Here is a 144,179-nt window from a genome sequence, read left to right as displayed (position 1 = left end):
TTACATCAATCATAATTTTTGCATAGGCATCATGGATTAATGCATCTACCTCATAACCCATTTTGTCTATCCAAATCTTTCGGGGCTTAATTGCCTCCATGAGAGTCACATCCTTCTTAACCATGAAATATATGTCGATAGAGTATTCCTCTACTATATGCTCAGGTATTCTTATCCTAGACCTCATAGATATTTGAAAAGCCTTAAAATAACCTCATATCTTATCATCTCTTTGAATTCCTAATGCAACAATTGATTGTTTTAACTATCTTCTTACCAAAATGTCGAAAGCTCATTGCTTCCTACCAGAACTAGGTGTATCATTCAAAAAGTATAACATCAAGTAGACTAACAAATTTTCATACCAGAAGGTGCCCTTTTTCTCACCTTTAATCTTCCCTAAGTTGATCAATAACTCTTCAAGCATCCAACCGCAAAGATCTAACTTTACATTTTCTCTCATAATATTATATGCAGCCAAAATACATGAATTGGAAATAGAATTCAGTCAGTTTGACTGAGTTACCTTGTATCCTATAACCATGCTTCTAAATTTGATGTTAGTGTTAGTGATAGTGCTCACTTTCATCGATCTCTTGTTAGATGTAGTGCTAGTGATCTGCCTCACGAAGTCGTTTGACACTTTCTTATCCAAATGTTGCCCTACCGATGGCAAACTAGTAATTGCCTACATGGCTTCCTTAGTGATTTTATAAGGTCTATCCAGCCATATGAATTCCCCATGTACTCTACTCAGTACATATCTGATTATGTCATCCTCAAACTCTAGAATATCTAGAATATCTATAAACACTAGATCTTCAATGTGTTGATATGTCGGTTTGATCTTTCCAGCTTCTCCCATTAGTTCATTCATATACATCCCCTTGATCTCTGAAGTTCCTAAGATCTCTATATGATAGTGAATGTATGCTCTAACATCTTCTACATACACAACTCCGTCCAGAACACGAGAAAATACTCCAACCCAATCAAGCTGGGTCGCTACATGTGGATACCGTTTAAAAATTGGCCTGGAGTGGTCCTTAACCTCCACTACAGTTGGATTTACAAAGAAAATAGGAAAAAATGATGATCCTGCTTCCATGTTTCCAGAAAAATACCTTTTGATCACTCTTGATGAAAACCTTCAACAATTTCTTCCAGACGCCGGTGTGATTGCTCAAGAAGAAATCTGATTGCCTCTGAAATCTCTCTGAATGTAGGGTGATTAACAATGAAGTGTATTTGACCTTATATCCTTCGAGAAAAACCCTAATCTTCCATTGACATAAATGAATTTTGATGAAAGATATCGGATCTTGCTCAGAATATATCCTTGTCGAATAATCTTCTCCAATATTTGGACCATCTTCCAGAACCTCTTCCGGGGGCATACACAACATATTCATGATTTTTTCCTACCCCTAAGGCATCTTCCTTAGTTACTAGATGAGCTCATTTTCGGTTCAGAAGCAGCCTCTTTTACCGGATAGGTAACGGGGACATTCCCATCTGATGATTGTTCTTCAGTCCTCCTCACCCATCTCTGAGTATGATCTTGCCGGATTTCAATAACCTTCTCTTTCCCCTTTTTATTTGATCCTCCATTACTAACCGGTGGATTTTTGCTTCTACAAAACTTAGCAATATGTCCAACTTCATTACATACATAACATGTAACATTGTTCTTCTAAATTTCTTTGCTAAAACTAGTGAAATTGCTTCACCTGCACTGATTAGCCATATGTCCAAATTTTCCACACGAATAGAATTTTACATTCATTCTGCAATTTTCTATCTTATGAACAAACTTATTGCATTTAGAACATTTACAAGGAGCAGAATCAAGGTTTTGATTTTCTCTGTTTCTACATTGCCTAGCCATGTGACCAAATTTATTGCAAACAAACCATCTACCATTGAATTTATAAGCATTGAATTGTCTTACCGATGCCTTATGGTTTTGATCTTCATTAGCACTATCAGAACTCTGTCATTGCTCAAATCCAATTCCATTGGAATCTCCAATCTACCTCTGTCTCTTCAATAACTCATCAAGCTATGCTAAGATGATCTTGAATTTTTCTTTGTACTCACTTGCAATAGTTAAATCATCTCTTAGTATTGTCATTTGTCTCTCAAGTTCTTCCTCATTATGCTGGGATTGTACCAAATCAGTTCTCTATTGATGTCAACACCTACTAAAACTCTAGCACTTTGGAGATCTAGCAACATTCACTGGCAAGCAAGTGACTTTTGCACAGCCACTGGTATATGGTACATCGACAGGAAATAATGATCACTAGCACTTGGAATGACTTGGAAAACACTTGGTAATGTCAAAGACATTGTTTGGACATCTTATCTTGGAGAATTATTTATTGGCATATTCATATTTTCATATTTGTTGTTACTGGCAAATAGGTCCAGGGTTACACTGGCAGGTTTATTTTTTCCAGATCAGCATGGCATGCTATGGAGATGACTAATTAATATTGTAAATGCATTAAGCCGACATGTTTAATTGGTTATTGCATCAGATATTTGTTTTGTTTATAAAATATTTTTATTGTAATATCTTGTAGAGCTGACCTACTAAAATTGGTCTTAGGTTATGGTATAAATGTAAGGTCTTAATTGTAAGATTGATGAGGGAATGTGAAAAAGGTTTTGTGCGAAGGTATATGCGAGATTAAGCAGAGCTACACACACAGACATCATTTGAAGATGAAGCTAGGTTTTTTTGAAAGCATATCAGAACTACACCGGTACTGAATCTAGCATATGAAGATGCTATTTTGTGTAGTACATTCTTATTGAATTTAACCATCCAACTGTAAGTCAGTGTGACTTCCCATTTGTGATTGAGCAGTGAGCTCTAGGTGCCTAGCCTTTCTGCATGTGCAGACCCCATTTATGTACACTTACTATCTGCAGTAGTATCATCTGATTGTGGGTAAGGTTTCCCACCGTGGATTTTCCCCTTATATGATTTCCACGTACAAATATTGGTGTTGTGTTGTAGATGACTTTGTCTTTTAGTTTCATGCATTAATCTTTACTAGTATTGCATTTATCTCTTAAATCTATCCACTGGTATAACAGACTATCTCACCGGTACCAAGCAGTAATTTGATTAAGTTGTTTTTGGTTTAATATTATTAAGACAACTGATTCACCCCCCCTCCTCTCAATTGTCCCCAGGACCTAACAATTGGTATCAGAGCCTAGTCCTCTTTTTGCAGAAGTTTAAAAGCTTGAGGAGATCCAATGTCTACTAACTATTTCAGGAAGGACAATCCTAAACTTGATGGAACCAACTATGGCATATGGAAGATAAAGATGGAGACACATCTAAATTGCATTGGAAAGGACATTTGGGATGTAAAAAAGAATGGATATACTGCTCCTACTGTAAGTCAGCCTAATCCACCAAATCTGACTAAAGATGAGGAGAATGATTGCAAGGCAAGAGAAGCACTCTTAAGCACTCTATCAGATCAGCAAATCATGGGATTATTAGATAGGTCTACTGCTAAAGCTATTTGGGACCACTTGGAAACACTGAATGAAGGAGATTCCACAGTCAAAATTGCAAAACTTGAAATCTTCTGGGTTAGGTATGAAAGTCTGAAAATGGAAGAGGATGAAAGAATCTCTACTTTAATGGAAAGTGTAAATGAAATTGTTTTGGGTATTCAATGTTGTGGAGGAACCCTAAGTGAAGATGAAATTGTTTCAAAAGTTTTAAGAGGATTGCCACTGGCATATAAAATGAAAGTTACTGCAATAAATGAACTTAGAACAATGCCTAACACATTAGTAACTAGGGATACATTGACTGGAAAACTATCAGCCTTTGAAATTGAGGAATTTGGTCCTGCTACTACTATAAAAATAGACTTAGCTTTTAAGGCATCAACATCATCTGCACCATCATTTGACAAGTCTGATTGGAAAGCCTTTTATGAAAGAGAACTTGAATAAAGCAGGAGAGAAAATGAAGAACTTGAACAACTTGAACAACTTGAAGCACTATTTGCAAGAAAAATGCCTAAAGGTCTAGTTGGAAGTAAGTATGAAGATAAAGCACCATTTAAATGTTTTAATTGCAATAAGATTGGTCATATGGATTCAAGATGCCTTGATAGACATGCTAGGTTAAGAGAAGAAGCTAGAAGAACATACAAACCTAACCCTAAATATCAGAGATACAAATTCAAGAAGAATAAGGACAAATCTTGTTATGTTGCTGATGAAGGAGTGACTGATGATTCTAATGAAGATCTGACAGACAATGGATGGGTTTTTGTTGCTATAACAGAAGATCAACTGACACCTACTGTTCAACTGGTAGAACAGGCCATGGCTGCTAGAATTGAAACTAAGGATGAATGGATCATTGAGTCAGGATGCTCACATCACATGACTGGTTACAAAAGTAAATTCTTAACTTTTCAAGAGTACAATGGAGGTCTAGTAAGATTTGGAGATGACAAAGCTTGTTCAATCAAAGGTAAGGGTTCAATATCTCTTGATGGTAAGCATAACATTGACAATGTTTACTATGGTGAAAGATTAAAGCATAATCTTTTGAGTGTTGGTCAATTAGTTGAGAAAGGATTTCAGTTACAATTTAAGAATGGTAAATGCAAAATCATGAACAGAACTGGTTTAGAAATTACAACCGGTAATCAGACTAGAGGTAATATCTTTCATTTGAATAATAGTGAAAAGACATGCTTGATTGCACATATTGATGAAAGTTGGTTATGGTATAAGAAGCTCTATCATGTGAATTTTGATTGTATGGTAAAGATCAGTACTACTAAGGTAGTTAGAGATTTACCTAAAATTGTCAAACCTCACAACACAGTATGTAAGGAATGTCAATTTGGAAAACAGGCTAGAGATATTTTCAAAAGTATTCCAGAAAAATCAAATAATGCTCTTGATTTAATTCATACTGACTTATATGGTCCAGCTAGAACTAAAAGTTTACAAGGTGATAGATATTTCATGCTAACCATTGATGACTACTCTAGAATATGCTGGGTTACTTTTCTCAAAGAAAAATCAGAAGCACTTGGAAAATTTAAACTATTCAAAGCAATGGTTGAAAATGAAACCAGTAAGAAAATCAAATGTTTAAGATCAAATCAAGGAGGTGAGTTTACATCTAAGGAATTTAATACCTACTGTGAAGTGAATGGAATTAGAAGACAACTATCAACACCCCAGACACCACAGCAGAATGGAGTTGTAGAAAGAAAGAATAGAATTATCTTGGATGCAGCAAGAAGTATGTTGTCTGAATCAAATCTACCACATGTACATTGGAGAGAATTCGTAAGTACAACAGTATATACATTCAACAAAGTTCACATCAAAGGTGAAACCGGTAAGACCCCTCATGAACTATGGTTTGGTATTACTCCTACTCTTAAATATCTCAGAATTTTTGGAAGTAAATGCTATATTAGAAGAGATGAGTATATTGGAAAGTTTGATCCTAGAAGTGATGAAGGAATATTTCTTGGTTATTCATCTAAGAGTAAAGCATATAGATGTTTTAACGAGAGATTGCAGAAAATTGTTGAAAGCACAAATGTAAAGATTGATGAACAATTCAGAGGAACTTCAAGGTATATGGATTTTGAACCGGCAACAAAAATTATGTCAAATTAATCTACACTAAATCCACTGGCACAGAGTGAAGATCTAGTTACACCAGTATCATTTCAAAATTCCATAGTAACTAAGGAACAACAACAAAAAAAGACACACTGGTAAGTAAGATTGAATCATTTTGAAGATCAGATAATAGGAAACAAATATAGAGGAGTTATGACAAGAGGAAGATTGGAAAATGAAGAGGTATGTCTTATTTCTCAAATTTAACCATCATTAATTAATGAGGCATGTGAAGATAAATTTTGGATTAAAGCTATGGAAGAAGAATTAGAACAAATTGAAAAGAATAACACATGGACATTAGTTCCCCGACCTAAAGATAAAAATGTTAGTGGAATCAAATGGTTATTTAGAAACAAACTTAATGAAGATGGTGAAGTAATCAAAAACAAAGCAAGACTAGTATGTAAGGGATATTCTCAGAAAGAAGGAATTGATTACAATGAAACCTTTGCATCGGTAGCTAGAATTGAGGCAGTTAGATTATTCTTGGCTTTTGCAGCTCATAAGAACTATAAAGTATATCAGATGGATATTAAATGTGCATTTTTGTATGGAATTCTTGAAGAAGAAGTTTACATTGAACAACCTGATGGATTTTCTTTAACAGAAGGCAAAGATATGGTTTGTAGGTTAAGGAAAACTATGTATGGGTTGAAGAAGGCTCCAAGAGCTTGGTATGCAAGATTAGACAAGTAGCTTTTGAAGATTGGTTTCTCTAAAGGAAATGCAGATAGTAATTTATACTATAAAGTGACTAATGATGACATCTTTGTTATAGAAGTTTTTGTTGATGATATAATATTTGGAGGAGAAGATGGATTATGTAAAGATTTCTCTATCAAAATGCAACAAGAATTTTAAATGTCTATGATTGGAGAAGTAAAATTCTTTTTAGGATTGCATATCTCACAAACTGACAAAGGTATATTCTTGAGTCAATCAAAATACTTAAAAGAGCTACTAAAGAAATTTGGAATGGAGAACTCTAAACCGGTAAGTACACCTATGACTACAAATGACAAATTATCACTAAGAGATGAATCAACGCCTGTTAATCCAACCAGGTACAAATCTATGATAGGAGGTTTACTGTATTAAACACAAACAAGACTAGATATTATGAATGCAGTATGTATTGTTCCAAGATTTCAAAGTAATCCTAGAGAAAATCATGAATTTGCAGTAAAAAATATTTTTCAGTACTTATAAGGCACTACAAATCTTGGCTTATGGTATCCTAGAGATGAAAACTTTGAATTATGTGCATACACAGATGCAAATTGGGTAGGAGATGTAGATGACAGAAAAAGGACCACCAGTGGAGCATTTTTCCTTGGAAATAGATTAATTTTTTGGTTAAGTAAGAAACAGAGTTGCACATCTTTATAAATAGCAGAATCAAAATATGTTGCAACAGAAACAAACTATACACATGTATTATGGCTTAAACAAATGTTAAAAGACATAAAGGTAAATTGCAAGGAACCTATAACTATCTTTTGTGACAACACTGCAACAATTGATATATCCAAGAATCCAGTACAACATTCTAAAACTAAACATGTTTCTATCAAACTAAACTTTCTAAAAGAAAATGTTGAAGCAAAAATAGTCAAAATGGTTAATGTGAATACTAAAGAGAAGATTGCAGATATTTTCACTAAACCTCTACCTAAGGAGACTTTTGAATATCTAAGAGATCAACTTGGGGTCATACCCCCACTGGTAGAGACTTAGATAGTTGATGATTGTCATCAACTGACAAAACTAATAGAAGAAATATTTTACTCTGGCTTTGATGAGGAAGCTACTTCTCAGGGGGAGTAGTTGGTATATTGTAATTGGTTGGTATTTTGCATATGGACCTGATGTTTTGTAACTTTGGCATTTGATGTCAAAGGAAGAGAGATATCTATTGGAAAAACACATTATACACTATCTTTTGGGAAGAGATTGGTATAGTAAAACATAAAGAAACTCATATTACTCTCAAGGGGAGAGATTGTTACTTTGGGGAGATTATTGGTTTTTATACTTGGCATTTTTGTTTTGGCACTTTGATGGTTTTTCCATCTTGTGTTGCCATCAATGCCAAAGGGGGAGATTGTTGGTATTTTGGTATGGTTTTGTCATTGATGTCAACACCTACTAAAACTCTAGCACTTTGGAGATCCAACAACATTCACCGGCAAGCAAGTGACTTTTGCAGAGTCACCGGTATATGGTACACCAGCAGGAAATAATGATCACCGGCACTTGGTAATGTCGAAGACATTGTTTGGACATCTTATCTTGGAGAATTGTTTATTGGCATATTCGTATTTGCATATTTGTTGTTACTGGCAAATAGGTCTAGGGTTACACCGACAGGTTTATTTTTTCCAGATCAACATGGCACGCTATGGAGATGATTAATTAATGTTGTAAATGCATTAAGCCGACATGTTCAATCAGTTATTGCATCAGATATTTGTTTTGTTTATAAAATATTTTATTGTAATATCTTGTAGAGCCAACCTACTAAAATTGGTCTTAGGTTATGGTATAAATGTTAGGTCTTAATTGTAAGATTGATGAGGGAATGTGAAAAAGGTTTTGTGTGAAGGTATATATGAGATTAAGAAGAGCTACACATGCAGACATCATTTGAAGATGAAGCTAGGTTTTTGTGAAAGCATATTAGAACTACACTGGTACTGAATCTAGCATATCAAGATGCTATTTTGTGCAGTACATTCTTATTGGATTTAACCATTCAGCTGTAGGTCGGTGTGACTTCCCATTTGTGATTGAGCAGTGAGCTCTAGGCGCTTGACCTTTCTGCATGTGCAAACCCCATTTATGTACACTTACTATCTGCAGTAGTATCATCTGATTGTGGGTAAGGTTTCCCACCGTGGTTTTTCCCCTTACAGGGTTTCCACGTACAAATATTGGTGTTATGTGTTGTGGATGACTTTGTCTTTTAGTTTCATGCATTAATCTTTACCGATATTGCATTTATCTCTTAAATCTGTCCACCGGTATAACAGACTATCTCACCAGTACCAAGCAGTAATTTGATTAAGTTGTTTTTGGTTTAATATTATTAAGACAACTGACTCACTCCCCCCCCCTCTCAGTTGTCCCCAGGACCTAACATTCTCAACATATCATTTTCATGAACCAACCTACCACATTCTTCAAACTTGTTCTTTAGGGATACAACAAGATTTTCTTCCTTTTTCTTTCTGCCCTCAATCTCCTTAGACATCCTCATAGTTATAGCTTGCATTTCATTCTTCATAACCATGTTCTCCTGACTCAATTTATGACATTGTTCCTTAAGTGCATTTTCTCTTCATCATCCTAATTTTGCAAAAGTTTTTTCCTTCTAGCTTGAATAGATGATAGTCTCTCTTGTACAACAAGAATGAATTCCTTAGTAGAATTCAACTCATCTTGTAGCTTTAAGTTCTTCAATCTTTCAGCATCATAATCTTCAAGTGCCATCTCAAGCTGCTTCTCTAAAGCCATATTCAATGATTTTGGTTTCATGATCTTCCTCAAGCTCTTAAACTTCCTCCAAGGCACAAGGCTCTGATACAAATTGTTGGAAACCAATAATAGTGAGAGGAGGGGGTTGAATCAGTGTTATACTGGAATAATAGATTTGATCCTTAACAAAAGATTCATACACCAACTGGTATATTGATATAAATAGAATTGAAAGAAGTAAAGAAACTAATAAGCCAAACAAATAAATGAGAACCATAAAATAGATTTATATGTTGAAAACCTCAATGAGGAAAAACCACAATGGGATTTGTGACCCACAATATCAGTCCACTAGCTATATGAAGAGATATTACAATATAAGATGGGCTTGCACTTGTAGGAAGGCTTACAACCTAAAGCACACTGCTCAATCACAATAGGAGCCTTAGTGACTACATAAAATTCTAGACAATAATGCAGAGAAGTGTGAACTGCTAAGATAGCATCCTCTATGCCAGAATATAGTTTGGATTTAAGCTTTGTCTATTCCGGTTGAAACCCTAAACCCATTTACTTGAATAACCCTTACAATAAATTCCTCACATACATAATCTCTCTAATATATTTTGCATCATATTACATTCGTATATCCATACCATAGTCCTATCTCCTTATTACAAAATGATCTAATCAATCTGCCTTGTATATCCTATACAAATTTATACCTTATGTTGTCTTACAAAAATATATACAACTTTAGATTACATATAGGTCATATAACATAAATGAATAAACACTAAAACAAATTGCCAATGCTAGATCCAAGATATTTCGGCCTCCAATACCGATAACCTTTACTACACCACGTCGGCCTACATTGTCGCCGACCAAAGAAGTCTTTTGTCTTGCCGCTGCCGATTTAGAATCTGTGAAGTGCCTGTCAGTACACCATATGAAGCTGGTACACAAAATCATGTTGCCATCAATCAAAACATAGTGAAACTAACCAATTTCCAACACAACCCTCTAAAATGCCAATGGTGTGTCATCCTCGGATTCTAATTCTTTAGTAATAGGCTTAATATGAACTTTAGGATCCTTCCTCTTTCTGCCTTTCTTCAGGACAACATCAATTAGCATTTTGATGCCCTTTGAGACCTTCTGCACAAATTTTCTTTCTTTTCCTTCCCGCTTCTCTCTTTTCTTCTGGTTGAACTTTGTTTCAACCTCTTGAGTTTTCTCCTATGCAATACCATAGGGCTTCTTTGCCTCATCAATTGGTGCATCAATAAACATTTTTGCATAGGCGTCAAGAATCTGTGCATCCACATCATAGCCCATTTATACAGTGGATTCGGATAGTAACTTTGTTAATTCAATTCCTCCTCTTCTTAAGGAGGAATATAATAAGATGCTTATGGCTTCTTTTACTAGTCTTGAGTTAAGAGAGATGGTATTTTCCATGTCCCTAGAGAAGGCTCTGGGGCGGCCTGATGGGTTCACTGCTTTGTTTTTTTTTAAATGTTGGGATTTTGTGGGGAATGATGTCCTATTAGCTCTTGAGGAGTCTAGGCATAATAGAACCATACTAAAAGAGATTAATAGAACTCTTATTTCTATTATCCCTAAGGTGGAGAATCCTAATTCTTTTTCTGATTTTGTCCAATTGCTTAATGTAACACCTTGTACAAAATCATCACTAAGGCAAATTTTAGTTACGCTGGCTAAACTCATTCCTAAGATTATTTTTGTTGATCAGGGTGGTTTTGTACCTAGGAGAGAAACTTCAGAGGGTGCTATTGTTGCACATGAGGTTTTGCATTCCATCTCTTTACAAAAGACTCTAGATATGATTCTTAAAGTTGATATGCTCAAAGCTTATGATCGGGTGGACTGGCACTCATTAGTTTCTATTTTGAATCATTTTGGTTTTGCTCATAGTTGGATTAAATGGGTTTTTTTCCTGCATCTCTTCTACTCAATTTTCATTGTTACTTAATGGTTCCCCTTCTGGTATTTTTACTTCCTCTTGAGGTGTTAGGCAAGGTGATCCTTTGTCCCCTTTTCTATTTATTCTTTTAGCTTAGGCTTTTAGTAGGTCTATCTATGCTGCTAGATCATCAAGCATCTGGAAAGGAATTAAGATTGATAGTTATCTGGTATCTCAATCTCATTGTCTTTTTGCAGATGATACTCTTCTGTTTGGTTCTGCCTCATTGGCAAAGGCTAAAGTCATCAAGAAAATTATTCCAGATTACTCTTCTTTTTCTGGACTAAAGTGAATAGCTCCAAATCTAAGATTTTTTTTCTGAATGTTTCCCCTTTAGTACATAATAGGTTGACTCAATTTTGGGGTGGGATCTTTTCCTTGTAAGTATCTAGGCATTCCCCTTTTTGTTGGTTCAGATAAGACAATGTTTTGGGACAAGGTGGTTCATGCAGTATCTTCTAGAATTTCTTCTTGTAACCATAAATGGCTTACTTTAGCTGGTAAGATTATCCTGATCAAGTTAGTTCTTAATGCTATTCCTATTTATTTGATGTCTATTTTGAAAACTCCTCCCAAGGTTGTTCATGAGCTTAAGTCCTCTTTAATATCCTTCATTTGGAATGACAATATTGGAGACAAGAAGAAGATCCCTCTCTTGGCCTGGGACAAGGTTTGTCTTCCTAAGGATTTAGGGGGATTGAGTATCAGAGATTTAGTTATTCAGAATAGAGCTTTGGGGTGAAGTTAGTCTAGAAGCTCTATAAGGATCCCTCAAGTAAATGGGCTTCTCTTATGTTTGTTAAGTAATTGAGGGGGGCTCCTAGAGAACAGTTATTCATAGCTTCATCTCTTCCAAAAGGGTCATTTTTTTGGAATTTTATTACTAGTTGTAGATCGGTTATTCTTCTCCGCCTTTCTTGGGTAATTCATAATGGGAGAAAGGCTCTATTTTTGGGATGATATTTGGAATGGGCATGCTTCTATGACTAGTATTTAGGATTGATATCCTTTATTAGATATCGTAAAAGATCATTGGGTTGTGTTTGTTGTTGATTAGTGTTATGTTGACGTTTCAGGTCCCTAACCCATTTTTCATTGGAAATCCATAGATTCTGTACTGGTAGACCAAGAACTTAAAGATGCTTATGTGCAGGAACTTAAGAAGAGGTTGCTAGTATTTCAGGACATGGAGGATGATTTGATCTGGACTAAGAATGTGTCAGGTTCTTATATAGTAAAGGATGGCTATAATTCTTTGTCTCATCCCTCTTCTTTCTCCTCTTGCCCTTCTCAACTCTTTTGGCATTCAGCTTGTCTTCCTAAAGATGGTTATTTTTCCTGGCTAGCAGTACAAGATAGAGTTCTTATGGGGATGAGATTAGATAGACTTGGGATTACAGCTATGTTTCCTTGTGTGCTTTGTGGCTTCTTCATGGAATCTTTGGATCATGTGTTTTTACATTGTCCTTTTAATTTGGATTGCTGGTATTGGTTACCTGGTAAGCTTGGATGGACATCTTCTATTTGTCCTAATTTATTGTCTCAATTCATGGCTTGGCCTATGTTGTATTCAACTTCATTCTATTCCTGTCTCTAGATTGTTGCTCTGTCTATTATTATTTGGAATATCTGGCTTGAGACAAATCATAGGATTTTCAAAAACAAATCTGCTTCCTTGGTGGATGTGATAGGAAGGACTGAATCTTCCATTTCTAAAGTGGTGCTCTCCTTTATTTATAAAAAATTGGATCATTTGCATTAATTTTTTCACTAGGATAATTAGGTGACATGGAATTGGGAGGCTCTTTGAGTCATTCCCTCCCATGGGGTTGTATCATTAGGTTTATCTTCTATTGTCAAATGTAGGCTTGCTAAATGGTCCCCCCTCTGCAATTCTCTTTTAAATTAAATTTTGATGGGGATGCTAAGGGTAATCTTGGAAAATCTGGGATTGGAGCTATCATTTTTTATCATAATTCAAAAATTGTCAAGGCTTCTTGTAAATATATTGGTATTGGTTCTAACAATTCTGCAAAATTCCATGCTTTATCAATTGGTCTAGATTTAGCTATTTCTTTGAACATTAAGGATATTGTAATTGAAGGTGATTCTATGGTGGCTTTTCATTCGGTCTCCAATAAGAAATGTGCCTCCTAGTAGCTACAGTACCTTTTAGATCGAATTCTTGCTCAATTAAATTTATTAAGTTCCTTTACTATCTCTCATTGTTATAGGGAAATTAATTGTATTCTTGATTTTCTTTCTAACAAGGCAACAATCGAGTGCTTGGAGTACTTGGAGGTCTCCCCCATGGATATTCCCTCATCTTGTATAAGCATTTTATATTAGCTTTGTTGGCTAATGGTATCGCATGTGTTTTGAATTGGTATCGCATATGTTTTGTAGTTCTTGAAGGTATGACATTCTGAGCTTAGACAGTATCATTTAATCATTAGGATTGGTGGTGTCCTTCTAGAAAGGTTTAATTTCTTTATCCCTTCTTTCAGGTTTTTGCTCACGGAGTAATTATTATTTACTGTTTAGGATTATTGTGTTGGTTTTCTCTGATTATTCGTATGCTCTGTAATCATGACACTTGATGGTTTGATACTTTTATCATGCACCCTTTTCGCTATGGATATACTTGTGTGTGTTACATTAGGGAGGGTGTTGTCCACTTGTTTATTTTGTGGTAACATTTTTGTTGATGCCATACATTCTAATTGTTTTCTCTACAAAAGGTGGTGCCTTCTATGATCTTCCTATGATGGAGTTTATCTATGTGATCTGTCTCTTTCATGATTCCTCAATCCTCGTTCCTATTTCATTTGGATCAGGTTTTTGTGGTTGCATATTGGTAATTGATTTCTTATCATGCACAATCTATTTCCTTCTCCATTCGGTACTATTGCAATCACTATTTTTAATTGGTCTTACTCATTATTGTGGATCGTATCTTGGGAGCTTGGTTTTGTTAATTATGAATGTGTGTGCTCTTTATCTCGGCTGCTGGTCATTTCTTGGGATCATTGTCTTGGTAATTATGATTGTGTGAGTTGTTTATCTTAGCTTTTGTGAGATTTAGAGCATCACTTCAAGCTATATTTGTTATGATACCACATTTCATTTGGTTTGCGATATATATGAGTTTGTCATATCTCTTATCTTAGCATTTCATCCTCTTGTTGATTCTTTCCTTTCGGGGGTTGTCATTCTCATACGTGCTAAGATAAGGAATTTGGGTGGGATTGCAATCTGCTTTGTTTAGATGATTTTCATCAGGCTTGGAAGGTGGTGGTTGAGTTTTGGATCATGGAAATTGCAGGTGTTGTAGTATATGTAGTGGTTTCTTGTTTTTCTTTTGTTTGCATGGCTCTTCTTATGGTTAATCTTTTGCCTTGGCCTCTTGTTGATTCCATCAGGGTTTGAGCATCTGGATCTCCTTCTTATTTGGGTTATTCTCTATCTGATCATGGTTTTCATTATGGCATGCCCACTTATAGTGGTTTCATTTCTTTTCTTGAGTTTTATGATAATAAATGGATTGGAGAATTGTTCTGTGTAGCCAGGGGTCGTACGAGAATGTTTAAATTTTTGTTGTTCTAAAGTTGTAATTGACAATTGGTCTTCTATTCCATTGTTGTGGTGTTCTTCATAGTTAGTTGAAAGGATGATTATGCATCTGATATCTTTTTGTATGCCATTTATGACAGATTCTTTTGTATCTAATGGAATTGCTATGTAATATGGGGGGGTTTGGATTATGCCCAGGAGGCCTTTTTGTAATGGGTAGGTAGGCCTTAAGTTTTTTGGAGAAATACTGGAGGGTTTTCTTATTGGCTCTTTCCCTCCAGCGCTTGTTGAACCAGACACCATGTAAAAATTAAAATATTAATACAATTTAGTGGTAAATCCACTTTTATCAAAAAAAAAATATATTATAAAATCAAATATATTTGTTATTTATTTATTTATAACATATATAATGATATATTTAATGTATAACTATTTAATCAGATATTTAAAAAAGTTCACTATTTTTTTTTTAAAATATTTTTTTTGATAAAGATAAACGTGTTTTACATGGACCCGAAACTAAAAGCAAAACAAAAGAAAAGAAAAACACTCAATTAAGAGAGTGCACCAGCTCCTTGTTCTTCTGGATGGAAATCTTGTTGATTTCCTCCAGCTCCTCCATAATGAATCTAGAGGTGCCCTTATTGCTTCTCTTGCTTCTGGTCCTGGAACTAGGGCCTATGATTTTGTTGTCTCCAACAGCCATGTCTTCACCTACAAGATCTTTGTCAAGTTCACTGTGAATGGATCTGTATTCCCCAACCATGGTATTGATCTTTTCAAGCCCCTCTATACTATTATTCATGGCTTCCTTTCTTATGTCGATCATGTTCTTGAGGTTTTTCTTTATCTTCACTAGAAGCTGTTCCACCTTTTCAATTCTTTATGTCTATTTGATATGGAGGATTTACTTTAGATGATCAATGATTGAGACTAATTTTTAAGTGTTGAAGATGATTTCCATCTTGCCTCTTCAATTTACCCAATGAGTGGCTTCGAGGCAATCTTTTCAAAAAAATTGGTTATTTTTTTTCTTATTTGAAGATCTTAATATCTAATTTAAAATGGTAAAGTACTTCAACCCCAATAGAAGAACAATTTTACAAATTATTCTAGCCAAATGATATTTTATATTCTTTGTCATATAAACTTCAAATCTAGATATGAGTAGTTTTATACAAATTAAACTAAATGGAGATAATCTTTCCACTTGATGATTGACCTATAGCATATATTTGTAATATATCATAGAACACCTAGTTGACCTTTTATTTGGTACATCAATATGTAGATTGTAAGCATAACTGAAATTTAATTTGGTTACAAAGACGACCATCAATATCGTCCAAAATCATGATGTAAATAATTTACCCCAAACATAGGTAATCATATCTACAATATCACATAACCTTACCACTTCTTTGACCAATTTAGATGCTACAATAATATCATCCTCGTTAACATTCCTAGAAATGGAATGGGCAACTTTAGTTAGCTTGTCTACTACTACTAGAATAGTATTATGTTTATGACAATTTCTAGACAAACCTAAACTAAAATCCATGCTAACCACCAACTATTTGTGTTCTATAATGTCATGTGGATACAACAGACCACTGTACTACCCATATTTTTCATTTACCTTTTAGCACTCCAAATATAAAACCCAAATTGAGTCACATTAGCCTTAATTTCAAGCCAAAAATAGTGTTATTTCAAACTATGCAACATTTTAGCCATTCCTAGATGAGTATAATATGACATTTGGTGCACCTCAAATATAATTATATGCCTTAAATTTTAATTTTCTTGAATATAAATGCAACCTTTGTAGCTCAATCGAATATTAATATAAAATACATCCTATTTTTTCAAATTTTTATAAGGCATAAAATATATGATAAAATGAATCCAATTTGATTGAACTTAGCTATCTTTTTATTTATTTTTTACTTTCCTAGCTAAATATGTAAGCTAAACAATGACAATCTATTTTTTATTAAAAAAATTTTCCCAAAAGGCAATGACTACATAAATTGAGATCATGCATGATAGCAACCAACTCTAAATCATGGTCACATAATTTTTCCTATGGTCCTTTTTTTTTTTTTGGTGGCTCATAAGTCACAACTTACGCATTTTGTGTCGAAGTTGTCCAAATATTTCTAATGAGGCATTTATCCACACAATTAACTACGTATTGTTCAAATATAGAATCAAGAGACCTACCATTCTTATTCACTCAGTCTTTACTAGTCTATTTGGATCCCTATAAGTGGAAGCATAGTTGATTTGAAGATAATATTCTCCATCGAGATCTTTGTTGCTCAGACAACAACATTTACTTAATGACAAACCAATTGAATAAATTTAATACATAATTGTATACAAAAGTTAGACCAATATTTTCTCCCTAGCTAACCTTCTGCACCTCTTCGGTGTACCCATTGCACACCAAGGTGCAAGTGCTCATTATCTATTCTAAACTTTGGTATCACATGAGCTCAAATACAACAAAATTAAGAATACAAGTCTAATGATTATTATTTAAAAGAAAAAAAATCAACCCTATATGATTAATAATAAAACTAAGCTCATTGCCAATGTTCATCCTATAAATTATTTTCTTCTAAAACTAGCTCTCACAGTTTGGCATATGTTGAAAACCCTCACCCGACTATCATGGCAATTACAATAGTGATACAATGTTAAATTACATATTAAATTATTAAAAAATCAATTATACAAACAAATAATTATAATTAGAACAAAGAATTAAAAAAATGAACAAAATATTATATAAGATATATACATATAAATAGTAAATAAATTATTAAAATTTTACCCAAAATATCTGGTTCTAGAAAACTTTGATTTTGGTTTGTTTATAAAAAATTGATAAGATTTTTCATAGGCACGACTTTATTTGAGTGTTTTTGGCTAGAAAATGTTAATTTATGTTTTTTGAAAATTAATTATTAGGCCCTAAAATACATTTTTGTCTAGGGGAGAACTTTATTTTGTGTCCAATCTATCTAAAAATGTGAAAGAATGTCATTTAGGGTTTAAAGGTGAATCTAAGTTTCATTCGATTTTTATTTCATTTTATCTATTCAGTAAGAATTTTCTTACAAATTTATCAAATGTGATAAATATATTTAAAAGACTTATAATTTATATACAATTTTAAATAACTCTGTGCTGCAAACATTTTTGAATGGAAAAAAAATGGAAAATAAAGCTTTGTCGGTACCTTTTAAATGCAAAGATGAGATGTTGTGCTTCCTTCCCAATAGCCTTGCTTAAACACTCTTCCTTTTTTTCAGATATTTATGCTCTTCAACATCCCAAAAAATATCTAAATTCTTTTCCAAGATTCTACAGTTCACACCATTCAATATCAAATGAGAGTCACAAAAATGTTTTTTTGGTTAAAAATCTTATTATTCCCACCAAAAAAATAGAGGGAACAAATGCTTAGGAATTAGGTTGGCAGATGAATTTATTTCTTCCTTATTTATGTATTTCATGGGCACTGGCAGCCTTAAATTAATTTTTTAAAATATATTTGAATTCCCACGAGTAAATACTTTTTTTCCGCTATCCCACGAGGATATTGGTGAGCCCTTGCCTTTCCCTATGGGATTGCGATGTCATCGCAGTCCCACAGGGAAATGTGAGGGCTTGCCAATATCCTTGTGGGATAGCGGAAAAAAAGAGTGGAGAGAAACGACATGCCGAGAGAAATTGCATTCATGTTGGCATCCGAATTTTTCATAGCTGTGTCGCCACCGTGTAAGGCCTGGCAGGAAGGGTAGGGGCGTACATGATATACAAACATGAGAAAGGATGCAGTTGTAAGTTATAAGGCCTAGGATATGGGGTGCTATTTAAAGGGCTCCATAGCTAGTGTCATTTAAAGGGCCCCATAGGAAATTCCTGCTTAAGGTGTGTCAAGGAGAATAGATAATTACAATGCTAGAATCAACATCTTGGAGTAGTGACATAAATACGTACAGATTTGGTGACATAATTATGAATGTATTAAGCAACTATGAAATAATGAAGAAGGGGTTTCTCATAGAGATCAAGATGGACGAAGAGTGCAGAAGTATGCAAGTGCTATGTACAATTGTTGATAGGTTACATTGTTTATGAATTGATTTCATGTGCAAACCTAATGTTATCTATTGATTGTTGTCTATTTTTTAAAGTTGTTTATAGAATGGAATTTTATTTATTAAAGATGTGTTCATTGTAAATTTAGTTTTGTAAAGTTTTGTTTTGAAGTTTATAAGTTTAATATTTTTAATAAAATTTATTCTTAAGAATATCAATTTTAATTAAGAAAAGATTCAATAAATAAGTGTAAAGTGATATAATTATAATTATTAAATATTTTTTATATATGTGTTAGATTTAAGTTATTATAATATTTATTGAATGTAGATAGTTTTTAATATTGCTTATATTATTAATAATATGTTTATTTTTGATTCGGTGGACTTTTTTTCGGTGGTCTGCGATGATAGGCGCTGACAAACCCCCGTTTGCAACCATCCCCAACTCGGTCTTCGACACTGGAGGCACTTTTGGCAGTAACTGCCAAACTAGCCGTGAGATCTCCAAATCCAACATGGCGGATATTAATAGCAGACATGACGGCTCCTCTTACATTTGCATTACTCCGGCGCCAGGTGTGTTCGTTCCATCCTCCTCTCCCTCTAATGGCATTAATCTCATTAACTCCACTGCAGATCCCGTACCCACTTCTCCTCTCTCAGCTCTGCTGAGGGAAGATATTAACAGTAAACTACCTAAAAACTCTCTGCACTCCTCTCCTCCTCCCGACCGCCCTAAAACATTTTCAGAGGCCGTAGCTACCGCAGGGATTACTCTTAACTCGGAGGCTAGGTTTACCGTTAACGATGGAACCCATCAAGCCGGTAAGAACCCTGGAAGCTCCGAGGTTTTCTCTGTTTCACCTAATTCTGAGATGCTTACTGAAATACTTGAGGAAAAATCTAGGTTAAAAAGCACGGCTATTTTCTTTTCAGCTGTTGAAATAGATAAGGTCCCTCCTCGAAAATTTCTTGATGATTGGTTTCATAATTACTGGAATCTTAAACTAGGTTTGCATATATCGTTCTGTCGGCAGATTCAAAAATGTTTGTTTGTCATTTTTTTTGTTAACCATGAGGCTCAAGCAGAGGTTTTAAAAAAACAGTATTGGGCTGTTGGCTCGACATCCTTTAGGGCTATATCTTGGTCCCTAGAGGCAAATTACGAAGAAGTCCTAGCCCTATCGGCCCCTCGCTGGATTTTGGTAAAACACATGCCCCCGTTTCTGTGGTGGTTCATCCCTCAACTTTTGCAACCCCTGGGAAAGGTCATTCGCATGGATGACACTGTTCGTTTCGTTCCACATATGGACGCCCGTGTCCTCTTAGCTCTAAAACCTGGTCTAGAAATCCTGCCTAATCTCAACATTAACATCGAGAACTCTGAATTTTGCTATCCTATTGTGGTCCTTGGTGGACTCAATGCTTGCTTTCTGTGTCGACAAGAAGGACACCAACGGAAGGATTGCCCTATCATTCAAAAGAAAACACTGCCTAAAAAACCAGAACCCTCAATGGTGGTTGAAATAGTTAATCAGATGGTTAACTTCAACTCAACTAACACATCTCTTGCTACCCCAATCCCTAACAATCCCACCCCTGATATATTGCATTCCACTCCTACTGAATGTCTTGAAGCCTTACCCACGGATGGTTTTCAAAATGTGACTAAAATCTCCAACAAGCGAAGGAGGAAATCTAATAAAAATCCCGCATCCAGCCAAAGCCATCCCACCCCTACTACGGCTAACAGATTTGCCCCTATTGAAATTGCTTCTCCGCTCTCTCAACCTTCCCCATCTCCAGATCTCACTATCTCAGAACAGCCCGCTTCCAACACCCAGTGTAGTACCCTTAATGAAAGCAGCAATGATTATAGTATTGCGGTAATTCCTGCCCTGCCAATCACATCTAGGGAAAGATACCCTACCTTGACTAAAACTATGGAATTCGACAGTACCTCTGATTGTGAAGATGAATTTAAAACAGGGCTCCCATTGTCTAAACGAAGAGGGAGACCCCCAGGTTCCAAAAACAAAAGTGCTAATAAAACTGATGAAGGAATCTCTGCTATTGTGATGAACCCGAATATGGTCTCATCTGAACTGTGCATCCCTCACCAAAATGTTTCCTCATGAACTGTGTCTCCTGGAATGTGCGGGGATTAGAGTCCCCCGATAGGAAATATGTCATTAAGAACTTCCTTCAATCTTGTCATAAACTAGATTTCCTTATGTTACAAGAAGTTAAGGCTACTGGTTTCATTCTTGAATCCAATTTAAACTTTCTTTGGAAAGATGCGATAAAAATTTACACCTACCACCAGAAAGGCAAAGGGGGTGTTGCTTTACTTATTAATCCTAAATTGGAAAGATTTATAACTAACCGTGGGATCTCCCCATGTAACAGAGTGGTCTGGGTCACTCTCAACTACAATAACTATGAATTTGGCATTTTCTCTATTTATGCTTCGAATGATCCTAAAGAAAGAAGTTCCCTTTGGGAATGGATGACTTCCCTCCCCTGCATTCCTTGGGTCATTGCTCGAGATTTCAACATGGTTGAACACCAGGACGACAAAGGTGGGGGCCTCCCTTTTGCTTGGAAAGATATGGAAAAATCACATTGGTTTAAGATGAAAAACTCTCTGCAACTTTATGACCCTCTTGCTGGCAATAAAAACAATAATCCCGGGCCTTGGTATACTTGGTGCAATCATCAACAGGGGAATGATAGAATTTACTCCCGTCTCGACCGCTTTTATGCCAACATAAATATTTTCTCCTTCCTCCATAATGATCTTGGTAACTCCGTTCTTGTTACTCCCTCCACTCTGTCAGATCATCACCCCATCACTGCATCTTTTACCTTCAACAGGGCCCCGATTAGACCCAACACTGCTAATTCCAAATTTCTCCTTAATGTTAGCCTTCTTAAAGATACTGATCTTCTTGCTGCCATCCACATTATTAACATCATTAATAAGACCAATTTTCCGAAGGATTTAAAGAGGGACATTTGGAATAGGAACATCCCTGCCTGGCAAAATCTGCTCAAGACCATTGGTCAAAAGAAAGCAAAGGACTTCCGATTCACTGAGAAAGCTCTCTCGGCTGAACTAACTAAGGCAGAAGTGAATAACCAAACTAATATCACTGACCTTAACTGTACTTCTCAGGTTATGAAAGCTAAAGACGCCCTTAGAAGACACCTTGTGACTAAAACCAGAGGTGCTAAGGTTAGATCTCAGACACACTGGCTCCAATATGGTGACCGTGGTTCCAAGTTCTTTTTCAACCTTATCAAACACAAACATTATAATGAAACTATTGAAAAGATCATCCATGAGAACCATGAAATTTCGGACATTGGTATGATCAAGTACACTTTTGCTCAATTCTACCATAAGCTCTTCTCTTCTGAAGATATGAGGGAAGCTGCCTACCTCAGAGATCAATGCAGAATTCTTATCCCTAAGGTGGTCTCCTCTGAAGATGCACTTTGTCTTGCAGAGGATATCACTTTAGGGGATATCAACAATGCCATTAATTCCCTCAAAAATGATAAAACTCCTGGCCCTGATGGCCTCCCCATTGAATTCTACAAAGCTAATCAACACTAGATTGCCAAAGACCTCCTCGAAATCTACAATGAAGCTTTGGCCCAAGGATCTCTTGGTCCATCTATCAACAAAGGCATTATTAAGCTTATCCCTAAGGATGGAGATAAAGCTCTCATCAAAAATTGGAGACCGATTACGCTCCTTAATGTTTCCTATAAGATCTTTGCCAAGATTCTGGCCACTAGACTTGTTGAAATTCTTCCTAAATTCATATGCTCTACCCAAACTAGTTTTATTAAAGGTAGGTATATCTTAGAAAATGTCCTTACTAGCTGGGAAGCCATGAACTGGGCTTCTCAGTCCAGTTAGAACTCGGACATGTTACTCCTTGACTTCGAAAAAGCATACGACAGGATTGAATGGAGCTTCATTCACATGATGCTTGAAGCTTTTGGTTTTCCTCCCTTCTTTTGCAAGGCTGTCAGTATGCTTCTCCAGGATGCTTGCGCCCAGATTGACATTAATGGCTCCTTGTCTGATACCTTTCCCTTGGGAAGGTCCATACAGCAAGGCTGCCCTTTGGCCCCTGCTCTCTTCGCCATTGCTTCTGATGCTCTATTTTATCTTCTTAGAGATAATACACTTTCCCCTACTGTCCAAGGCATATCTCTCCCCAACAATGAGGAGCTCATCAACAGCCAATTTGCTGATGACACGGCTATTTTCTTTAAAAATACTGCTGATAACTTTGAAAATCTGCAATCCAAGTTAAAGATATTCTGTAAAATTTCTGGAGCTAAGATTTCGCATTCTAAGTCCATCTGTTTGGGATGGACTGAACACCCCCCTGAATGGTTTAAAAATTATGAATTCCAATGGGGAGGTCCCCAAAAGATTGTGAAATATCTTGGCATCCCCTTTGCCATAAATCCCTCACTGAAAGACATGTGGCTTTGGGTCAAAGGTAAAATCACTAAAAAATTGAATATGTGGCATAGCCGTGCTATTTCCTTTGCTGGTAGACTTCAGGTCTGCCAAAAAATCTTATCCTCTTACAACATTTATTACTCCTCTGCGTGGATGTTTAGTAATTACCAAATTTTTGAGATTCAGAAGGCTGTTAGAGATTTTTTATGGTCTGATGGTCAAGGAAAAAAAAAAATGCACTCTGTCCAGTGGAAATGGTGTTGTACTGATAAACTTATTGGAGGGCTGGGACTGAAAGACCTTAGGATCCAGGGTATATCCCTGGCCGCCAAATGGATCTTTCACTCCATGAATGGAGATGCCCCATGGAAGATTCTTGTTAGGAATAATATTGAGAGAGGCTTTCCTACTAAGGCTAAATTCTGGAATAACATGCCCTTTAATGATTTAGTCATTGGTAACTTCCCCATTTCAGTTCAAGGGTCGTAAGTTTTTAAATCTATCTGGAAAGCCTGGAATATTGTTAGACCATTTATTGTTAACAAGGGCTTTCATGATGATACTCAAATTTATGGTGAAAGGTCCATCTGGTGGAATCTTAAACTTTTAGGGAAACCCCTTGCTCTTCTACAGGGCTGTTCTGCCAAACATTGGGCCAGCAAAGGTATCATTAGCTTTATTGACATTTTTGAACATGATAATTTAATTAGCTGGGAGGAACTGAAAAATACTTTTAGTCTCCCAAACTCTCAGAAAAAAACTTATAACATGATTCTTAAAGCAACACAAAATCTCCCTCCTACCTGCCATGTTGATTCTCAAAGGTACTTACAATGCAAATGGCCGGATGGGACCATCCTATCCAAGATTAAAGCTAATAACATTTACAAAATTCTTGCATATGATGATTCCATCCATGGCCATATTAACAAAATCTGGTACTCCTCGCTGGATGTTTCTTCTTGGAAGAAGTTTTTCGTTATTCTTTGGAAAGGTTGGGTGGAACCCAAAATTAAATGCTTTAAATGGCTCTTTATTCTTGACAAACTTCCTATTCAGAGAAATAACCATGATAATAATCTTTGCAAAATTTGTAATCTTCCGGAAACCAGCAGACATATCTTCTTTGATTGTTCTTTTGCTAGAAATATTTGGAATCTTTTTGGCATATACTACCCTACTCATGTTTCCATTATTGAAATTGTTACTGGTTATATTAAAGGTCTCAAAGCTGATTCTAATATTTTTTAGAATATTTTATCTTCTAACATATTATGGCAGATCTGGAAATGTAGAAATGAAGAGAAATTCCAGGACACTCCTCGGGTTCTTACTGAGTTTTTTCTTAAACTCACATCTTTAAAAATTTCCTTGCAGGTGCACACCACTATGATGATGGATCATAAGAAACTTCGTAGATTTCTTCAGGACGGACATGCCACCTTTTTTGCTTTCGAACTCAAGAATGGACATGAATGGAGGAGAAACCTGGATAACCTTCAAGTGTTTGAGAAGACTTTGGATAAAGTGAGCAAAGAAATCAAGAGAAACAGAAACTCCAAGAAAGACATCTTAGCCATGCTTCCGGAAATTCCAAATAAGAAAAAAGTTGCATGGATGGAAGGAGAACAGGGCTGGACCACCTGGGTCGATATCACTGATGGACACCTCCATTAGTGGTTTATTGGGCACCTTTTTTTGCTTACTGTTATTAACTCTAGATACTCCTTTCATTTTGCTCTTATGAGCTGTATTTCCGTTGGGGCCTTGTCCCCTTTTTGATACTATGGATTTCTTCATTGTAATCTTTTTTTGATCACTTTATAATCAATACAAAAAAATATGTTTATTTTTACTAATTTATAAATCAAAAGGTTTACAGTGCAATATAGTAATTTTTTAACATTTCTTTATTTAAAGGCACTAAGTTTTCTTTGGAAAAATGTCTTAATTTGTTTTCCATTTTTTCAAGAGAATTTGTAGGATATGCAAAGTTTTCCTTGTTGATTTGGTAAGTTATTAAATATACCTAGTTTTACGAACTTAAATTGGACTAGAGATTACGATTTAGTAAAAGATCTACAAGAAACGATATTTTTAGTTTATTTAGTAGAGTATTAAGTTGGATGAGTAAAGGCAACCTACAATTATTTTTGTTTTCTATTGAAAAAAATTATATGGCTACAACACATGATCAACCTATAATTGCTTTTTCTTTCTAGCTTACTAGTTAGATAGTTGACTTCTCTCTATAAGTAAGTGATGCTTTGTAACTTTTATTTCTTGTCATTCAACTTTGATCAATGAAAAAATTATATGGCTATAAAACATGATCTCACATAAGTATTATTAATTTTAAAATAAAATTAATGCAAGAGCATCCTCGATTCTTGGCAATCTTGCATCAACCAAAAACATTTCTTTTCAGTTCATTTCATGTTTGCAGTTTTAGCATTTCTTTTTGTATTTTTCTTTCTTTTGCTCACCGAATCTTGTGCAGCTAGATTTTTATTGAGGACATGATCATCTTCCTTTTTCCAAATCCACAAGATGTTTGGATCATTTTTTGACAAGTTATTGCTTCCAGATTCTGAGAGTTTTCTAGCTTAGAACACTGGAACTGCTTGGACCTATTTGCTATTGGCGAATCTTGCGGATCCTTTCTATAGCTTGTGGATATTTAGTTCATTGATTCCAATGTTCCTTGGCATGTGGCCGATCTTCCCTTTGATCTGCACTTCATCCTTTGGATTTTTGGGAGGATTCTCTTTGATGGAGGCGGACCTAGTGGTTTTACTTGTTTGATCTTTTCTTCGGTATTTGATCCCTCTTGGGTTGACATGGATCTCCCTTGAGAATATAAATTAATGTAATTAAGCATCATAATTTATTCCAGGGGAATATGGGAGATATATCTTAATATTTAGAGGTCCAGAATTGACCGATTTGGTAATTAGGCATGCATGTAGCCAACCAGTGAGCCAAATCTTAAAGTTCGGATGTTACCGACCATTTGTAATCAATTTTCATGATCTAATTCATTTAGTTATGCATTGCCTCCATTACCTTTTCTTATTTCCGTTGTGTTTACTCTTGATGTATGGTCTAGATTGATCTCCCTGAGGTCCCTCCTAATCGTGATCGCACCAAATGGTATTAGAGCAAAATTTCATTCTAGAGATTGTGTTGTCCTGAAGATTTTGTTATGGGGTGGTGGATTATGGATTTGACCTTTAGTTGTATAGGACTATTGTGAAGATGGAACGAAGAGGAAATATGAATGGTAGAGAGCATTGTAATGTAGATCTTGTAGTGATGGAAATGTTGAGAGGAATTGCAACCTAGTTGGAAGTTGTTGAAACAACCCAGAGAAGAAGTTGACATATTCAAGATGTGAGTGAAGATGAAGAAAAAGAAGAACTAGTAGAACAAGTAGCAAATCCACTAGTGATTAATCCAAATGAAAAGAGGTTCTTGAGGGTTTTGAGTAGGGCGAACACCGAAATGCATTTTACCCCACCGGATTATTATGAAGGAGTATCCAAAAGCATTCTACAAGTTCAATATCAGATCTAGACATGTCAATGATGAATTTGAACAAGTTCCTATATATTTGAATGGATTGCATATGTCTATACAAGATGAACTCATTTTGATCAAGTTAAAGAGTGTTGAAGAAGCTTACCAATATGCCTTGAAAGCAGAAGAGAAATTGAACAAAATACATGAGTAGAGAGAGAGAGGTAGAGGTGGAAGGTTTTCAAGGAGGAATGTTCATATTAAGGTTCGGTTGCATTGTCAATCAAGGTAGGTCTTGTGGTAAAGGACGGGGTTTTCCAAGTCCTTGATCTCCCCTTCACATATAACAATTTTCTATTAACACTCACTTGACCTTAACTTTATGGATAAATATTTCAATATGCAAGGGTGCATTATGGGGTTGTTGCATAGAGTGATTAGCATTTTCTATGAAAGTGAGGGTATGAGGAGAGGCTATATGATCCACCATGGCTTGGAATTGAGCTACATGCAAGTTGGTAGGCACTCAAGTATTAGAAAGTGCTTTGCCAATAATGTATTTATGCTCAAGGGATAAGCAGAGAAGGTCAAGTATGGAAACTTGTGTAGGGTTTTTTCCTAAATGCTCTTGGAAGCTATATTGTGAAGTTGGTATTGCACATTTAGAACTAGAAATAAGACCTCAAAGGGTGATTGTGCCTTTGCGGGTAACAACATCATATTTAGGTTCTTTGCCTTTGATTATAAAGGTATTCACATGATTATCAGATTCATAGATTTGGTTTATGCAATAATCCTATTGAGCATGAGTATAGTTAACACCATCACCAAATTTCGAAGCTTTTTCTTAACCTTTATCATGTTTTGGAAAGGGATTATTAAACACCTCATATTTAGAGTTACTCGAAAGAGTATGTTTGTAACTATAATTTTACCCTCATCAAGAACAACTTGTATCACATGTCGATGTTTCTTGTAACTATTTTTCTTATGTCCTTTATGTCTACGATAATAAAAAAAATGATCTTCATTCCACCAGGGAGGTTTAACTTGTGGATTGTATTCCCTTATGTCTGGTAAAGTTATAACATCATTTTCAAGAAGCTCCTTTAATGCAGATTCAAGTGACTATACCAATTGAGTGAAAGTTCACATAGTAATTTTTTTTTTCTTCTCTCTCTCCCCTTATTTGAAGAAGAGTCTTTAAGATTATAGAATGGTTTAGCATATTTAGAATCAATGACCCCGTCATTAATAACATTTTTGTTCTTATCCCAAAAAAGGTACCTTGTTATTATTGTTTGAACTAGAACTTCCTTTAAAAAAAATTGTGTTGCATATCTTAATAGTACCATCATCTATAAGAGCTTGTTCAATCCTATCTCCCATTTCTATCACTTCCTTAAAGGAGTCAAAACATTGGAGACAAAGTTCCTTTCCAAGTTCTTTGGACAATTTACAAGAAAAAAGATCAATAAGTTTCTTATCAGGGATGTTGCATGACGCTATTTTAGTAGATGTCTCCATCTTTGTAAAAAAAAAAAGACTCTCCTTGTCTTTTATTTATATTGAAAAGATCTGACATAGTCATTTGATGTTCACAATTAGTGTGAGAGAAATTTATGTGCCAATTCCTAAAATAACTTGACAGTAGGAGTTAATTTTGAAAACCATTCCATGGCACTTCCCCCAAGACTCCAAGAGAATAATCTCATAAGGTAAGTCTCATCAATAGAAAATTCCAAAGTTGCAGCACAAAATTCTCTCAAGTGATTCTTAGGATCCCCTTTTCCCTCTATACTTATCAAGCTTAGGTGTCTCCCAATTGCTAGAAAAAGGTGGCATCAGAATGCTAGGATCAAAAAGATAAGGACAGATATCTTGAATAGCATTTTTAATAGTGTCCAGTTCATGTTGTAAGCCTCTAAGCTCATCCAAAGTAGGATCATCTGTGGTTGTTGGTTTCAAAGTCTTTTTAGAACTCTTGTAATATGATCTTAAGTAACAAGTTATATGATCCTTTACTTTATCCTCATTGTGAAGTTTTTAGCTTATAGACTTATAAGATCCAAATTTTTCATCTATGAGTAAGGATGCATCAAAATTAGGTGGAATTTTAATTTCCTCATCAGTCATGGATTTGAAATAAGGTTTTGGATTAATCTTGCCACTTTCTTGAACAATTTGAGAATATTTTATCATGAAGTTCTCTTTCCACATCTTTGGGATCTACCTCTTCACCACCACCACTACTATCACTAGTACTACTAGTGATACTATTGTTTTCATTTTCTTGATCCTCTGGAATGTTAACATGCAGTTCTTCTTCATCAGGTGGCTCATGATGTTTTCCTTTTTCATATTCCTTTCTTATTTGTTCCAATTCTCTTTCATGATCAATTTGTAGTTGTCATTCTCAAATGATATCTATTCTTAGGTGGACTTATTGATAAAAATTTTAATCTTTGACCTATATGAAAATGTATATGAGACTCAAGGTTGGATGGAATGCAAGTTCCAAAATGCAAGGAGAACCTAAATAATGAAATATGATGAGACCCCAAAATGGATTATGAAGACTAATATGAGATTTGGATTGAATTAAATGATGACAACTCTAAAGTATGATACAGGTAACTCTAGGTCTAAAAAATTATTATTTAGGCAAGATTAACTTGTGTTATGATAAATAGATACAAGGACAATGATCAAAGGAGGATATGCTAAGGTAGGAGATGATGAACTCTGAGTAAGTTACCTTATCCTAAGATGTATTGATATGTTTCCCAAATCAAGTTTGATAGACCTCAAGTGGTAAAGGTGATATGATAGTCAATGTTTTATTTAAGACCAAAGAGAGTAACCTACATGCAATCTAAGAGTTTTATTTAGGCAATGATGGATATGTATATGGATATGGCTAACAGAGTGAATTTGGATATGCAAGGGTTATTGAATCAAATCATAAAAGATCAGGATTTCAAAGGTGATGCCAAGAAACAAAGATGTGTTTGTGTTCTTGATTTTCTATTGCTAAAGTGTAAGATCACTGATCAAATGTGCAAAGTTATGATATTGGGATAAGTTTGTGGATCTCTGAAAAAATCTGGTTGAATTTGCTTGTTTGTTGTGACCAATTGTGATAAGAAAACACTCGAGCACAAGAACACAATGTTTGAATGTGTAATAAAAAATAGTGTAAACATGATGTGTATGTTCAATAGCCCCTCGAGGCCAAGTTTTCACTAGTTTCAACACTATGGAAAACACTTTAAGAGAAAATCCTATGGTCAATTGGATTACAATGCGGTTGATTAAGCCCACAACTTGGTATTTCTTCACCTTGAATGCTCAACACCTTAAGGAGTGTCTAACACTCTTTTCTTTGTGAGAGAGGATAGGTAGGGGAGCCCAAGCTTGGAGGCATAACCCAATCACTCTTTTTTTAGAAAGCTATAAATAGCCTATTCAAAGCTGGAAAGTTCTATCTCATCTCAAGGAAATACACATGGTGAGTATCTTGGGGGGAAAACTAGATATCCCCTTACATGGAAACTGCTACATCAAGTAAAATATAGGTAGGCTTCTAGCTTAGGTGTCTAGTAAGAATTCAGGGACTCAATCTCCATTCAAGCATTAGGTCTCCCCACCCTTGGACAAGGCTCCCCCCATCATTGTAAGGTCTAGTATATCTCACACAAGTGTGGATATGTGAGGAGATGGCAGAATGGCTAGACACCAAGAAGAGAAAGGATTTCACCCTCTAGCCAATTTATATAGTGGGTCAAATTGAAAACTCTGCTTGGGTCGTTCCCTCTCACCCAGCCTTAAGGGCTTCTTGGGAGGTAGGACCTCTAAGAAAATAAAAACTTGAGCTTCGCTAACACTTTTCTCTTGCACTCAAGACCATGAAATCCAGGGGAGAGGATATTGTATTTTAGTAGAAGGTACACTTGCATATGCACAAGCGTGCCAAACATAGAAAATAATTGTTCCTTTTAAGCACCAAAATGAAATATGATTTAAGCTTAAGAAAAAATCAGACAATCAATTTCAAATAATAATTTCTTCATCAAATGTCCTACACCACACAAGTTAGTTTTTTTTTGTTTTCAATTCTTCGACACACAAGGGGGAAACCTGCACAAATCGTTAGCCTTGCAAGATTAGTACTAAAATTAAAATACATAATTGACAAGACTAATCACACACTAGAACACACTAAAAAAATAACTCTAGACCCACAACAATGACACGCTAAGACTAAACAAGGACATGAACACTAACTAAATACAACAAACTATAAAATAAAATAAACAAAAAAAAAGAATTTAAGTAGACACTCTAACTAAGAAACAAAACACAACAAAAAAACTATCATTTAAGGTGATTTGGTGGAGATCATACTTGACACAATGATGCTACTTTCAGGTGTTGGTAGAAGGACAACTTATGGTTTACATGTTGTCTCTCTTCATTCTATGTTTTCTCTCATGTTTTGGGAGGATGGTGACATAATTTGGAGATTGTGAAGCTATTGGGTTGCATGGGTCGATCATTGTGATTGTTCCTGGTACTACATGTTTTGATTTACTTATCACTCCTTGATATGAGTAGTTATTGGTAAACTTGATATGCATTGAGCTTCGTTTTAGATTTGGTGTTACCCATGCAGTGGGAATTATTGGATATAATTATACTTCATTGACAACTTTGACATAGAGAGTTTGATCACATTTTAGGCATTGATATGATCTTGGCATGATTTTACATATGTTAGTTATACCTAGGAGGTATGGATGGATTGGCATGTGTTGTGGATATCATGTCTAATCTGGTAGGTTTTTCTTTATGACAACATCTTGGAGCCTTTGTTATCACATTAGATTTTATGCTTGTCTTCTTGGATTGGCGCATCTTCACCTTGGTTTGTTACTTTTCAGCTTCCATATGTGGCAAGTTGGAGGATGAGAGGATTTGTTGTTTGAGATGGTGGTCACTTGGTTTTATTGTAGGTATCTTAATGGAGCATGAGAGCATGGTGGAGATTCATGTGGTTACATGTATGTCTACGATGATGTATTTCATTGATTGACCCTTATGCAATGCATACAACAAGTGGGATAATGTTAGGAAATAAGGTGTTTTACACCTTGCATAATAATATTTATAATTTTAATAATTTATTTATTATTTGATTTTGCTTATGGACATGTAACATGTAAGGATTGCTTTGGAATATTCTTGGGGCACTTTGATGCTATATTGTAACATTGTAATATTATATTATAATTTTTTAATATTGGGGAAAAATATTTAAAAAGAGAAAACTTAGTACCCAATATTAAATGTGGGGTAAGGGGTTAGTTAGCTCATTTTTTAACTTTAACACTAGTTGCATTTTGTGTGAACTTTTGTCTATAAAAGAAAGCACATGTTTAGTGGTTAAGGTTGGATGGTGGTTTGGACCGTCATTATATTGAGTCCTTTCGAGGATTCCATTTGTGTAACATGCCATGGGATGTGTGGATTCATGCTCAAGGACATGTGGGAATGCATTGGAGGGCTTGATGCTTCGAGGGCATTCATTATAACTCCATAAGTTCTATGTATTATTTTATGGTTGATTAATATGATGGAGTATGAATGCTTTTGGAGGTTGGGTTTTTCCCTTATGAGGGTTTTCCTAAGGTATATCTTGTGTTATCTTGTGGCTTATTTATTTGATCTTTGCATAATGATAATTCTATAAGCTTGTATGCATGGTTTTCTCCCATGGGTTATGTAAGAAATGGATTATATGAATGTGAGTTATTTAGGAAATGGATTATATAGAATTAGTGTTACATTAATGATCCACAACAATTCAGAATGGTTTAGGGTAATATCTTAAAACAGACACTTTTCACAAGTATCTGCAAAGATGTGACGACAAATCCGTCTTACATATTCTTGAAAGCCAACTTGTTAGGTAACGTGCTTACACACAGAATATTATAAGATACCTGATAAATAAGTGTTTAAAGAAATTTATGTCAAACAATGGGAAAGAAATGTAGAAGCATAGTAAATGGAAGTTCGTGGAAGACTGGTGTAAAGAAGCGGAGTTATTTGTCGTGATGTGTAAGAAATCGTGCAACACTGCAAGCGAGACAATTTTGAATAGTTTACAGTTTGATATGGTTTTCCTCAATTCTGTAATGTGATTTTATCTAAGAAATCGTGCAACACCACAAGCTGGACAATTTTGAATAGTTTCTAAGTTTGATATGTAATTTGACAGAGTTATAATATAAATCAGTCAGCTATCATGGACTGATATAACATAATATATATCGAAGGATCTTTCTGAGGTAAGTCTGAAGTCGATGGGATTGGTGGTATTAGGTGACAGAGAAATGGTTTTGTTCACTTCTTTTTATCTAGTTATGGCTATGTTATTCTTGTGGTTTTCATTTGTGTTCTCCTACAAATATAGTGGATGTTTATGTTCTTTTTGTTTTTCAAAAATATTTAACAAGTGAGTATCTTCCATAATATATATTGTTTTAATTTATCTATCTCAAATTAAAAATAAATACATCTTTATCTAATCATAAATTATTGGGGATGAAAGAATTAAATGGCACAAATAATATATTTAATTTTAACAATATCGAATGTGAACTTTTTTGATGTAGTTTTGAAGTCAATTTTCTTGAAATTAGAAATGAATATTCTTCTTAGTCATTTATATTGTAATCAAAATAATATGTCAATTGTATTATCAATTAATATTTTAGGTCTACACAATTATTGTATGCATGAGTCTATCTTGCAGTCTATAAATATAATCTAAAATAATATCCGAACAAGAATTAACCAAAACATACTTCTGCATTTCCTCAATATTTCTGGTAGGTAGTATTTTTTCGGATATCCAAAATATCATACAATTATTTTGGTAACTTAGATGATAATTCAATTAAGGCTCTACTAAAGTTACTCATATAATGAACAACTGCTTCCTTTAATTATCTCCTCTCATTATCATCCCCATTTTCATAATATAAAGCAAGCTTATTCTAGTTACCAACCTTAATGATTTCATCCTTTATTTCTTCTAGAGAATTAGGAGGAATAATGTTAACATTCCCAGATTCCAGGGCTTCATCAATCTCATTTTTTTGTTTTTCGCTCCCTCTAGACCTTCCAGATGGCTCACCTTGGTTCTTTGACTTCTTTGAAGATGGAGCATCACCAGATGGATTCCAGATCACACAAGCATAGGTTGCAGTCTTTTTAACCTCTCGAACTTCTTCATCTGACTCAGTCTCTTACTTTGCAACATGCTTCTTAGAAGGCTTCTCCTTTTGCCTTTTATCCATTCCACTAGTAGATACTGTTGGTTTGGGCTTTGGAGGAGGTATTGGTTTCTTCAAACCGGAGAAAGGTGCAAACTTACTAGGCTGAGGCTGCCTAGCAAATGAGGATGCCTATTTAGATTGCGGTTTGATCACATCCTTTTCTCTCATAATGTTTTGAGATCTATCCCTCTCCATGACTTCCTTAGTCAATCCCATCTTTTTTGCCACTGCCTCTACTTCCTTCTGGATCTTCCTCTTTCGGCCCAGTTCGAAGAAATTCTGATGTAAGCTTAAGTCCTTCTCCTTGAAAGTACCATATCTCACTTCTTTTCCATCAATTGGCTTGGTCAAAAAATGTTGAGAGTAGACATCAAGGGTGACTGCATCAACTTCATAGCCCATTGGAAGAATCCATACTGTCCTTGGCTCATAAAACTTCCACATTGATCATTATCAACCATGAAGCAAATGGTTTGCTCATATTTATCTACAATCTCCTTGGGGATTATTTCTCTATTTTTGTGGAGGCTTGAAAGGTTTTGAAATAGCCCCATAATGCAGATATTCTCATTGTGGCATCTCCTATTCCCCACAATCCCTCCTTGATTTGCATTGCCATCAGTCTATCATAGGCCCATTGGACCTTTCCTTTTACATAGCATATCTCATTCAAGAAGTATAAGGCCAGGTATATAAGAAGAGATCCATACTTAAAGGTGTGCTTCTGGTCTTGCTTAATTTTCTTCAAATTACTCGTTAGTTCATTTAGGAGGACTGTACATAGATCATACCTCATATCATCATTTGAGCATTTGATATGTTGTATATATGGTAGTTCTGGAGACAGAGTTTTGTTTACTTGATTGATAGACTTTGTAACCAACCACCATAGATGCAAACCTTACATCATGCTCCAAAACATCATGGATAGTCATTGCTTTATTTTTGAACTTGGAACCGGTAGTGGCTATCACTGTGTTTTTCGATACCTTTCTTAGGCGAGGTATTTCACCAGTTTCATTGAGGCATATCGCAACTTTAATTGCCTATTTAGTGATCTTAATGAGGCCTATCAAGCCATATAAACTCATGATGGACTTGACTGATGATATATTGGATCCACTCTACATCAACGAATAATGGAAATGGATGAACTAATAAAAACCCTTGTCATAAAGAACCTTATATTTAGGTGTGAGGTTTCCCAAACTGTCTAGCAAATGTTTGTCATATAAGGTTAGCATATCAGCATTGCCAAGCTACTCGAGATCACAATGGATGTATGTCCTAACATCCTCATTGTGATACCGATGCCATTTGAATCCAGGGTTTAAAACTGATACCTTCGCGAAATAGATAAATACCTTAATTCACAACCGAGTGGAAGAATTCATCTTCAGATCGCTATTAGCTTGGTTTAGATCACCAAATCACTTCACTTAGTTGTACTTCTCTATTCTCTTCATTTCATTGAGAAAAATGAACATTTTGAGTGCCCTTTTAACCTCTGAAAACCTAATTCAGTGTTGTAATAAATGCTTCAATCGGTTACCATGATATTCATGAAATCACTGGCCAAATCCTCAAATCTTTATCAAATATGTTGGATAACATGTGCATACATGATTTAAAATTTTTCCAACCTTTTATAATCAGTTTCAGATCTCTGAAGAGGGGGTTCTATGAATATGCCTAAAAAAAATCCCCCTAATGCCAAAAAGACCTAATTATTGGATGAGGTTCCATCACTAGATGGAGGTGTGGAGCCATTTTGTTCATTGGAATCTTCTTTCTTAACCCATATCTTCTTATGCCAATCTCTGATTTCTTCTACTTTTACTTTGACTTTCTCATCTAATTTACCTTTGTTTATGAGGTTATTATTCTTGCTTCTACAATATTTGGCAATGTGACCAGTCTTGTTGCATGTATGGAAAATAACATTTCTCTGCAAAGGTCTAAAATTCATCTGACTTGGCCTCATCCTGCATTGGTTAGAGATATGTCCAAACATCCCACATGCATAACATCTCTTGTTCTAAAAAAATTTATTACTGTTGTGCACATATGGACTTGGCTGATGATATACCGGATCCACTCTACTTCATCGAACAATGGAAAATGGATGAACTACTAAAAACCATTGTCATAAAGAACCTTATATGTAGGTGTGAGGTTTCCCAAACTGTCTAGAAAATGTTTGTTATATAAGGCTAGCATATCAACATTGCCAAGCTGCTCGAGATCACAATGGATGTATGCCCTAACATCCTCATTGTGATACCGATGCCATTTGAATCTAGGGTTTAAAACTGATACCTTTGCGAAACAGATAAATACCTTAATTCACAACCGAGTGGAAGAATTCATCTTCAGATCGCTCTAAGCTTGGTTTAGATCACCAAATCACTTCACTTAGTTGTACTGCTCTATTCTCTTGGTTGCATTATGAAAAATGAACATTTGGAGTGCCCTTTTAACCTCTAAAAACCTAATTTAGTGTTGTAATAAATGCTTCAACCGGTTACCATGATATTCATGAAATCACTTGCCAAAGACTCAAATCTTTATCAAATATTTTGGATAACATCTGCATACATGATTTAAAATTTTTGCAACCTTTTGTAATCAGTTTTAGATCTCCGAAGAGGGGGTTCTATGAATATTCCTAAAAAAACTTTGCCTAAGGCCAAAAAGACCTAATTATCGGATGAGGTTCCATCACCATATGGAGGTGTGGAGCCATTCTGTTAATTGGAATCTTCTTTCTTAACCCATATCTTCTTATGTCGATCTCTGATTTCTTCTACTTTTACTTTGAATTTCTCATATGATTTGCCTTTGTTTATGAGACCATTATTCTTAATTCTACAGTATTTTGCAATATGACTAGTCTTGTTGCATGTATGGAAAATAACATTTCTCTGCAAAGGTGTGAAATTCATCTGACTTGGCCTCATCTGTATTGGTTAGAGATATGTCCAAACATGTCACATGCATAACATCTCTTGTTCTAAAATTTGTTTATTACTGTTGTGCACATATTTTTGCATATGAAACACTGGCTAGTAAACATAGGACCATTGTTTATATTGTTCATTCCATTATTCATCCTACTTCTACATTGATTTTCCATATGACCAAATTTATTGCAAGTAAAACATCTACTAATGAATTTATGAGCATTAGGCTATCTTACCGGAGGATTTTTGTTCTTAGCCTTTGCATTGCTCTGTCCAGCACTACAGGATTCACCTTTTTCATATCCATGTCCTCTCATGTCTTTTCAATGTCTCTGACTATCCAGCATCTCATATAGCCTTGCTGAGGTAGAATTGAATTTGCCTTTGTATTCATTTGTAGTAACAAGTTCATCCCTTAGGGCAACAATTTGTCTTTCAAGTTCTTGACCATCATTCCTTGATTGTGTCAACTCAAGCTTCAGCTGATCATTCTCATAGGTAAGTCTGAAGTATTCATATGATCTGTCTTCCAGTGATTGAGTCAGACTTTCTTCATTCTTCTTCTAGTCTTCAATCTCCTTAGTTATCCTCATCACAATGGATTGCATCTCATTCTTCAATGCAACATTGTCTCTAGCAAGCTTATCACATTCATCAACTTTGTCTTGATTCTATATGCATTGTTCTTTGTTTTCCTTCAGTTTGTCCATCAAGTCTTTTCTCTTGTCTTTTGAAGTGTTCACTTGATCTTTTAAATCGTTAATGAAGTCTTCAACTGCATTCAAGTTTCTCTTTAAGGAACTTATTTCATTTCTTGTTGCATCAAGATCCTCAAGTGCCACACAAAGCTGTCTCTGCAAACTGGAATCCATTGATTCAATCTCTTGAACCTTCCTCAACAAGTTAGGCTTCCTCAGAGGAACTAGGCTTTAATACCAGTTGTTGGAATCAAGGATCACTGAGAGGGGGGGGGGTGAATTAGTGATCTATCAGTAATCAAATTTTTTGACTTCTAATCAAACCACCAAAAGCATATGCAAGAAAGTAAAATGCAGAAACATAAGATAATCAACCACAAAATCATAACTCCAAAATTTCTATATGGAAACCCAAATTGGAAAAACCATGATGGGATTTGAACCCACAATATTATTCAACTATGTCTAGTAGAAAAATAATATTACTTAGGGGGAATGCACTTGCATTAAGGCATACTACCTAGCACTCATTGCTCAAGTACAAAGAGTTACAACCCATTGAAAGGCTCACTGCCTTACAATTGATTATGAACTGGGTACAACAAGTAGTGAACTAGTAAATAGAATCTAACTATGCAAAAAATTAGTTAGGGTTAAGTGCAAAATGATCCACTGCAAGTGATCTGCTTTTATGCTTTGTTTTTCTCTACAACTGCTCACTGGATCAACTAGGATACAAATTCGCACATGAAACTATGCTCAATCACTCCAGAATGGTCGATCACACACTTAATGCATCATTCAAATCATTCTTATATATATATATATATATATATATATATATCTTGGTCACCAAGATTAATCTCCTACAGGTCAGTTTCTAAATACATAATACACAAAATGAAATGTGTAGCTACAAGTCGGCTTCAATATTTTCAAAAGATTTGTATTAGACCTAAAACACATCATCACATGCTTCCTATAGGACTCACATAACTCCCAAACACAATTCCAACCACCAAAATTATCTTAAACAATCCAGACACACACTACTTTGCTGCTCTACTGGATACAGGATCTTTGAACAAGTGATAGAATCAATATCGGAGGGTAGATTTGCATGATAACAAGATTCTGATACTTAACCAATCAACCCTGATCACAAAACCCAAAATTTGCTTCACCAATAAAGAAAAAGTAATCTCAAACCTGTACATTAGGTTCAGTGGGCAAACTAATCACAAACGACATACTCCAGATTACCAATTAACCAAAACTTCATAGTGGATGAAATCAATAGGCTGAGTTGTCATAAATGACAACTCCTAAGCATCTGCAATCATCAAGGATTGTCAATCTTGACTGAAGCATCACTGGAACACCAAATGCCAACAGTCTAGAAGACAACAATAAGGATGTGAAGCCATATGAGAAGGGTAAACCAAAGGTAGAGGAGATAAAAAATTAGATGAAGAAGACATGGGTTAAGAAGAGTGATCCAGAAGAAGCAAGTGGGTCTACATATGATTCTGGTGCTAGAACTACAACTGGTAACTAAACCTAGGCATCTAGCCTTGGGGGAGTAATAATGAAAATCTTTCAAGCCCCTTCCTTGGTGATTTGTGCCTATTTCCAGCAAGTTTCAGAGGTATGCATGATGTTTGCATAAGTCCTTGATGGATCTTCACAAGAATTACGTCGATCTGAAGATCCGGAAAAGGAATTCTGTCAGATACAGAGTATCTAAAAGTGTTAGAGTTAAAAGCATTTATTATACCTCTAGTGTCATAAAATTGTGACCCTAGCAATTTACAACTACATAAGGGTCCTCACGCATGCAAACTCGAATCCTCTAGCCTGATCAAAGACCGGAGAGTGCTTGGCTTGCAAAAATTGCTTCTATTGGTGTTATTACATTACTTTAGATTTAATTAATAAAACTACCGACGGTTGTGTTTTCAATTATGCAGTTACACAACCATTTGTTGTTTTGTATTGCCTATTTAAAGGCACACATTTAGAATGAATATGAGTATCTGATAATATATTTTATCCTACAAAATAAAATCAATAATATTTTTTATTTGTTCCATTCTCTGCAATCATGGTTTAGTTTTTTTTGTTCTATGTTGGCTCTACCATTTCAACATGTTATCAAAGCAAAAACTTGTTTCTATAATCTGTGGCTAATGGAGGAATAAGATTGGGGCTGGCTTCTGCATTTGTTGTGTTGCAGAGGAGACAAAGCGGCTACTAGGTGTGACTTAGAAGAACTGTAGATGGTAGTGATATGATTTCAGTGTTTGTAATGGTGAGAGAGGAACAATAAAAGGAGGGTGGAAGTGAAAATAGAGATATGATTCAAGTCCAAATGCCAAACTAGAATCTTGCAATCATGTTTCAAGAAAAGAGGTATGAAATGGACTATCTCTCTATAGGGAGACATCACAAATCTTTTGTTATCATTTTATTTGTCTTTGAGTGATAAAGATTATGGATAAAGTAGTTACAATTCCTAAATTCAAAGGGCATGAGTTCCACACATGGCAAATTAAAGTGCAACTATCATTAATTGAGAAAGATTTGTGGGAGATTGTGGATGGGACTGTAACAAAGCCACAAAATGCAGATGCAACAACGAAGTGGACGATAAAAGATCATAGGGCCATGAAATTAATTGGTCTTGGTTTATCAGATGCATACTTGCATCATATTGATTTATCAAAGACATCAAAAACAATATGGGACGGGCTCAATGTCTTGTTTGGTTCTCAGGCTTCCAGTGCTAAGATGTCTATTAAGTAGAAATTGTTCGGGTTAAAGATGAATGGAGGTGATAATATTATTCAACATATAAGCATTTTTCATTCTCTCCTTAATCAACTTGTAGGTATAAATGCTAATGTCGCTGATGATGATTCCAAGGCAATATTACTTAACATTTTGCCTTCTAGTTTTGACCATATTGTCTTTACTCTAAACAAAATAAATCCTAGCTTGGAAACAATAATATCTTCTCTAATTGATGAAGGAAATAGAACTAATAAGAACTATCAACTTCCTGAAGAATGTGCTTTGGTTGCTAGGAATAAATCTAATGTTTCCAGTAGAAGAGAATTCAAATGCTTTTATTGTCAGAAAAATGGGCATGTGCAGATGAATTGTTTTCAACGGGCCAAAGATCTAATCGATGGAAAGTTAAAGAAAGATACATCTTTTGTTGCAACAGAAGGTGAGGCCAACTTTTGTGGATTTGTAGTACATAAAAATGACTCATCTGATGGTGATAGTCCATTAGATGATATAGGGGTTGATACAAGATTTCTACTTTAGAGACTAGTGAATATTGATAGGAGGTCGGAGGCAATAGAGGCAGGAGGATATTTTATCATCTCAAGTTAGTTTCTCACTCAAAGATGATCATTGCATGAGAAGCAACCTATCTATGTCCCTGTAAAGCTGGGGCTTGGTAGATTTGTCCCTAAAAAGGGGGCATGATTTATTTGTGTTTCTGAAGAGAAGAGGGAGCTTGGTAGTGTGAATTTTCCCTTCTAGGAGCAAGGGGAGGGATAGGATTGTGCAGGCATAGCGGCAGTGATCAAGTTTCCATATCACTTGAGGAGGCGAACTAGACACACTCGGAGGATATGTGGACTGGAATTTCAAAGGAAAGGCATCTCATGTGCAGCACTGGAGGAGGCACTAAACACACTCAGAGGAGATGTGGAATTTCAGAGGAAATGTGTCTCATTGTTTAGGGGAGGTGGTAACTTTTGTTCTTATGTAGACAGTTCCAGGTTTTGCGGTCAGGAGATCCACTGATGCAATCAGTTCGGTGTTTCTTGGGCGAGTGAGGAGGATTGGTGAACGCGCTTCATCAAAGTCACTCAAGGGTTGGATTAAAACCCTTGTGACTTCCACTCTTGTTTAGATTAATGTAATAAGGGGGGAATGTTGGTGTTATTACAATAGTTTAGATTTAATTACTAAAACTACCGATGGTTGTGTTTTCAGTTGTGCAGTTACACAACCATTTGTTGTTTTGTATTGCCTATTTAAAGGCACACATTTAGAATGAATATGAGTATCTGATAATATATTTTATCCTACAAAATCAAATCAATAATATTTTTCATTTGTGCCATTCTCTGCAATCATGGTTTAGTTTTTTCTGTTCTATGTTGGCTCTACCATTTCAATAGCTTCTTCCTTGGCCTCTGCATCACTTTGTCCATACTCTGCCCTAGAGATAGGAGTAGGATAGGGGTGTGGCACTCTTGTCCCCCCTTAAACAAGGGTGTGGAACCCTTGTCCTCCTAGGATAGGGGCATGGCACCGCTGTCCCTGCCCTATTTTGGGGCAAGACCTTTGCAGAGAATGTCTTGTAGGTTGTGCAGTGAGTGGGAAATCTCCCCAATGTCAGCCCGTGATGCAATTCAAATCCTTCAAACATGTATTTAAGGGGGCATTCACTCTCTCATTTGCATAATTTGGAGAGGTTGAAATTGGATATGTTCAAGTGATAAAGATTTCAAGCATTCTTTTCTAGCATTGAGCATCCTCAAGTCTCCTTTCAAAGCTAGGTGTTGAATTCAAGTCAAGGATTCAACCATTGAAGAGGAGATTGATTTCAACACACAATTCCATACAAAAATTTCTATCAACATTGCTACTACAACCTACCTTGAGGTGATTTACAATTCAGTATTTCATTTACATCTACTTGCAAGTACTTCTTTTATTACTTGGTTAATTCCAAAACTGGGGTTTGACCTAAAGGCAAACCCCCAATCCCAACACATTTCCCTCTCTTTTCTATGTGTAGGTTGCAGGTGCGCAGCTGTACTTTTGGATTCAGGATTCATTTATAGAGGTGGATAAAACCTTTTCATTTTACAGATTTTATGGAGGACCATGTACATTCCTGCTACAGTCCGGACAACGTTTCATCAAATTTGCAGGGGAGCTTCATCTCGACATTTTATTGCCCAATCTAGATGCACAACTTCATCTCATACTTAGATCTCATATCTCTTTGAGGGAAAGGGTTAGTTTCCCTCTTGATCTATCACTCATAATTTTCGCACCATTACAATACCCAAAAGTTAGGTATGTAGAGGATAAAAGACAAATTAACCTTTCATTTATCACATTGTATTCAAAGTGAAAGAGCAGAAGAGCATAGTGAAGCAAAAAATTTCAGTGATTCAGAGCAAAAGAAAGTTCTATTGTGTGATCTTGCATTTGGTTGAAAGGTATTTATTGGTTAACTCTTTTTTCAGTTTGGAACTTAAAACTTTCAAATGTCGTCTTTTGGTATTGTGACCCCATTGGTAGTAGATGTCACTAAAAGAGCTAGACCTAATTTTAAAAAGAATCCATACAAATCAATGGACGATGATCCGAATGGTTCTTTTTCATCCATCCCATTTGGAGTATTACATGTGGAAGATATTAGGTTTTACATCCATTGTAGCATTAAGGAGCTTGGAAGTGTGCAAATGATGAATCTATATACAAAACACATGATTAATGTAATGGTTAATTTGAAACCCAAATTTAGGTTGATTGGGGAGAAGGGTTTCATGAAGTTTGTTAATTTTTTAGTGTTTGATGAGCCAGAGTGGGTTTCATACATTCTAAGCAGGATACATGAATTTATTGGCTTGACAAACCTTAGAAGATAACCCAAGGTGCAATTAAGGTTGTAACCTGTTTAAGCTCAGTCGGTGAGGTGCCTACTTTGTGACATGTTAGGAACCAGACGGTAACAGATGCAACCAGTTCCCAATTTGATAGCAGATCAATGAAAATCAATGACATTATTGAATATGACATCAAAATGACATCAATGGTGATGGGTTACAAACTATATCAATCTAGATGAGACAATTCAATATCTGGTACAACTATCTATGCAGCTTATCACATATTGAAAGAAGATAAAAAGTATGACTTTTGTGAATTACTTCGGAGAGAGCTATTGAGTAATTTGAATAAAATCAAGCAAGATAAGAAAAATGTATTCAAATATGAAATCTTGATTATGTGTTTATACTTCTACTTCATGAATGAGATTCCTGGTGTTGTAAAGGTGTAGTGAGCCTATAACAAACTAGTGGCTATGAAAATAAAAGAATCACTTCAAAGCCTTGGAGATGCTACACTCTGGAATGGCATCCTATGGGGATACTTCAAAACATTCCAAAGCATGATGTAGAGTAGAGAAACAATCCTTAAGGAGATAGTGAAAAAGTATGAAGACACAATATGCTTTATGGTTGACACAGACTAATGCCTTATGGAAGTGGTAGATCCTAGAACTTCATGGATCTTGCCTATGGGATATGAGGTTGAAGGACATATTCTTGATACATATGACCAACATTTATTAATTAAATCGGTGGACACATCAGAGGAAAGGTTTGGAACCTATAAAGAGAAGAGCTTCAACTTACACTCTAAGTTCAAGAAGCCTAAGGTGCAGAGAAAAATTAGGAAGGAGGTTGAGAAGATGCCAGAAAGTATGGGAATCACCAAGGAGGTAGTTCGGAAAGCTAGAGAAAAGAAACTTTGAAAGGAAGAAGATATGGTTAAGCCAATGAAGGCTAAACCGGAACCTCCTGTTCCTAAGCCTAAACAACCAAAGGGTTCTGCACCCTCATATGGTGGTCAGAAACCTATTAGATCATCCAATCCCAAATCCAAACCATCCAGTGAAGGTAAAAGGAGTTGAGGATAAGAAAGAGTACTCATTCCTAATGATGAAGAAACTAAACCAAATGATGTAGTCAAGGAAATAATGAAGACTGCTAAAATTGCTAAAGTTGTCAAAGGCCAATCATCTAGTTAGGAGAAGTCCAATAAGAAGACCTAGTCAAATGACTCTATTATAACTGTGTGAAAGGTTAAGGAAACCATCATTAAGGAAGGTAACCTCAAACCTACTTCTAAGTATTATGAGTTGTTAGATTCAATATGGACATGAGAACCATAAAAGAAGAAACTATTGAATATTTGAATAGATATAATAGGGCTCTTATTGAGATAATGTTAGAGATTCCTCGAAGATTATATGATATTATAGACATGAGAAAAGAATCAACTAGAATAGAAGAAGAAATAATAAGAGGATATGTGTTGGTTCAACTCTGTCTAGTGATAGCTAAGACAAAAGTTGACCAAATTATTGAGGAAAACAAGGAAAAGTTCAGAAGCAAGAAAAGAGAATAAAATAATGATTGGTAAGAGTGATGAAGCTAGAAAGGAAACTAAAAAAATTATAAGAGAAATCTTGTTAGGAAACCAGTATGAGGTGATACCTGTGAAATTTCAAAAAAAAATTGATAAGTCTATTTCGAAAAACCTAGGCATGCCATCCCTAGGAGATGAGTCTAAAATTGATGAACCCTCTATTTTGGAAGGACAGTCAGCTAAATTGGTTCTAGAAGAAGTTTAAGTTAATGGAGGTAAGCATAAATCTAATGCTGGAAATGCAAAAAAGTCTGACAACCCTCTAGTTCATGAGAAGGAAGCAGATACAGAGGAGAATGTGGATCAGGAGAAGTCAGAAGTTAAGATTGATATTGAGGAAAGTGACACTGCAAAATTAGTGAAGCGGAAGTTGTTTTCTAAAGAGGATCCTGAATTTACTCAAGGTCCTATCATCCTAGCTTCTTTGTCTCCTATTCAGGCACTTAGACTAGCTACATTTGCCCAAGCCAAAGCTAGTGAGGACTTACTAAAATCTTACACTGAAAATAGTGAACTAGTCACTTTGGCATTCGGTGTCTTGGAAAGACTCATGCCTTCATTGTAGAAGGAATCATCAAACACCCCATCCAGTCATTTGAGGAGCCTAATCCACTTCGTGGATAGCCACTTTCAATCATTTGAGAAATCTGCTAAAGAAAAGGTCCACAATGAATTTCATGCTAGAAGGCCTTAGGCACTGAAAATATGGTTGTAGATGATAGAATCACTTTGGATGCTGGTATAAAAGATGTTCAAGAAGAACCATCTAAGGGAGGAAACATCTATAATTCATGTTTGAAGATATCGAAGCTCACTCAGAATAATGAGATAATGATAAAAGAGCATGAGGATCAACTTGATCAAATATCTCAGTCATTTGATCCCTTATCAATCTCCCTGAGCAGTCATGCAACTTAAGTAGTATCTTTTCTTGAGAAGATTAGGAGTTTGAATTACGAAAAGGTGAAAATAATCAATAAATTCTATGAACTTAGGAGTCTGATTACTCCCAAGATGGACATAATGGTGAGTGGATTGGAAGATGCTCATACTTCTACGCAATCCTCAGAGCAAGTAGATCTAAAAGTAGCAGAAGCACTTACTATTGGCATTATAAACTTTGATGAGAATGGTAGATGTTGTCATTGATGGCAACTAGGTTCAACTAAGTGGCAACTAGGTTCAACATGGTTCACAGGTTCAACCGGCAATAGACTTCACCTACCGTTATCGACAAATACTACAAGGTTTATTCACACTAGCATCCAGTTTACATTGGCAATAGATCGTACCAACACTCTAAGCCGACTTGGAAATAATATTGTTTATATGAAATGTATTGTAATATAAAATGTATTTTTATAGCCAACATGATGTATTGTAAAGACTCATATATGTATGAGATCTTGTAGGTCATTTTGTGAGTAGAGATATGCGAAGTAATGTATTTAGGTGTGTATGTATGATACCAGATAATTGTATATGCACTTTGATGTATTTATTTTGAGAGAGAATAAAAAGAAGAGTAGAGAAAAGACTACTCTATGAAAGTAGAATCATTTACCAGCAAGGTTTTGGCAGAGGTATCAGACAGAGCTTAAATCGGTACTGAATCTAGCATTGTAGATGCTATTTTGAAGTAGTACATTGTTATTGGATTTAACCATCCAATTGTGTAGTCAGTGAGACTCCATTTTGTGTTGAGCAGTGAGCTCTAGGTGGTTGGCCTTCCTGCAAGTGCAGGCTTCCATTGTACTAAGTAATATTTATTCATATTGGCTAGTAAGTAAATATTGTGGGTCACAAATCCCACTGAGGTTTTTCCCTTACCAGGTTTCATTGCCAAAAATATATTTGTATTGTACCGGTATAAGTGTATTGCAACACTTAGGATAACTGGTGAGGTGTGATAGAGCACTTGACAACATCCCACTGTGACATAGTATGTGATGAGATAGTAAGAGAGAGAAAAGGATAACAAAGGCCAAGAATTAGAGAGTGTGATCTCACAACTGACAGTGTGGGATCCAGTGGAGGAGAAAAGACTATCAACTAACAGTAAGGTATTTATTTAGGAGTTGCAGAATTCATCTATATTTAGAAGCTTTAATTTGATATAAATTGTATTTCAATATACATCACCAAGTTGGAACTTGGTGCAGAAGTTAGTGCTCCTTGGGTTGGTGCTCCTTGGGTTGGTTCCCTAAATCTTTGTAATCCAGTGTTTTACCTGTGAGGTTGCATTGGAGCAGTAGACTCTAGCAACATTTCTCATCGAGCTTTTTCCCATATTGGGCTTTCCTCGTATATCTGGTGTTGTGGGTTGCATTTGTGTGATTGATCTCTTTTGGTTTCTCTTCTCGCTCTACCAGTTTTGATTGTTTAGTGCTTAAGTGTAAAATCAGTTTTTGAACTTGCCTTAAGAGTAAAAGTTTAGCAACCACTGATTCACCCCCCTCTCAGTTGTACTCTGTGTTCGACAATTGGTATCAGAGCGAGGTTCCCGATTATATTTAAACCTTGGGTTGATTCTGGACTTTGAACATAATGGAAAAAAATGAGTCTTCTTCCTCAAAAGCCCCCATGTTTGATGGATCCAACTATCCCTTCTGGAGCAGAATAATGGAGACCTATATTTCATCTCTTGGTTTTGATGTGTGGATGTCAGTCAAGAATGGGTATGTCATTCCTAATACTTCTCCCTCTGATCCAGATGCAAAAAAGGAGTATGAGAATAATGCAAAGGGAAAACATGCTATCTTGAGTGGATTGTCCAATAATGAATTTGTCAAAGTCATGCACTGTGCTTCAGCAAAGGAGACATGGGACAAATTGCAGAGGTTGATTGAGGGAGATACAAAAGTCAAAGAAGCCAAGCTACAAACACTAAGGGGTGAACTTAAAAGCATCAAAATGAAAGATGATGAAAATATTGCAGACTATCTTCACAGATTTGATGAAACAATGAATACTATTGGAGGACTTGGAGAAGAGATTGCAAATGAGATTCATGTCAAGAAGATACTTAGATCTCTCACTCCCAAATATGATACTAAGGTGGCAGCCATAGAAGAAGCCAAGGATCTGAAGAATTTTACAATGGATGAGCTATTTGGCTCTCTGATAGCCTATGAGATGAGAACAACCGGTGATACTCCCTCAAGGAAATAAGCAACATTCAACATCACTAAAAAGGGAAAAGAAGCTTTTACTCATAAAGAATCCAGTGAAGACTCTGATGCAAAAGTAGCAAACTTTGTTAGGAAGCTCAAAAGAGGATCTAACCAATACAAAGGAAAGCTACCAATTAGATGCTTCAACTATGGGAAGTTAGGACACTTCGCTGCAAATTGTCCTCACAAAAAAACTGGTGGAGATGAGTCAAGAGAGTTCAAAAGATCTGTCAACAAAGACAGAGAAAGGAATGACTACCGGTAGGGAAGGAAAGGGTACCAGAACTAGAACAACCTATATACCATTAAAGATGACACAACAGATGATGAAAATGCATCAGAAGATGATGACCATGAGAAAGATAGAAAAGTCAATCTTTTCATGGCACTTGACAGACCAGCTGATGAAGAGGATATTGAATCTGAAGTGGATTTGGAGAGAAAACTTATTAGTGCACTTGAAGAATTAGGTAAAACAAGAAGAGAACTCAAGAAGGTTAAGCTTGTTGCAATAGATAAACAAGATCTCCTGAAGCAGTCTTTGGATGAGTCTGGTCAAGTCATATCTGACTTAAAATTGTAGCTGGAAGAAATTGAGAGGATCTGTGAAGCTACAGTCTTTGATCTGACAACAAAAGAAGAAAAGAGCATCAAGAGCTAGAAGCAAAAATAATAAAGCTCAGAAAGGAGCTTGAAGAAAGTAAGGAAGAAATAAAAATAAGGAGCAAGTATGAAGGTAGCACTAAGGCCTTAGATATGATGTTCAGTAAACAAAAGCAATCCAAAGACACTGGTGGCTTAGGCTTTGAAGAAGGTCAAAGTTCAATCCACAAAGATAAATCTGGCAAAGAAATAATGTTCACCTCTTCAATTAAAGGTGAAGGAAAGAAGACATTCACTGTACACAAGGATACTGGCAAAAAGATATATGCAGATGCTGTTGCAAATCGCCATTCAAATCAGTATGCAACAATGAACCAAAGGCCACACTTGCACCAACATGCAGACCCAGGGAGAAATGAAAGAATTGACCATGAAGGATTCACCAGACTCAACAACATGAAGGGAAGACCCCCGATGAGGAAGTTTCATTCAGGACTAAGACAACCTAACTGATATGTTTCAAATTTTCATGGTTACTGTTACTAGTGTAACAAATTTGGGCACAAAAAAGTTGATTGTAGGTTTAGAAAAAAGCCTTCTATGAATTATGAAAGTAGAAATCCATTTAATGCACTCTGGGATATGAATGTTATTTGCTATCAGTGCAATGGATATGGTCATAAGATTTTTGATTGTAGGAAGAATAAACCAGTACCCTACAATAAATTTAAGGACGTCTCCTTAAATAAAAATGTAAAATGCTATAACTCTCAAGAATTTGGACACATAGAAAAGTTATGCAAAAACAAGAAGATCAAGCAGATGAAGAAAAATCCAGATCAAGAGCCCATAACCGAACCTAAGCTCAATATAGCAGCTGACAAGAAAAAGGAAATCAAACTAGTTTGGGTTGAGAAAGAAAAGGAAAAGGTAGAATTAAGTCTCATAGTATAGACTACCTTGCATGTTGAAAGGAAAAATCTATGGGTGGTAGATAGTGGTTGTTCAAACCATATGACTAGTGACAAAAAGAAATTCATCAAACTTGAAGACTGGAATGGAGGATCAGTAAGGTTTGGAGATAATTCCTCCATCAAAATAAACAGAAAAGGAACTCTAAGCATTGATGGAAAACTGAAGGCACATGATGTATATTATGTGGAAGGACTAAAGCATAATCTGATGAGTGTGAGTTAGATGTGTGACAAAGGTTACAAATTCACCTTTGACTCAACTGGTTGCCAAATAAAGAAAGATAGTACCGGTAAAGTTGTGGCAGAAGGAAAGAGAACGAATGAAAATGTTTATAATCTGAAGGAATGCTATGAGTCCCAATGTATGTTAGGACAAGTACATGAAAGTTGGTTGTGGCATAGAAGATTAGGCCACATAAACTTTGATAACTTAGTTGTAGTAAGCAAAAAGGGGTGTGAAAGGAATATTCCACCTATCATCAAGCCGGTAAACACATTTTCTGATCAATGTGTAAAAGGTAAGCAAACTAAAGTGAGTTGAAGGATAAAGGAGCACAACACCTCAAGACCACTTGAAATTGTGCATACAGATCTATGCTGTCCAACTAAAACAAGAGCACTTATTGATGACTACTCAAGAATGACATGGGTCACCTTTCTACAAGATAAATCACAAGCATTTGAAAGATTCAAGATCTTTTGGAAGATGGTGGAAAAAGAAAGTGGGTACAGATTAAAATGCCTAAGATCAGATAGGGGTGGAGAGTTAACATCAAATGAATTTGAAGATTATTGTGAAAAACATTGAATTAGAAGGCAATACTCTGCTCCTAGGACACCACAGTAAAATGGTGTGGTATAAAGGACAAAAAGGATAGTCAAGGATATGGCCAAAACCATGTTAAATGAGGCCAGTCTGCCGAACACATATTGGAAAGAAGCTATTCATACTATTGCATACAGTTTGAACTGGGTTCAATTAAGAACAAATAGAAAAATGACACCTTACAAGTTATGGTATGACCGGAAGCCATCAGTCAAATACTTCAAAGTATTTGGAAGCAAGTGCTTTATCAAGAAAGATATGGATGGTCTAGGAAGTTTTGAATCCAAGAGTGATGAAGGAATCTTCATTGGTTACTCATCTGACAACAAAGCCTACAAATTCTACAATAAAAGACTAAGAAGAGTCATTGTGAGTGTGCATGTAAAAGTTGATGAAGATATGCACAAAGGATGTCAACCGTAGGTTAATTGGTATGATGACTCTGGTGATGAACATGATGAAGTTCAGTCAAATACTAAACCAGAGGTAGCATCTAACAAGGTCCCCAACTGGTATGTATAGTTGAATCGCCCAGAAGAGAAAATTTTGGGAAATATGAGTGATGGTGTGTAGACTAGAAGAAGACTTGTTCGAAATGATGAACAAGTCAACCTATGCCTCATGACTAAAGTTGAACCCAAAACATTCAATGAGGCTAGTAAAAGCCAAGAATGAATGGATCCCATGGAAGAAAAACCACACCAAATTGAGAAGAACAAGAGTTGGGAATTAGTCCCTAGACCGGAAGGCAAGAACATCATTGGCACAAAATGGGTCTACCAGAACAAGATGAATGAATAAGGTAAGATTGTAAGGCATAAAGCTATACTAGTGTGCAAAGGATACTCTGAAGTAGAGGGGATTGACTTTGAAGAAACATTTGCACTAGTGGCTAGATTAGAAGCAATTAGAATGTTTCTAGCTTACTTTGCCTATAAGGGCTATAAAGTATACCAAATGGATGTAAAATCTTCTTTTCTAAATGGAAATTTGGAAGAAGTATACATGGAACAACCGGAAGGGTTTTTGCTACATGATGAAGAGACATTTGTGTGCCGGTTAAAGAAGGCTTTGTATGGTCTAAAGCAAGCTCCTAGAGCATGGTACTCAAGATTGGATCAGTGTCTTACAGAGCAGGGATTCAAAAAGGGGAGTGCTAATAGCAATTTGTACATAAAGAAAGATGGGAATCACATGATTATTGTGGTTGTATATGTAGATTACATCATCTTTGGAGGCATAAAGGATACCCTCTGCAAAGAGTTTGCTGATCAGATGCAATCAGAATTTGAGATGTCAATGCTTGGTGAATTGACTTACTTCCTTGGTTTGCAGGTATTAGAACAAGATAAAGGAATATTTATCTCTCAAATCAAGTATGTGTAGTCACATATATCTGTCCATTTTAATTAAATGAATATTTACTATTTATTTGATTAATAAACCCACTAGCCAACAGTTAATTAAATTAACATTTAATTAATTCCTCCTCAACCATTCTCCTATTAATTAAATAAATTAGTCAATTTATTTTAATTAATTAATTAAACCAAATTCACAATCAATTAAATGAATAAAGCCTATTTATTTAATTTAATCCCCTTTCCTCTTTTAAATAAATAAATAAAATATTTATTTAAATCATTAAATATCCCCCCACTTGCATTCTCCTACAAATGCAAGTTGCAACCACAAGTTGAAATAAATTAATTTTATTTTAATTTAAAATCCTATTTTCCCTCACCCACCAAACCCACTTGCAATCATAAATCCCCTTCTAGACCCTTCTAACCACTTTCTAATAATTCCTAATTAACCTAATCCATCCCCTAATTATTGTCACATTCCTAAGCAACTTGAAGTCACTTCTCAAAGACTCCAAAGTCTTTGAAAAGTATTTAATGCTTTATGTGTTCAACAAGCCAACCCCTAAAGTCTTCCAAACCACTAATGGCTCTTACATGACCATTAATGGCTCTTACATAACCATTTGTGGTTAAATCCACTTGCTCCCATGGTTAGAGACTTTACCTCTAACTCAACCCTCATTCAGCCCATGGGTCTTTTCAAGCATTTATTGCTTTGACCATGGTTATCGTCACTAAATCTTGCACAAGAATTTATCCATTGGATAAAGACATTATTGATTGGATAATGACTTTATTCGTTCAACTCAACATTAACTTTACCTCCCAAGTTAACCCTCAAGTCATGTCAAGCATTTAATGCTTATTCCCTCTCCTCTCAACCCATCTCTTGTTGACATTTGTCATCCTGGGATTGGATTGAAAGCCTTCACATGGATCATAAAACCATCAATCTTAACACTTGTTGAGGTTACTCAATCTCAACCACCCATTACTCCATTTTACCTATAAATAGAACTCACATTCCTCATTTTTAAATCCTCAAACCTCAAGCATTCTCAAGCACATCTATAATCCTCAAAAATATGTATGCATCTAACTTATAGTCAATTTGAGAGATCATTTAGGAACATAATTTACTATTGTTATTTTAATTAAAAATTAACATTAGATAATTAGATAATCTCTTATTTTAGCTTTGTTTACATTTGCATTTAGCATAAACAATCATTTTTCAATCTTGAACCTCCATAAGACATCCAAAAAATAGTGCAAAAAGCTACTGAGCGCTACACTCATTTGGGAACTTAGAGAGGAAAGGAACAAGGGAGGAGCCACTATGAATGCTTTGGTCAGCATTTGGAGGAGTTTAGTTTACCTCTTTTGTCTTTCATTGTGTTGTTCACCAAAACTGGTTAACCCAAGTACAACTACAATTTACCTATGAAATAGCCAATTCAATCTATGAATAACCTCAGAACTTGGACAACATAACAAGGATCTATATCCTTCTACTCTTCAAGATCTGCACAACCTAGGTGGGTATACCTTTGATGCATTTACTCAGACCCATTACACACATATGGCAGCACCAATAAACGCAGATAGATCTCATAAGAGGTTCAAAACAAGGAGGCTATTGTAGATGGGCTAGATCTACACTTACAACTCAACAATATTTAAATCATGAGATGGATCGACACAACCATAGATTAGAAAACAAAATATATTCTAATTTTGGATTTTTTGTTGCTCTGACAATCCTTCAACATTGTAAAAGACGAGTGCCTAATCCTGGCCACAAAGTCATGCATAAAAACTAGAAGAGAGATCCCAATTACAAGTTACTTTCCAAATTAAATTCTCATGTATTAATGCCTTACATTAATACAATCCTCTGCTCTATCACAAAATCATACTCATGTATATATCTAGTATACACACTCAAAATCATTAATGCTAGGTTTCAGGATTTAAATCCTTCCTAGAAGAATACCCAAAAGACAAACATTACACTCTGAGAGAAGACTGAAAGAAACACCTCAAATTATCCTTGATAGGATGTCACTATATAAACTCGAATGGTATCTATAGACGTATAAAAATGACCATATTCCTAAAATGAATATTTAATGTTCATTTCTCTATTTAATTAAATGCAATTTAATTAAATTACCCATATTATTCTGTTTAAATTAAGTAAATTTCTCAATTTATTTAAATTAAATTCACTATACCATTTAATGAATAAATCATTTTATTCAATTAAATCCCTTCTATCCACTTTTAATTAAATTCAAATTTAATTAAATAGTTATCCTAAATTGAATAAATCTAATTTATTTAATTTCCCCAAATTGCAACCAAATTGAATTAAATTAACTTTATTTCAATTAAATCCTATTATCCCTCCACCCACTTGCATTCTCCTACATCTCCCACTTGCCTTCCTAAACCCCTTCCTAATTTTTTCTAGACCCTTCTAATCACTTCTAAATTAACCTAACCCATTTTCTAAACTTTGTCACATCCCTAAACAAAGGGAAGTCACTTCTCAAACCCTTAAAGTCTTTGATAACCATTAAAGGCTTCAAGTCTTCAACCACTTAATTTTCCAAAGTCTCCCAAACCATTAATGGTTAACTCAACCCCCTTTCATGATTAAAGAATTTATTTTAACTCAACCTCCATGTAACCCAAGGGTCTCATCAAGCATTCATTGCTTTGACTATGGTTATCCCTTAATCATTTGTACAAGAGTTTATCCTTGGGTTAAATCTTAATCCAATGGATAATCTTAACTTAAGCTTGACCCTTACCCTCTAGATAACCATAAGGTCTTCTCAGGCATTTAATGCCTCCAACCCCTTCTCTCAACCCAACCCTAGGTTGACATTTGTCACCATTTCATTGGTGCAAATTGCAAACATGGATTCCCAACTTTCAAACTCAACCCTTCATTAACTCTTTCAATCCTGACCATCCATTGCCCTATTTTTGCTATAAATAGAGCTTTCAGCCCTCCATTTTGATCATCCAAGTTTGTAGTATCATACTTATGCTCAAATACATTCAAGCTTTCATTTCATATATGCTCATCATCTAGCCTCTCTTTAAAATAGAAATTAATCCAATATGCATTTTAGAGTATTTCTATTATCATTAGCTTAAATTATTAACTAATATAGTATGCTAGGATAGTTTGTTTACTAACCTTGTCATCTTATAGTTAGTTTATTGCATTTGTAGCATCATGCATAGCTTAGGATGCATCTCATATTAAATCAACAAAAAACATCCTCATTCTTGCATTTGCCATCCCTAAACCATTTTACTCAGTGATATAAGAATAAAAACATTGGTTTGAGGGACCGTGTAAGATAGAGAACCATGGGACCAACCTTGGGAAGCTGAGTGATACTTCATTACTCCATAGCTTGCACCAAGAAGTCCTGTGAGTGTGTGAGCAAGGCTCCATAGAGCTCCATTTTTCACACATTGAGTTCTATCGACCTGCTTTTCCTGCATAAATTTTTGGCGCCCACTGTGGGGCTCGAACCCATGTATCTAATCGGTTTTGAAATATATACAATTTTGCAGGCCCGTAGGAAAAATGAATTAGCGCGTTGAGTTAACTATTTAGCGCATCCAAATAATAGCCTAGCACATTCAGTTCACTGTTCAGTGCATGAAGTCCATCATCTAGCATGTCAAGTCCATTTATCAGTGCATAAGATTACTAATTTTTCCTGTAGGTTTCGACGTGGGAGAAAAATAGAGTGGCGTCTTGGGTGCACAAAGTAGCGCATCCTGAGGACAGTATAGCGCATCACTGGCTTATTTTAGCGCATTACTGTGATATTGTAGCACGTACAGTTTGTTCTGTAGCGCATCACAGACCGAAATAAGAAAAAAAATATTGTAACCGAAAGTTCAAAATTAGACTTGTAAAAGTCCACCGAGGTATCTAACTGGTTATTTTGCAGGTCTCTAACAATTTCATTGTAGATAGGAGCTTCATCTTCGGATTAAGATAATTAGATTTTTACTAACTTATCTAGGTTAGTTTAAAATTTGATTTTCTTTTCTTAAAATTGAACTCACCTTGTTTTTGGGCTATAAAAAGAACCACTATCAAAATTTTTCTTGCTTTCATAGGAGAAAACCTTCATTTTGGGCTCTAAAAAGAACAAAACAAAAAATTTATTTTTGCAAAAATAGAGCTATAAAAATAACCTCACCATCCTTTGGTGTATAAAAGGATTCATATTCAATTTGGTGCAAAGGAAAGAACCTCACCTCAAAAGCTTTGTTGCAATTAAAGAGGGAAGTTATTCCCCTTTTGTTTACTGATTTTTATTTGTTGACCAAATCGAACCTTTTGTTTTGTTGACTCAGTTATTTCCTTAGATTAAATAATCATTGCTTTGAGGAACTAAAAGGAACAACATGCTTTTCTTGGAGCAACATCTCCCAGTAGAGGTTAGAAAATCACTGAATTGAAGGTTTAAAAAGAATTTTTGATTGCCTTGAATCAAAAGAGGAAGGTATATGCTCTCCCCTTAAATGGGTGATCCAAAAAACCAGACCTCTCTTAAAAAAAACTTTCTTTCCTTCGAAAGTATTTACATCCTTTAGCAGGCATGCCTTCCTGAGGAGTTGAAATCAACTCTTAAAGCTATTTATGGCCGGTGTGAAGGGAATGACTTAAGTTGGGAACGACTTTGATGCCAAGTATTCCATCCCACTATAATCAAAAGTGAAAAGTGACGAAAGTCCTTTTCAACGGTTGCGCGCAGCGATTAACCTTCCCCCAGTATCCTCAAGATATGTAAAGCCTTTGTTCTAAAGGTTGGGAAACCTCCTAAGGGAGTTTATCACTGACGACCGAACATGAAGCCTGATTACGAACCATAGAAATAGAAGCTTTGAACTGAGTCAATAATCAGACATTTATAACATCATAGTGCAAGGGTGGGGAAGAATCCACCCCCAAGATTACTCACCATATATCTCCCAAGATAACTACTCAACTGTGAAGCAATTCACTTTGAGTTAATTTCTGGCAAAAAGAAAAAAAACGGGTGCCCTCTAGGGGGTGACACGACTATTTGAGCTGACGAAGTATCAAAACTAGTGGGCTATGATGTTATTTATGACCTTTGAATAAAGAGTCTTTCTAAAGTTTATTATTCATATCTAAACCTGTTAAAACATTGGGGATTTGAACACATAATCACAGAACATACACTTTTTGTTAGATTAGGCAAAATGGTTGTACTTTTTGTGCTGTGCTTACATTTATTACTTCAAAAAATCATCCATCTAAACTGAAAAACTCACAATCAAAACCAAAAATTGCAGAAAAACCAACTGAAGAAAAAAAATAGGACAGATTAGCGCATGAGGACAACTCCTTAGCGTGTAGGGTACTTCAGTTAGCGCATCAAACCATCCAGTTAGCACATCTGTTTTAAACAGTAGCATTTTATCCCAAAATCAAAACAGTGTTAAAACATTTAGCGCATCACAGAAACAGTCTAGCACGTGGAAGCATCAGCTTAGCACGTAGCAATCAAACATTAGTGCATCAGGTTAAAAAGTTAGCACGTCACAGACCCAGGTTAGCGCATAACTTTTTAAACAGGCAGAAAACAAATTTTTGACCAATCAAATATTTAGCGTATGTGGTCATTCTTTTAGCATGTGGAGTAATTTGGGTAGCGCATTTCATTCCTATTTTAGCACGTGACCAAAAACATTAGACAAAGGGCAAAACAATGAGGAATTTTAAAAAAATTTGAAAACATTTTCAGAAGCCTCTTGTCATCAGTAACATTTTTCATCAAAGCAGAGTAGCGAAAACGAACCGTTAAAAACTATTTCTTGAGCTAAATTTGTGTCAAAACAAATGTTGTAAAAATCCAAAGCTGATCGCACGATAAAACATATCTATCTTATGACAATCCGGAAACCTCATCATAAGTATCAACAAAATCCTTTACCATCTTACGGATTTCATCTCAAAAACACTTGTTTAAAAATTTCAAGTTGTCAAATCAAGTCTCCATATCGGGAGGCTTTTATCCATATCATTTGATACGCTTTGTCATGAAGGGGTATCTAAACCTTCATTTTGATAGAGTAAGACTTGAAATTTTTCAAACAAGATCAACTGAATCCAAACAAATCAAAGGAAACCATTGATCACTCATGCATGACTAATCCACATATTCTGAGAAGAAAGAACTTTTATCGTAACATCACGTTGAAGAAACAACAACCTAGTTTTCCCAAATTCATCAAGAGAAATAAGTTTTTATACATCAATTGTCAACTTTTCAAATCTCATCAGGTATTCCTTTATCATGTCAAACGTTATATCCAAAAAAAATCCAACGAATTTGACAAAGAGCCTTTAAAAACAAGGGCATATTGTCAACATTCCACTTTTAATCAAATCATAAACCGTGGAGGAAAGATCAATCCGGCATTCTTGCATGATGAGTTTATCACTTATAACACATCTCGACCAGAACCACCCACCCTCGAGCAACATATCAACGAGGATTTTGTCCCTTTCGTCACTGAAAGTTTCTACTAAAATGTCTGTTACTCGCTGTCAAAGAAACCAACAAAGCGAGACACACGCAGAGTCTAGTATGAATCGAAGGTTGTCAAATCCTTTTGAAGGTCCACACCTAGAAGAGACTGAAATTTCTGAAGCACTTCTTCAAGAATGTCAGGAAAACCCTTCATTCCAAAAACTTGTAGAAAGGCTCATGGAAAATGACAAAGAAAAATATTTGCTCATGCTCACAAGTAAAGGAGTAAAACTCCCTGAAAACCTTGACGCAGATATGTTTAGGACACACCCTCAGCATTATGAATATCAAGAACAATAGCGAGAAAGGGAAATCCATGACCCTGAACAAAATATCCCAGATCAGAACATACTAGAACAACATACACCAATGCAAAACATCCCGGATCAAAACATACCAGAGCAACATACACCAAGACAATACCTTCCCGAGTAAAATATACCATTCCAAACACCATTTCAACCGAAGATCAATACAAGGGAAAAATTTTTCCCTCGACAAGACAATGTACCTTTGGCTGCCCTTACTCAACAAATGCAAATGTTACAAAGGCAAATACAAGACATACAACAAGGGACAATAGTATGGTACTCTTTAAACGAGATCTGTCCTTATCCTTTTGACAGGAGATTGCACATGGTCTCTTTTCCTCCAAACTCAGACGTGCCTAAATTTAACAAGTACGATGGAAAAAGTGATCCCCGTGATCATGTCAGAGAATTTTGTACCATGAGTCTTGAGTTTGCTCATGATGACACCTATCTGAGGAGGTTATTCCCAAGAAGCTTGGGAGGGAAAACAATGGAATGGTTATCCAAAATTACACCACCTGTCAGATCGTTTGATGAATTGGTTGACAAGTTCATAACCCAATACTCCTATAACATCCAACATGCCATAACCATGCTAGATGTCTGCAACACCAAACAAAAGAACAATGAAACATTCATGATTTTCCTTCAACACTGGCGACATATGGTATCACAATATCCTTGAGATATTCCTGAAAAGGAGAAAATGGAGATCTTCATCGACAACTTGAATGGTGAAATGAGTTACAGGAAAAAACTTCAATGCATACCATCTTTCGCTAAACTGATTGAAATGGCATTCAAGTAGAGGAAGCGTGTGTCAAAAAGGGAACACTCAAATTCTTGAAGGAAGGAACAAACTCATCAAACTATAATAACCAGAACAATAGCAGCTTAGACAAATCTCGATTTTGGACTCGAAACAAAAATGAAGGCAACAATGACTCACATGATCCCAAATCTAAGCAACCAGTGCTTGCATTATCTGGGAGTCCTCAAAATACGAAAAATCTTAAAAATGCTAATCCAAATGCTAACACATATGCACCAAACATCGATCAAGGACAACTCAACACAAACAACACCAATGATACTCAAAGAAGAAACATGAATCCAGGACCTCACAACAATTCACGCAATAGCACGAACAATTTCCAAAAGCGTGTCTTCACACCACTGGGGCAATCACTAGAATCGGCATTCAGAGAACTTCTAGCAAACAAAATTCTCTCCTTACCTACGATCAGCAACTATGAACCCCAAATCAAACCACCTCAGTGGAATGATTCACACTATTGTGATTTCCATCGTGACAAGGGTCATCGGATGAAGGATTGCATGAGATTGAAAAACATTGTGCAAGACATGATTGATCAAGGTGACTTAACGGTGGATGGTCTCAAAACAAATGGTGATCATGGAGCCTTTAAAAAACCTCTTCCAAATTACAACAAGGATGGAGCTTCAACCTTGGATGATACATGCGGAGCTCATATCAACCATATGTACAACAACACCATAAATCACATATCAGCTAAAGATCATCAAGTAAATGTCATCACCATCCGAGATCAGCGTGATCATGAATCTGTTAATGTGACAACCCGAACTCATAAATGTCTTAAAAGGACATACTGCACCTACAACTACTACACCAAAAATCCAATATGACTTGGTTAGCCAGCTATGCAAAACTCTAGCTCAGATATCTATACTAGAATTGCTGAAACTATCACCGAAGCACAAAGACATATTAGAACAAGCGCTATTGGAAACCAATGTACCTCAAAATCTAGATACGGACAAATTTCAAGCCATGGTCACCCATATGACAAGACCTCATAACCTCACCTTCTCAGAACATGACAATGCTTCCTTGAGTCATCCGCATAACACTCCTCTCCATATTGAAGTCATTGTTTGCAAACACCAAGTAAAAAGAGTCTTAATAGATGGAGGAGCCGGACTTAATATATGTACTTTAAATCTTATCTGTGCATTAGGCTTCTCAGAAGAGTCTATTGATCCCTGCAAGAAGATTACCATAAAGGCATATGATGATGAGGAAAGGTCCTCTAAAGGAACCGTGATGTTACCTATTCAAGTGGGACCAGTGCAAAAGGATACTATGTGTCAGGTCTTAGACATAGATCTCACCTACAATATTTTGTTAGGGCGACCCTGGATACATGAAATGCAAGCAGTACCTTCTACGTATCACCAGTGTGTCAAATTTCCTTATGACGGACAAGAAATCTCCATATCTGCTGATCACAATCCATTTCAACATTGCAACGCAATGGGGGTAGCCCAAGACAGTTTGGTTCCTCATAATAGAGAAAAGTAGCGATCCTCAACATCAGATCTACAAACAACAAAGCCCAACTTATTATCTAGAGATTTCAAGCAGCAAATGCAAATCAAAGACCAAGGCATGGGAGAAACTCTTTGGAGCCTTTATGTTTGGCCAAATTACCTTCATCACCCAGATCTCATGGATTGCCTACTACATCAACACATCTAGTCACTCAACCTATCACCAAATTTGATGGTACCTTAATCCAATTGGGCACTCTAGCACATGAATCAGAAGATAAGGATATTCTTAGTTGGTTATACAAAGATGAGGAAGAAGATAACAGAGAAGTTGCTCTAGACATTGTCCTACCTACACACCTATATGGAAAAGGATACTTAATCATGCAGACAATGGGATATGATGGTAAAGGACCTATTGGGAAACGCAAAGAAGGAGTCACTGAACCCATAGATCTTCCTTCACAGCCCAGTAGAGACAAAACAGGATTGGGTTGTAAGCTCACTTTCCTATTAAGGAAGTCGCCCCGCATAACTGCAAAACCTCAATGGAAAGTAAAGAAGAAGTACAAAGAAGAATCCTGGCAGGAAGCACTCTTTAAGTTAGCAGAAACAATCCGCAAGGCATGGGAACGTTAAGAACAGAAGTTACATCAGGAAAAGCTTCAAAGCCACAAGAAGGCCATATCTATAGCAGCAGCTCATATTAAAAATCCACTATGTCAAGAACAAATAAGATCATCTTAGGATACCATTATTTCTCCTAGAGGAGGCACAGTCTATGAACAAATACAGAAAGTAGAAGTAGGATTTGACACCAAATCAACAAAAACTATCAAAATGGTATCCATCATCAAAGATTTATTTTCACCATACAACATACTTGTTTACAACACTAATAGAATCTGGGATGATGTCTCAGAGACTAATTCCAATGAATATGAATGGGGTACCTACTCAAATGCTACTATAGATATCCCTAATGATACTGACACCATACCCCTTTCTCAGGAAGAGAATAATGCATAAGATAGACCTCTTAAATTTGGACCACAAAACATCTATGACACCAAGGAAAGTGAACATAAACATTATGAACAAGTCTATACAGAAGATAATACCATCGAAGACCTCAACAAAATCTTGAACTTCTTTACAACCAAGAACAATCACGATGAAACCTCTATCTTGACACTTACAGTAGCAGAACTTAATCCACCAAATGATACCTTATCGCTTGTCTTTCCTGACCTCATTGACTGGGATGAACCCGAAATCCATGATATACGAATTTTCCCAGATAATGAATCTATTATCCACTACCTATGTACCATAAATCCGGAAATAGGCTTTACCAGTGAACAAAGTAATGATGTTTGCCAATCAGGGAGTGCCAAGTCTCTCAGTCGCAAAAATAAACCAAATAAAAGATCTGATGCTGAAAACCAGTCAATGGTAGCTTTAGATCACAAAAAAGTAAAAATAAAGGATGCATTTGAGGGTGAAAACCTTTTTAAGGTGCCTAACGATGGGAGACATGACACTCTTCCTGAGCACTTTCATGAGCGATCACCCATATTGATTGAGCCCACTCAATCAATCAACATTGGTACCATAGAAGCAGTCAAAAACATACACCTTGCAGAATCTCTGACAGAAGAGGAAAGATCAGCATTCATCATTTTCTTTAAAGAAAAGCAAATTAACTTTGCTTGGTCATATACCGATATTCCCAGAGTAGATCCACACTTAATCATGCATCACTTGTCCATCTCTTCAGGAGTGAAACCAGTCGAGCAAAAGCTATGAAAGATGAATCCACAAGTGGCACTCATGGTCAAAACTAAACTAAAGAAATTATTAGATGTCAGATTCATCTGACCCATTGACTATGCAGAATGGATTTCCAACATTGTTCCAGTATCAAAAACAAATGGTAGTATTAGAATATGCACTGACTTCAGAGATGTCAATAAAGCTTGTCCAAAAGATGACTTTCCTCTACCTAGTATCGACATAATTGTAGACCTCACAGCAGGACATGCAATGATCTCACTAATGGACGGTTTCTCAAGGTATAATCAAATCAAAATAGCCCCGGAAGATCAAGATAAAATAGCGTTCACCTGTCCTTGGGGAACGTACTGTTGGAATGTTATGCCTTTTGGATTAAAGAATGCAGGGGCTACCTATCAAAGAGCAATGACAACAATCTTTCATGACATGATGCACACATTCATGGAAGACTACATGGACGATCTACTAGCTAAGTCATTCACCAAAGTAGAACATCTAAGCATCTTAACAAAGATCTTTGATCGATTGGAGAAATTCCAAGTTAGGCTCAACCCTAAGAAGTGTGTCTTCGGGGTTACATCAGGCAAGTTACTAGGCTACATAGTCTCAGCTAAAGGTATTGAAGTAGATCCAACAAAGGTACAAGCCATTATGGAAATGCCACCACCAAAGAATATTAGTCAACTCAGATCTCTACAAGGATGACTTCAATCAATCAGGCAATTCATTGCTCAGCTAGCAGATAAAAGTCTACCATTTAACCATTTACTACACAAAAATGTACCATTCAGATGGGAGACCAAGTGTGTAGCATCATTTTACCAAATCAAATAGTACCTGATGAATCCACCAGTTCTAGTACCATCAGTCATAGGAAAGCCACTTAACCTATATATCTCAACAACAGATATATCACTGGGGGCATTATTGGCACAAGAAGATCAACAAGGAAAAGAATGAGCCATATACTATATCAGTAGGACATTGAATGGCTATGAACTCAACTATACATTCATTGAAAAGGCTTGCCTAATAAAGGTCTTTGCATCTCAGAAGTTCCGACATTATATGCTAGCCCACACAATTAAGCTAGTGGCAAAAATTGATCCTCTCAAATATCTACTCAGCAAATCAGCTCTTACAGGATGATTGGCTAAATGGGTCATGATTCTCAGTGAATTTGACATCCAATACATAGAAAGATGAGTCGTCAAAGGACAAGCAATTGCAGATTTGCTGGCTGAAGCACCGCTACCAGCAAAAAAAACTATGGAGATTGAATTTCCAGACAGGGATGTTCTTTCTATTTCTACCAAACAATGGATCCTATACTTTGATGGATCATGCACACAACATGGTTTAGGTGCTAGCATTCTATTCATCACTCCTGAAGGACACACTATACCAAGATCATATAGGCTTATGTTTCCATGCACAAATAATGTGGCTGAATATGAAGCATTGCTTATAGGCATCAAAATGGCCATAGAATGGAAAATCACAGAGTTAAAGGTCTACAGTGACTCACAACAAGTCATCAATCAAATCAACAATGACTATCCGATAAAAGATGACAAGCTGCTACCCTACAAGCAAATGGTGGATGACTTCAAACAATATTTTATGCATATCACCTTTGAGCAAATACCAAGGTTGAACAACAAAGCAGCTGATGCCGTGGCTACTATCGCTTCGTTACTACAAATTCCAGAGCAACAACATCGTTACGAGTTCCTGGTAGAGCAACTGTTCTCCCCAGCTTATGACCACTCTGAATCCCATGTTATCTATGCCTTGACTGGTTCAGATTCTCTGTTATATGGACCGATATACGACTACCTTAAGAACAATATCTTACCCATTGACCTATCCAGAAACCAAAAACATAACTTTATTCGACAAGCTGCTCGTTATACCCTCACTACTGATACTTTATACCATCGAGGTCTAGATGGTACTCTTCTTTGTTGCCTTGATCATAATGAATCTGACTCCGCTTTATATGAGCTTCATGAAGGTATTTGTGGCACACATTCAAGTGGTACTACTCTTGCTGAAAAGCTTCTAAGAATGGGATATTACTAGCCGACAATGGAAAAAGACTCTTATCATTTTGCAAAAAAGTGTCCTAAATGCCAGATCCATGGCAATCTGATACATGCACTAGCACAGGAACTACAACCACTTACAACATCCTAACCCTTTTTTCAGTGGGGACTAGACTTAGCTGGCAAAATTCATCCTTCATCTTCAAATGGACACAAGTTCATTATAATGGCAACAGAATACTTTACCAATTGGATAGAAGCAGTTCCTATGACCACAGTGACTGGGAAACAAATTGCCTCTTTTATCCTAAATTATCTGATTTGAAGATATGGTATTCCAAGTTCAATCATCACAGATAATGGACAGCCTTTCAAAAACCAAGATGTACAAGAACTATGTGAAAATTTCAAAATCCAACATCGGTTCTCTACACCATACTACCCATAGGGAAATGGTCAAGCAGAAGCATCTAACAAGACAATACTAAAAATCCTAAAGAAAATAGTGAATGATGCAGGCAAAGATTGGCACATACAACTTAATCTAGCCCTTTGGGCATACAGAACTAGCATCTACACACCTACAAGAGCAACACCATACTCATTGGTATATGGATCAGAAGCCATTTTACCTCTGGAAGTAGAAATCCCATCTCTCAGAGTCTCTTTGAAAGGTTTAATCCTAGATGAAGAGTATTGAGTTAACCGACTGCAAGAACTCAAACTATTAGATGAAAGATGTCAGCATGCTTACACTCATCTCAAAGCATATCAACAATGCATGTGCAGAAGCTACAATCACAAGGTCATCCCTCACAACTTCAAAGTTGGTGACCTAGTCCTCAAAGAAAATCCAAGAAATCAGCAAGATTGAGAAAAGAAAGGGAAGTTTGAACCTAACTAGTTGGGTCCCTATGTCATCATATCAGTCTATGGATCAGGTGCCTATCAACTAACAACTTCAGAAGGAGATGTGCTCGACGAACCAACTAACAGTGTCCATCTAAAGAAGTACTACACTTAAGTAGCCTAATGCACGGAAAAAGCCAAAACAAGCAAAATAATCAAAAAATCTAGAAAAAGCAAATAACAAAGTACAATAAAAGCAACTAGTGAAAACTTGGTAATAGGCGCTATTGTGAAAGAACGACTCCTTTATCTATCTCCATACCATTTTATCCGTATCCTTAAAACACTATCGGCCATCTCCCGACACTTAGCACATATCCATTGAGGACATACTTAGCATAGTCACTATCCTGGTCTATCCATATATATCCTCTTACCACATTCCACCATGGCTTGGAAATCACTGTACATATTCACATCAAGAGGCACACTCAGCTAGGGGCAATAAATCATCAAAACTTGCAAACGTTCAAGATGTCAAAACTAGAAGCAAAACTCAGAAGCATTGCATCCAACAACCAAAACTACACTTCATTGCAAAGCAAAACAAAGAAACACAAAAATACCAAGGATGGATGATTTTCTAAAGTACTACATGTTGCATTATCACATAAAATCTTGACTATATTTGCATTATTGAACTCTTTAAATTATTGGATTCTCTCCCTTTTCTCACTAAAATGCTTCACAGCTAGAGATCATGGGGAAACTCCAATATTTTCTTAGTCTTCTATCTGGGAAGCGATCACTTGTACTGTGTGGATACTTGCCTCGAGACGTGATACATTGAATATCACTGACAGCATGATTCCACTTCACACATACAAATGATTTAATCTTATCTGTTTACGCAATTCGCACTCAGGTCGTCCTGGTTCAATTATACCTTGATGCTTCTACTATCTTGCAAAATCAAATATCATGTAAATTTTTCTTAGGTCATTATGGTTCAATTATACCATTGTGCTTGTATAAATTTTCAACATATCCTAAACAAATTGATGCTCAATGATGACACTTATCTCGAAATCAAATAACATATGGTTGTATCAGGATGGCAAATATAGAATGAGGATGCTCCAAAAACATAGTTGCATATCATTTTACAATTAGTTGCATATCATTTTAACATAGTTGCATATCATTTTACAATTAGTTGCATATCATTTCACAATTAGTTGCCTATCATTATCATACATCTCATTTTCAAGATACATCTCACAACATAAAATCATACATCTCATTTTCAAGATACATCTCACAAACATATCAAAGCATACATCCTGCATCATACATTATATCATATATTTAAACATTGCATCATCATAAAGTAACAAAAAAAGAAGAACACATAAGCACATACATCCATATAACACACCACATGATCAAAGATAATGATGTCGTATATATATATATATATCTCCAAAAATGATCAAAATGTATAAAATCTATCATCTCTGTGTCCAGTACAAAGAATACAATGATCAAAATACAATAGAGACCACGTCTCTCAAGTATGGCTATCCCCTGATGGAGATGGTCTGGCTCTAGATGTCCCCACCCCTGGATCTCTAGGGGGATCATGTCTCGATGGCCTTGTCACACCTCGACTCTCGGACCATGACCCAGTATCTTGAGATCGACTAGATCTCGATTGTGTAAAGCTCTGTACTCGGCGATCCCTGGGTACCGTAGCCTCATAGTGCCGGTGGTAGTACTCTACCTCCTAAGCTCTCAAAGATAGCTCTCTCAAGGTGTCTCTCATCGGACCACCCACCGCTGCTCTTTGCACGCTTGCTGCAAGCTCCTCCGCTCAACCCTGCCGCTCTATCTTCGTGTCTCACTCAGTGGTCAACTACGCAATCTGCCACTGATATGTCAATACCTGTGCCTGGAGCTACTATATAGTCACCTGTAGGGTCCTAATCTGTGCATCCTCAACATGATTAGGGATCTGAATCCATAGTGGTACCTATGAAGGGGCATCCCCTCTAACTCTGCCTGTCCTCAGTGCTGGAGGTGGGAGCACATCCATCCTCCTCCTCTGAGCTGGCCGTATCACCTTGTTTGTTCCCCCCACTGCAGATAGAACCTCTCCCACCCTCCCCTCTCCACCAGCTCCAATGGCCAATTCACCTCTCCCTCTGTCCATCACCACCCATCTAACTTCTCTCTCCAAGCCTCTATCTCCTCTCCTCCCTCTATCTCCCCTCCTCCCCCGATCTCCTCTCCCTCGTCGACCTCCTCCACCATCTCCATCATCCTCATCATCTTCACCTCCCTCATCATCATCATCATCAAATTTTGGCCACATCTCCTCTGGATCTGAAATCCTCACCACTGCCCGTGTAGCGCACAATCTCACAAACTCATCTGTCATGCCCGCATCCAAAATCTCTAGGGCATAATCCCATATCTGGCCCGCCAAACTAACAAACTCCTCCATCACAACCACACTATCAATGGTCGGGCCCCAATCTAGTATGTCCTTCCTCCGTCATGCATACAAATAGGCCCCCTGAGGTATACCTTGTTGTCGACCAAACTGTCACAAAACTCTAGTCACCATGAACCTCTCAATAATAAATGGGGTCCTCCCAATTAGGTATCTCGTCATAAACACATAGGGCATCTCCATCCCATCCTCCACCTATACCTGACACCCTGTATACGGTCACCATGTGACCGTATCAATGTCATCCAACACTCTCCTCCAATGCTTTAGTTTGCCCAGCTTCCGCTAGACAACTAGACCCCTGTACCCATAGGCATAGGCACGTCCAACAGGCCTATCTCTATCTGCTAATGGCCTGGCTGCCGAAATGTGCTCCCAGCACCATACCTATAAGAGTGTCACACCAGCTAACAAACTGTCGTAACCTAGGTATACCACCTCATGCAAGTCCCTGTACAGATGGGCTAGCATAGCCGATCCCCAAGTGAATTTGCGGCCCTGTGTAGCCATGTCCTCTAACACCAGCCCCCATCCCACAGAGAATCCCTTTGACCTGCGATTAGGAAAAAGGAATCCACCTATAAATCCTACCAGTACTGATGGAAGCGGTGCATAATCCAAGTCTAGAACTCCTACCAAGGGATCTCATATTCGCATACTGTCTCGTCATGGAATATACGACGAAGTGCCTCTGTGCCACCCTCCTCCAACTGCTCATAAGGTAGTAGTGAACCTACTACTGGTATGTGCAGAATCCTGTAATAGTCCTCTGGCATGAATGCCATCTCACCCATGGCAAAGTGGAAGGTGTTCATGTCGCTGTGCCACCTCTCTGCGAGCACTGTAAGTAACCCCTGGTTCACAGTGAACCGAGGCATATCCAACAGGGACGTCAACCCGCATCTCTCAATAATATCTTGGTCAGCCTGTGTCAATCGTGGTATCAAAGTCCAAGGCCTAGGAAATTGCTCACGTGACTGAGCCACACCCAATCACTCATGTCAAACAGAAAAACAAGTCCAATATCAGTTTCCACATCAAAACAAAGATATCAAAATCAAAATCACATCAAACAACAACATGAAACAATTTGCTCATCTACATCAAGTTCAACATCCTATCATTTCATATCAGCTTGTAACACAACTCAAGTTATCAAAAACCATATCAAAACTTGTAAAACAACTCAAGTCTCCAAATCACATAAACTTGTAAAACAACTCAAGTTTCCCACCCATATCAGCTTGTAAAACAACTCAAGTTTCCAACCCATATCAACTTGTAACACAAATTAGGCTTCACACATTGAACTTGAAACAAAGTGCAAAAACAAATCATGCTTTGATCAAACCAACACATTAATATCTATGCATAACTTGAAATATCGCAAATCAAAACAAGTTATATCAACAATCATATTGGACAAAAAAATAAAAACCATGACAGCAAAACACAACAATTTCACAAATCACCCCATTGCACAAATTTTTTCCTGATGCGCCAAAACAAATTCTCCCCATGCTAAAATCTACCCATGCGCTAAGTGTTTTTCCCACGCTCTAATCTACTTACTCTATGCGCTAGAATGCCTCTACACGCTATCCTTTTTCCCCAATGCACCACCCAACCTACCCTATGCACTAAAATCTATTTATGCACTAACCTATACCTTGCTGACGCTACCTATTTGATCCTATGCGCTAGGTCTATCCTACGTGCTAAAACCCCTTACCCATATGAACCCCTGTGATCGTTATGCACTAGGTCTTGCTCATGCACTACCCTATTGACCTAATGCGCTACCCTATGTTTCACATGTGCTACTTTCCTGCCATGCGCTACCCTAGAACTTCTATGTGCTACACTATTTGTTTCGGATGTAGCCCTAAAATAAAACTTTATGCGCTACATAAATTTTCGTATGCGCTAAATTATGGCTTTGATGCGCTAAATCGATACAACCGAATTTTAAAAATAAAAAATTGACCAAAAATGACAAAATAAAAAATAAAAAAAGGGTCAAAAGTACCGACTTACTGGTGGTCCATATGCAGCAGGTCTCTGGTACCTCCGAACGCACTCAAAACGATGCCTAGAATATAGAATAGGCATTTTGACTTCTCTCCAAAGTCAACAATGCACAAATGAAAAAAATCAAAGCACTTTTCCCCTTTTATAGTATAAAAATGAAATTAGGGTTAGGAAACTGGGCATGTAATTTGCTTGCGGTCTCTCTTATACCCTAAAATCTGTAAATTATCGGGAGATGAATCAATTTACACATTTCACATAGACAAAATCATACACACAAAACACAAATCACCAAATCAAATCAAAATTTTCAAAATATTGATTCATTTCCTGAGGGGGCACCACACATCAAATCAAATCTGGGGCACGACCTGAAAATCGTAAGAGTGACACAAAAATTTCATTTGATCATATGTCACAATAACACATCATTTTCTTTGAAATAACATGTGCACACATGTCACTTCAAAGAGGGGCAAAATGTAGATGTATAAAAATGACCATATTCCTAAAATGAATATTTTATGTTCATTTCTCTATTTAATTAAATCCAATTTAATTAAATTACCCACATTCTTTTGTTTAAATTAAGTAAATTACTCAATTTATTTAAATTAAATTCACTATACCATTTAATGAATAAATCATTTTATTCAATTAAATCCCTTCTATCCACTTTTAATTAAATTCAAATTTAATTAAATAGTTATCTTAAATTGAATAAATCTAATTTATTTAATTTCCCCAAATTGCAACCAAATTGAATTAAATTAACTTTATTTCAATTAAATCCTATTATCCCTCCACCCACTTGCATTCTCCTACATCTCCCACTTGCCTTCCTAAACCCCTTCCTAATTTCTTCTAGACCCTTCTAATCACTTCTAAATTAACCTAACCCATCTTCTAAACTTTGTCACATCTCTAAACTGTAAAGCGGAAAATCGAACCCTAGGTGTTCTCCCCCACTCCAAGGAGAAAGGGGGTCACTAGGATTGACGGTTTTCACTTAGGAAGGACTTTACATTCAAAAGAGGGCTTGAAACCTATAAGATCCAATCCCACACAATGCAGGATTGGATTCTAAATGTGTTTCAAGGGTTGAGACATCAAGGATACCCTCTTTTGTAAAGAATGTAGATAGAAAGATTGAACTAGGAATGCATGTAAAGTAAGAAAGATTCGCTTATAAACAGAGATAGGGATACGGGATGAAGCTGCGGACTTGGAATTAGTAGTAAAATGTCAAGATGATGCTATTCTGCAAATTTGAGCAAAATTTGATGGGACGATGGTGCCCGGCGTGCACACGGTCCTCCGAAAAATCCACGAAACGAAGGGGGATCTGTTCGTCTCTGCACAAGGGTTCCAGATCTTCAATTACAGCCGCGTACCTGCAACCTTGTTGTAAGAATGTTTGTATTCTCACATGCGAAGGTGTAATGAATGTTGTATTTTGTATGTTGTAAGTGATCTCCTCTTCAATGGTTGAATTCTTGTCTTGAATGCAACACTTAGCCTTGAATGGAGACTTAGAATGCTCAATTGTTTGAAGGAATGCTTGAATGCTTGAATGTTTGAATGTCGCTTCCACCTCTTGCTTGCATATATTTTTCTCTTTTTTTCTTGCCTCTCAAATGGGAGGGGAAATGTAGTTTATATACTTGTCAATTAGGGCTGGTAGACTGATATTTCTGACCTTAGGCTGACCTAGAAACAATATTTTCCAATTTGCAAACTTAAAGACCCGATGCCCAAAAGAGACCGGGCCCAAAATAGGGCCAGGGACCAGGCTGCTGGGTGCCATGGTTCTGGGGGACTAGGGCGTTGGGCACCCTTGTCCTGAAGGACCAGGGCGCTGGGCGCCATGGTCCCACCTCCAGGGACAGCAGGGTGCAAGGAGGATCAGGCCAGGGTGCTGAAAAATGCAGTTTTTGGTGTCGTAAATAGGTTTCAGGGTCTCCATTCAGGTTCAACGTTGTGCCGCCATCGTGAAGACCCAAATGCAGTCAAAATTGCAAGTGTCACAATTTTAGGATGCTACATTTAGCGCCCACTTTAGCCGGAGTATAAGCATACGCCCATACTTCCGGTAAAGTACAAGGAAACAACATTGAAAGACTTTCACCACATCAAGAAGGCAAGATACACCAAGCCCCCCATGGACTAAGGATCTTACGACTTCAATTGACAAAGTAAAAGGGAAGATCACGAGGGAGAACCATGACTGTCAGTAGTAAGGTTCCCTCACTATGAGTCATGCAAGAAAGATATCAAAAATTTTCAAGGCAAAGCTAAATTTGTCAAGAAATTTTCAAGTATCTTGAAGAGATATGAATGGGGTGTATGCCCCCCTACGTTAAAGCAATCGCACACGCCTCATCGGGGGTGATTTCTTTAAGGTAGTGATACATATAGGAAATGAGAAGGGAAAGGAGCATGTGATCACAAGGATTTAGCCCCCAAGTGTGAGATAAGCCCAAGGATAATAGACACGAAACACAAAGCACAAGGTGACTTCACCTTCCTTAGGGTCAGTATGTTGTATGATAATTCATGTATATCATATGTATGTATGCATAATTGTTCTTCATTCCCCAATCAAGGAAGGTCACCTAGAAGAAGGGAACACATGTGTCTTTTGAGTCAACATGAGAGAGACCAAAAGAGATCTCAATGCTTTGCATCGTCCTCAAGTAGACAACACTAAGGACAAAAAATAGAAGAATGAGAATAACACATAGAAGAAGTAACAAAAGAGATCAAGAGAGGAGGAGAGAGTCTGCTATGCTAATGAAACTAGCCTAGCGCGTCATCCACCCCCCGATCTTGCTGATCAATATTTTGGGAAGGCAGGAAACACGCTAGAGGAGGAACATCCAACATAGCAGATGGAGCTATCACAAGATCCAAACAAGGGCTATGTTCATGTTCCAAGCCATGTTGTTCTTGTCTAGGAGCTAGGATAAGTGCTTTAGAAAATTTGTTAGATAAATGGTTATCGACATCAACATATTCATATTCACTATTAGAATGAAAAGAAGTAACATTTTCATCATGAATAACATTTTCATCTATATCATCATCAAGATCTATAAAAATAGGATCTTTAACTCGCACAGGATCAAAACCATCATACATCTTATGTTTAGGAGATTTTGGCTCAATTTCTGGCTGAGGAGAAAATGGAATAATACTAGATGAAGGTGTTTTTGGGGATTGCAAAGTTTGAGAAGCAGTTGCCTAAGCTCTAAGATGATGCTTTCGTCGGTGTTCACGTGCAGAATGATTTCATCTAGTCTTAGTAGGAAGTTGAGAAGATTGAGGAGGAGGAATATTCTCATCCTTATCACTTGGGTGTTTAGGTTGTGGTCTCTTAGGTTGGATAATAGGAGAAGAAGAAGGCCTCTTCTCTCTATAAGAAGAAGGAGGAGGAACTGCTCCATATAAAGGAAGAATATTTGGTTTAGGAAGGAGACCAAGTCCATCATGACGAGGAGGTATAGGTTTACCTTTGGAAAGTTTATTAGGTAGAGACATAGTCACATCCATAGGGATGGGTTGAGAATCTTCTTGAGGAAAGACATTAGTTTTATCTTTCAAAGGAAGAACTTCCTTCTCAAGAATGATAGGAATATCAAGTTTGGGTGTTCTAGGTTCACTTAGAGATAGGATCATATCTTTTTTCCACTTTTGATAAGATTTGAAAAGATGATCACTTCGCGGTGGAAGAGATTGGAATTGTTTAGGCCAAAAATAATCAATAGGAACGCTAGAAGTTCTTTCAGCTGGTTTAAAGAGACTATGATTGACAATAACAACTTCACCATTATGGGGAAATTTCAAACACTTGTGAATAGGAGAAGCAATAGCTTTCATGGAAGATAGCCAAGGATAGCCTAGCTTCACACGAAATTGTTCAGATGATGGAATAATAGCAAAGTTCACATCAAGGGATTTATTATGGACCTCAATAGGTAATGTAATAGAACCAATTGTAGGAGAAGAAAATGCATCAAATAATTTCACAACCACATTTGTTTCGTCATAGATCACTTGATTCAATTGTGAAGTAAAAACAAATTCTTTAGTAATGACATTAACCATACAAGAAGGATCAATAAGCACTCCACGGCAAGGTGTATTCTTGACTTTTGCAACAATATATAAAGGACCATCAGGTGCCCTGATAGTTTCACAAGAATCAAATGTGATGGAAGGTTCTTTAGGGATTTTCTGCTGCTCTACAAAGTTAATCACATTCGGAGTCATAGACACAAGACCATCAGGTGAGACAGAGGAATCATTAGTATCAATCGCATTAGAGGTATGAGAAGGTAACGGATCAGTAAAAATCTTGAGATTTTGGCTAGGAGGAGCTACAGATGTATTGCCTTTATCATTCACACCAGAAACAGAGATAATATTATTATCAATCAAATCTTGAATTTTACCCTTTAAAGCAAAACATTTTTCAGTATCATGCCCAGGTTGACGATGAAATTGACAAAAAGATTTGTTATCAAAATAGGGTGAATTAATCTTTGCAGGATCTATTTTCCTTATAGGAGGAAGAGTAAGCACATTTTGTTCCAATAACTTATTCATAATACTATGCAATGATTCATTCAAAGGAGTAAACTTTCTTTCTTTCTTGAAAAAAATAGGAGGCACACCTGATGCTGCATTCACATTGTTGTTGATGATGTTTTCATTGAATTTAATTGACTCTTTGTTTGGTTTAAACTTCCCAAATGGTTGTTGACTACTATCACCCTTATCACTCGGAGCCATAGGATTTGCTTGTTCCATTTGACTCACAGTCAGTTGATAATTGTGAAGAGTTGCACACAACTGTTGGAAAGAAGTAAACTCAGAAAATAGAAGTTTTTCTCTAATATCTTTTTGTAAATTAGAAATAAATATTCTTTGAATATCATTGTCAGGTAATGGAAAAGACATTTGGGCATACAAATGCTTATATCTACCAATGAAATCAATCACTTTTTCTTTAACACCTTGTTTACAATACATTAAATCAATCAAAGTAACTTTAGGACTTATAGTGTTTTGAAATTGTTGAATAAAAGCATTTGCAAGTTGTTGGAAAGAAGTAATAGAATAGGAAGGCAACGAGCAATACCATTGTAGAGCCTTGTCTCTTAATGTTCTAGTAAACAATTTTGCAAGCAATCTTTGGTCATTAAGAAAATCGGTACATATTGTTTGAAAAGTCTTAACATGTGTTAGAGGATCACCTTTACCATTATAAAGCTCCAATTGTGGGAGTTCAACATGCTTAGGGGGAATAGCTCGAACAATGTCAAGAGAAAGTGGGCTCGCAACATCAAATGTGGGCACACTAAACTTAGATTGACTCATAGAGGCAATTTGTTGCTATAAAGAAGAGACTGTTTGTGCAAGATTGTTAATGGTTGCTTTAGTCGAAGAGTTCATATTAGACATATTAGATTGTGATGGAGGTATTATGTTATTGAAAGAAGGTATTGATTGAGAGTAAGGTGGTGGGACACTATGATAGTTAGTCATAGGAGATGATTGGAAAGGAGGAACACTACAAGGAGGAATGGAATGATTAAATGAATTGCCCCCTTGCGCCAGGTTCATTTTTGGAGATATAATAGGAACACTCATTGAAGGAACGAATGAAGAAGTCAGATTAAATGAAGGAAGAGAGTTAATTGAAGAAGAAGGATTGCCCCCATGACTGGTGATCATAGGTGGAATGTCTTGTATTGAAGTAGTCATTATGTTTGATGTAAAAGTAGGTATACTAGCAATAGAAGTTGTCAAAGGGATAGAATGATTGACTTGAGTAGGAGGTTGTGTATAACCCAAAGTTTCAGCACAACTCTTCATAGGCATCACATTCGAATCCAGAATGTGTGCAATACTATGCAAAATATCAATTCCATTCTTATCATTTTGAACCATATGTTTTAGACCCTCAATTAAGGGAAGAGCTTGACTATCGGGGTATTCTTGAGACATCCATTGTCGAAAATCATCAAATTGGTTATCCAATTTCGAAAGTTGTTCTTCAGAGACCTCATGGAGAGCTTCTTCATCATTAGGAGGATTAGAGGAATTACCCGTGTCCTCGTTAAAAAGGCCATTCAAATTAGGTTCCATCTCCTTAGTAATTAAACCTTGGAAAGACTTAATTCTAAGGCTTCGTCTAACGGGAATAGTGTAAGTAGGGCTTATTGTTGTAAAACTCATGCACTAAAGAGAGAGAGAAAATTTTGAATCTTAGAGGTAGAAAATTTTAGTAAAATCAGCCAATCTCCTAGATTTAAGCTGTTAAATGCAATCAGGACAATCTCCCGAAATTTCAGAAAAAATGTCCGGGACTGTGGCGAACGGAGTGCACACGGTCGTCGCAACTTTTTTTGAAATTTTCAGGGATGAAAGTTATGATGATTTTAGAGCTAATCTGAAAAAATTGAGTGATTTTACGATCTGTAGATAGGCCAAATTAAAGTTGCAATCTCAAAATTGAACCCTACCAAGATTGTTGAAAAATGCAAAATTTGAATTTTGAAAAAGAGAGGGAAACTGAAATTTTGAATTTTATGATTTTAGAGGGAATACTAAAAGCAATGCAGGTTTTGAAATTTTAAAAATTGACTCAATTTCACGCAAAATTCAATTTTGAAAGTGGAAATCAAGTTTGTTGCAAATAAACATTTGATTTTAAAAGTCACAAATTGCAAAAATTTGAATAAAGCACTGAAATTTTGAATGAATGCCAACACACTTTTCAGATTTAGGATAGTAAGAAACACAATTTTGACATGAATTTCAATTTCAATAATTTTTGAATGATTTTAAGCCTTAATCCAAGCAATCACTAGACCAACTTTGACTTTAATTTTGAAAGTGTTAGAATTGATGAAATCAGCCAAAATTCTGGATTTTAGCAGAAAAATACAGTAAGATCTAGCTCCCGAAATTTCAGAAAAAATGTCGAGGACGATGGCGCTCGGGGTGCACACGGTCTTCACAAATTTTTTCCAAATTTTCAGGGATGAGAGATATTATGATTTTGTTGCGGAATCCAAAGTTATAGCTGATTTGGAGGTGTTTTGATCAGTGAAATCATCAGTCAAAGGCTGAATCAAGAGGGTTTTAAAAATTAGGGTTTTAACACTTAACCACTTAATTTTCAAAATTAAAGCATAGATATGATTTGACAATTTGCAGTAGAAGGGTAGATTTGAAACAAGCATTAACAATCAAACATTTCACAAGCTCAATCACTAAACAGAAAATTTTAGGGTTTTTATGCAATTACCTCTAAAATTTGCAAAAGATCAAACATGAAAATGTAATTAAAGAAGCAAATTTTTCAGTTCTAACCATGAATAATCAGAATTAGGATGTTCACGTCGGGTTCACCAAAATGTAAAGCGGAAAATCGAACCCTAGGTGTTCTTCCCCACTCCAAGGAGAAAGGGGGTCACTAGGATTGACAGTTTTCACTTAGGAAGGACTTTACATTCAAAAGAGGGGTTGAAACCCACAAGATCCAATCCCACACAATGCAGGATTGGATTCTAAATGCATTTAAAGGGTTGAGACATCAAGGATACCCTCTTTTGTAAAGAATATAGATAGAAAGATTGAACTAGGAATGCATGTAAAGTAAGAAATATTCGCTTATAAACAGAGATAGGGATACGGGATGAAGCTACAGAACTGGAATTAGTAGTAAAATGTCGAGATGATACTGTTCTACAAATTCGAGTGAAAGTTGATGGGATGATGGTGCCCGACATGCACATGGTCCTCCAAAAAATCCACGAAATGAAGGGGGATCTGTTCGTCTCTGCACAAGGGTTCCAGATCTTCAATTACAGCCGCGTACCTGCAACCTTGTTGTAAGAATGTTTGTATTCTCACATGTGAAGGTGTAATGAATGTTGTATTTTGTATGTTGTAAGTGATCTCCTCTTCAATGGTTGAATCCTTGTCTTGAATGCAACACTTAGCCTTGAATGGAGACTTAGAATGCTCAATTGTTTGAAGGAATGCTTGAATGCTTGAATGTTTGAATGTCACTTCTACCTCTTGCTTGCATATATTTTTATCTTTTTTTCCTGCCTCTCAAATGGGAGGGGAAATGTAGTTTATATACTTGTCAATTAGGGCTGATAGACTGATTTTTCCGACCTTAGGCCGACCTAGAAACAATATTTTCCAATTTGCAAACTTAAAGACCTGATGCCCAAAAGAGACCGGGCCCAAAATAGGGCCAGGGACCAGGGCACTAGGTGCCATGGTCCTGGGGGACCAGGGCACTGGGCGCCCTAGTCCTGAAGGACTAGGGCATTGGGCGCCATAGTCCCACCTCCTGGGACAGCAAGGTGCAAGGAGGATCAGGCCAGGGTGCTGAAAAATGCAGTTTTTGGTGTCGTAAACAGGTTTCAGGGTCTCCATTCAGGTTCAACATTGTGCCGCCATCGTGAAGACCCAAATGCAGTCGAAATTGGAAGTGTCACAATTTTATAATGCTACATAAACAAAGGGAAGTCACTTCTCAAACCCTTAAAGTCTTTGATAACCATTAAAGGCTTCAAGTCTTCAACCACTTAATTTTCCAAAGTCTCCCGGACCATTAATGGTTAACTCAACCCCCTTGCACGATTAAAGAATTTCTTTTACCTCAACCTCCATGTAACCCAAGGGTCTCATCAAGCATTCATTGCTTTGACTATGGTTATCCCTTAATCATTTGCACAAGAGTTTATCCTTGGATTAACTCTTAATCCAATGGGTAATCTTAACTTAAGTTTGACCCTTACCCTCTAGATAGCCATAAGGTCTTCTCAGGCATTTAATGCCTCCAACCCCTTCTCTCAACCCAACCCTAGGTTGACATTTGTCACCATTTCATTGGTGCAAATTGCAAACATGAATTCCCAACTTTCAAACTCAACCCTTCATTAACTCTTTCAATCTTGACCATCCATTGCCCTTTTTTTGCTATAAATAGAGCTTTCATCCCTACATTTTGATCATCCAAGTTTGTAGTATCATACTTATGCTCAAATACATTCAAGCTTTCATTTCATATATGCTCATCATCTAGCCTCTCTTTAAAATAGAAATTAATCCAATATGCATTTTAGAGTATTTCTATTATCATTAGCTTAAATTATTAACTAATATAATATGCTAGGATAGTTTGTTTACTAACCTTGTCATCTTATAGTTAGTTTATTGCATTTGTAGCATCGTGCATAGATTAGGATGCATCTCATATTAAATCAACAAAAAACATCCCTTGTTCTTGCATTTGCCATCCCTAAACCATTTTGCTTAGTGATATGAAAACAAAAACATTGGTTTGAGGGACCGTGTAAGATAGAGAACCATGGGACCAACCTTGGGAAGCTGAGTGATACTTCATTACTCCATAGCTTGCACCAAGAAGTCCTGTGAGTGTGTGAGCAAGGCTCCATAGAGCTCCATTTTTCACATATTGAGTTCTATCGACCCGCTTTTCCCGCATACAGTATCTTGGAGACAACTTTGTGGAAACTCACACATGCCTTGCATATATGTAAACTTGCAAACTGAAACAAATCCTACGGCAAAGACAAAACTGGAAACCCAAAATAGCACACTGTCATTTGCAAAAAATGAAAAATGTCATCATTGGAACCTGCAATTTCGGATTTCTCCCTCGGAGAAAATTTCCAAAAACTGGGAACCCTTAAAAAATGAGAATAATTGGGAATAAGGAGGAGGGAAAAATATTAGGTCTGCAATAGAAATTGCCAAGTGCATTCCTTCCCCAACTTAAAAATATTCCTTCTTCTTTCCCATTGAAATTGCTCTCAAAAAACTGGAGATCTTCTGAAACAAACATCATGACTGAATTTCTCATTTTGAGGGCTTTCCAACAGTATACCATACTTTCCGTTTCGGGCAAACATTCGCCCCTAGGTGAATTAATCACTCATGCACCTCTGTCATTTAAATTTTTGCATTTTACACTATAGTGAGGACTTTACATTTAATTTTAATTTTTCACCATTTTACTTGCCCTACGTCCTACCATGTGGCAACTTGTGATTAGTTAGGAGGATCCACTGGGCACCACTTGGGATGACATCTCATCAATCCACCACTTGTCACCACCTCTGTGGGATCCACTAGCTCACTTGCCACTGGACCTGCCACCTCATTTTTCACCATTTCGCAATGGTTAATTCTAGAGCAACTTCGACCTACGAAACTGCGATGACCGTCAGCTCTCCTACAAACCTGCACAATCTTTAATCTTTTTGCCATTTCATGAAGGTAACTTTCTAGCATCTTTGGCTTTGTGAAACTGCAACCACCGTAGATCTACTGCGAACTTTCTCACTAGTTAACTCGCCATTTCTCTACAAAACTCACCTACCTTGGGAACTGTGCATATGGGTGTGGGGTCCACCTGGTCGCTAACTAGCCTCCTTATTCACCTTGAAAAATGCACACGCGCATATGGGGTCTAACTGGTCACCTAGCCAGCACCTTGTGTCAAAAGCCTTCAAGGCTTTGACATTATGGTAGTGTGGAGCCTTAGTTTTAAATATCACATATTTCCCTCTCACCACCAATGTGGGATTAATGCATTTGCCTGTGACTGTGTTTTCTTAGCAATTTTCTAAGTTCACCTGGAACTTTCATGTTTTAACCTTGCCCCTTTACATTATGCATAGAGGAGGGAGGACAGGCAGAGGTCATGGGATTTGTGCTACACCTGCCACATTGCATTAGCTTGGAAGTTTTAAAACTTCCCAAACTCAACTCCATGCAGGAAGGATGCTGGGAAAAGAAGACAATTCATAATTTGTTTGAAAATCTGCAACCTTCTCCATACTACACACAACGAGGAGGAGGCATAAGGCATGGAGAATATGACACTGAAGGAGGGAAAACACCTGCCAGTTTTATTTTTCCTGGAGAGACTTCAGTCTTCACACCACACCATGCACTATGGAAAACATCGAACTACCTACTCATTGCAATTTTCTTGAAATATTTATTAATGCTCCTTGGCCATTTTGCAGGATAGGGTGCTTGGCATTCAAACCTGCCATATACATTTGCTTTGAGACTAAAAACCCCTCCTTTTAAAAACCCCGCAGGAGGTTAAATGTTGGCCCCTCCACACTCCACACACCACGCAGGGAGTAGGCTGCCATTTTGCATTCACTTGAAGGCTTCAAATGCCTTTTCCATTGCATTAGAGGATCCACACATAGCAAGGGGTTTGACTGGCATTCATTTGCCAAAAGCATTTGCTTGAGAGTTTTTCTGTTGATGCCTTACTCACCAGCCACGCAAGCTATGCACCTGCCCATTACAATTTGCTTGGGAGTTTCAATAAACCATCCCTAGTCTGGCACAAAGGGATTAACTATAATTTTAACACCTGCTACTTGCATTTGCATTGAAATTTCAAAAGCCTTCTTACAATACCAAGCCATGCACAGGCAAGGAGGAGCTGCCAAAGGTTATGGAATTACACCTTACACCTACCATTTACATTGAAAGTTTCTAAGGTTTTTGAATATAGTCTCTTATCGGATAAGCTAAGATAGATCCAATGTCTTATCCACAAGATGTTGATCAACACCTGGCCCCAAATTGTAAATATGATGTGTAACAACACCTACAATGTTTTATCTTGATTTTGTGAAGAAATTCCTTAAACCAACTTGCATCAAAGAACCATTAGGTGCAACAAGTTGGGGTCTCACTTGAAAATCCTCATAACTCTTTGTCAATATCCTATTAAGCTTAATTACATCAGCTGCATACTACTTAGAGCTAATTCTTGCTTAAAAGACATATGAAGTGGCAAGTTAGGTCGCGCCCCAAGGTGGGACCGACTAAAATTTTTTTTGTTTTCATGCAACTGACCCCTGAAAACACCTTAGGAACCTTGAACATGCCTTTGGAATCGATTAGCACCATTTTCTGATCATCAAACTGAAATTTGCAACCTTTAGGTGCTTGCATCACATTTTCGCATTTAATCGCAAAGACCTAACTTGCAAACTGGTCAAAACACCTTTTTGGACCTTGCAAACTAACAGGCATGTACTCTAATATACAAACATGAACTCTGCCAAGTGGTTTCTCAAGACAAATCTTGAGTGAAGAAATATTAATGGTCAAAGATGACCAACTGGCTTTGTCGACACTGTTGACCTGATGATGTCAATGCCCAAGGAACTTATGATACCTTTCTTAAAAATATCAAATGATCTCCGTAGACCCTCAAATCTGAGGCATAGGTACCTTGAAGTACATATCAAAACTTTAAATGCTCAGTTCGACCAAAAGGCTGACTGGGTGCAAATGGTGTGCTCATGAAAATAGCTACTTTAACTAGTGCAGCAATGAAAGTACGAAACACTGAATAAGGTGGCTCAAGAAACCCTTTTGAAAACTAATCAAACGGATTGATAGGAGCTTGAAATTTGAAACATAACTTGTCTTTTGTACTAGAAATAGCTCGGAAATTTTTTTCTAACATGACATTCACCAAGGCAACTTTTACAAATGTGCAAATTAGGGCTCCGACTAGCAGCTAAAACAGGGACTTGTGCAAACCATGAACTGCAAACGGATTGAGCTTACCATACTGAGAAAATGAATTCATAAAGACTTGAAACTTGACATGCTGACTCACATTTATGCATAGAATTTAGTTGATTTTGAAATTATTCATGACAATCAACAGGATAAAATTTATAGGAGCTCAAAGAAGGCTACTTAATAAAATCTGCATTTGCAACTAACATGCACTTTTAGCTCACCCCTTGAAATGGGTACCTAATAAACTGATGCAAACTGAAATCTTAAAGTTGCAACACACTGCATAGGCCAAATGAAAGGTGTAGGACACATTTCCCAAGCCTTACCCTTTGATGATTAACTGAGTCCATTTTACCCTCTCTCTAACTAGGCCATTCAAACTAACTCATTTTATGATCATTTGGAAATGCAGAGAAATTTTTTGAATTGGGCCTCTCAAATTCACTGAAATTTAATGAGTCCCAACAGTGGCTCTGACTAGGGATGGTTGATTGTAAGATCAACACAAGAATTCAGAATCTATGGTAGAGTAGAACACCCAAAAATGGAAAACTTCTCTTCTCTTCTCGAAAGAAAAGCGCTCCTTATTCTACCCAAACAATAGGGCACTTTATTGAAAACCACAGAACTGAAACAAAACAACTATACAAAATATACAACTTATAAATGGCCCCGGGCCATCAAAACTGAAATCAATTCTTACCTCTGTCAAACACATGATTTTCATTTCCATAAACTAGAGGTAAGCTGGAAGTTTCATTGTTATCTGCCTGATCAATCACACTTCCATTTCTAATCAGCTGATCACATAAAACATAATCATCATCATGTTCATAATCATCCAATCTTTGAAAACCAAACAAATGTTGAAAGGGTTGGTCACTACGTGACATAAGAGTGCCATACTCTTTACCATTCTTTCCCAACTGAAAAGAGAAGTAACCCAGCTTATTATAAACATTGGGAGCATCAGGCATATCCAAATCATTAGTTTGCACATGAATAAAACATTCATCCTTAATACTATCTTGCAAACTAGAGAGGAAAACTTCCTCATAAAATGACTGCAACTCATCCTCATGTTGATCACAATTTCTATTAGCACTTTACACATGTAAAAACACATGATCATCACTTGTCAATGGTTCATTTACCACTTGCAAGTCTGGGAAAACTACTTCAAATTTTTCATGCCTTTTAAAAGCAAGATCCATGCAATGCATATCAAAATTTGAGTTCATATCAACATATGAATCTATGTTATCACACCTATCAACGGTATATGCATTTTCATCTTGTCCATCACTCAAATCAAATATAGGGAAAGAATCAATACCATAAGTATCATACTTCACACCCTCAAAAACATCATCAGTATCTAAATAGGTACTAGTTGGGTGTGAGAGATTGGGCACATTTTTTGATGCATACCTCTGAAGATCAATAGCTAAGAGCTCTGAGATTCGTTCACTACTTAGTGAACTTTCTTCTTCATTTTCAATTTCCTTGGCTTCATCCTCTGAGCTGTAAACATTGTCCCAATCTAATAAAGGTATTAAATCAATAGTGCTCATGTCTCTATGCACATTTATTTCATCATTACAACAACTTGCATCCGCATCGTAGCCTTTATCATGTTGCTCATAAAGTGTTCCTATATGTTGCAACATAGTTTCACAACTAGGGTTGCAAATATCTTGTGGATTGAACTTAACAATACTATCATTCATATTATTCAAATCTAGAAACTCTAAAGAGTTACAATCATACACACTAGAACAACAATTTATATTTTCATCCTCCTCATACTGAGAACAAAATTCTATACTGCCATGCTGATCATAAGAATCATTTTCAAAACCACAGGAGATATCCCTACTCATAGAATCATCTCCACTACTTTGGTATTCACCAATTTCAGTGTCAGCATCAATATACTCAATATTGTGTGCATTTTCAGATTTATTTAGCTCAATCTCATCTATCCATTCTTTGATACATGCGACACTTTCTTCTCTCAAGGTTGTAGACCAATTAACCGAGTCATGCTCATCAAGCTCTAAAAATAACTTGATCCAAATAGATTCATGGGGTCTAGCATCAGCTGAAAGCTCATTTAATACAACTATAAATCTTTCATAGAAAACATATGATGACTCTTCTTTTCTTTTCCCTACTTTCCTTCTTAAAACCCAGACAACTTTATCTTGGATCTCTTGAAGACATATTGCAATTTCTCTATCAATTTCTTTCAGATTTGACAAAGAATGGTTAGATCTAGGAACTACATCTAGATCCATCAAGTTGATAACATCTACTAAACCATTATTGTGTCAATGACCATTACTGATTTACAAACTCTCTTCAACACATATGTAGTCACTAATTTTTAGAATTATACACACTTCTCCTATCACTTATGACTAATTTTTTTCAAAACATGAAGTATGCATACTACAAATTTCTTTTCCTTTCTATGGTGACTGTTTCACCTTATAAGGAACATATAATTTCATGAATACCTTGAGGAATACCTAGAGAAAAAATTGCTGACGTTGTTCACTTTACTTCTAACTGGAAATTTGAAGAACTCCTCCAAATCTCAGGTTCATTCTTATAGAGTCGCCACCTCCCTGAAGAGGAATAAATTTTAAACTACCGATCTTCTCTCTTAACACTGTCAGATTTCTGGGTCATACCACACATAGTAGAGTCACATAATATTTTCAAATTTCACAGCAACAAGACTTTCTAGGACACACATTCAAATCTAAAAATGTCTTTCAGATTTGTACAATTCTAAGACTCTTCCCCAAATGAATTTTGGCAAGATGAATGGGTTTGACTGCAAAATTTTTACATCATTCTCCCCAGCAAAGTCACCATTTTTGTTGTTCACCAAAACTGGTTAACCCAAATACAACTGTAATTGATCTATGAAATAGCCAATTCAATCTATCAAGAACCTCAGGACTTGGACAACATAACAAAGATCTAAATCCTTCTACTCTTCAGGCTCTGCACAACCTAGGTGGGTATACCTTTGATGCATTTACTTAGACCGATTACACACATATGGCAACACCAATAAATGCAGATAGATCTCATAAGAGATTCAAAACAAGAAGGGTATTGTTGATGGGCTAGATCTACACTTATAACTCAACAATGTCTGAATCATGAGATGGATGGACACAACAATAGAACAAAAAACAAAAAGATATTCTGATTTTGGATTTTTTGTTGCTCTAACAATCTTTCAACATTGTAAAAGACTAGTGCCTAATCCTGGCCATAGAGTCATGCATAAAAAATGGAAGAGAGATCCCAATTACAAGTTACTTTCCACATTAAATTCTCATGTATTAATGCCTTACATTAATACAATCCTCTGCTCTATCACAAAATCATACTCATGTATATATCCAGTATACACACTCAAAATCATTAATGTTGGGTTTCAGGATTTAAATCCTTCCTAGAAGAATACCCAAAAGACAAACATTACACTCTCAAAGAAGACTGAAAGAAACACCTCAAATTATCCTTCATAAGATGAATTTGTATAAATTCAAATGGTATCTTGGAGACAATTTTGTGGAAACTCACACATGCCTTGCATATGTGTAAACTTGTAAATTGAAACAAATCCTACAACAAAGACAAAACTGGAAACCCAAAATAGCACACTGTCATTTGCAAAAAACGAAAAATGTCATCACTGGAACCTGCAATTTCGGATTTCTCCCTTGGAGAAAATTTCCAAAAACTGGGAACCCTTTAAAAATGAGAAGAATTGGGAATAAGGAGGAGGGAAAAATATTAGGTTTGCAACAAAAATTACCAAGTACATTCCTTCCCCAACTAAAAAATATTCCTTCCTACTTCCCATTGAAACTTCTCTCAAAAAATCAGAGATCTTCTAAAAAAAACTTCATGACTGCATTCCTCATTCCGAGGGCTTTCCAATGGTATATAATACTTGCCATTTCGAGCAAACATTAGCCCTTGGGCGAATTAATCACTCATGCACTTCTCTCATTTAAATTTTTGCATTTTACACTATAGTGAGGACTTTACATTTAATTTTAATTTTTCACCATTTTACTTGCCCTACATCCTGCCACGTGCCAGCTTGTGATTAGTCAAGAGGATCCACTGGGCACCACCTAGGATGACACCTCATCAATCCACCACTTGTCGCCACCTCTGCAAGATCCACCAGCTCACCTGCCACCTCATTTTTTGCCATTTCGTGATGGTTAATCCTCAAGCAACTTCGACCTGCGAAACTGCGACGAACGTCAGATCTCCTACAAACTTGCACGATCTTTAATCCTTTTACCATTTCATGATGGTAACTTTCGGGCATCTTTTGCTTCACAAAACTATGACCACCATAGATCTGCTGCGAACTTGCTCACCAATTAACTCGCCATTTCTCTACAAAACTCGCATGCCTCGAGAACTATGCATATATATATATATATATATATATGTATATATATACATATATATATATGTATATACATATACATATATATGTATATATGTATATATATATATATTTGTGTGTGTGGGGTCCATTTGGTCGGCAACTGGCCTCCTTATTCACCTCGGGAAACGTACCCACGCATGTGGGGTCTGCCTAGTCTCCCAGCCAGCACCTTGTGTCAAAAGCCTTCAAGGCTTTGACATTATGGTAGTGTGGAGCCTTTGTTTTAAATATCACATATTTCCCTCTCACCACCAATGTGGGATTAATGCATTTGCCTGGGACTGTGTTTTCTTAGCAATTTCCTGATTTCGCCTGGAAGTTTCATGTTTTAACCTTGCCCCTTTACATTATGTGCAAAGGAGGGAGGACTGGCAGAGGTCATGAGATTTGGGCCACAGTTGCCACATTCCATTAGCTTGGAAGTTTTAAAACTTCCCAAACTCCACTCCATGCAGGAAGGATGCTGGGAAAAGAAGACAATTCATAATTTGTTTGAAAATCTCTATAGCCTTCTCCATACTACACATAGGAGGGAGGAGGCATAGGGCATGGATAATACCACACTGAAGGAGGGAAAACACCTGCCAGTTTTATTTTGCCAGGAGAGACTTCAGTCTTCATGCCACACATCAAACTACCTCCTCATTGCAATTTGCTTGAAAGATTTATTAGTGCTCCTTGGCCATTGTGCAAGATAGGGTGCTTGGCATTCAAACCTGCCATATACATTCGCTTTGAGACTAAAAACCCCTCCTTTTAAGAAACCACACAGGAGGTTAAACGTTGGCCCCTCCACACTCCACACACCACGCAGGGAGGAGGCTACCATTTTGCATTCACTTGAAGGCTTCAAACGCCTTTTCCATTGCATTAGAGGATCCACACATAGCAAGGGGTTTGACTGGCATTCATTTGCCAAAAGTATTTGCTTGAGAGTTTTTCTGTTGATGCCTTACTCACCAGCCACGCAAGCTATGCACCTACCCATTACAATTTGCTTGGGAGTTTCAATAAACCATCCCCAATCTAGCATAGAGGGAGTAACTGCAGGTTTAACACCTACTACTTGCATTTGCATTGAAACTTCAAAAGCCTTCTTACAATACCAAGCCATGCACAGGCAAGGAGGAGCTGCCAAAGGTTATGGAATTATGCCTTACACTTGCCATTTACATTGAAAGTTTCTAAGGCTTTTGAATATAGTCTCTTATCGAATAAGCTAAGATAGATCCAATGTCTTATCCACAAGATGTTGATCAACACCTGGCCCCAAATTGTAAATATGATGTGTAACAACACCTACAATGTCTTATCCTGATTTTGTGAAGAAATTCCTTAAACCAACTTTTATCAAAGAACCATTAGGTGCAACAAGTTGGGGTCTCACTTGAAAATCCTCATAGCTCTTTGTTAATATCCTATTAAGCTTAATTACATCAGCTGCATACTGCTTAGAGCTAATTGTTAATTAAAAGACATATGAAGTGGCAAGTTAGGTTGGGCCCCAAGGTGGGTCCGACTAAAAAAAAAATCATTTTCATGCAACTGACCCCTGAAAAACACCTTAGGAACCTTGAACATGTCTCTGGAATCGATCGACGCCATTCTCTGATCATCAAACTAAAATTTGCAACCTTTAGGCGCTTGCGTCAGATTTTCGCATTTAATCATGAGGACTTAATTTTCAAACTGGTCAAAACACCTTTCTAGACCATGCAAACTGACAGGCGTGTACTCTGATATAAAAATATGAACTCTACCAAGTGGTTTCTCAAGACAAATCCCGAGTGAAGAAATATTAATGGTCAAAGATGATCAACTGGCTTTGTCGACACTGTGGACCTGATGAAGTCAATGCCCAAGAAACTTATGATGCCTTTCTTAAAAATATCAAACGATCTCCGTAGACCGTCAAATCTGAGGCATAGGTACCTTGAAGTACATATCAAAACTTAGAATTCTCAGTTCGACCAAAATTCTGATTGGGTGCAAATGGTACGCTCATGAAAATAGCTACTTTAACTGGTGTAGCAATGAAAGTATGAAACACTAAATAAGGTGGCTCAAGAAACCCTTTTGAAAACTAATCAAACGGATTGACAAGAGCTTGAAATTTGAAACATAACTTTTCTTTTATACCAGCAATAGCTTGGAAAAAACATTTTGACATGACATTCACCGAGGCAACTTTTACAAATTTGCAAATTAGGGCTCTGACTAGCAGCTGAAACAGGGAGTTGTGCAAACCATGAACTGCAAACGGATTGAGCTTACCAAAATGAGCAAATGGATTTATAAAGACTTGAAACTTGGCATGCTAACTCACATTTATGCATAGAATTCAGTACACTTTGAAATTCTTCATGACAATAAATAGGGAAAAAGTTATAGGAGCTCAAAGAAGGCTACTTAATAAAATTTGCATTTGCACCTAACATGCACTTTCAGCTCACCCCTTGAAATGGGTACTTGATAAACTGATCCAAACTGAAATCTTAAAGTTGCAACACACTGCATAGGCCAAATGAAAGGTGTAGGACACATTTCCCAAGCCTTACCCTTTGATGATTAACTGAGTCCATTTTACCCTCTCTCTAACTAGGCCATTCAAACTGACTCATTTTATGATCATTTGGAATGCAGAGCAAAATTTTGGAGTGGGCCTCTCAAATTCATTCCAATTTAATGAGTCCTAATAGCATTATTTCCATTTCTTATTTAGTATCTCTCTTTATATGCTTGCTTAGGATAGTATTTGACTTGTGATTGCTAACACTAATGTTTGTACTTGTTTCGTGTTTTTTTGTTTGCATAACATTAGCTAATTAGATAATCTCTCATTTTAGCTCTGTTTACATTTTCATTTAGCATAAACAATCATTTTTCAATCTTGAACCTTGATAAGACATCCAAGAAATAGTGCAAAAAGCTACTGAGAGCTACACTCATTTGGGAACTTGGAGAGGAGAGGAACAAGGGAGGAGCCACTATGAATATTTTTGTCAGCATTTGGAGTTTAGTTTACCTCTTTTGTATTTGCATGCTTTCCATTTCTTTTTTGTATTTCTCTTGATATGCTTGCTTAGGATAGTATTTGACTTGTGATTGCTAACACTAACATTTGAACTTGTTTCTTGTGTTTTTGTGTTTGTGTAACTCTCATAACAATCTTTTTTGCAGAGCATCATCTGGTGAACCTGACGTGAATCGAAGACGCAACCTCTCGATATTATTTTTTTTTAAACTACTAACTTTTTGCATGTTTTAATTGACACATAGGTCGCACTTTAGTGCTTTTGTTCATGCTCTAGCACCTTCAAAAGTTGGTACTTTAGCGCTATTGTCTCTCAATTGGCGCTATCGTCTTTCTTTTAGTGCTATTGTCCATTAAATAGCACTATCATTTCTTCTTTAAGCACTTTTGGCTCTTTGTTTGACAGAATTAATTATATCTGGCAGAGTTCTTTTAGTGCTTTTGTCTCTTTAATTAGTGTGTTTGCATTTCTTTTGGCGCTTTTGACTGTTATTTAGCACTTTCGTGTTAAATAGCACTTTTGTTTTCACACAGAGTAGCGCTATTGTAATAGAGAGTTGTAAAAAATTTCCTTGTAACCGAAAAACCAAAAAAATTAGGCTTTTAGAAGCCCACCAAATATGCGGATTTTACTAACTATTTATCTCTTTGTGAAGGTTTTTAAATTATATTAGGAAGCAAATTTACTTTTTTTAAATGAATTCACTTTTTATTTTAGTTTAAATAAAATTCACATTTCAATTTGGGCTCTTAAAAAGAATCAAATATTTTTTTTGGGCTCCTAAAAAGAGTCTCATTTGTCAAAGGTAAAAAGAACCACAAACTCAAACCCAACAAATTTTCTTTTTTTGCAAGATAGGATTCATTTCATTTTGGGTTTTAAAACAAGACAAAACAAATTTTATTTCTTGCATCAAGCTAAAAATTCACAATCAACACTTCATTTGTGCAAGGTTAAAAGAACCCCCAATTTGTCAAAGTTGTTCTCAAAGCAATTTACTTCAAAGCAAAACTTGTTTCGAATTCAATTGACTAGGATTTCAAAGTTCCTAGTTTACAAAACATTTTGCCTTTGAAGTTAAAAAGAACACCATGATTGTTGGAGCAACATCTCCAAATAGTTAGATCACATTGCAATGAAAATCAGTTAAAAAGAACAAGTGTTTTTGGTGATTGGCACACTTGTGCAAAGTTTGTCAAGTGGTCCTACTTCTAACACACACTATCCTCTGTTGGCATATGATGAACTGGTATGATAATATGATAATAATATATGTTGTCAATGATGTCAATAAGTATAGGTCAACCGGTATGAAGATTGGAAGAAGTTATTTATGATCAAGTTGGAGAACCGATATGAAGAGATGTAGTGAACTAGTGTCAGGGTTTCACTAAGTGTGACTAATGGTTGGTAGGCTCAACTCTAGGGTTTTCGGTTTGGCAATCTAGCTTGTGCAATGCAACCAATGATATTCAATGATGACTTAGCTAAGAAATGAGGATGAGATCGAGATGCCATGTCAGTTTTGTGCATGTAAAGGATTTCCTTGAGGATCTTGCATGTGAAGATTGATTGTATTAAATGTCTACCTTGGAAATGAACATCCTTCTTAGTGGTATGAGAAAAAAGTGTGATGGGTTACTGATTTCTATGTGTGGTAAATAATGGACGATGCAAAATGACTTGTGATATGTTTAAGATTGTTTCATTCTATTAAAAGTGTTTGGACGGTCAGAATTGGACCGCTTGTAATAGTAAACCTAAGATGCCTAGGGTTTAGGGTTTGTGTTATCGATCTAATTCTTGTCTATAAGGTCAATGAGTTTTGATATTGTAAGTGTTGTCAAAAGTTGTGTATGTATCTAAGTGATGAGATACTTGCCAGACAGTGAGTGAAAACTATAGAGTGTGATTGCAGAGTAGAGGAACTAAAAAGGATCTTCCTTAGCATATAGTGTTGTTATCAAATCATAGTTTTACCTGTTGTCTTATAACCATTTCAATAGAAGGAAAATCCCTTTGTTGGGTAGCTTTAACATGCTTACTATAAATCCTCTAACTAGGTGACTCAAGTTCATTGAGTTCTTTAAATCCTCTAGCGAGGTAACCTTTAATAGGGTATATAGCCATCCCTTAACCGGGTGATCTTTAACAGGATCGGTTCCTAGCAGAACCTTATTGTAAAGTCTTTAACCGGACTAGGCTCCTAATAGAGAGAGCTTCGAAAGAGTTGAAAATAAGCTTGTGGGTATTCATCCCCACCGTGGTTTTTCCCATTTGGGCTTCCACGTGAAAAGTCCATGTGTCATGAGTTGTGCATTTTTCATGTGATGATTAAGTATTCTTTTGTTTGAGTGATTATGCATGGAGAGCTAATGGTTATGATATTGTTGATATACCACATGCATGTTTATGGGTGAAGTAGTATCAAGAATCGAATGATACTGGAAGCATTCATTTTTATAGGTTTATGTTGTCTGAAGTCTTACTGTGTTTAACCGGTTAAGTTCAGTAATGAAGACAAGTGGTTAGCATTGTTGTAACTTGATAAGTTTTTGAAAAGTTTTTGTATATACTGATTCACCCCCCCTCTCAGTTAGTTAGGGTATTTATTATTCATCATTATTTATCAATTGGTATTAGAGCAACTCCAAGTCCTTGGTGATATAAGCTTAACCGCTTGAGGTAAAAGATCCTACCTTAATGATGAAGAGGGAAGGTCCTAAGTTCAATAGAGATAACTTCAAAATATGGAAGGATAGAATGAAGATCTATATTAAGAGTTTGGGTGCTCAACACTAGAGCTATGTTGAGAATGTCTATGTAATCCCAACTGGCACTTTAATCGATGATCAGAAAAGAGAGATTCAAGAAAATAGGCAAGTCATGGAAGCCCTTATTAGTAGTTTGTCCGATATTGAGTTCATTGATGTACAAGATAAGGACACTCCTAAGGATGTATGGGACACATTGGAAACTATTTATGGTGGTGATGAGCATGTCAAGCAAGCTAAGGAAGAGAGCCTTAGAGGAAAATTTGAAGACATGAGGATGGTTGAAGGTGAGACCATTCAACAATATGGCATAAGGATCAAAACTATTGTTGGAGATATTAAGAGCATTGGTGGAACAATTGATGATGCCACCGTTGTCAGTAAAGTTTTGAGATCACTGTTACTGGTCTATGCAATCAGATTTGTTGCTATTTAGGAACTAAGGTCCATTGAAAAAACCAAGGTATCCTTAGACTCTATCATTGCAAAGTTGACTGCATATGAGTTGAATAGCTATGATGGCAGTGTTTAGAAGACTGGGTCAGCTTTTAGAAAATCTGTTGCACCAACCAAAAAAGGAAAAGAAGTACCGGTTATGAATCCATGCAAAGCAGAGGTATGGATGATGAAGAGATTCTGATGGAGTTTGAAGCTCTTCTTGCCAAGAGACTTCCAAAAGTCTCTAGAAAATACAGAGGTAAGCTTCCTTTGAAATGTTTTTCCTGCAATAAGATAGGACATATAGCTGTTAACTGTCCTAACATTGACAATAAGGATAAACCAAAGAGGTTTAGAAAGTATAAAGGAGGAAATAGAAGAAATCATCTTGTTGCAGTGGATGAGGGTGTTACTGATGAAGAATCTAAGGATGAAGAGAATGAGGACATAGTGTTTGTAGCTATAAAGGAAGAAGTGTTTGACAAGAAAGCACTTGTCTCTCTCATTGACAACTCTAATGAGTGGATTATTGATAGTGGTTGTTCTCACCACATGACTAGTGACTGGGAAAAGTTTCTATCTCAAGAAGAATATGATGGAGTTGTTGTTAGATTTGGCAATGATGCACCATGCTTGGTAAAAGGAAAATGATCCATCTCACTGAATGGAAAGAGCAGTGCAGATGATGTCTACTAGGTAGAAGGTCTTAAGCATAACCTATTGAGTGTTTCTCAGCTAAATGATAAAGGACTCATTCTGGAGCTCAAAGGTGGAGTCTGCAATATAATTGGAAAAAGTGATGAACTTATTGCCACCGGTAAGAAGACCAGAGGTAACTTGTTTCAGCTGAATGCTAAGATAAGTCAGTGTCTAATGGCGAAGTTTGATGACAGTTGGATATGCCATAGGAGACTGTGTCATATGAACTTTGATAATATTGTAAAGGCTAGTAAGATCAAGGCAATAAGAGGATTTCCTTTGCTAAACAAACTGGAGAATGCTTTATGCAGAGAATGTCAACTTAGGAAGATGTCTTCCTCAACCTTCAAAGGTAAGTCTTTTTCAGCAGAAAACTTACTTGATCTTGTGCACACTGATGGATGTGAAGTTTGCATTCTTGAATGGAATCCTAGAAGAAGAAGTGTATATTGAGCAACTGGATGGGTTTTCCTTATCAGAAGATAATAACATGGTGTGTAGATTACACAAGGCCTTGTATGGATTAAAACAAGCACCTAGGGCATGGTATGAATGGTTACACTCTCATCTTTTGAATATACGATTTTAGAGAACAAGTGAGGATAGTAACATATACCTGAAATCTTAAGGTGATCGGATTCTAATCCGTGAAGTGTTTGTAGATGACATAATCTTTGGAGGAAATGATGAAATGAGTCATGCTTCTGCAAATAAAATGAAGAAAGAGTTTGAGATGTCTTCGATTGGAGAGATAAAGTTCTTCATTGGTTTACAGATTCAACAAATGAAAGAGGGTATCTTTATTACCCAGTCCAAGTATGTCAAAGAGGTATTGAAGACCTTTGGCATGGAGGAGAGAAAATCGGTTGGTACGTTGATGGTGATCGGCTATAAACTGACTAAGGAAGATGATTCAGTATTGGTGAATGAGAAGGAGTACCAGTCAATGATCAGTAAGCTACACTATGTGGTGCACAACAAACCAGATATTGCTCATATAGTGGGCATAGTAGCTTGTTTTCAGAAAAGTCCAAGAGAATCCCACTTGGTAGCAGTTAAGAGGATTCTTAGATACCTGAAAGGGATTGTTGACTATGGATTATGGTATCCATAAAATAGTGATTTTAATCTCAAGGTATTTACCAATGCATATTGGACAGGTAATGTGGATGACAGGAAGAGCACAATCGGTGGACCATTCTTTCTTGGTGGAAGACTAGTCTCCTGGACAAGCAAGAAGCAGAGTTGTATTTCTCAGTCTACAGTTGAAGCAGAGTATGTGGCAGTTATGAACTGCACTCAGGCAATCTGGATGAAATATATATTGGATGGTTTCAAAGTATCTATATCTAAACCGGTGAGTATATGCTATGACAATACTAGTGCAATCAAAATTTCCAAAAATCCAGTATTGCATGCTAGAACTAAGCACATTGAGCTCAAGTATCATTTATTGCGAGATAAGGTTCAAAATAGTGAGGTTGTATTACAACATGTTTCTAGTAAGGAGCGGCTAGTAGACATATTCACTAAGCCCTTACCGAAGACTATATTTACCTATTTGAGAGGTGAATTAGGGTTTTTGCCCCTTCAATCAGGTATTACATTGAAAAATCTTTCAGGATTGATATTTTGAAAGATGCTACTCCATAGGGGGGGCAACATGGAAGCTTGTGCCTCCACTTTGGCATTGTTGTCAAAGAGGGAGAAGATATGAGATAGGGGGAGAAGATATGAGATAGGGGAGAAGATATTTGATGTATGATATCTGATAAAGATATTTTAGTTGCACTGGTCTATGATGTTTTTAGTTGCAATTCTACACTAAGTATTTCCATCAATGCAAAAGAGGGAGATTGTTGGCATATGATGAATCGGTATGATAATATGATAATAATATATGTTGTCATTGATGTCAATAAGTATAGGTCAACCGGTATGAATATTGGAAGAAGTTGTTATTAATGATCAAGTTGGAGAACCGATAGGAAGATATGTAGTGAATTGGTGTCAAGGTTTCACTAAGTGTGACTACCGGTTGGTAGTCTCAGCTCTAGGGTTTCTGGTTTGGCAATCTACCTTATGTGATGCAACCAATGATATTTTGTGATGAGCTAGCTAAGAAATGAGGATGAGATCGAGATGCCATGTCAGTTTTGTGCACGTAAAGGATTTCCTTGATGATCTTGCATGTGAAGATCAACTGCATTAAATGTCTACCTCAGGAATGAACATTCTTCTTAGTAGTATGAGAAGAAAGCATGATGGGTTACTGATTTCTTTGTGCGGTCAAGAATGGATGATGCAGAATGACTTGTGATCTATTTACGATTGTTTCATTCTATGAAAAGTGTTTGGACAGTCAGGATTGGACCTCTTGTAATAGTAAACCTAAGATTCTTAGGGTTTAGGGTTAGTGTTACCGACCTAATTCTTGTCTAGAAGGTCGATGAGTTTTGATATTGTAAGTGTTGGCAAAAGTTGTGTATGTATCCGAGTGATGAGATACTTGCCAGACCAGTGAGTGAAAATTGCAAAGTGTGATTTTAGAGTAGAGGAACTAAAAAGGATCTACCTTAGCATATAGTGTTGTTATCAGATCAGAGTTTTACCTGTTGTCTTCTAACCTTTTCAACATAAGGAAAATCCCTTTGTCAAGTAGCTTTAATAGGCTTACTATAAATCCTCTAACCAAGTGACTCAAGTTCATTGAGTTCTTTAAATCCTCTAGTGAGGTAACCTTTAACAGGGTATATAGCCATCCCTTAACTAGGTGATCTTTAATAGGATCAGTTCCTAGCAGAACCTTATTGTAAAGTCTTTAACCAGACCAGGCTCCTAATAGAGCGAGCTTCAAAAGAGTTGAAAACAAGCTTGTGGGTATTCATCCCCACCGTGGTTTTTCCCATTTGGGTTTCCACGTGAAAAATATGTGTGTCATGAGTTGTGCATTTTTCATGTGATGATTAAGTATTCTTTGTTTGAGTGATTATGCATGCAGAGCTAATGGTTATGATATTGCTGATATACCACATGCATATGTTTATGGGTGAAGTAGTTATCAAGGATTGAATGATACTGGAAGCATTCAATTTTATAGGTTTATGTTGTCTGAAGTCTTACTGTGTTTAACTGGTATTGCCATGGTTAAGTTTAGTAATGAAGACAACCAGTTAGCATTGTTTTAACTAGATAGGTTACTGAGAAGTTTTTGTATGTATTGATTCACCCCCCCTTCACTCTTAGTACCAGTTAGGGTATTTATTGTTCATCATTATTCATCATCTTCTCCCTTGGCTTTCATGGTCCTAGGTGCAAGAGAAAAGTGTTAGTAACACTCAAAATTTTATGTTTTTAAGAGAGGCCTGCCAAGAGAAACATCACTCTTGGGAATGACCTCGCGCGGTAAATCCTTCGAGCCACTATAGAAATCAGGTGTGAGTGAAAGTTGTAGCCTTGGGTATATCTATTCCTACCGTGTAACTTGCTGAAAGGACATATGGTCCCCACCACAAGTTACAAGGCTCTTAAATGAGTCACTACATAATGAACTTATGTCCAAAAACATCGAAAATTACTAGACACCTTTTTATATAGAAACCCACTCGTTCTATTGATTGAGAATATTTGTGATAAATTCAGTGCAAGAGCATAGATGGTTTTGCTCCCAAGATACTCACCATACATATTTCCTTTAGTAGAAATAGGGCTTTTTGAAAGGCTACTTGTATCTTGATAAAAATGGTGGCTCCCCCATCATAGGGATCATCTATTTGTTATGCTCATGCAAGACTTAGTATATCACATCCTTACCTACTACGACATTATTCATAAGGTATGTAGTACCAAAGTTGAAGAAATATGAAGATGTCGGCTGAAATTATCACAACTAGCCCTTTGACCTTAGGGATAAAGTATGTTTGAAGTGTCTTCATTTTGTGTCAGACGAGTGATAAATTGAGCCGACTTCAGGCTTTCGGAAAAACATACAGAATTTTTTTTTGAAAAAGGGTCAGAAAGTTCAAAGATTTGGTTGATTTAAACCCACACTTATTTGTGTCTTTTGAGGCAACATTATTGTGTTTGTGTGCTTTCTCTATTTTCTTTTGAAAGAAAATCAAAACCAATTCAAAAATAAGTATTCATCCAACACAAAATTTTAAAACCAAACATTTGACAACAATCAAATCCAAGTGGAAACAAGGTATCAAACTATATGACCATCCTTCACATTTTGAGAAGGAATAATCTTCATAAACATATCAATTTTAAGAAAAGACCATTAAGCTCGAAGGCTTTCATCAAAAGAAGGAAATTTTTCTATCTCAATAGACAAATTTTTGTCTCACACAGAACCTTCTTGCATCATATGCATCTATATCTTCAAGGAAAATCCAATGAGTTTGATCAAGAATCTTTGAACAACAAAGCTTGTACTCAATATAGAGCTTTGAGTTATCATAAAAACAAGGGAGGCAAAATCAACCCTGCCTTCTTTCAAGACATCTGCATAACATATAACATAGCTCGGGAAAAACCACCAACCCCCGAAAGAGAAGAGGAAGAATTTGTCCCATTTGTAACATAAAGTTTCTATTGAAGTTCACATTCCCATCCATTCTCACATTCATACAGCATCAATCCATTCCAACTCTCAAAACATAAAGAATTCTTGTCCTGATTTCTTTTAGATATTGCTTGAATCAAAACAACACATCACTCTTTAGAGTGTCTCTACATCTAGGATAAACTCATCCTAAGAGGCATTTCTATGTAGGTTAAAACTAGTCTATGAGTGCATCCTCTCATTACTAGATAACTTGGTCTGTAACACATCTCAGACCCTACTTTACCTTATCATATCAAACATTGTCAACAAACACAAGCAATTCATACAAGGACTTTGGTAGCATCAAACCTTTAGTGTTAGAGGTTGGGTCACTTTGTCAGTCATATGAGCCAGCCAATTTGACCACCTTTGGTTAACCTTCTGAAAAGAAGATGCATATGTAAAACACTTCACCAAACATTTATCTCTCATTCCATCACCAACTCATAATCATTTTCACCAAACTTCAACAACTTTCAAACAAAATGGCTCAAACCAGATCAAGGACTACACAACTAGAGATCAAGGAGGAAGAGGAGGACAATCTCAATGAATTCCAAGAAGCCCTTGGAGGAAACACAAATGATGAAAATCCTAGTACACCCACTCCTAAATAAATAGAAAGGGAACAACGCAACCCCCTCTTCAATCTACTTTTTGATGAAATCCTCAAAAACAACGTTGATGCTCACTTTTTGAGACTTGCTCAAGAGGGAGCCAAACTACCCTCTAATTTTGATACTGCACAATTATGGCAAGCATTGGAACACCATAGTCATAGTGAAGGTGGAATAATTTGAGATAACTTAAGATTTGACCTTAATCAAGGAAATCCCCCCCCTCCTCCTCCTCCTAATGACATTGACATGTTGAGGCAACAAGTCAAGAATCTAGCCCAACAACTCCACAGTGATGTGAAAACTACCCAATTTTCACTTAATGATATTTGTCCCTATCCCTTTGATAGGAATCTATATATGCCACCTTTTCCATGTGGGTTTGAAACACCTAAGTTCAAAAAGTATCAGGGAAAAGGAAACCCTTGAGGTCATGTCAAGGAATTTCACTCAGCTTGCCTAGAAGTGGCATATGAAGACACATATTTAATGTGCCTCTTTCCTCAGATTTTGGGAGGAACAACCACACAATGGTTCTCCTGACTAACAAGTGGCATTAGGAAATTTGAAGAACTAGTCCAAAATTTCATCACACATTATTCACACAACATAGAACGCGATGTCACCAAGGAGGATTTGTGTAACACCAAGCAAAAACTAGGGGTACTATTTTCAGCTTTCCTACAACGGTGGAGACAACTATCTAGTAGGTGTTCTCTTCATCTACCTGAATGAGAGCTAGTGGAAATATTTATTTCCAACTTAAACAATGAAATGGAATTCCACCTAGACATGAAGGGAAAAAAATCCTTTGCTGACATGATCACCCAAGGGTTAAAATGTGAACGGGCCCTCATTAAAAAGGGGTCTATCAAGATATACAATGAACCAAAAGATGGCCCTTGCCCATGCTTTAACAGTGATAAACCCAACTTCTAGAATAAAAACAAAAACATCGTCAATGACGGGGTTGTAGACGCAAGGACTATAAAGAGTGCACAACCTGTGGTACAATTTACAGGGCAAAATCCCCCTCGAAAGAACAACATAGTTGCTCCTCTACAAAATCAGGGATGAAATGCACCACAAGAGGAACCAAGACAACAAGAGCAAAATTATAAACCCAAATGTACATACACTCCCTTAGGGGAACCTATTGAAATGGTGTTACAACAATTGGTCTCTTCAAATCTGGTGACCTTACCAAAGACATCTAATTACGAGCCTCAGGTCAAACCTACATGGTGGAGAGATAATGAACATTACTAATTCCATCAAGGGAAAGGGAATAAAACAAGTAACTACCGTAGATTGAAAGATTTTGTTCAGGATATTATTGATCGAGGAGAGATTGAAATTGAAGGACATGACCCAAAAACCTCAAATAATGATCATCTCATGTTTAAGAATCCGCTTCCATCACAAGATCAAAGGGGTCCTTCCACTTCAGGGCAAAACATAGATACCAATGATTATACATGAGCTACCTATAATTACACTCTGAATCACCTATATGATGCCAATGAAAAAATTACAACCATTACCAACAAGGATCCAAGCCCTACCTACAATGTTGTTACGCATCGTAGCAAGATCACCATTAAAGAATCTCCATAAGGTACAACCTCCATCCCAAAGTAGTATAACCTTGTGGAACAGTTAGATAAGATGCCCACACTTATATCCATCTTAGAGCTTTTGTGTCTATCCCCATCTCATAAAACAATCTTGGATCAAGCTCTCCAAGAAGCATCAGTCCCTGCCAATCTAAATAAAGATCAATTTCAAGCTATGGTTGGTAATCTGAGGTCATCACCATGTCTCACTTTCTTTGAAAGTGAAAATACATCCTTCCAACAACCTCATAATTCCTCACTCCATATTGAAGGATTTATCAACCAACAAAGGATCAAGCGAGTCTTGATCAACAATGGAGTAGGCCTAGATATCTGTAGATTACAATTGGTAACAACATTGGGATATGTAGTTGAATCAGTGGAACCCTACAAAATGATAACGATAAAAACCTATGATGATGCAGAGTGTTCTTCAAAAGGAGTAGTTGTGTTACCAATCCGAGTGGGCCCAGTGGTGAAGCACATCATATGTCAAGTTCTAGACCTTCCTCTACCATATAATTTGTTGTTAGGAAGGCCTTGGATACATGCCATGCAAGCTGTTCCATCCACCTATCACCAATGTATCAAGTTTCCTCATAAGGGTGTAGAAATTACAATCCTAGGCTATGCAAATACATTTGCATATTGTAACAATATCAACCATTAACCAGATATTACCATTCCCAACAATAGAGTAGATATCCCATTCACATCGTATGTAAGTCCAACCTCTCTTTCCAATTCAAACATCACTATACCCAAGCAAGAGAAGCTAAAGATGAAAATGGCAGAGGAAGGTCCTGGAGAGTACAATCTAAGCCAACTCTTTTGTGTTGGGCAACAACCCACTTCCCCTAGAACTCATGGTAAGCCTCAAAGGTTACTTCAAACACCTCTAGTCAAACCAGCATTCACTTTGGGGCCTTTTAGCCTTGGAAAGTGTCAGGAAAAGGAGACCAGAGATCTAGACTTAGCAGAATGGATCTATAAAGATCCTATCATCATTAAAATCCCACAAGCTAAGCTTCCCACAAATCAATATGGCAAAGGCCTTATCATTATGCAAAGAATGGGCTATGATGGTTAGAGTGCTTTAGGACCTCACAAGCAAGGATGACATGATCCATTGCAGCTTGAATTAAAGTCTAAAGATAACAGTGGATTAGGCTTTCAAAAAGAGACTCTTCCTCAGCTCAGATTCAAAGGGAAACCCAACAAACCTCTATATCAACCTAATACTCTAAAGAGGCCACCCTTGATTATATCAGTAGCACCAAGAACCACACCAACTGGCCCAATGAGGCTGAGAATTCCAACAATATGATCCACAACACCCATCATCCCACCAATCAAATCAACAACCCCATCAACAACAAAAACCACATCAACAACACCATTAGCGGTGTCAGAACCCCCAATGGTATTGACAACATCGATAATTCCATCAGAAACAATAGATTCAATGATGCCAACACTCCCAGAATCAAATTCACTAACCCCAATAATCCTCCCCACAACACCAACCATTCCATCTCCAAAGGTACATCAGCCAATCACACTTGCAATATTTAACTCAAAGGTTATCCTAGTTTGGTATAGTAATCGGATGCTACAAAGTGACTCAGAGACTAACTCACATGAATGGGAATTTGATTCCATACAACTCAATACTTTAGATGAGGAAGACACATCTCCACCTCCACCTCACAAAGAAATCCCTATTTACGGAGAAGCACAGATTAAAACCTCTTGGTTTCCTAAACTAGAAACACCTTCCACAGACCCTATGTCACATCCTATGCCTGATTCTGACAGGGAGAGTACCATCAATGACCTTCATGACAATGTCTTAACCCTAACAGACACATCCCATGAACTTAACCTCATTGATGAGGTAATGCCCATTATCCATCGTAAACTCATCGAATGGAACCAACTAAATCCCCCATGCCTTGACCAATTCCAAAACAATAAGGTGACCATTGACTTTTTGATACTATGGGATAACATACCAAGCGGGGATCACAAAGATAGATTCACTACTGAACTTAATAGTGTAGCATACTTTGAGGGTGGATGCCAAACCTTTCAGTTGCAAAAATATTACAATAAAACATGGATCTTCCAGTGAAAACCACACTCTGGCACTGTTTGATCCTAAAACAGTAAAAAGAAAGAACATATCCAATGGTGAAAACCTCTCTAAGGCACCTATGGATGAAAGGTTTGACATTCTCCCTTCTAGTACAAATCAGGAATGATCAACGATCCTTATCAAGGAAACAAAAGAATTCAACGTGGGGACTCCTGAGACTCCTCACCAAATACATCTGGCATCTCTTTTAACTCCATAAGTGTAACCTAAGTTTGTCAAATTCTTCTATAAGTGTGAGATCAACTTTGCATGGTCATATGCAAACATGCCTAGTCTAGATCCTGATTTGGTCATGCATCACCTCAGTGTAGCAGAAGGAGCTAAACCAGTAAAATAGAAGCCTCACAAGATGCACCCCCAGATTGCGGTACTAGTCAAAGTAGAGCTTAAGAAACTCTTGGATGTTGGTTTTATTAGACCAATTGATTATGCAGATTGGATATCCAACATTGTACCTAATGCTCTGCAAAAAGGATTAGAAAATCTATTTGATGGCAACACACACAAGAGCACAAGAAACAAAACGTTAGTGTTAGCAACAAAAGATTATCCTAAATAGGCACATCAAGAGAGATATTAAGCATGAAATAGAAAGCATATAAACATAGAATAAAATAGCTTATCAAGATGCTCATAGTTGCTCCTCCCTTGTTTCTCTCCTCTCCAAGTTCCCCATGAGTGTAGCTCTCAGCTTTTAGCACTAGCCATGGATTCCATATGGAGATTCAAGATGGTTGAATATGATAAGAAAATGCTATGCAAGTGTAGATAGTGATGCTATGAAAAAGCTCTATGCTAATACCAGTATAACAACAATACTCTAATGCTTCCTTCTTTGTTTGAGGAGAAGGGTTCTATTTATAGAAGAAATGAGGAAATGAATGGTTAAGATTGAGCAATCTTAACAAGGGTTAGGATTGAAAGATATTCAATCCATGTGAGACTTTCAACCCAATCTCATGTTGACAAGTGTCACCATGAGGAGGCTTGAGAGGAGAGATAAGGAGCATTAAATGCTTGAGGGGACATGATGGTTACCCTAGTCAAAGAAATAAATTCTTTGAAGAGACCCATGAGTCAAAAGGATGGTTAAGTTAGAGTAAAGTCTCTAACCAAAGGTAAAAGGTGAGTTAACCATAAATGGTTATGTAAGAGCCTTTAATGGTTTGGAAGACTTTAGAGGTTAACCATTTGAAGACTTAAAGCCTTAAATGCCTTTCAAAGACATTGAGGGCTTTGAGAAGTGACTCCAAGTTGCTTAGGAATGTGACAATATTTAGGGGATGGATTAGGCTAATTAGAAAGGGGTTAGAAGAATCTAGAAGGGATTTAGGCATGCAAGTGGATTTTGTAGGATAATGCAAGTGGGAGGAATTTTGAGATTTTCAATTAAAATAAAATAATTTAGTTCAATTAAATGGTGTAATTTGCAATTGGATAGATATTTAAATAAATATTATTTATTTAAATCTGAAAAGGGAAGATAAAACATTTAATGCTTGAAGACTTTGAGGGAAACCATTAAAGGCTTAAGAAGACTCTAGAAATAAGCCATTAAGTTTGAAGACTTTAAGGGAAACCATTAAAGTCTTAAGAAGACTTTAAGGGAAGCCATTAAGTTTGAAGACTTTAAGGGAAACCATTAAAGGCTTAAAAAGACTATAGAAGGAAGCCATCGAGTTTGAAGACTTTAAGGGAAACCATTAAAGGCTTGAGAAGACTCTAGATGGAAGCCATTAAGTTTGAAGACTTTAAGGGAAACCATTAAAGGTTTCAAGTGGGTGAGGATAAATAGGATTTTAAATAAATAATTTATTTAAAATAGTTGTGCAACTTGCATTTGTAGGAAAATGCAAGTGGGTGGAGGATAAAGGTGATTTAAATAAATAATTTATTTAAAATAGTTGTGCAACTTGCATTTGTAGGAAAATACAAGTGGGTGGAGGATAAAGGTGATTTAAATAAATAATTTATTTAAATATGAGAGGTGGGATTTTGGGGGAATTTAAATAAATATTAATTTATTTAAATGTGAGAGAAGATTTAATTAAATAAATATGATTTATTTATTTAATTAATGGTCTAAATTTGGTTAAGTGAATTAAATCAAATAAATTGAATAATTTATTTAATTAATAGGAGAAGAGGGTTAAGATGAATTAATTATTGATTGATGGTTAAATAATCAAATAAATACTAAATATTCATTTAATTAAGTGGACAGATTTATGTGACTACATTTGCCCCTCTTTGAGACGGTGCACTTTTATCGTGTCGTTTCAAAGAAAGAAAAATAAGTGTGAAGAAATATGCCTCATAAATGTTAATTTAGTGGGTGGTATGCCCCCTCGAGAGATGGGCCAAAATTTTTTGAAAAATTGGGTGATCTCTCGAAAAAGAACAAGAAGTGGAGGGGAGGTAGAATAGAAGAATTTAGAAATAATGGTGAAAGAATGGAAGAAAAGAGAGTGAATACGGAGAAATGGCAAGCTAGTGAGCACCCGTAGGTTATGCAGGAGATACGGTGTAAATGTGGTGTTGTGCTTTTGAATGATGCTATATAATTGATAAAAAGTGGTTGAACAATCGAGTGCAATCGTTTTAATTGCCCTAGTTAAGTCAAAGCGTGATAGTTGATGTCAGTTGTTTGCTTGGACATGATAAAGTTTGAGTAAGTGAATCAAAGCGACCTGTTGGTGACTTAGACAATTGATGTAATTTCTCAATGAAGTCAAGGTATTTGAAGCAAAATACTCATTGAGACTTAGACAATTGATGTAATTGTCCATTGGATTGTATTTGATTGGTTGATCAATTGATAGTGTGTGTGTGTGATGGATGGTTGTGGTGAATCATAGCAGCCCCGTTGAGACTAGGTCATTATGATAAATGCTTGTTGTAGTCTAGGTTTGCCATAATCGATTACCTGTTGAGACCCGAAGATACTTGATCAGAGTATCTATTGATAGTCTAGGTGTGCGTGAGTGGATGTATCTATGCAGATAGAGTAACTTGCGTGGCTTATTGGATGACTTAGGATAGGAAACACAATCCCTCCTGCTAGAGATGGATGGTGATGAACGTGACTTGATTGGGTTGATGGGACACGATGAAGGGATTATGGTGATTTGATGATCAAGATAGGGAGGGTGGGGGGGAGTTTGATGTTAGATAGGAGAATTGGAGGACCTATGACCCATTCATATGGAAGAAGAGAAAAATAGAGTATGCACCCATTGTCATTACTATGTATGAATGATATGGAGCTATTATGAATGTATGGATGGATGGAATGCAATATATACAAATGAGATGAAATGATGATCCATAGTGCTTTATTTTTCATCATTGAGCTTTAAAATGTTGTAAGAAAATACAAGCAACTTGACATAATGATTCAAGATGACCTGAGTATTCTTGACATGGATTTTGATATAGCAAGTTAATATAAGCAACTTGATATAATGGATCAAGTTGACCTAAGTATTACTTGCGGCACAGACAAGGATTATCTCCTTTCATGCATGACTTGGATCGTCCTCCTTGATCTTAGGTTGATCATATCTTGAGACAAGTGCATACTGTAATAAGAGATAAAATCTTTATCCAGTTTGGATGAGGTAGGAGGAACTAAAGAAAGAGCATTGTACCTGCAAACAAACAACATATATAAAGAATAAAGAATAAATAATATGGATCCTTGATAATGGTTCATGCTCAGATGGTTGAGGTATACGTTGTAGTCAGCAAGCCGTAGTGATCTATGACTGCATTTTGCATAAGATCACGTAACTTAGTGAACTTCCCACATAGACACCATTAGTACATGCCCCAGAATTTCATTAGAATAATTCACAGAATACATACAAACAATGTCGTAGGGACCATTTCAGCTACTCTAATCACTTGTGGATATCCTAGAGTAGTGTAGGAACCTGATATATATACATGAATGAATAACCTACAAAACAACCAAGTATTTGCTAGCTTAAACATAATTTTCTTGTCAAAGAAAATGTTATCTTGTCTTTGTTTTGGTAAGGAAGGATGCATCCTTGTTGAAGACAGTTTTGAGTGTCGATGTTGATTGTTTGGTTGATGTGATAAGTGATCATCATTTAGGTATTTTTCAATGTTTGTTTGGTGTCTGCTTGAATGTGTATATACAAGGTGTTGCCATGTTTTTGATTGATTTTTGATGTGTTATGATGTTTTTTGGAGTTTGTGATTGTTTGAATGTTTTTGGTATTTTGCGTGAGAGTTTTGAATGTTTTTGGTATTTTGCAAGACAGTTTTGAATGAAGAACTCAATGAATCACAAGTAATGCAAAATCCACTTCCATCAATAGGTTAAAGGTATTGCCCCCAGTTTAGACATGACTATGAAAAAGCGGGATGCAAGACGCATGAAGTACTATCCTTGATTGCAGATCAATAACAAGCCATAGTTTGGATGGATGGATGTGTGTATGTAATGAATGTGATCACAACAAACTTGAAAGACAATGGAGTCATAGCCATTACAAGTGGCACTTGTTTGCTAGGTTTTAACCATCACACTTACCCAAGATGCCACCGGAGTGTTTGTTCACTATTTGGATGCATGATCTTTCTTTATTATTTGGATTTTTTTGTGTATTTCTTCAAGACATTTTTTTGAATGTTTTTGGTATTTTTCTGGTATGTATGGGAGCCTGATGCTCTATACATCTTAGGTATAAAACCGTTTGAGGTGCATGCTATTGATTGGATCTGCTAGCGGTTCTCCTTCTGAAGTAGCCAACTGATATGCCCCGGACCCAAATATAGTAGTGATAACATATGGACCCAACCAGTTTAATTCAAACTTTCCTTGATGTTCTCGATTGGGTTGGTTATGAGAATTTTCTTGAAGAACAAGATCACCTACCTCAAATGTATGAGGTCTAACTTGGTGATTGTAGCTTCTGCTCATGCGCTGCTGATAGGCTTTGAGGTGATTGTCTGTAGCTTGTCATTTTTCGTCAAGTAGTTCTAAGTCCTAAAGATGTGATAACCTGTAGGCTTCATTATCTATTAGATTATGCAAGGAAACTTGTAGTGATGGTATCTCGACCTCAATAGGTAAGATAGCTTCTACACCATAGACCAGTGAATAAGGAGTTGCGTCTGTAGGGGTGCGTATGCTAGTTTGATATGCCCATAGTGCTAGATTCAGTTGAACATGCCAATCATGACCAACATCATTGACTGTCTTCTTGAGGATTCTTAGTATATTCTTGTTTGATGCTTCGGCCTGACCATTGCCTTGTGGGTAATAGGGAGTGGAAAAGCGGTGTTGGATGTGAAAATTTTCACAAAGTTCATGAACTTCTTGATTTTTGAAAGGAAGCCCATTATCTGTGATGATGGACATGGGTACACCATACCGGCAAATGATGTAACTAAGGACAAATGAGGCGATCTACTTGCCGGTGACTTGGGTAAGTGGAACAACTTCGATCCACTTTGTGAAGTATTCGGTGGCGGTAATAATGAATTTGTGACCATTGGATGAAGATGGATGGATTTTACCCACAAGGTCAAGTCCCCATTGACAGAAGGGCCATGGCATTGTGATTGGTTGTAATTCCTGTGCTGGTGCATGTATCAGGTCTCCATGAACTTGACATTTCTTGCATTTTCTGACAAAGTAGTAGGAGTCTTTTTCCATGGATGGCCAATCGTATCCAACTCGTATGATCTTCTTGGCTAGTGACAGGCCACTTGAGTGAGTCCAACAAATTCCTTCATGTACCTCTTCCAAGGCCTTTGTTATCTCATCTTGTTCCAAACATTGAAGGAGAGTACCATCAAGACTGCGTCGGTATAGGGTTTCAGCAATAATGGTATATCGAGCGGTTTGGTGAATGAAGGTTTTACATTGGTTATTCAATTGGTCAGGAGGGAGTGTGTGATCATAGAGGTAAGTGTAGAATTCACCATACCATGGGGATTCGAAACTGAAAAGATGACATATCATCTTTGTTTCGGGGATATCATAAGCGGGAATCCAAAGTTGTTCGACCAAGAACTCGTAGTGTGTTGAATTCTATGGAAGATCTAAGAGAGATGCGTTGGTAGCCATAGCGTCAGCGGCTCGATTTTGATCTCTGGGTATCTACTCAAAAGTGATAGTAGTAAATGATGCCTTTGGATTGTCCACCATTTGCTTGTACGACATGAGTTTGTCATCTTTAGTCTGATACTCATCGGTTGCTTGTTGAATGACCAGTTGGGAGTCTCCATATACTTGTAGTTCTTGTAACTTCCATTGTATGGCTAATCTGAGTCCTGTGATCAAGGCCTCATACTCTGCTATGTTGTTTGTGCATGGAAATGTGACCTTGTACAACTTCAGGATGTTGTCACCTTGAGGGGTGATAAAGAGAATGTCTGCCCCTGAGCCATGCCTAGTGTATGAACCATCAAAGTATAGTTTCCATGGTTGTGTTGTTGTGATCATGAAGATCTCTTCATCTAGAAAATTGAAAATGAGGGGATGATTACCTATGAGGGGTGCATCGACCAATTGATCTATAATAACTTGCGCTTTGATAGCCTTACAGTCCACATACTCGATGTCAAACTCACTGAGAATCATTACCCATTTGGCCAAGCGGCCTGTCAATACTGCTTTGCTGAGTAAGTACTTGAGTGGATTGATCTTTGCAATGAGCTATACTTTATGTGTCAATAGATAGTGCCTTAGTTTAGTGGCTGCCAAGATTACTACTAGGCAAGCTCACTCAATAGGGGTGTAATTGAGTTCATAGCCAACCAGTGTGCGAGAAATGTAGTAAACTGTACACTCTTTCCCTTCCGCATTGTGTTGTGCCAATAGTACTCCCAAAGCTATATTAGTTGCTGAAATATAGAGTAGTAGTGGCCTATTTGGATCTGGTGGGATCAACAATGGTGTATTCATGAGATAGTTTTTGAGCATCTGGAATGCTTGCTGGCATCTAGCATCCCACTAAAAGCATATGTTCTTGTGTAGCAGGTGTGTGAATGGGTGACAATTATCAGCTAGTTGTGCAATGAATCTCTGGATAGATTGGAGCCATCCTTGTAGTGTCCTTAGCAGACTGATGTTCTTTGGGGGTGGCATTTCCATAATTGCTTTGACCTTTGCTGGGTCAACCTCAATGCCTTTTCTTGAGACAATGTATCCTAGAAGTTTCCCGGAGGTTAATCCAAAGACACATTTCTTTGGGTTGAGACGAACATGATATTGTTCTAACCTATCAAAGATTTTCTCTAATATGTCCAGATGACCTTCTCTTGTAAGTGATTTTGCTACTAAATCATCAACATAATCTTCCATTATGGTATGCATCATATCATGAAAGTTAGTAGTCATTTCTCATTGATAGGTCGCTCCTACATTTTTTTAGACCAAAAGGCATTACGTTCCAGCAGTATGTGCCCCATGGACATGTAAAGGCTATCTTATGCTAATCTTCTGGTGCGATTTTTATCTGATTGTACCCTGAGAAGCCATCCATGAGTGAAAGCATGGCATGTCCTACTGTTAGGTCCACTATGATGTCGATGTTGGGTAGGGGGAAGTCATCCTTAGGACATGCTTTGTTCAGATCTTGGAAGTCAGTAAAGATACAAATGCCCCCATTTGGTTTACCAATAGGCACAATATTGGAGAGCCAATCTACATAATCAATTGGTCTTATGAAACCAACATCCAAGAGTTTCTTAAGTTCCGCTTTGACGAGTACTGCAATCTGGGGATGCATCTTGCAAAGCTTCTGCTTGACAGGTTTAGCTCCTTCTGCTACTCTGAGGTGATGCATGACTAAATCCAGAACAAGACCAGGAATGTCTGCATATGACCATGCGAAGTTAATCTTGTGTTTTTGGAAGAATTTGACAAACTTGGTTTGTTCCTCTGGAGTCAAAAGAGATGCCAGATGTATGAGGTGAGGACTTTTAGGAGTCACCATGTTGTATTCTTTTGTTTCCTCAATTAGAATCATTGATATTTCCTATTGTGTACTAGAGGGAAGGATGTCAAACCTTTCATCCTCGGACGCCTCAGAGAGGTTTTCACCATTGGATATGCTCTTTCTTTTTACTTTTATGGGATCAAACAGTGCCACAATGTGGTTTTCACTAGAAGATCCATGTTTTATTGTTATATTTTTGTAGCTGAAAGGTTTGGCATTCACCCCAAAGTATGCTGCGCTATTAATTTCTATGGCAAATCCAGCTTTATGATCCCCGCTTGGTATGTTATCCTGCAATTCCAAGAAATCAATGATCACCTCATCATTTTGGAAAAGATCAAGACATGGGGGAGTAGGTTGGTTCCATTCGATGAGTTTAGGATGGATAATGGGCATTATTTCATCGATTAGGTTAAGCTCATTAGATGTGTCAGTGAGAGTTAAGACATTATGTTGAAGGTCATTGATGGTACTCTCCCTATCAGAATTAGGCATAGGATGTGACGTAGGGTCTGTGGAAGAAGTTTCTAGTTCAGGAACTTGAGAGGTCATTATCTATGCTTCTCCATAAACAGGGATGTCTTTGCAGGGTGGAGGTAGTGATGTGTCTTCCTCATCTGAAGTGTTAAGCTATACGGAATCAAATTCCCACTCATGTGAGTCAATTTCTGAGTCACTTTCCAGTAGCCGATTACTGTACCATGATGGGATATCTTTTGAATTAAATACTGTAGGTGTGATCGGTTGATGTATCTTTGTGGCTAAGATGATCGGTGTTGTAGGAAGAATTATGGGGATCAATGAATCTGATACAGGGAGTGTTGGTATTGTTGAATCTGCTGCTTCTGCTAGAACCACTGGTGTTATGGATACCGCTGGGGATTCAGATATAGTTGCTGCTACTAGTGGTTCCCTTGATGTTATTGTGGCTACTGATAGGGTTGTTGTTTTGATTGGTGGAGTGGTGGGTGGTGCTACTTTGATAATCAAAGGTGACCTCTTTGTAATAGGCTGATATAGTGGTTTGCTGGGTTTTCCTTTGAATCTAAGCTTAGGAAAGATCTCTTTTTGAAAGCCTAAGCCTATGTTATCTTTAGGCTTCATTTCTGTCTATAGTGGCTCATGTTGCCCTTGCTTACAATACCCCAAAGCACTTTGATCATCATATCCCATTCTTTGCATAATGAGAAGACCTTTTCCATATTGATCTGTGGGAAGCTTAACTCGCGGAATGTCAGTGGTGATAGGATCCTTATAGATCCATTCTGCTATGTCTTCATCGTTGGTTTCCTCTTCTTGACCCTTTCCAAGGATGAAAGGTGTCAATGTACCAGCTAGTGTGACTAGTGACATCTGAAGCACTTGTTGAGGTTTTCCATGTGTCTTAGGAGAAGTGGGCATTTGTCCAACACAAAAGAGTTGGATTAAATTGTATTCTCCAGGACCTTCCTCTGCAATTTTCATCTTGAGCTTCTCTTGCTTGGGTATAAGAGTGTTTGAATTGGAAAGAGAGGCAGGACTTATGTATGATGTGGAGGAGATGGCTTCTCTATTGTTGGGAACAGTAATCTCTGACTGATGATTTATGTTATGACAATATGCAAAGGGGTTTACATCACCCAGGATTGTGATTTCTGCACCATTATGTGGGAACTTGATACACTAATGGTAAGTGGATGGAATGGCTTGCATGGCATGTATCCAAGGTCTCCCCAACAACAAATTGTATGGCAGAGGAAGGTCCAATACCTGACAGATGATATGCTTCACCACAAGGCCCACTCAGATTGGTAGTACAATAGCTCCTTTGGATGAACACTCTACATCATCATAAGCTTTGATTGTGATCTTGTAGGGATCCACTAATTCAATTGCATATCCCAATGTAGTGACTAATTGGAGTGTACAAATATTCAGGCCTACTCCATTATCGATCAAGACTTGCTTGATCCTATGCCGGTTGATAAATCCTTCAATGTGGAGTGAGGCGTTATGTGGTCACTAGAAGGAAGAGTTGTCACTTTCAGAGAAAGTGAGACAAGGTGATGACCTTAAATTTCCAACCATGGCTTGAAATTGATCTATGTTCAAATTTGCAGGGACTGACACCTCTTGGAGACCTTGATCCAATATTGTTTTATGAGATGGAGATAGGCGCAATAGCTCTAAGATAGATATTAGTGCAGGCATTTTGTCTAACTGGTCCACAAGGTTATACTACTTTGGGATAGATGTGGTGCCTTGTGGAGCTTCTTTTATGGTAATCTTACTACGACATGTAACAACATTGCAAGTGGAGCTGGGATTCTTGATGGTAATAGTTGCAATTTGTTCACTGGCATCTTATAAGTGATTCACAGTATAATTATACACTGCTTGCATGTAATCAGTGGTGTCTATGTTTCTCCCTGAAGTGGAAGGGCCTCTTTGATCTTGTGATAGAAGTGGATTCTTGAACATCAGGTGATCATTATTTTTTGTCTTTGGGTCATGTCCTTCAATTTTGATTTCCCCTTGGTCAATAAGATCCTGAATAAGATCTTTCAATCTATGACAATTTCTTGTCTTATGTCCTTTTCCTTAATGGAAATCACAATGTTCAGTATCTCTCCACCATGTAGGTTTGACTTGAGGTTCATAATTTGATGTTCTGGGTAAAGTGACCAAATTCTGAGAAATCAACTAATGTAACACAGTTTTGATGGGTTCCCCTCAGGGAGTGTATGTTCGTTTTTGTTTTTGTTGAAGTATTTTGGGTTCATCTTGAGATGTGATGCATCCTTGATTTGGAGGAGTAACTGTGTTATTATTGGGTGGAGGATTTTGTCCTACAAATCCAACCATAGGTTGGGCACTTTTGATAGTTTTTGCATCCACAACCCTGTCGTTGATGATATTTTTGTTTTTGTTCCAGAAGTTTGGTTTGTCACTATTGAAGCATGGATGAGGGGCATCCTTTGGCTCATTGTAGATTTTGATTAGCCCTTTTTTAATGAGAACCCGTTCACACTTTAGACCTTTTGTGATCATGTCATTGAAGGAATCCGTGTCTTTGAGATCCAGGTGAAATTCCATTTCGTCATTTAAGTTGGAAATAAAAATTTCCACTAATTCCCGTTCAAGTAATTGAAGTGAATGTCTACTAGACATTTGACACCACTTTTGCAGAAAGACCAAAAGTAGCTCACCTGGTTTTTGTTTAGTGTTACATAGATCAACCATTGTGATGTCCCGTTAAATGTTGTGTGAGTAATATGATAGGAACTTCTGGATTAGTTCTTCAAAGGTCCTAATTCCACTTGGTAATCGGGAAAACCATGATGTGGTTGTTCCTCCCAAACTCTAGGGAAAGAGTCGTATTAGGTATGTATCCTCATATACCACTTCTAGGCATGCTGAATGGAATTCTCTAACATGATCACGAGGATCTCCTTTTCCTCTATACTTTTCAAACTTGGGTGTTTCAACCTCATGGAAAAGGTGGCATATGAAGATTCCTATCAAAGGGATAGGGACAAATATCATTAAGTGAAAAATGGTTTGTTTTTACGCCACTATGAAGTTGCTGGGCGAGATTTTCAACTTGTCACCTCAACATCTCTATTTCACTTGGAGGAGAAGGAGGAGGGGGATTACCTTGATGAAGGTTGTATCTAATGGGATCTCCACCTCTTTCTTCCTCATTGCGACTTTGTCATTTTGATGCTTATCTTAGTTGTCCAACATCAAAGTCAGAGGGTAGTTTGGCTCCCTCTCGAGCAAGTCTCAAAAAGTGAGCATCAACATTTCTCTTGAGTATTTCGTCAAACAATCCATTAAAGAGAGGGTTGTGTTGTGCCCTTTCTATCATTGCAGGAGTAGGAGTACCTAGATTTTCATCATTTGCGTTTCCTCCAAGGGCTTCTTGGAATTCATTGATATTTTCCTCCTCTTCTTCTTCCTCAATTTCTTGTTGACTAGTTCTAGATCTGGTTTGAGCCATTTTGTTTATAAGTTTTTGTTGAAGTTGGGTGAAAATGATGATGAGTTGTTGATGAAATGAGAGATTTATTTTTGGTGTGGTGTTTTGCATATGGATCTCTAGCACTTAAAGGTAGATGTTACCAAAGTTCTTTCTTGAATTTCTTGTTGTGTTTTGACAAAGTTGATGTGATAAGGTGCAGAGAAATCTGAGATGTGTTACAAACTTAACTACCTGGTAATGAGAGGATTCACTCATAGACTAGTTTTAACCTGCGTAGAGATGTCTCTTAGGATGAACTTATCCTAGATGTAGAGATACTCCAAAAAGTGATGTTTTGTGTTTGATCCAAGCAATATCCAAAGAGAACTTAGGACAAGAAACTCTTAATGTTTTGAGAGTTGAAATAAAGTGATGATGTGAAGGTGAGAAATGGATGAAATATTTTTAACTTCAATAAAAGCTTTGTGTCACATATGGGACAAATTCTATCTCTTCTCTTTTAGGTGTTGGTGGCATTTCTTGAGCTACGTTGTATGTGATACAAATTTCTGGAAAGAAGTCGGGGTTGATCTTGCCTCCTTGGTTTTTGTGATAACTCAAAGCTCTATATTGCATAAAAGCTCTGCGGTTTAATGACTCTTGATCAAATTCATTTGATTTCCCTTGAAGGTAAAGACGCATGTGATGTAAGAAGGTTCTATTGGAGACAAATATTTGTCTATTAAGATAGAAGAATTTCCTCCTTTTGATTAAAGTCTTTGAGCTTAATCGTCCTCTCTTCAAGTTGATGTGTTGATGAATATTCTTCTTTCTCAAGATGTGAAAAATGGTCATATAGTTTGATACTCTTGCTCTTTGTTTTGGATCCTTTGTGTTGGTGTTCTAAAAACATTTTGTGTTGAATGAATACTTGGTTTTGGAAACTGATTGTTGATTTTTTTCTTTCACAAGAAAACAAAGCAAGCACACAAATACAAGAATGTTGCCTCAAAAGGCACAAATAAGTATGGGTCTAGATCAACCCAATCTTTGGAATTTTTATGACCCTTTCCTTTAGATGTATTTTAAGGTGTATTTCCAAAGCTTGAAGTTGGCTCAATTTGCACTTGGTTTTGACTAAATGAAAACACTTCAAACACTTTTTATCCTTAAGGTCAAATGGCCAGCTGCGATAAATTTAGCCCACATCTTGATATTTCTTTGACTTTGGTACTACATACCTTATGAATCCCATCGTGGTAGGTAAGGATGTGATATACTAAGTCTTGCATGAGCATAACAAATAGATGATCCCTATGATGGGGGAGTCATCACTTTCATCAAGCCACAAGTGACTTTTCAAAAAGCTATGTTTCTACTCAAGGAAATATGTATGGTGAGTATCTTGGGAGCAAAACCATCTATGCTCTTGCACTAAATTATATCACAAATATCCTCAATCAATAGAATAGGTGGGCTACTACTTAAAGGTGTTTAGTCATGTTCGACGTCTTTGAATATAAGTTCATTCTGCAGTGACTCACTTAAGAACCTTGTAACTTGTGGTGGGGCCCATTTGTCCTTTCGGCAAGTTACACTATAGGAACAGCTATACCCAAGGCTACAACTTTCTCTCTCACCTAATTTCTATAGTGGCTTGAAGGATTTACCACACGAGGTTGTTCCCAAGAGTAACGATCCCTTGGCAGGCCTCTCTTAAAAAGATAAAAATTTGAGTGTTACTAACACTTTTCTCTTGCACCTAGGACCACAAAAGCCAAGGGAGAGGATAGTGTGTGTTAGAAGTAGGACCACTTGACCAACTCCTTTTGCACAAGTGTGTCAAACATGAAATTCACTTGTTCTTTTTAACTTGCCATTGCAATGTGATTTAACTATTTGGAGATGTTGCTCCAACAATCATGGTGTCCTTTTTAACTTTCAATGGCAAAATGTGTTGTAATCTAGGAATTGGAAATCCTAGTCAACTGAATTAAGAGCACATTTTGCTTGAAGTAAATCAATTTGAGAACAACATTGACAAATTGGGGATTCTTTTTAACTTGCACAAAATGAAGTGTTGATTGTGAATTTTAGTTTGATGCAAGAAATAAAATTTGCCTTGTTGATTTTAAGCACCAAAAGAATTTATTCCTAACTTCGCAAAAAATAAATTTTTGTGTTTGTTTTTGTGATTCTTTTTAACTTTGAACAAGTGTGATTCTTTTTAGAGCTCTAAATGAAAGATGTGGTTCTTTTTAAAACTCCAAATAAATATGTAGTTGATTTTAACCCAAAAGGAAAATGAATTTATTTTATCCTAACTTGAAAGACAAAGTTAGAAATATAAACAAATTTATTTCCTAAGCTAAAATTGCTAAAAAAATCCTATTGTAGGGGTTAGTTAAAACCTGCACAAAAGATAATTAGTTAGAAAAATCTGCATGTATTGGTGGGCTTCTAGAAGCCTAAAAATTTTGGTTTTCAATTACAAGGAATTTTCTTACAACTCTCTGTTACAATAGCTCTACTCTATGTGAAAATAGAAGTGCTATTTAACATGAAAGAGCAACAATATACACAATAGCACTAAAGTATTAATTTGCGAAGGTGCTAAACTGAGAAAAAAAGTGAAAGAGAATGACATGTGTGTCATTTAAAACATTCAAAAGTTAGTAGTCTTCAAAATGATTGCTCTTTGATTCACATCGGGTTCACCAAATGATGCTCTCCTAAAAGGATTAGAAAATCTGTTTGATGGCAACACACACAAGAGCACAAAAAACAAAAGGTTAGTGTTAGCAACAAAAGATTATCCTAAACAGGCATATCAAGAGAGATATTAAGCATGAAATAGAAAGCATATAAACATAGAATAAAATAGCTAATCAAGATGCTCAAAGTTGCTCCCCCCTTGTTCCTCTCCTCTCCAAGTTCCACATGAGTGTAGCTCTCAACTTTTAGCACTAGCCATGGATGCCATATGGAGATTCAAGATGGTTGAATATGATAAGAAAATGCTATGAAAGTGTAGATAGTGATGCTATGAAAAAGCTCTATGCTAATACTAGTATAACAACAATACTCTAATGTGTCCTTCTTTGTTTGAGGAGAAGGGTTCTATTTATAGAAGAAATGAGGAAATGAATGGTTAAGATTGAGCAATCTTAACAAGGGTTAGGATTGAAAGATATTCAACCCATGTGAGACTTTCAACCCAATCCCATGTTGACAAGTGTCACCATGAGGAGGCTTGAGAGGAGAGACAAGGAGCATTAAATGCTTGAGGGGACATGATGGTTACCCTAGTCAAAGAAATAAATGCTTTGAAGAGACCCATGAGTCAAAAGGATGGTTAAGTTAGAGGAAAGTCTCTAACCAAAGGTAAAAGGTGAGTTAACCATAAATGGTTATGTAAGAGCCTTTAATGGTTTGGAAGACTTTAGAGGTTAACCATTTGAAGACTTAAAGCCTTAAATGCCTTTCAAAGACTTTGAGGACTTTGAGAAGTGACTCCAAGTTTCTTAGGAATGTGACAATATTTAGGGGATGGATTAGGCTAATTAGGAAGGGGTTAGAAGAATCTAGAAGGGATTTAGGCATGCAAGTGGATTTTGTAGGAGAATGCAAGTGGGAGGAATTTTGGGATTTTCAATTAAATTAAAATCATTTATTTCAATTAAATGGTGTAATTTGCATTTGGATAGATATTTAAATAAATATTAATTTATTTAAATGTGAAAAGGGAAGATAAAACATTTAATGCTTGAAAACTTTGAGGGAAACCATTAAAGGCTTAAGAAGACTCTAGAAATAAGCCATTAAGTTTGAAGACTTTAAGGGAAACCATTAAAGTCTTAAGAAGACTTTAAGGGAAGCCATTAAGTTTGAAGACTTTAAAGGAAACCATTAAAGGCTTAAGAAGACTATAGAAGGAAGCCATTGAGTTTGAAGACTTTAAGGGAAACCACTAAAGGCTTGAGAAGACTCTAGAATGAAGCCATTGAGTTTGAAGACTTTAAGGGAAACCACTAAAGGCTTGAGAAGACTCTAGAAGGAAGCCATTAAGTTTGAAGACTTTAAGGGAAACCATTAATGGTTTCAAGTGGGTGAGGATAAATAGGATTTTAAATAAATAATTTATTTAAAATAGTTGTACAACTTGCATTTGTAGGAAAATGCAAGTGGGTGGAGGATAAAGGTGATTTAAATAAATAATTTATTTAAAATAGTTGTGCAACTTGCATTTGTAGGAAAATACAAGTGGGTGGAGGATAAAGGTGATTTAAATAAATACTTTTTTTAAATGTGAGAGAAGATTTAATTAAATAAATATGATTTATTTATTTAATTAATTGTCTAAATTTGGTTAAGTGAATTAAATCAAATAAATTGAATAATTTATTTAATTAATAGGAGAAGAGGGTTAAGATGAATTAATTAAATATTAATTTAATTAATTATGGATTGATGGTTAAATAATCAAATAAATACTAAATATTCATTTAATTAAGTGGACAGATTTATGTGACTATACTACCTATCGGTAAACCAAATGGGGGCATCCATATCTGTACTGACTTTAGAGATCTAAACAAGGCATGTCTTAAAGATGACTTCCCCCTACCAAACATTGACATGATCGTGGACCTAACAACAGGACTTGCCATGGTTTCTCTCATGGATGGCTTTTCAGGGTACAACTAGATAAAGATTGCACCAGAGGATCAACATAAGACAACCTCCACATGTCCATGGGGAACATACTATTGGAATGTAATGCCTTTTGGTGTAAAGAATGCAGGGGCTGCCTATTAAAGAATCATGACAACCATCTTTCATGATATGATACATACCATAATGGAGGATTATGTCGATGACTTATTGGCAAAATCATTAACAAGAGAAGGTCATCATGCAATATTAGAGAAAATCTTTGATAGACTAGAACAATATCATATTCGACTCAACCCAAAGAAATGTATCTTTGGAGTAACCTTAGGGAAGCTTCTAGGATACATTGTCTCAAGAAAAGGCATTGAGGTTGACTCAGCAAAGGTCAAAGCAATCATGGACATGCCACCTCCAAGGAACATCAGCCAGCTAAGGATGTTACAAGGGTGTCTACAATCCATCTGAAGATTCATTGCACAACTAGCAAATAAGTGCCATCCCTTTACACATCTGTTATGCAAAAACATCCACTTTTGAATGGGATGCTAGATGCTAGCAAGCATTCCAGATGCTTAAAGACTATCTCATGAACACACCATTGTTGGTTCCACTAGATCTAGGTAGACCTCTATTGCTCTATATTTCATAAACTAATACAACATTGGGAGTACTATCGGCATAACACAATGCAGAAGGGAAAGAGTGTGTTGTATACTATATCTCTCACACACTGGTCGGCTATGAACTCAATTACACACCTATTGAGCAAGCCTGCCTAGCAGTAATCTTGGAAGCCACTAAACTAAGGCACTACCTATTAACACATAAAGTAAAACTCATTTCAAAGATCGATCCACTAAAGTACCTACTCATCAAAGCAGCATTGACAGGCCGCTTGGCCAAATGGGTGATGATCCTGAGTGAATTTGGCATCGAGTATGTGAAGCATAAGGCTATCAAGGGGCAAGTTATTGTAGATCAGTTGGTCGATGCACCCCTCATAGGAAATCATCCTCTTATCTCTAATTTTCCAGATGAAGAGATATTCATGATCACAGTAATGTAACCATGGAAGCTATACTTTGATGGTTCATATACTAGGCATGGCTTGGGGGTAGCCATTATGTTTATCACACCTCAAGGTGACAGCATCCCGAAGTCTTATAGGCTAAATTTTCCATGTACAAACAACATAGCAAAATATGAGGCCCTGATCATAGGGCTTAGACTAGCCATACAACGGAAACTAAAAGAGCTATAGATATATGGCAAATCCCAACTAGTCATCCGACAAGTCACAAATGAATATCAAACCAAGGATGATAAATTCATGCCGTACAAGCAAATGTTGGACAATTTAAAAGGATCATTTATGAATATCACCTTGAGTAGACAACAAGAGATCATAATCGAGTTGCTGATGGCATGGCTAACATTGCATCTCTCCTAGATCTTCCACAAAATTCAACACACTACGAGTTCTTGGTAGAATAGCTTTGGATTCCATCTTATGATATCCTCAAATCTAAGATGATATGTTGCCTTGTTGATTTTGAATCCCTATGGTATGGTGATTTCTACACCTACCTTCACAATCACACACTTCCTCCTAACCAATCGAATAACCAATGCAAAACCTTTATTCGCCAAACCACTCGATACACCATCATTGCTGAAACCCTATACTGACGCAATCTTGATGGTACTCTCCTTCAATGTTTGGAACAAGATGAGACAACAAAGGCCTTGGAAGAGGTCCATGAAGTAATTTGTGGGACTCACTCAAGTGGTCCTTCCTTACCAAAGAATATCATGCACGTTGGATACTATTGGTCATCCATGGAAAATGACTCCTACTATTTTGCCAGAAAATGCAAGAAATGCCAAGTTCATGGAGACTTGATACATGCACCAGCACAAGAATTACAACCAATCACAACACCATGGCCCTTTTGTCAATGGGGACTTGACCTTGTGAGTAAAATTCAGCCATCTTCATCCAACAACCACAAATTCATTATTACCACCACCGAATACTTCACAAAGTGGATCAAAGCTTTTCCACTTTCCCAAGTTACTAACAAGCAGATCACCTCATTTATCCTTAATTACATCATCTATGAATATGGTGTACCCATGTCCATCATCACAGATAATAGGCTTCCGTTCAAAAATCAGAACGTTCGTGAGCTCTATAAAAAATTCCACATCCAACACCACTTTTCCACTCCCTATTACCCATAAGGCAATGGTCAGGCCGAAGCATCAAACAAGAACATATTAAGAATCCTCAAGAAGATAGTCAATGATGTTGGTCGGGATTGGCACGTTCAATTAAATCTAGCACTATAGGCATATTGAACTAGCATTCAAACCCCTATAGGCGTAACTCCCTACTCACTGGTCTATGGCACAAAAGCCATCCTTCCTATTGAGGTCGCAATACCATCTCTACAGGTTTCCTTGCTTAATCTGATAGATGATTAAGCATATAGAGTATCAAGTCTCCAAGATTTAGAGCTACTTGATGAAAGGCAACAAGCTGCATACAACCATCTCAAAGCCTATCATCAGTGCATTAGTAGAAGCTATAATCATTGAGTTAAACCTTGTGCATTTGAGGTAGGTGATCTTGTTCTTAGAGAGAATCCTCATAACCAACCAAACAGAGAACATTAGGGAAATTTTGAATCGAACTGGCTGGGTCCATATGTTATCACTGTTGTATTTGGGTTCAGGGCATATCAATTGGCTACTTTGGAAGGAGAATCGCTAGCAGATCCAATCAATAGCACTCACCTCAAATGGTTTCATACATAAGTTGTACAAAGCATCAGGGTCCAGTACATATTAGAAAGAACACCAAAAACATTCAGATAAATGTCGTGAAGAAAATACAAAAAAAATCAAAATAGTAAAGAAAAATCATGCATCCAAATAGTGAACCACTCTGGTGGTACCTTGGGTAAGTACGATGGTGAAAACCTAGCAAACAAGCACCACTCATAAAGGCTTTGGCTCCATTTTCTTTCAAAATTTTTATGATCGTATTCATTACATCCACTCATCCATCAATCAAACCATGGCTTGTTATTGATCTGCAATCAAGGATAATACTTCATGTGTCTTGCATCCTGACATTTTCATAGTCATGTCTAAACTAGGGGCAATGCCCTTAACCTATTGATGGAAGTGGAATTTGAATTACTTGTGATTCAATGAGTTCTTCATTCAAAACAATCTCACAAAATTCAAAAACATTCAAAAACAACTCACAAAATCCCAAAACATCATCAAACATCAAAATCAATCAAAAAAAGAAAAAAAAAACAATGGTAACACATAATATCCTTTATACATACACAATCGAAACAAACATCAAACAAACATTTTGAGATACTGACAGCACGACCACTTATCAAAACAACCAATAAATAAACATTGGCACACAACTGTCTTCACAAGGATGCATCCTTCCTTACAAAAACAAAGACAAGATAAACATTTTCTTTGACAAAAAAATTATGTTTAAGCTATCAAGTACTTGGTCGGTTTGTTAGTTATTTATTCATTTTATATTAGTTTCTTACACTACTATGTGATATCCACAAGTGATTAGAGTAGTTAGGATGATTCCTAGGTATCGTTTTGTTTATTGTCTGCGAATTTTTCCAATGAAGTTCTAGGGCATGTACTAATGGTGTCTATGTGGGAAGTTCAATAAGCTATGTGATCTTATTCAAAATATAGTCATAGATCACTATGGCTTGCTGACTAAAGCATATACCTCGACCATATGATCATGAACCATTATGGAGGGTCCACATTCTTTATCTATGATGCTTCCTCACAGGTACAATTCTCCAAACTTGGTTTCTACTACCTCGTCCAAGATTGATACTACCATGCTCAATGATGAAAAATAAACGCACTATGGATTGTCATTCCATCTCATCTGTTTATATTGCTTTCTGTTTCATATCACCCATCCATTTGATCATTCATTATTCATATTTATGGTTTTGTATGCAAGTGTGAACAAGTTAAAATATGAGAGGTTATTTAATCATAAATTGGTCTTGGATACAATCATGATGGAGTTCTCTGATACATCATCAGTGCATCATACAATTTCTCACCAACTTGCATTCATCTATCAAGAACACATGACATCATTATTCGATTGCATTTAGTTTCATTTTAATGCATCTAGTTCATTATCATTTACTTGTATATAGGTTCATTACATCCATTTTTTTGATATTTATTTAAGTGCATTTAATATCATTTAAGTTGCATTAATTATCATTTACTTTCATTAGCATCATTACATCATTTCATCATTGCAAAATAGAGGCATTTAGATTCATTTGTATAAATTTCCCATCATTTCATTTACTTCCATTATTTAGCCATTAACATACATTCATTTAGTCATCTAGGTACAGTTAGATGTCTTTTAAATCATTCAGAATCATTGATCATCATTAAAGTTTGTTTGCAATACATTCATTGAGATTCATTTAGTTGTAGTCATTTGCATCTATCTATCCATCTAGTATATTCTTATACTCATTCATTTCATTCTCATCATTTCAAATTTTATCAAGATTCATTAAGATGCATTCATTATTCTTTTAATTGCATTAAGGTGCGGTTATTCATTGTCTCTTAGTTGCATTTATTTGCATTATCAATTCACTTAGTTGAATTTTAAGTCATTTAGAATCATAACATAAATATTTGTCTCAACATTTGTTTATTTCATTTTAAAGTGCATTCATTTAAGATCATCACATAAACATTTGAATCACCATTTATTTATCCATTTTGCATTCATTTTTAACCATCTATAAACATTTACATAAGCCATTTGGTTCATTATAGTTCATCATATCACACATGAGATACATCTCATCATATCATAAACGCAAGTAATATCTATCTCATAGTCAACATCATTCATTCATCATTTTGCATACATCATCATCAGGGCATTACATACACAAATCATTACAACACATCATACATATATTAACCTACATCCACATGTTAGCATCACATTCATATAGACATCATAAATCACATTACATATAGAAATAATCTCATCAACATATACATATAGCAATTAAAAACATCCATCTAAGCATAAATCATAAATCATCATCCTGCATAAATCCATACATATCATCAAAATGTATATCACAAAATATGGGATCTCCTCATATATCACATCATATATAATCTCGCAACACATACATGTATCAGAGTACAGTGATGTCAAAAATATCGGCTACCAAGAGCTATCTAAGTCACAATCCAAAATGACAATGTAATAAATGTGTGAGCTTGAATTTCATCCTTAGAATATTACCTGTAATAAGTTAGTTTCACAAAATACAATGAAAATGTATACAAGAAATCCAAAATCCACCAATGAAACTACATGAAATACATATTAAAATAAAACATTATTTTACCTTCATGATTTATGTCTCATTGTGTCCTACCACTGTTCCTAGTTGCAGATGGTGTGCTCTCAGACAATGCACTGTTGGCTTCCAAGATGGCATATGAAGAATGGACTGATAACTTGTAGTTAACTGATAGTATGATATGCAAAGCAACATGATTATGCTAAAATGATTATGCTATATGATATTTTCTATTGCTATTTGCTATTTGCTTCAAAAGCTCACGGATGCATAAGATTGGCTTGAAGACTATTTTTGAAGACTCTTGAAGATTAACTTCTTCTCAACTGAAGCTCCTGATTTTATAGACCTTGAGAGGAGTAGATGATGTGGCTCAGATCAACGGTCATGATCAGATGTACAGATTTGAATGGCTATGAGCAAAGGTGAAGGTTGAGAGAAATGGGGAAGGAGAAGACAAGAGTCACTCATCTCACCTTGACTGGGTTGCTGACTAAGAGAATCTAGGGATGGTTGGAGGAAATTTAGGCATGAAAGGACAAGTGGACTCAAGTCCTTCCTAAGATGTAGGGGGTGTTGGAGAGAATATAGGAAATGGTTATGAAATATGTGTACTTACACAATTTCATTAAATTTGGAAGTTGAGGATAAATGATAAATTAATATTTAAGAAATATTAATTTCCTTAGCCACATGTTGAATGAGTTTGCAAAGGGAAGATGAAGTCGAGATGGAGGATGAGCTGGAAAAGGGATTAAATAATTTAGGGATTATTTGGAGGAGATAATTAAATTGTTTGGAGGAGATAATTAAATATTAGACATTTAATTAACTTGGTTACAGGAATAATTAAATATTAGATATATAATTAATTGGAAGAATAGGATAAATGAATTAATTAATAAAATATTAATTAATAGAAAGACATTAAATAAATTAATCTTTTCAAATTAACTATTTAATAGATGAATAATTATTAAATAAATATAAAATATTTATTTAATTGCTCATAGCCAAATTTTAGGTGTATACATTTTGCCCTTCTTTGAAATGATGTCAAGACAACATTGTTTCAAAGATTAAATCAAGTCTCGATAATGCCTGATAGAAATTGAAAATCCAGATTGTGTGCCCCCTCAAGAGATTGATCATGAAATTGTTGAAAAGTTTAGTTGAATGATTAATCTCATGATAATTGATAAAAATTTAGTCAATTAAATTCATTTGTAAAAAACAAATTAAATTGCCCCATTGGAAATTAATGACTTTGCAAATAGTAAATATAAAATTAACCAAGGCTAATTTTAACTTCATTGTTATCCTTGTCAGCTTTTGGAGAGAATATTCTTGTTGAGGTGGCCAAAATGGTGATTCCCATGGAGAACCATCGATTCGAGTGTGTTCGGCGATATTAGTGACTAGCCGAGTATGGGTATTTGGTATGTATCTTATCCCGAGCTTGGTTTTCAAGTTTTCATTCAAGATTTCATGTTTTAGGCACTCTTTTTTTAAATTTTTGAAAATTTTGATTTTTTCAGTTTTAGATTAGCGCATTTGCGATTTAGTTTAGCACATATGCAATTTAGGTTAGTGCAAATGCTTGATTTAGCACATATGCTCTGTATGTTAGCGCATTTGCATAGAATGTTAGTGCAAATGATTAGAATAGCGGTTTTGTTTCATTTGTTAGTGCATATGCATAGAATGTTAGCGCAAATGCATAAAGTAGTGCATATGCATGGTCGAGTAGCGCATATGATAAAAAAGATAGCGCTTTTGCTTAAGTTTGAGATTGTTGACTGATAAATCAATAGATAGCTTTGATTACTAGATTAAGTAGCTTTGATTAGCTTGATTGATAAATTTGATGATCGAGTAGCTTTGTTTTAGCTTGATTGATAGATTTGATGATTTGAGTGCTTTGATTTAGCTTGATTGCTTTATAGATTTGATAGATAGCTTTGATTTAGCTTGATTGCTTGATAGATTTGATAGATAGCTTTTATTAGCTTGATTACTTGATAGATTTGATAGATAGCTTTGATTAGCTTGAGTAGCTCTAAGAAACCAATTTAGTTTTTGATGTAAGAGCTGAGCAGAGTTTTGAGTAAACTCAGTGATTGATTAAAAAAACATGACTGATAGTTTTAAAATAATTTGATAGCTTAAGTTGCTTCAATTTGATTTGATAGATTTGATAATTGATGATTGATAGCTTGATTGATTTGATTGATTGATAGATGATTGAGTCAGTTTGATTTGATTGATTGTTTTTCTCTTGACAAACAGGAGAAATTTGATGTTCTCCAATGTCGGGAGAAATTACTGGCCATACGTCATTTAGTTCCGGAGTTATCCTAGGCCAAGATTAGACACATAGATGCCTATGGTTTACATCATTTATTGTTTATTCTAGAGATTATGCATAACAGAGGTTTGTTGACTGCATTAGCTGAGAGATGGCATAGTGAGCATAATACTTTCCACCTACTGATGGGTGAGATTAGTGTTACCCTAGAGGATGTCTACAGGATTCTGCATATCTTGGTGATTGGGGAGCTAGTACAGTATGATTATCAGGATCGCATTGGGACTGAGGCTTGCAGAGTCATTTTTGCTGATGAGAGGATCAGTAGAGGAGAGATTCGATGGGTAGACATGGTGATGTACTATGAGACTTCCTGTTATCCTTGCTAGTTTGATTGGTGGTTTTATATGTCCTGATAGGCGATCTCGAGGCTTTTCAGTTGGATGGGGTGAGGTTCTTCTGAGCATGATGTAGCATCAAACGCGATATGCTTGGGGTGTTTGTATGCTAGCACATTTATATCATGATCTTCACCATGTTGTGTATGATGAGAGTGCTAGTTTAATGACAGGATGTATGTTATTACAGATCTGGTGCTGGGAGCACATTGTTGTTACATAGCCTATCCATCACAGAGTTCGTGGAGAGAGGTAGCCATATGTTTTTTTTTATGTGGGTGTTCTTACTTAGCCCAAGCTGCGTAAGATGGAGTATCGGCATTGGGTTCTTGATTCTTTGGATAACATCACTTGGAGACCATATGTTGATTGTGAGCCATGGATGGATGATGCATAGACATTACCATTTATCATGCAGAGTAGATATCTCATTGGTCATATGCCCTTCATTGGTAAGCAACAATTGATTGGTCAGATTTTGAAATAGTTTGGTATCATTTAGCCTATGCCTACTGGTGTGATGATTTATGCTCAACAATATAGAGAAAGGCGAGATTGGGGTCCATCTTTGTCATTTGAGATTGCTTGTGTAGAGTTTGTTCCTACTCTAAGAGTGGATTACAATATGAGATTACACACTCTTGATCCTAGGGTTACTGTAGAGTATGCTTAGTATTTATAAGCTCATCCATTCCCTCGGATTACGAATCCAGCAGATCCTCCTCCTAGCTCAGGAGATGATGATGATGATTCAGATGATCCTGTTAGCAGGAGACAAAGATGGAGATGAGAGCTTAGAGCTGCACATGAGGTTGGGAGAGTTGGAGATGATGGTGGAGATGGAGGTGGTGGTGGTGGTGGACTTGGATGGAGAGGACGTTGATTGAGAGTCCGTGGAGGACCATTTGGACCGGCTAACTGGATTGATAGACCTCGTTCTATGGGTGGGAGAGATGGTGGGCAGATTGTGAGGGATACTGGTAGGGTGGGGATGAGATCACCTAGAGGATTGCCAGTGACAGGGGGAAGGGTGACTGGACTGGATGGGGGTTGCAGGAGAGGTATTGATTTTGGATAGATTCAGCCAGATCCTAGAGTTATTGCAGCTCATGGTGGAGATGATGAGGATCCTGAGGATCATGTTCTCCAGATTAGACGATGGGTTTAGAGAGTTACTTGGACTGAGGTTCTAGTAGTTAGATAGGTTGGTGGTGAGGGGATTGGGATTCATCCACTACAACAGGATCTACCAGAGCAGGTTGAACCAGTGCAGGATATGCCAAAGCATGATACTATTGACAGTCTGAGAGCATAGATTGATCAGCTTTGAGCATAGATACAGACTCTTATGACTGAGAGAGACACATCTGTTAGGAGACAATATTATACTCAGGGTCTTCTAGATCATATTCAATAGGTTGGGATAGGTACTCTCTCAATGGACACTGTTAAAGCATTATTTCGAGCTGGGAAGGAGACTGCCCACTAGCGACGATGATATGAGGAGGTAGTTATCAGAACACCATGTTGATGGATACTAGCAATGGTGGGGTCATGGGACCTCCTCAGAGGAGTGGTGAGCATGGTAGATAGGCATCTAGAGGATCTTCTCGCCCATAGCCATAGAGACGGACATAGTCAGGTGGTAGTGGTACAGGAGGGCCGTGACCTTGATTTGAGGCACTTGTATTGTTGTATCTGATATCATTGTATACTTGGACTTTTATTGTTTTATGATGATCTATATGTAGACATGGTTTCTATATGATGATGTTGTTTTATATGCATGTTACTTTATTTGATGATATTCTACATGCTTATATGTTTTAATATTATGGATACAAATAAGTAGATGAATAATGATATGATAATATCTTACATGATGCAAATGATAAATGTTTCTAATTTTTGATGTATGCCACTAAATGATAAATGGAATGATAATGAAGATAATAATGATACACTATATGAAATACACTTAATTGAATGCAATTAACGCAATGATTTATACAGATTTACACATGAATGATTGATTTGTTTTTGATTTATATGTTATGCTTATAATGATTATGAATCTAAGTGAAAAAGATGCAACTAAATGATCTTTATGAAATGATAATGTAGATAATGATGATACACTACATGAAATGTACTTAATTGAATGCAATTAATGCGATGATAAAATGCAACTAAATGAAATGGATAATGATTAAAATGATTCTAAGGATGAATGCTCCTAATATGTTAAATGCAATTGTTTCTGTTTGTCCAAGTATACTCAATCTTTATTTATGACCATTGATCTATTAATGAAATGATATTCTTATAATGCAACTAACATATGAATGCTTATAATGCAGACGAATAATGAGCTAATGAAATGATCTAACTAAAAATTGTACTGCCATTCTTCATATGCTATTGGGTAACAGTGCTTGTTTTCATTATTGAGCTTTAAAATGTTGTAAGAAAATACAAGCAACTTGACATAATGATTCAAGATGACCTGAGTATTGCTTACATGGATTTTGATATAGCAAGTTAATACAAGAAACTTGATATAATGGACCAAGTTGACCTGAGTATTGCTTGCAGAACAGACAAGGAGTATCTCCATTCATGCATGACTTGGAACGTCCTCCTTGAATTTTTGTTGATCATATCCTGAGACAAGTTCATACCATAGTAAGAGATAAACCATAGACAACAATCAAAGAAAATAATCATGCTACATCATAGCTGCTCTAGTCATGAACATCCTTGAGTTGCATAGAGTACATGATTAGCAATAAAATCAAAACACTAAATCTTGTATGCAATTCACATGTTCTTATGGTCATTAACTGATATTATCATCTTGATGAATGATCTTTGATAATCCTTTATAGCTTGTTGATTGATTCTTCATTTTCTAAGTTTCATGATTCAGTTGTTGAGGAAATGCCTGGATTTTTGTTTCTTTGTTGCCCATTATCTGTTTCAAAACCCTAGGTGTTTTTTTGTTTTTCTAAGTTTTTCGAATGTTTTTGGATTTTCTAAATTTCAAGAGATCACCTTAGCAAAAGGAATTGGGATTTTGCCCCTAGTGGAAACAAAAAGATTTTATTATGGATATATGAATTGATCAAGATCCAAACCATAATAGGATACAAATGCAGATTGATAAATGTTGATAAAATCTAAGATAGTGACTACAACAAGTATATCAAAGATTGATAAATATTGGTAGGCTGCATATGTTTGGCTAAATGGCTCAGAGCAATGGATGCGAAAGATGGAATGGAAGTGATAAATGCGATAGGATGGAGTGGGTAGGTGCGCAAAGAAATCTCATGGATGGAGGAACTCACTTTGTAGATAGTGCCTGTTTACCAGGTTTTCACCATCTAAATTTATTGCATTTTTGTTGTTTTATATATTTTTATGGATTTTCTGCTTTTCTGATTTTTATTGATTTTTTCAAGAATTTATATGCCTTTTATTGATTTTTCTAGGACTTTATATCTCAAGCATAGAATTTCTTGAGATGGATAGAATTGATAGGTTCATCAAACTAATCACCTTCTGGGGTAGATAATTTGTATGCTCCTAATCCATATGTTGCTACTATGACAAAAGGTCCTAGCCAATTTGGTTCAAATTTTCCCTTCTTTTCCCAATCTTGCTGATTTCTCGGATTCTCCTTGAGAAATATGTCTCCAATATGGAAAATGCGCAGCTTGACTCTGTGGTTATAGCTTCTTGCCATTCTTTGTTGATATACTTTCAAATGATCTGTTGCATTTTGGCGACGTTCCTGAATTAGTTCTAGTTCCTAGAGTCAAGAGACTCTTTGTTCTTCTTCTGGTATAAGACCATGCAAGGATACTCATAGAGAAGGGATCTCTACTTCTATAGGTAATATCGCTTCTGATCCATAGACCAAACACTATGGAGTTTCCCTTGTTGGAGTGCGGACACTAGTTCGATATGCCCAAAGAGCAGGATTTAGCTGAATGTGCCAATCTTTTCCAGCTTCATTCACTATTTTCTTCAAGATTTTTAAAATAGTTTTGTTTGATGCCTCAACTTGACCATTACCTTGTGGATAATATGGGGTAGAGAACCTATGTTGGATATGAAATTTTTCACATAGCTCTTTTACATCTTGATTTTTGAATGGTCTTCCATTATCAGTGATAATGGTCATAGGAACTCCATAGCGACAAATTATGTAATTCAAGATGAATGATGATATTTGTTTTCTTGTCACTGTTGTTAAAGGCACTACTTCAATCCACTTAGTAAAATATTTAGTAGCAACTAGAATCAATTTATGGCCATTAGAAGATGAGGGATTGATCTTTCCTACCAAATCCAGGCCCCACTGTGAAAATGGCCATGACCCTGTCATAGGATATAACTCTTGTGCTGGTGCATGAATTAGATTTCCATGAATTTGACATTGTTTACACTTTTTAGCATAGGTGAATAAGTCTCTTTCCATAGTAGGCAAAAAGTAACCCATATGAATAAGTTTCTTAGCCAATGTTAAACCACTTGATTGTGTACCACAAATACCCGCATGAATGTCATTAAGAACTCTTTCAGATTCATCTTTTTCCAGACATCTCAATAATGTACCATCTAGACCCCGCCTATATAGGATATCAGCAATAATAGTATAGCGAGAGGACTAACGAATAAAGTTTCTTCGTTGATTACGAGATAATTCCATAGGAAGGATATAATCTTTTAAATATTGGTAGGTTTGACCGTATAAGGATTGACTGGTTCCTAATAAATGGAAAATTTGATAGGTATGTTGGGATTGGATGGTAGGGGTTAAGATCTCTTCCACAAGAAACTCATAATGTTGTTGATTCTCTTTATTTTGTAAGAGAGATGCTATTGTGGCCATTGCATTTGCTACTTTATTTTCATTTCTAGGGATCTGGGTGAATGTGATTCCTTTAAAGTGTCCTTTAAATTCCTCCACTAGCCATTTGTACAACATAAGTTTATCATCCTTTGTTTGATATTCATCATTTATTTGATTTATGACAAGTTGTGAATCACCATAGACATGTAGTTCTTTGACATTCCATTCAATGGCCATTTTGAGCCCTATAGCCAATGCTTCATACTCTGCAATATTATTGGTGCATGGAAATCTTAGTCTATATGATTTTGGAATTGTATGTCCTTGAGGTGTGATAAAAAATATTCCTGCACCTGATCCATATTGAGTATAAGACCCATCAAAGTACAATTCCCAAAAGTTTGTACTTACTGTCAAGATATCTGCATCAGGAAATTTGATATGCAAAGGCATGTCATTTTGTAGAGGTGCATCAGCTAATTGATCAACAATAACTTGTCCCTTGATGGCTTTTTAGTCAACATATTCTATGTCGAATTCACTTAGTATCATAACCCATTTGGCTAGTCTCCCTATTAATGTTGACTTACTCAATAAATATTTGAGAGGATCTATCTTTTCTATTATTTTTACAAAACGAATCAACATATAATGCCATAGCTTCTGAGTTGCAAATACAACTGCCAGACATATCTTTTTAATTGATGAATAGTTTAACTCATATCCAACAAGTGTTCTGCTGATATAATAAACTACTCTTTCTTTTCCTTCATCATTGTGCTGAGCTAGGAGAGCGCCTAATGATACACTTGCTGCTGAGACATAGAGTAACAAGGGTTTCTCTTTGGTTGGTGATATCAGTACTAGAGGACTTATAAGATATTCTTTTATTTGCAAGAAAGCTTCTTCACATTTGGTATCCCATTTGAATGGAACATTTTTGTGTAGAAGATGGGTAAAGGGAAGACATCTATTGGCCAATTGGGACACAAATCTCCTAACTAATTGCAACCTTCCTTGTAAAGATTGCAATTGACTTATGTTCTTAGGTGATTCCATCTCCATGATAGCTTTAACTTTTCCAAGATCGACTTCAATGCCACGAGCTAATATAATGTACCCAAGGAGTTTTCCAGAGGTTACCCTGAATGCACATTTCTTTGGATTCAATCTCATTTGATATCTTTCCAGCCTATCAAAAATCTTGCTTAGAATGTTCAAATGTTCTTTTCTTGTGTGAGATTTTGTGAGTATGTCATTGACATAATCATCCATGAATGTATGCATCATGTCATGAAAAATTGTCGTCATAGCTCTTTGATATGTCGCTCCTGCATTCTTAATCCCAAACGGCATGACATTCTAGCAGTATGTTCCCCATGCACAGGTGAAAGTTGTCTTCTCTTGATCTTCAGGTGTGATTCTGATTTGATTATATCCTGAGAAGCCATCCATTAATGAAAACATCTCATGCCTTGATGACAAGTCTACTATGATATCAATGTTTGGTAGCGGGAAATCATCTTTTGGACATGCTTTATTCAAATCTCTGAAATCTGTGCAGATTCTTATGCTCTTATCTGGTTTTGATACTGGTACAATACTTGAGACCCATTTTGGATAAGTGACCAATCTTATGAATCCCACTTGTAATAATTTCTTGAGCTCAGGTTTGACAAGGAGAGCAATATGTGGGTGCATCTTTCTTAGCTTCTGCTTAACAGGTTTTTCTTTTAAATCCACATTAAGATGATGCATGATAAGATCTAGGTTTAGCCCTGGAATATCTGCATAAGACCAAGGAAAATTTATTCATCGTTGCTTAAATAATTCCATGTATTCTTTCCTCTCTTTGTCTGATAATGAGGCAGCAAAATGAAATATTTTAGGATTCTTCGATGTATCAATGTTTACTACTTTTGTTGGTTCTATCAAGATAGCAGATCTTTCTTGAAAATATGCAGGAAAAATGTCAAACTTTCCATCTTCTGATGCCTCAAGGAGGTTTTCATCATCAGATATGCCTTTTATTTTCTCTTTTGATTGATCTAATGTTGCCATGAAATGGTTTTCAACAATAGGTCTCTTTCCTTGTTTTATTTCACTTTTGTGACTGAAAAGTTTGGCATTCTCCTGGCTATGAAAAACATTACTTGATTCTACAGTGGAAGATATCTTAGGTGGGATGGGTTCAATAGCGTTAAGGTACACAGCTAAGTCATGATCATTGGAAAAGACATTTAGTTTGGGGTTGTTTAAATTATCCCAATCAATTAGCTCAGGATGAAGAAGGGGTAAATCATAATCACTGTCATCATCAGGTGTTTCAATGTTCATGACATAATGATCATAATTTAGTATAGAATGGGTATTATCATAGATTAGATGTTTTTGAGGATTGTCTTTCTCAAGCATTTTTGAATTAGTCTTAACAAGATTAATACTAGCATTTTGTAGTTCACACTCAAGTGGTTCTTCAATTGACGTTTATCCCTTAAGTGAATGGATTATATCAACACACATGTCTTTGGTATTGCAAATTTCTTCTTGATTAACTCCATTTGTAGTTTGGAGTTGAAAGACTTGTGTACATGTTAAAGAGGATTCTTTTAATAGATTTTGTTTCCTTTCAAACTCATCTTCTTCTGGACTAATAGTTAGTCCAACTTGACTATCTCTTAGTTCTTCTATGGTTCTTCCATATCTGATCTTTGTTTGCACTTCTTGAGGCATTGTATCGTTGTTTTTGTCATTCTCTTTTCTTTTTGCATATGCCTCTTTTCTCTGAATTCTGAGTTTCTCTTGTCTCTTTTCTAATTTTATCTTTTGTTCTGTAATGGACAAGTCTTCTTTTGTAATGGCTACTTGATCTTCATTGTGTTCATTGCTTGATGTAGTACATAAATTATCTGGTCCCCATTCATACTCATTGGAATCTGTTTCTGAATTTTGATCTAAGATTACTCCACTATACCATACTGGAATGTCGTATGGTGCAAAAAGTTCTCTGATTTCTGTCATTTCTTTTTTTACTGCTTCTAGAATATTCTGTTCATATTTTTTTGTTGTTTGTATTTTTAGAATTTGTGGACAAGATTTTTCTTCACCTTTGACAATAGTCTCATCTTCTTTCTTTTCATGATCTTCTTGCTTCTTTTGCATATTGGCTACTATTCTGGCTGCTTGATGTAGCTTTTCTTGCCAATTATGTCCTTGAGAAACTAATTTCTTTCTCCATTTTTGCTATTGAGTATTGTGTTGCTTTTGATTAGACTTCAAATATCCTAACCCAGATTTATCTTCTGTTGATTGTGAATATGGAAAAATAGGTTCAGAAATACCTTGATGTTGCTTAGCAATTGGTCCTTTCCCTTCATATCTCATCCTCTGCATTATTTCCTATCCTTTACCATATTGTTTTATGGGAATATTGACTTCTGCTACTATTGCTATGTTTTTATCTTCATCTTTGTATAACCAACCAAGAATGTCCTTATCTTCATTTTCCTCCACAAGAGTTCCAACACTAACAAAGGTTCCCTTAAACATACATTTTGATTTTTCTGATGATTTTGATTGAATATCTGTAGGTTTTCCATATGACTTAGGGGAAAGTGGAAAGTTATTCAAAGAATATTTTCCCATTCCTTCATCATTTAACTTGAGTTTTTCTTCAAAAGTTTCCCATAACTTTGCTTGAATTTCCTTGGTAGGATATACTAATTCTTTGTTATGTGGAACTATGGTATCTTGTATTGGCTTCAAATTGTTGCAATACTGACTAGAATCTACAATTATAGTGATTTCTTTTCCTTTATGAGAAAATTTTACACATTGATGATATGTAGAAGGAACTGCTTGCATCTTGTGAATCCAGGGTCTTCCCAGAAGAATGTTGTAAGAGAGATTTATGTCTAAAACTTGACACAATGTATCCTTTTCCAGAGGTCCTATCCTTATTGGTAGCATAATAGTTCCTTTAGAAGAACATTCTGCTTCATCGTAAGCCTTGATGGTTATTTTCTTTTTTGGGTCCACTACATTCTCTGAATACCCCAAAGCTTTTATCAAACATAATGCACAAATATTTAAACCAGCTCGTCCATCTATGAGTACACGTTTGACACGAATTTTATTAATGGAGACTTCAACATGTAAAGGAGCATTGTGAGGATGTTGTAAGGAGGCATCATCATTTTTAGAAAATGATGAGTAATGAGGAGCTATAAGATGTCCTACCATGTTTTGGAACTAATCTATATCTAAATCCTTTGATACCATTGTTTCCACTAAAACTTTCTCCAAAATTTCCTTATGCATAGGTGAAATCTTGAGAAGTTTCAAAATTGATATTTGAGCTGGTATTCGTTGTAATTGCTCTACTAAATTGTATTGTTGTGATGTGGATGTTGTGTCTTTTACTATACCTAGAAAGGTAACCTTTGCTTTGCTTCTTGTGATAATGTTGATTGGTTCTGAAGATGGATTTTCGTTAACAATTATCACATTTACTACATCATCATATGTATAAGCATAATTCACTATGGCTTTCCCTTTGTCATTTTCCAATTGGGATGATTCACCTTTATCATAGTTTGGAAGTGGAGTTTTAAAAGCCAAGTGTGATTCATTTGTTTTATGGCTATCCACCATAATGGTTCCATTATCAATTAGATCTGTTTCAATCTTTGACAATCATTTGTTAGGTGTCTTTTATTCTGATGATAGTTGCAAAAATGATTGTCATTCCACCAGTTTGGCTTAATTGGTGGTTCATAATTTCTTGCTTCTAGTAGAACAATTAATTTGTTGGCAAGCAAAGTTTTTAGAGCTGATTCTAAAGATTCTCCAATATTTGTGAATTTTCTCTGAGGATTAGAGAAAAAGGACTTAGCCTTATTATTTTCTGGATTGTTATTGCTTGGGTTTTGACTTGATAGATTGAGAATTGGTTGTTGTTGTTTTGCAGTATTGTTATCATCATTTCCTTCATTGCTGACATTCTTATTCTTTGACTAGAACTTGGGTTTATCATTATTGTTGTTGTTGTTGTTGTATGAATTATTGTAAAGTTTTAGTTCTCCTTTCTTTACCATTGCGTTCTCTATTTTCAAACCATTTTCGATCATTTTGGCAAAAGGAGGACATTGCATCCTTAGTCAATAACTCATTTCACTGATAAGATTATCAATGAATATGTTCATTTTTTCTTGATCAGGTACATCCCAGGGATACCTATTAAACATGCATTTCCATCGTTGTAAAAAGATCATAAAGGATTCACCATTCATTTGTTTAACATTGCAAAGATCTAGCATTGTTATTTCATTCCTTATATTATAGGAATATTGTGAAATAAACCTATTCACAAGTTCTTCAAAGGATTTGATTCTAGATGGTAATCTTGAAAACCATTCCATTGATTGCCCATTTAAACTCCTAGGAAAAAGATGCATAAGGTAAGTCTCATCATGAGCAAGTTCCATGCTCATAGTACAAAATTCCCTAATGTGATCTTGAGGATCAGATCTTCCATCATATTTGTCATATTTAGGAATCTCGCAATGTTGTGGAAATGGTATCATATTTAGCTTTTTATCAAAGGGATATGGACATATGTCTTCTAATGAATACTTCTTGGAACTTGTCCCATTTTGCATGTCTTGTATCTACTATTGTAGAGTTTGTATTTGTTGAATAAAGTTCGAAAATGGATTATCCACATCACTTCTTTTATCATTATGTTCTTTTCTTTTGTCATCCCTTTCTTTCCTTGTTTCTTTGCTACTTTCTTTGTTCATATCTTCATTATTTTGCTCATCTGTGTTTTGTGTGTTACTTGTTTCCGCATCTTGTTTTAAGCTTTCTATGTTAAAGTCTTGTGGTAGTTTATCTCTAGATTTTGCCAACATCAAAAGATATTTCTCTTTTTGTTTTGCCATCAATTTTTCCATTAGCTTATCAAATGTGTAGTCTTGCTCTAGATTTCTAATGGTGTTATTGATTGCTTCTTTGTCAACAGCAGTAAATCAAAAAGTGGTATCTTCTTCCTCCATTTGTTGTTGTTCGTATTGAGCTCTAGTTGAAACTAGAATGTGTTTATCTCAAAGTTGTCAAAAAATTCCCAAGGACAAGATCAATAAGTAATTATTGGTTTAGGAAGATATGCTTTATTGATCTTACCACTATTGTTTGTTCGTTGGGATAAAGCGTCTCTTTGTTGAAAGGCACGTCTTTGTAGAGTTTCACCATCAAATTCTATACCGCTGCCACGTAAGTAGTGACGAAAACGGTGTAGGAATGTCCTATGTTTCAGTAAGATCTTATGATTGATACACAAGAATCTTATTCTCTTCTGAGTAGCTTTGTAACTGGGTTTTCTTTTCTTAAGGTGATATTTAAAAGTCATATAAGCATTTGATAGTTTATAAGTTCGATTCCAATGTTGGTGCAATTTTGGTTTTGATGTAACCTAAGTTCAAAATAGGAAAGATATATCCAAGATTAGGAACCTACTATAGATTGATCAAGCTTCGTGATAGAGGATTTGATTATCCTGATGAGAGTCTTGACAAGGATGTTGATTTTTGCACTTAAGATGTTTGAATCAATAGTTTGCTGAATGTTGATGTTTATAGAAGCTTTTGGAAATAACCTATAGGATTAGCAACCTAGTTGTTTTGAGCTATCTTGAAAATACGTGATGGTTTAGAGACAAACCTACTTCAAGGATTATTTTGATATCTTGACATTTTTATACTTTGATTTTGACTTGGTGCTTCAAGTGTTAGAATGCTTTTGTTTTATCCTTTTGATCACACTTTTTAGAAATTTGTTGATTTTTGATTGCTTGTAGATGATAATATTCTTCAATTTTTGACCATTTGGAACATGTTACAGTCATAGAAGACACAATGTTTAATAAATAAAATGCATAGGCAAGTACAAATCCCTATGGTAGGCTGAGACAATAGTTGTTGAATCTCACATGGAGTTTCCCCCGAGGCTACACTATTCAAAGCGGATATTTAGATGCTTGACCCCACTGGCTCCACCCTCGGCACTCACTTCTTCGGGGCAGCAAAGCACCAGTTTCCATGAAATCTCCTCATGGAAAACTTTATATCTCTACTAGGAACCGTATGTGTGTGAGCCGCTTCAGAGGTCCAACCTCCTACGCCAACAACTAGAAGGTTTTTGGCAACTAGTACAAATAGTCTTTAGTAAAGGCTTCCGGTCATGTGGCCATACATGTGGCACTTTCAGCTCTGTAAATACAGAAGGTTCCCAGCCTATAGAAGTTATGCTCCATAGGGTTTATGGGGAAACATAATGTCGGTATGAACTTATCAGCACATGTTGTTTGAACTTTCGTTACAAACATGATTTATTTATAGTGGATTGGAAGGACTCGGTATTAGCCCATTTCCACTTTAGGTTGTTCCCCTCTCACTGGCCCCCTCAAGGCAGCTCGGGAAGGCAGGCCCTCTAAAGGATTGATTGCTTGAAAGTAAAGAAAGCATAAAAGAGTGGGTTTGACTTTTTGATCACCTAATAAAGGGGAGAGCATATACCTACCACTTTCGAGACACGATATACAAGTGTTCTTTTTAATTGTCCATAGCAATGTGATCTATCCTCTATTTGGAGATGTTGCTCCAACAAGCATGGTGTTTATTTTAGCCTCACATAGCAAATGATTTTCTAAACTAGGAATTGGAAATCCTGGTCAACAAAATGAAAATCATTGCAAAAAAGTAACTTGCTTTGTAAGAATGGACAAGTTGATTGTTCCTTTTAACTTGCAAAATATAAAATTGATTGTGCTTTTTACCTTCGCAAGAAAATAAAAGATTGTTGTTCTTTTTAGAGCCCAAAATTTGAAGTGTGAATGTCCTAACTTTGCAAGAAAGTAAATGTTTGATTTGTTGTTCTTTTTACCTTGCAAATGTGATTATTTTTAAAGCCCAAAAACAAGTGAGATTCTTTTTAGAACACCAAGTTTGAAAATGAAGTTCTTTTTACCCAAAATGAAATATGAGTTCTTTTTAACCAACTTTGAAAAAGCTAGGAAAGAAATCACTAAATCCTAAATTGTCTTCTCCAAACCTGCAAGAAACTGTTAGAAATCTGTGAAATAGTAAAAAGTTAGTAAAAAACCTTAGGTGGGCTTCCACAAGCCTAATTTCAAATCGGTTACAAAATTTTTGTCAAATGCGCTAACCTATGATGCAAAAGCGCTAACCTACATTACAAAAGCGCTAACCTTCATTACAAAAGCACTAACATACATTACAAAAGTGCTAATCTTTAGACAAAAGTGCTAGCCTACATGACATATGTGCTAACCTATGGTGCAAAAGCGCTGATTTTCTGACAAAAGCACTAACCTGCATGACATATGCGCTAACCTATTGTGCAAAAGCACTGATTTTCTGACAAAAACACTAACCTATATGGCATATGCGCTGACCTATGATGCAAAAGCGCTAACCTAAAATGCAAAAGCGCTATCAAAATTGGCATATGCGTGAATTTGCATTACAAATATGTTAATTTTATTTTATGTGAGATTTTTAAAGGTATATGTGAGGTCCAGCCTCATGGTGGGCGCCAAAATGTGTGAGCTTGAATTTCATCCTTAGAATATTACCTGTAATAAGTTAGTTTCACAAAATATAATGGAAATGCATATAGGAAATCCAAAATCCACCAATGAAACTACATGAAATACATATTAAAATAAAACATTATTTTACCTTCATGATTTATGTCTCATTGTGTCCTAACTCCACTATTTCTGGTTGCAGATAGTGTGCTCTCAGACAATTTGTTGGCTTCCAAGATGGCATATGAAGAATACACTGATAACTTGTAGTTAACTGATAGTATGATATGCAAAGCTACATGATTATGCTAAAATGATTATGCTATATGATATTTTCTATTGCTATTTTCTATTTGCTATTTGCTATTTGCTTCAAAAACTCACAGATGCATAAGATTGGCTTGAAGACTATTTTTGAAGACTCTTGAAGATTAACTTCCTCTCAACTGAAGCTCCTGATTTTATAGACCTTGAGGAGTAGATTGTGTGGCTCAGATCAACAGTTATGATCAGATCTATAGATTTGAATGGCTATGAGCAAAGGTGAAGGTTGAGAGAAAGGGGGAAGGAGAAGACAAGTGTCACTCATCTCACCTTGACTGGGTTGCTGATTGAGAGAGTCTAGGGATGGTTGGTGGAAATTTAGGCATGAGAGGACAAGTGGACTCAAGTCCTTCCTAAGATGTAGGGGGTGTTGGAGAGAATATAGGAAATGGTTATGAAATATGTGTACGTACACAATTTCATTAAATTTGGAAGTTGAGGATAAATGATAAATTAATATTTAAGAAATATTAATTTCCTTAGCCACATGTTGAATGAGTTGGCAAAGGGAAGATTAAGTGGAGATGGAGGATGAGCTGGAAAAGGGATTAAATAATTTATGAATTATTTAATATTTGAGACTATAGGATAGGAGAATAACTATTAAATATTGGATATTTAATTGTTTGGAGGAGATAATTAAATATTAGATATTTAATTAATTGGAAGAATAGGATGAATTAATTAATTAATAAAATATTAATTAATAGAAAGACATTAAATAAATTAATCTTTTCAAATTAACTATTTAATAGACAAATAATTATTAAATAAATATAAAATTTGTTTAATTGCTCATAGCCAAATTTTAGGTGTATACAATAAACTACATAAGGCTCTCTCAAATGACACTTTGGCTAGATGCTACACCCCCATCACTGCCTGCTCTACCACTACTCCCTGCACCACTATCTCGTTGTGGAGGACCCATAACACTACCACTACTCTACATCCTCTAAGATCGCTCTGATCTCACCCGATGCATCTATGAATAGCTCACTGCGTGCTGACTGGATGGTACTGCCTACTCATATAAACCCCGCCAATACTATATCTCCAACTTAGCTCGCTGTATCTCCCTCATCACCTCCCCAGTAGGACCCTATGCTCCTGACCCAACTCGTACTCTCTCCTGTAGCTCCATCAATCTCTCCACCTCATCATCTCTCTCTCTCAACACTACAGTCAACTCTGAATATTGCGCAAATAGGTTAACATCTCTAGCTACAACCTCTACCTCCATCTCCTCCACCTATGCCTCGGCTACTGCAAGTCGAGTTTGTATATATACTAGCATATGCTCCTATATATCTCCTCCAGCTGTAGCTCCCTCTCCTCCACTAGTAGCTCCCTCTCCCATATCCATAGGTGCCTCTCCCTCCCCCATATCTCTGCCACCTAATCTAACTTCTCCCTGAATCAACAGACCCTATGATAGTCACAATAGCTACGCGCCTCTCCCTCTCCACTGCAACCATCCTCCTCCACCACCTCCACCTCCAAATCCATGACCATCTCCAAATCCACCACTACCACCCCCTCCACCTCCTCCTCCTCCAAAACCACCATCAACACCTCCCCAACCACCTCCTCCTCCATCACCTCTACCTCGTCCACCTACTACAAGTCCTCGCCCTCCTCTCCTCCTCCGTCTCTGTCTCCTATCATCCTCAAAAGCTTGAAGCGACTCCACCAGATCTGATATACATGGAATAGGATGGGCAATCATATACTGGGTATACTCATCTGTAACCCCTGCATCTATAATCCGCAACCTCATATGCTATTGTCTCGCCTATAAAGTCCGAAATTCGGGTAAGGCCTGATCATATGGTGACACTGGCCCCACTGGAATCTCTGTCGTACTGCCCTGCATACTCCCTTGATCCACTCGAAACTCCCTACCTCCGACCAAAATGCCTCATCACTCTACCAGGTACCTATCTCTCCACATTGTAGGATGTCTTACCAATCAAGTACTATGTCATAAATACATAAGGAAAGGCCTCTGTATCATAATCTCAAGGCTC

The sequence above is a fragment of the Cryptomeria japonica genome, chromosome 7 (assembly GCF_030272615.1).
Source record: "Cryptomeria japonica chromosome 7, Sugi_1.0, whole genome shotgun sequence".
Classification (NCBI taxonomy): domain Eukaryota; kingdom Viridiplantae; phylum Streptophyta; class Pinopsida; order Cupressales; family Cupressaceae; genus Cryptomeria; species Cryptomeria japonica.
Note: the sequence above shows the minus strand (reverse complement) of the source record.